The sequence below is a fragment of the Chelonia mydas genome, chromosome 10 (genome assembly GCF_015237465.2).
Source record: "Chelonia mydas isolate rCheMyd1 chromosome 10, rCheMyd1.pri.v2, whole genome shotgun sequence".
Lineage (NCBI taxonomy): Eukaryota > Metazoa > Chordata > Testudines > Cheloniidae > Chelonia > Chelonia mydas.
The window spans coordinates 38,463,613-38,605,692 of NC_051250.2; the positions used below are offsets into that span (position 1 = coordinate 38,463,613).

Here is a 142,080-nt window from a genome sequence, read left to right on the forward strand (position 1 = left end):
AGGAATGGCAAAGGGAGCTGGGGAGCTCCAGTCTGATAAACCCCCAGGCTACAGGCCTTGTTGAAGGCCTATACAAGGTACTGGGGCTGCAGAGGGGCAGCCTGGGGATAGGCCAAGGCAGCAGGTCCTAACCCCTTGCCAGTGATGAATGGCCATTACACACTGCAGTCTGCCCCAGTGAGCAGGGGCTAGATGATGACTGGCAGTAGACACTGAGGCAAGGTGGATTTAGAGGTGGGGGTTCCCCTGGGAGGGGAGATCCAGAGTGTGGGGTTACTGCTGGGGGCAGAACCCTGAGGTAAAGGGCACTGGGGTCCGGGAGAGACACGGGGGCCTGAGGCAGGTGAGCCACCGGCCTGCATAGGGCACTCCATACGCTGGAGAGCTAATTCCCAAGATGACCAGCAGGATGCGCCGTGCTGGTGAGTCATCGCCTCGCTACAGGAGGATCCGGGGAACTACTGGCCAGTTAGCCTCACCTCAGTCCCTGGAAAAATCAGGGGGGTCAAGGAATCAATTTTGAAGCACTTTGGGGAGAAGAAATTGATCAGGAACAGTCAGCATGGATTCACCAAGGACAAGTCATGCCTGACTAACCTAATTGCCTTCTATGATGTGATAACTGGCTCTGTGGATGAGGGGAAAGCAGTGGATGTGTTATTCCTTGACTTTAGCAAAGCTTTTGATATGGTCTCCCACAGTATTCTTGCCAGCAAGTTAAAGTATGGGCTGGATGAATGGACTATAAGGTGGACAGAAAGCTGGCTAGATCATTGGGCTCAATGGGTTCCATGTCTAGTTGGCAGCCAATATCAAGCGGAGTGCCCCAAAGGTCAGTCTTGGGGCCAGTTTTGTTCAGTATCTTCATTAATGATCTGGAGGATGGCGTGGACTTCACCCTCAGCAAGTTTGCAGATGACCGTAAACTGGGAGGAGTGGTAGATACGCTGGAGGGTAGGGATAGGATACAGAGGGACCTAGACAAATTAGAGGATTGGGCCAAAAGAAATCTGATGAGGTTCAACAGGACAAGTGCAGAGTCCTGCACTTAGGACGGAAGAATCCCAGGCACTGCTACAGACTAGGGACCGAGTGGCTAGGCAGCAGTTCTGCAGAAAAGGACCTAGGGGTTACAGTGGACCAGAAGCTGGATATGAGTCAACAGTGTGCCCTTGTTGCAAGAAGGCTAACGGCATTTTGGGCTGTATATGTAGGAGCATTGCCAGCAGATCGAGGGATGTGATCATTCCCCACTATTTGGCACTGGTGAGGCCTCATCTGGAGTATGTGTCCAGTTTTGAGCCCCACACTACAAGAAGGATGTGGAAAAATTGGAGAGAGTCCAGCAGAGGGCAACAAAAATTATTAGGGGGCTGGAGCATGATTTATGAGGAGAGGCTGAGAGAACTGGGATTATTTACTCTGCAGAAGAGAAGAATGAGGGGGGATTTAATAACTGCTTTCAACTACCTGAAAGAGGGTTCCAAAGAGGATGGATCTAGACTGTTCTTAGTGGTAGCAGATGACCGAACAAGGAGTAATGGTCTCAAGTTGCAGAGGGGGAGGTTTAGGTCAGATATTAGGAAAAACTTTTCACTAGGAGGGTGGTGAAGCACTGGAACGGGTTACCGATGGAGGTGGTGGAATCTCCTTCCTTAGAGGTTTTTAAGGTCAGGCTTGACAAAGCCCTGGCTGGGATGATTTAATTGGGGATTGGTCCTGCTTTGAGCAGGGGGTTGGACTAGATGACTTCCTGAGGTCCCTTCCAACCCTGATATTCTATTATTCTAATCTATGATGCCCAGGGTTTCTCGTACATCTCAGAATATTTTCCTATCTGGCTCAGGGGTCCATTGAAACTTAAGCAGCAAAGCCCATTTGAACCTTCACAGTCCCCAGTCTCTGCACTGTCCATTTGGCTGAACACCCCTATGGCCTTGGGCCAAGCCAGAGGGTGATACAGCTGTGCCTCTCCACAGGGTCAGGCTGGTTCAAATCACAAGCCTTCTCACAGGCAATGAGGTCAGTATTGTATCCCTCCCCCATTACATTAGGGCACACTTTGGAATCTAGGCTTCCTGACAAATTGGCATCTTGGGGTCCTTCCCCACTTGCCCCACAGGAGGTGCTCTTGGCCTGCCTCTCCTCCAACTCCAGTTCATGTTTTCACTGTTCCCAGCAGCCTCTGCTCCTCCAGCTCCTTCGCTCTCAGCTCCAGTTTCCATCTCTTCACATCCACTGGGGGGAACCCAGGATGGGATGTGCTCTTCCTGGCTGGGGAACCGCGTCTTGTGGACCCCCTGCCCAGGGCCGGCTCTAGGTTTTTTGCAGCCCCAAGCAAAAAAAATTTTTGGCTGTCCCCCACCCCACCCCAGCCCTAGGCTCTCCCCCCTCCCCACCCGCACCCCCTGCCATTCCAGCTCTGGGTTCCCCCCTTCTCCCCCACCAGTGCCCTCTCCCCCACCTCCCTGCCACCCCAGCCCTGGGTCACTGGTAACTTGCTCCCAGGGCAGGTCATCAGCATCCCGCTCATGGCACAAGCAGGGGCGGAGGCTGCATCCACCCGACTCCTTCCCGGCGCCCAGGGCGGCCCTGACTCTGCCCACTCCCCCCTTGCCTCCAGCCAGTCCAGCGCTGGCAGGATAGGGGTAAGCAGCGGGGCTCCCGGGTTGCGCCTCAGCCCAAGGTCCCTCCAGCTGGGGCTCCCGCCTCCAGGACCGGCCAGGAATCGGGAGGGCAGAGCCGGGGGGACCGCCCTAGCAAGGGGCTGAGGAGCTGGGGCAGGGCAGCCCCAGAGGGAGTGGCCAGCAGGGAGCGGAGCCCCGGAGAGTGGGACGCGGGCCCTGCACGGCAGAGCACCGGGCACCGGTCCCCTCTATGGCCCCGCTGCTGCTGCTTCTGGCTGCCCTGCCACAGCCCCTGGGCGGCTCAGGCTGCTTCACCCAGCCCTGGATGTGGCGCTGGGGGGCGGCCGCTCTGCGGCACCTGCAGGTGGCTCCGTGCACCCTGCGGGGCGGCCCCCAGCCCAAGTGTCCCGCGCTTCACCTGCTGGAGCCTGCTGGATGGCTTGGCTATGGCCGGCGGCACCCCCCGCTCGCTGCTGCTGGACCCCAGTCCCGGGGCCAGCTTTGGCCACCCACTGCCGCTCTTCCCCCTGGACTTTAGCATCAGCTTAGGGGCCGGGACAGCGTCTACCTGGGTGAGCGCCCACAGGGCCGGCCCCCAAGCAAAAAAAAAAAAAAAAGATGGCCCAAATGCCGCCCCTGCAAATGTGCCACCCCAAGTACCTCCTTGCTTTGCTGGTGCCTAGAGCCTGCCCTGCCCCTGCCACTACACCAACTGCCCCCCTGCTACTCCCAGGCTCTCCTGGAAGCCCTCCTGGGTTCTGGGCCTTGCTCCTTGGACTGGTCATTCGCTACCAGCCGGGCAATCAGCTACTCCTGGGTGAGCCTCCCAACTCTCAGCCCTCTCTCTCCCTGTACAGATGTGCAAGGTCCCTTTTCGGGAAGTGGTTCTAAGCCATTTCCTTGCTGGGTCCTTCAGTTCCCCTTGTCTTATTGCTGGCAGCCACTCACTGCAGAGCCCCTCTGCTCACAGCCAACTGTCTACAGGGTGCATCCACCAGCCATCCTCTGCTACCAAGTTGTCACAGACTCACAGGACTCATGCTCTCTCCTGGCTCTGTATGGGTCCTGGGAGGAACCCCCTTCAGTGTAACAGCTCTTCTCAGGAGTCCACTCTCTCTCAGGGGTTAAGCCATAGGCCCCTTCACCTCCTGGAACCACACCTCTCTGAGCCTTCAGCATGCCAGTCTCTCGCTATGGACCTAAATGTACTATGCTATGGGCGAGAGCAGCCCACGGAGCCTCCTGCCCTCCCTCCCCCACCTAGGAGCCGGACCTGCTGGCTGCTTCTGGGGTGCAGTGCAGTGCCAGGACAGGAAGGGAGCCTGTCTGCTGTGCTGCTGACTGGGAGCCGCCCACAGTAAGCCCGTGCCCCAGCCCTGAGCCCCCCCCAAGACCAGAGCCCCCTCCTGCATCCCAAACCCCTCATCCCTGGCCCAGCCCTAAGGCCCCTCTGAAACCCTGAACACCTCATCCCTGGCCCCGCCCCAGAGCCCGCACCCTCAGCACAGAGCCCGTACCCCCCTCCTGCATCCCAACCCCCTGCCTCAACCTGCAGCCCCCTCCTGCACTACAAATCCCTCAGCCCTAACCCCCAGCCTTGATTACCCTCCTGTACCCCAAAGCCCACACCCTCAGCCCAGAGATCATACCCCCTCCCACACCCCAACCCCCTGTCTCAACCCGAAGCCCCCTCCCACATTTCGAATCCCTCAGCCCCACCCCAGAGCCCGCATTCCCAGCTGGAGCCCTCACCCCCTCCAGCACACCCAGGCAATGTGCATGGGGGGGACGATGTCACAAGGGCCAGGTGACATGCCCTGAGGGGTGTGCAATGTTTTGGAGGCAGTGTGTGTGTGTGTGGGGGGGGTCTCAAAACGCCCAGGAGATGGGCCCTGAGGGGCACATAGTATTTTGGAGGCTTGTTGTATTGGTGTCACAAGAGCCCGGTGATGAACTCTGAGGGGCAGGCAGTATTTTCAAGACATTGTGTCTCAGTGCAGTGTGTGTCACAAGAGCCACATGACGGGCCTTGAGGGGCATGCAGTGATTTGGAGGCAATGCATATGCGGGGGTGTCAGAACAGTTAAGTGATGGGACTGAGGGATGCTTGGTGTTTTGGAGGCTCTGTGTCTGGGGCGGCAGGTGTGGCAAGGGCCAGATGACAGGCCCTGAGGGGCGCACAGTATTTTGGAGGGAGTGTGTATGGGGGGTGTCACAAGGGCCAGGTGACGGGTTCTGAGGGGCTTGCACTGTTTTGGAGACAGTGTGTACAGGGGCCAGTTGACAGGACCTGAGGGACGCACAGTGTTTTGGAGGTAGTGTTTATGGGGTGGTGTCTCCAGTGCTAGGTGACATGCCCTGAGGGGCGTGCAGTGCTTGGAGGGCAGTGTGTATGGGTGCGTGTCAAAGAGGCCAGGTGACGGGCCCTGAGTGGCACATAGTATTTTTGGAGGCAGTATGTATGGGGGAGTGTCACAAGGGCCAGGTGATGTGCCCTGAGCACCATGCAGTATTTTGGAGGCTAGTTGCATTGTGGGGGTGTCACAAGAGCCCGGTGATGAACTCTGATGGGCAGGCAGTATTTTTGAGACAGTGTGCCTGGGGGTCATGGGCAAGGTCACGGGCCCTGAGGGGTACACAGTGTTTTGGAGGGAGTGTATATAGGGGGGTGTCACAAGGCTTGGTGACGGGCCATGAGGGGCGCCCAGAGTTTTGGAGGCAATGTGCATGGCAGGTTGTCACAAGGGCCAGGTGACAGGTTCTGAGGGGCTTGCACTGTTTTGGAGTCCGTGTTTATGGGGAGGTTATACAGGGGCCAGGTGACTGCTTCTGAGGGATGTGGTGTGTTTTGGAGGCAGTGTGTATGCAGGGGTGTCACAAGGACCAACTGATGGGCTCTGAGGGGTGTGCAGTGTTTTGGAGGCAGTGTATATGGGGGTATCAGAAGGATCAGGTGACAGGACTGAAGGAGCGCAGTGTTTCGGAGGCTGTGCATGTGGGGTGGGGGGTGACGGACCAGGGTTGGGCAAAGTTTTTGGCCCGAGGGCCACATCGGAGTGCGAAACTGTTCGGAGGGCCAGGTAGGGAAGGCTGTGCCTCCCCAAACAGCCTGGCCCGTGCGCCCTATCCACTCCCTCCCACTTCCTGCCCCCCTCAGAACACCTCACCCATCTGACCCCCACTCCTTGTCCCCTCACTGCCCCCTCCCAGGACCTCCGCCCCTAACCACCCCCTGGGACTCCACCCCCATCTAACCTGCTGCCACTCCCCGTCCCCTGACTGCCTCCCCGACCAGAACCTCTGCCCTATACAACTGCCCCCTGTCCCCGGACCACCCCCCCGCCCCAGGACCCAAGCCCCTATCCAACCGCTCCCTGCCCGCCCCCCAGGACCTCCTGCCCCTTGTCCAACCCCCTGGCCCCCTTACCATGCTGCTCAGAGCAGCATGTCTGGGAGCCGCACCGGAGCCAGACACACTGCCATGCTGCCCTGCATGAGCGCACAGCACCTCCGCCCAAAGCGCTGCCTGTACGGCACCCTGGCTGCGGGGGAGGGGGGACAGCAGGGGAGGGGCTGGGGGCTAGCCTCCTGAGCCAGGAGCTCAGGGGCCAGGCAGGATGGTCCCGCGGGCTGGATGTGGCCCGCGGGCCATAGTTTGCCCACCTCTGATCTAGCCCAATGCCTCATGGTAGACCTAGAACGTATCTGTTAGAGAAAAATGGATGATGGAGAATTTACCACAACCCTTGGGAATCTGACCCAATGATCAATTACCCTCCTTGTTAACCATACAGCCTTATCTCCAGTTTGAGCTGGATGATGCTTTGTTGCCTCAGACTCTCCTCCCTTGGATAGAACATGGGCTGAAGAAACATGTTTTCCACCTCTTCCATGGCCCCTGTGTCAGAGAGTGGAGGGGACACATCGCCACCCCCCTGGTATTGTTTCACTCCATCTCATGACTAACGCATGCATATTCATAGCACACGTCAGTATGTATTTTAGTAAGAAAGCACTCTGAGTGAAATTGCATCCTTTAAAATCAGATCAGAGAGAATGTATTTCCAAGTTAGCATTTCTTATAATAATCTCCTTCAGAGAGATGTGCCATCTAATAGCTGCTGTGCCACATCCATTTTTATTATAATAATGAAATCAATTTGAGCAAAATTGCAACAAACACTACAAAATTTTGCTCATTATGATGCCACGGAGTCTTCTGATTGTTTGTCTTCAATATTAAGCAAACCTTATGAGCTGCTTCTTGGATTTGACACACCTGTACTTACTTCACTCTTCAGCAGCTCATGCTCATACATAAAATGTCTCAAAGTCCTGATTCTTAGGGCCTGATTCTCCTCTCTCACCAAATCTTGGGCTTGGTGTAGAGCTGCACAGTATTGCCCAGCTCCAGGAAGGCAGGATGTCTCCTGGGATCACCATCCCATGGGAAGATGCAGTGCAATCTCCCCATTCTGGGATGGATTGTACCCTGGGGGGCACTAGCAGGGACTGTAATTGCACCTGGCCCCTGAATTGGGATGCAGGTGAAAGAAGGTCCTGGTGCCATCCTCTCTCATGGGACCTCACCATGATCTAGCCCTCAGGTTTCACTTCAGCAAACTCCCCCGACTCCTGGATGTGGTCTGTTTATACAAGGAGCCAAATCAATGCCCTGCCCAATATTCTGGAGTGTTTGAAATTGGTCCTGTCTCTCCATGGCTGTGCTGGTGTGCATGACACGGTACATATGAGCAGGGAGAGAGTCATCACCCCATGGTGGTTACTGTGAAAATGAAATCTGTCTTTGTAGCCTAGTTCCAGCTCCCCCCATCCTCAAGGTGCACAGTCCCCTGCTCTCCCCATTCAGATTCTGTTTGGCAGCAGAATATTGAATGCAGCTGAATAACATAGTAATGATGGACCACAGGCCCTGAGGAGAGACAGCATGTACAGTGTGGGCCAGATCCTCAGCTGGTATAAATCATTCCATTGACTGCAATGGAGCTATGCTGCTTTACACATGCTCGTCCTGGGCAAGGAACCAGCTCCCCTGACTCAATTATAGCTGAAAAGCTGGGGGAAACTAAGTGCTTGTTTGAATCCATCCTCAGCAGCAGTGTGTCCCTCTCCCTGTGGAAGGGCCTGCTGTGCTCTAAGCATTGTCCTCGAAGCACAGTAGCTTTCCATCTCCCCCCATTAGATCTGACTGGGGTCCATGGTCTCCATTCCCAAGTCCTGAGGTTTGTCTCATCCCTGCCGTAAGCTCTCTGCTGGAGATGAAAGCTCAGCTGGTGTTCTCCATTGGCATTTCTGAGCCAGACTGCCAATTTCACCTGATGTTTCCATTTATTTTGAGCTGAGAATAATTAGCCCCTTTTTGAAAATCATGGTTTGCTGCAAGGAAATAGGAGCTGGGCAGAACACCACCACGGGGCCATTGTGAGTTACCCGCATTGGGATGTAGCTGCCTCCCTTTCAAAAGCGATCCATACTCCCAAGCTTCCTTCCCCAAACCCATCAGCTCAATGCTCTCAGTGCTATTAATCCTGTCTGCATGACTTGCAGCAGCAGGGACCCATGGCCTCAGTAACGTGCTGCCTTTCACATGAAAATGTGACATTTCCATCTGCTTCCTCCTTTCATGCACCTCACGCAGCGCTCTGAATATAACAGAGTTAGAGCAAATCCAGACAAGCATCCTGCATGCCGAAGGAAATGCAAAGCTAGTGACATGAGGTGGATGGAGGGTTGCTGCAAAGGATCATGCTTGGAGCACTGAGACACCCCTATTTTTTCTTCTGCTTTACAACCCCCTCCCCAGACTCCTCTAATTCCCAGGCCTGCTGCCACAATACTCTGGGCTCAGAAAGGACAAGGTGGTCTAGGGTAGATCCCCTCCAACCAGCTTGGATTCCATTACACTCAGTTAGATTCCCTTAGACAGGCTGTCACAGGGTGCCTAGCCCCTTAAGAGAGAGCAGGAGGGTCCAGTGCACCTGGACTGATTATCTGTTGTTCAGCTGGTTGTAAGGGGGACCCTGAGACTCATAAAGAGGGAGATGGCTGCAGAAAGCAGCAAGGTTCCTGCAGGGCCCTGACTCAGCTAGAGGAGAGGAGCTGTGGAGAAGGCTAGAGGTGCTGGGAAGACAGACTCTCAGGGAGGAGGGGCTGGGCTCAGCTGAAACTGGTCTGAACACTTTGTAGATCAGACTTTGTGAAGGGCATAGTAAATTGGACTTCAGAAGGGGAAATGTTCTGAATATCGGGCCTGTGCGGACTTCCTGAGTTAAAGGGAAGCTGAGGCAGGCCTTAGCAGAACCACACTTGGCAAGAAGGGGGTGGTACAGGGCAGGCACACCCTTTGATATCTTCCCACACCTACTCTGCCGACTGGGCAAGGGAGTTTGTGTAACTTGCCTCCCAAGGAGCCAGAAGAAGGTGACACTTTAAAGCAGGGTGAGGGTTACTTTAACTTGCAGATTCATTGGGGGTTTCTTCTTTTCAGGAGTAGAATTACATCAGGGTGGAAGGGGTGCAAGAGGAGAATCAGGCCTTTGTGTGTAAAGTACAGCAGTTTAGGCCTGGCCTACACTAGGAAATTAGGTTGATTATAACCGTATTGCTCAGGGATGTGAAAATCCACCCCTCCTGAGCAACACAGTTAAACCAATCTGACCCCTAGTGTAGAAAGCACTAGGTTGATGGGGAAAATTCTCCTGTCGACCTGGCTATGGCCTCTTGGGGAAGTGGATTACCTACGCCACTGGGAGAATCCCTTCCATTGGCGTAGGTAGTGTCTGCACTGCAACAGAGTGAGCGTAAGTAGGTCTAAGGGAGTCTAATTGTGGCCTGATTTTTTCCCCCTCACTCCAGTTCTATACCACTGAATCTCCATTGACTTCAGTGGTGTTACTCCTGATGTATATCCGTGTATGTGAAAGGAGAATCAGGCCTTGTCTATGTTAGCACAGGGTGTGTGTAAGTGTGTGCTAAATTTCACGGGTTTACAGATCCCCTCTGAATTTCTAATTGGGTACCTAAATACCTTTGTAAAGCTGGCCCAACAGCTTTATAGACATTAGCCAGTTTATTAGACACCTGGAATATGACTACACTGTGGCTGGGAAGTGTGACTTGGGTAAACAGACTTGTGCTAGCTCTGCTTCAGCGACCATGCTAAAAATAGCAGTGTGGACATTGCTGCATGGACAGTGGTTTGAGCTAGCTGCCTGATTCCAACCCTGCCTGATGGTCTGGATGGCTAGCCCAAGCCACTGCACATGCTGCAACGTCCACACTGCTGTTTTTGGTGTGCTAACTTAAGCAGAGTTTGCGTGAGTTTGTCTCCCTTGCTGGGAAATACACCCCAGCTGCAGTGTAGACATACCTCTGGAGTCCTGCATCATAGCCACCATCCTTCAGTGGTGCTATGCTGATTTATTCTAACTGAAAAACTAATAGGACAAGTCAAAATCAGAGAGGATGCTACACTCAACCCGGCAGGAATCAGGAGTAACTTGATGACACCAAGTGAGTTATATCCATATGAAACTGACAAGTTTTTAAGATTATTTTACTTAAAGAATATTGTGACAGGTTGGATCACAGAAACCCCTTTGGGGCTGCCAACTGATGTGCAAAGACTACTACTGCTCCTGCTTTCCCTGCCCTCCCAGCTTGGGACTTCAGTGCCCTGCCTGGTTTGAGCCAGACCCACTAGCCTGCTGCAAACCCAGACCCAGGTCTGAACCACATCCCTTAACAGCTGTAGGTTGTAGAAGTGTTCCTGTCTTTAACACTCAAATGCCCAAGTCCCAATAGTGTCCGCACCCCAAATAAATCAGTTTTACCCTGTATAAGCTTTATACAGGGTAAAAAACTCATAAATTGATCACCCTCTATAACACCAATAGAGAGGTATGCACAATTGTTCCCCCCCCCCCCCCCGGTATTAATACATACTCTGGGTTAATTAATAAGTAAAAAGTGACTTTATTAAATACAGAAAGTAGGATTTAAGTGGTTCCAAGTAATAGCAGACAGAACAAAGTGAATTACCAAGTAAAATAGAACACACTAGTCTAGGTCTAATACAAATGCAAATAAAAACCTCACCCTCAGAGGAATTCCAGTAAGCTTCCTTTTACAAACTAGCCTCCTTCTAGTGTGGGTCCAGCAATTGGTCACACCCGCTGTAGTTACTGTCCTTTGTTCCAGTTTCTTTCAGGTATCCTTGAGGGTGGAGAGGCTCTCTCTTTAGCCAGCTGAAGGCAAAATGGAGGGGTCTCCTATGGGCTTAAATAGACTCTCTTGTGGGTGGTGACCCCCTCCTCTCTCCAATCCAAAGTCCAGCTCCAAGGTGGAGTTTTGGAGTCACATGGGCAAGTCACATGTCCATGCATGACTCAGTTTTTACAGCCAGCAGCCATTGTTTGCATGCTACCTTGAACGTCCTCATGTAGACTTCTTATGTGGATTGGAGCCTTCCTAGATCCATTGTGTGTTAAGTACTTCTTGACTGAGCACTTAATTTGCACATTCCTTTTTCAAGAAACTGACCAAATGCTTTACTATGGCTACTTAAAAATTAAGCAAGTACACAGCCAATATTCATAACTTCGAATACAAAAATGATACATGCATACAAATAGGATGAATAGATTCAGTAGATCATAACCTTTACAGAGATATGTTACATGGCATATGTAACATAAAACATATTCCAGTTATGTCATATATACATTCATAAGCATATTTCCATAAAGCCTTATGGGGGGCACCATCACAAATATCACCCTTAATTTTGAATTTTACAGCTCTGGTCAGATTGAGTTGAAACTTGACCATTCTCTGATTATAGGGGTTATTGTTTTGCGTTTCCTTTCTTTTCGTTTGTTTACATTTGTATTTCTCAAAGATCAGAAGAATTCTCCCATGTACCCATTAGAGGACTCTTAACTAGCTCCTGGTATTTCAGTGAATGACCCAGTTCCATAACCAGTTATTGCAGGATTCTTAAAAATGTCTGTTGTTCAGTAGATGGCCCATAATGGTTTCCCTTTAATGCAAACCCATACTTTGATTCATGTCAGGCCATCGACCAGAATGTGTGATGATGATATATTTGGGTCTGTGCAGATTTGAAAAGCTGTCACAAATAACTGTGCAGAACAGGGATTTTAAAGATTAACAATTCAGCCATTCAAAAAAAATGCCCAAATTGTTTGAAGAGCTAATAATCTGGACTTCCGCAGAAAACCATGACCCAAAATAGCTTGTGGACAATTCCAGCCAAGGTTGCAATGGAGTTGGAGAGGTGGGGGAGAAAAAGTGGGAGACATTCTATACCTTGGGGGAGCGTACTGTAACCCCCATATTCCTCATTTTCTTATAATTGTGATCTTGCATATAAAGCATGCCTTGTAAGGTATCAGGGGAAAGGTTATGATCTGCTGAAAGGTTTCAGAGTAACAGCCGTGTTAGTCTGTATTCGCAAAAAGAAAAGGAGTACTTGTGGCACCTTAGAGACTAACCGATTTATTTGAGCATAAGCTTTCGTGAGCTACAGCTCACTTCATCGGCTGCATACTGTGGAAAGTGTAGAAGATCTTTTATACACACAAAGCATGAAAAAATATCTCCCCCCCCCACCCCACTCTCCTGCTGGCAATAGCTTATCTAAAGTGATCACTCTCCTTACAATGTGTATGATGATCAAGGTGGGCCATTTCCAGCACAAATCCAGGGTTTTAAGGGTTCTTGTTAAACCCTGGATTTGTGCTGGAAATGGCCCACCTTGATCATCATACACATTGTAAGGAGAGTGATCACTTTAGATAAGCTATTGCCAGCAGGAGAGTGGGGTGGGGGGAGATATTTTTTCATGCTTTGTGTGTATAAAAGATCTTCTACACTTTCCACAGTATGCAGCCGATGAAGTGAGCTGTAGCTCACGAAAGCTTATGCCCAAATAAATTGGTTAGTCTCTAAGGTGCCACAAGTACTCCTTTTCGATCTGCTGAAAGTCATTTCTCTCTCCATATGTGTACCATTAATGCATATGATGTTATGAGAATTGTGTAGTATGGTAGTCACTAAAACATGCTGTAAGTTGGGGGAATCAGCCAGATATTAGCTCCCCAGACGCAACAGCAAGGAAAGTAACCAATGCCCGGGCAGGGTGTCAAACAACCCATCAACAGCCATTGTCCAGCAAGGGAGCTACAATGCAATGACTCACCTGCATGAGGCCGCACCAGGGGAATTGCTCAACCTTGCTTGGAGAGACTCAGCAATGCCCACAGACATGCCTGGACTTGTGCTCCCCAAGCACATGGACTGAGGGTATAAAACAGAGTGGACACATACTGGGTCCTTCTCCTGCCCCCACCTTTGCTGCAAGCAACCAAGACCCTGAGAAGAAGACAAGACTCCAACAGAGGAGATTGGCCCAGGTTTAAGGAACAAACCTGTATATTAAGAACTGCAATATCCAGTGGGGTGAGAAAAACTGCTTAATCTAGATATTGCCCAGTCTAATAGGGTTGAGAGTTTAGATTGTGTGCTTATATTTTATTTTGGTAACCACTCTGACTTTTTGCCTATCACTTAAAATCTATCTTTGTAGGTAATTGTGTTTGTTTATTCTACCTAAAGCAGTGCATTTGGTTTCAAGTGTGTCAGAAACTCCCCTTGGGATAACAAGCCTGGTGCATATCAATTTCTTTGTTAAACTGACAAACTCATATAACCTTGCAGCGTCTAGTGGGCATAACTAGACACTGCAAGATGGAGGTTCCTCAGATTATGTCTGGGACCGGAGATACTGGCTAGTGTCATTTGGTTGCACAATCCAAGGTGCAGCTTACATGCCAGAGGCTGTGCGTGAACAGCCCAGGAGTGGGGGTTCTCACAGCAGAGCAGGGTAAGGCTGGCTCCCAGAGTCAAGGATTGGAGTGACCTAGCAGATCACCGGTCCAGATAACACCAGGGGAACATCACAGAGTTGCACTGTATATAAGAGAGCAGTATGATTGTTCAGAGCTCCAGTATGAAACTGGAGAAAAGCCTGTTGATAGTCTTTGGGTTAAGTTTAGAGGTGAGAGCAACAAGGGTGGTGTCGTGGTGAGCATCTGCTCTAGACCAAGAGACCAGGAGGATGAGGTAGATGAGGCTTTCTTTGGACAATTAACAGAAATTTCCAGATCACAGGCCCTGGTTCTCATGGGGGACTTTAAGCACCCTGACTCCATGTTATTAGGCCCTATCAGAGGCTCGTTCACCTGCACATCCACCAATGTGATATATGCCATCATGTGCCAGCAATGCCCCTCTGCCATGTACATTGGTCAAACTGGACAGTCTCTACGTAAAAGAATAAATGGACACAAATCAGATGTCAAGAATTATAACATTCATAAACCAGTTGGAGAACACTTCAGCCTCTCTGGTCACGCGATTACAGACATGAAAGTTGCGATATTATAACAAAAAAACTTCAAATCCAGACTCCAGCGAGAGACTGTTGAATTGGAATTCATTTGCAAATTGGATACAATTAACTTAGCCACTCCCAGTCTCTATTCAAGCCTAAGTCATTATGCAAGGTAACCTATTTCCCCTTGTTTTTCCCTACTACTCCTTCCCCCCCCCCCCCCCCCCCCCCCGCGACGCTCTTGTTAAACCCTGGATTTGTGCTGGAAATGGCCCACCTTGATTATCATATGCATTGTAAGGAGAGTGATCACTTTAGATAAGCTATTACCAGCAGGAGAGTGGGGTGGGGGGATGTATTTTTTTCATGCTTTGTGTGTATAAAAAGATCTTCTACACTTTCCACAGTATGCATTCGATGAAGTGAGCTGTAGCTCACGAAAGCTTATGCTCAAATAAATTGGTTAGTCTCTGTTGGTTTTAGGTGTTGTAAATACTTGTTGTTTTAACTAAATCTACACTTTTTGATCATTTTATTTGATGAGAGTCCCTTAATATTAATGGGTCTTTAAAACAAATTGTTGTTTCACGCATGCAAAAGACCTCCACAGAATCCAGATGCTGGTGCTATATATAAGCATATGAATAGCATTTTTTTTTAAAGTGTTAGCCCAGAGCACCACTCACATTGTCAGAGCAAGGCCCTGCCAGCCCCTCTGTATGTTGGGATGGCAAAGCTGAGCCATTCTGACTGCTCTCAGACATCCCAGCTCAGACAGCAGTAGAGCTTCCCCATATTAACTTTACTGAGAGACAGAGGCTTAATTCAGATATCTCAAATGGGTATCCCAATGATTCCCACAGTGACATCTAATTTACATTGGTGTCAGTGACAGGAGAGTTGGGCCAACGATTGCCACATTGTACAATCACAGCTGTGTCCCTGTCACTTTACCTGATTCTGCTCTTACTTCAGATTTACACCAGTGTAAGTCAATTGAAGTCAGTGGAGTTGCACCAGGTTCTATAGCAATGTACCATCAAATAAGATCGGAATCAGGCCTTCTGCCTTTATCACTCCCTATTCAACCCCTCCAGCCGGCTGGCTCTGGACAGATCCCTCCTCCATCCATCTCCTCACTGATGGGGGCAGAACCTTATTATTTTGCCCTGAGTCCAGACCTCATTTGCTACTATTGTTGACTAGTTTGAATCCTGCCTAAAAAATTTACTCCTTTCACTTGCTTGTGCTCAGTGCTGTCAGCCCCTTCTTCATCCCCATCTTATCTAACCAGTGCTCCAGGCATGGCCCTGCTATCTGAACTCCCATCTAGCTCATTTAGTTCTCATCTCACATCATACTGCACTTTCTGTTAAATCCTCTCTTGTGCAGCTGATCGCATGCACACTCCCACTGGGCCAAGTTCTGCTGTTACCATGGTGTAAATCCAACACAACACACTGACTTCAGAAGGTTTCAGTCCTTTTGCTGGCCATATCACACTGTAAGTTGGTGTCGAATGTGCTGTCCATTCTCTTCCCCACGGCCTTGTCCATTCTGGCATTTTTGTTAAAATATCCTGCTGTGGGCCCATCCCCCAGTGCAGAGTCACAGATGCTGGGGGCTCCTGCCTTGAATGGGGTAAGACCACAGGTGGCCAGATCTTTGGGTCTGGGTTGTAAGCTGCCAGGATGTGGGCAGCCTGCCTAGTGGATGGAGCAAGACAGTGTCTGGTGGTTGTGGTGACAGTTCAGGATAGTGGTGAGCATAGATCCAGGAATCAGGCACCAGAATGAGGGTGAAGCCAGGATCGGGAGCAGACCAGGGAGGCAAGACCAGATTAGAGTGGACAGGAGTCAAGGCTATAATGGGGCTGGAACAAAGGAGCAGGGAAAGCACAGCTGTGGGCATGATATGCGTTGAGTGGCTGCTGTAGAGCTCAAATAACAGACTCTCCTGTCCATGCAGGAAGTATTGCAGTTTGGAGAAGGCTCATTGGACCCAGCTGAGCTTGCTGGGTTGCCTAGCAAGCAGTCAGGGAGCCAGCTGTGCTCCTGACATGGGTGAACTCCCTTTTCATCATACAGCTCTGCCAGTGGACCTCACTCCTGCCTTTCAGTCCCACTGGTATTCCAGTCCTGCCTCCAGCCCCATCCCTAGGTCTGCTGATCACCTCAGTCCTGACCTGCAGCTCCTGTTATTGGAACAGGGCCACATGGAGTGGGTGAGCAGTGGCTCAGGCTGCCCTGACCCTCCATAGCGGCTAGGTAGTGGTTTCACTTCCACTTCTTGACCCGGGAGAAGGATCTGGCTCAGTCATGGTGGGAATTCCCAGCAGGCTGCTCAATTACTCACGCTGTGTTTTGGGTGAGCTACCTAAAGTCCAATGCTTGGGTTCTTTCCACCATTTGTGGAGCAGGCTTGCAAAGCGAGAGGAGTTTTACGTTGCCCTGGCCTACTGGACGATGAACTAGAGTGAATTCCATAGCTCAGGGCCTTCCCCTTCCCACCTCAGAGTGTTCAATGCTGGCCTCCCTCAGCCGCAGTACTCCTATGGAAGGCAGCTATGTCTGAGGCCTGAAGAGCTGCAAATAGAATAGCATGGCTCCACTCATGCAGACCCCTTAAAGAATATCACCCTTTACCGGGAGGGACATGCATCCCTGGTGTGTGAGGTCTGCTCTCTTCTAGCGCAAAGCTTATACAGTCCAGGTCACCTGCCCTGTGCTCTCACCACCTACATTACCACATTCACAGAGCTTAGGGAATTGGCTTAGTCGTGTACGACTGCTTTCTACTGGATGCAATCAGAACTGCTCAACTTTGTGTAATGAGCCATTTATTGCCAACAATTAAAGGCAATCCCTTCTTCAAGGGCTTTTGGAGCAGGAGGGCCTGGGTTCTATCCACTTGGCTGCCTCAAAGCTCTAAGTGGCCACAGTTTCCAGTGTAGTGACACTGGCCACCAATTTATTACTCCCTCTTTCTACTAACTCTGATTAATTTTCTTTTATTTTCTTAATGTGAATTCTAAGCATCATCAGCCTAGAGAGAGAGAGAGTTGAGCTCTGCAGATTCACACAACCGAACTGAGAGTTAGCAACAGAGTTTGTCATCCAAATATTTATTTTTACCTGGTCTGTCAAAAAAAAAAAAAAAAAAAACAAATGACCAAACACAAACCAAAACAAACAGCCCCCAAATGAACATCTTCTCCAATGGCGAATGGAGCTGCCTATTGATTTGCAGCAGGGCTAAAAATAACTTTAAACTCTTCATCCAGAGCTGTGAAAAATATTCTATTGCTAGGAGACCATGGTTACCGGGAGACAGACATTGCTAGGCTACACTGGTTGCCTTGGTGACAGCTGGGGGCCTGAGTCATCTGCAGTGCAGTCTATCTTTGGCAAAGGCTGGTCAAATAGTGATGGGGTTCCAGCTGACAGCTCAGCTCCATGTACTCTTGATATTTGTTTCTGGTTGAGAAGGGTGTGGGGGAGGGAGCTCCAGGGAGAGCGGGATTGTGCTTTTGAATAAGTACAAATAAATGGACCAAATAAAGCAGTCGCTAAGGGGAGAAATGAAGCTGATTTTGCTTTCAAATGCTCCAAGCATGCTTGTGACTGCTGGGATGAGAGTATTGCAAGGGTCAATTAAACGCCAGTAATTAAAAAGACGAACCTATAAAGTAGATTTGTGTGTCCTCCTAGATCCAAGCACATTGACTGATTGAGAGGAAGGGACCCACCCCTTCACTGGCATGTTAAATCCTCTTCCTTTCCTCTCCCACTTTGGGATTACAGCTGTAGTAGATGTAGTACCTAGATAGACAGCTAGCCCTAGTGTCAGTATTACAGGACCCAATCAGGCTTTGGCCTACAGGCTCAGTTCTGCATAAGTCAATGGGATCATTACCACTGACTTTGGGTGAAGGATGAAGCCCTAAATGAGCGGCTGTGCTGCATTTAAAGCTGCGCAGGGGGGTTGAAATCTCCATTATGATGCATTAGCCCTGTAAATGTCTTCATTTAGCAGTAGATAGAAATTACAGGGAACTGATGGGTAGGATCCCCTGGGGGAATAACATGAAGGGGAAAGGAGTCCAGGAGAGCTGGCTGTATTTCAAGGAATCCCTATTGAGGTTACAGGGACAAACCATCCCGATGTGTCGAAAGAATAGTAAATATGGCAGGCGACCAGCTTGGCTTAACGGTGAAATCCTTGCGGATCTTAAACATAAAAAAGAAGCTTACAAGAAGTGGAAGATTGGACAAATGACCAGGGAAGAGTATAAAAATATTGCTTGGGCATGTAGGAATGAAATCAGGAGGGCCAAATCACACCAGGAGGTGCAACTAGCAAGAGATGTTAAGAGTAACAAGAAGGGTTTCTTCAGGTATGTTGGCAACAAGAAGAAAGCCAAGGAAAGTGTGGGCCCCTTACTGAATGAGGGAGGCAACCTAGTGACAGAGGATGTGGAAAAAGCTAATGTACTCAATGCTTTTTTTGCCTCTGTCTTCACGAACAAGGTCAGCTCCCAGACTGCTGCACTGGGTATCACAGCATGGGGAGTAGGTGGCCAGCCCTCTGTGGAGAAAGAGGTGGTTAGGGACTATTTAGAAAAGCTGGACGTGCACAAGTCCATGGGGCCGGATGCGTTGCATCCGAGAGTGCTAAAGGAATTGGCGGCTGGGATTGCAGAGCCATTGGCCATTATCTTTGAAAACTCATGGCGAACGGGGGAAGTCCCGGATGACTGGAAAAAGGCTAATGTAGTGCCCATCTTTAAAAAAGGGAAGAAGGAGGATCCTGGGAACTACAGGCCAGTCAGTCTCACCTCAGTCCCCGGAAAAATCATGGAGCTGGTCCTCAAGGAATCAATCCTGAAGCACTTACACGAGAGGAAAGTGATCAGGAACAGTCAGCATGGATTCACCAAGGGAAGGTCATGCCTGACTAATCTAATCGCCTTCTATGAGGAGATTACTGGTTCTGTGGATGAAGGGAAAGCAGTGGATGTATTGTTTCTTGACTTTAGCAAAGCTTTTGAGACGGTCTCCCACAGTATTCTTGTCAGCAAGTTAAAGAAGTATGGGCTGGATGAATGCACTATAAGGTGGGTAGAAAGTTGGCTAGATTGTCGGGCTCAACGGGTAGTGATCGATGGCTCCATGTCTAGTTGGCAGCCGGTATCAAGTGGAGTGCCCCAAGGGTCGGTCCTGGGGCTGGTTTTGTTCAATATCTTCATAAATGATCTGGAGGATGGTGTGGATTGCACTCTCAGCAAATTTGCGGATGATACTAAACTGGGAGGAGTGGTAGATACGCTGGAGGGTAGGGATAGGATACAGAGGGACCTAGAGAAATTGGAGGATTGGGCCAAAAGAAATCTGATGAGGTTCAACAAGGATAAGTGCAGGGTCCTGCACTTAGGACGGAAGAACCCAATGCACCGCTACAGACTAGGGACTGAATGGCTAGGCAGCAGTTCTGCAGAAAAGAACCTGGGGCGACAGTGGACGAGAAGTGGACTAGATGACCTCCTGAGGTCCCTTCCGACCCTGATATTCTATGATTCTATACCCATGCTCACTCAGAACTTAGCAGGGCTCCCTCTTGAAGTGAACAATCGAGTCTCTGCCTCAGATTTGCTGGCCTTGCTCAGCAGATTTTCTGGGCTCTACGCACCATGCCCCATCTCACTGGCGATGGTGCTAGGCCTTGGGAGGAAAGGAGGAAAGGTTAAGGTAAAGTAAGGGGCTGGCAGGAGCTGGGAGATCAGGGTTTGAATCCTGGCACTATGTGACAAGCAGGTAAATCACTTCCCTTTCTGTGCCTCAGTTCCCCTATCTGCAAAGTAGTAATAATGCTGTTGCACTATCTCAGAGGGGTTTGTAAAGGTGAGTTGAAAGGCACTAACCTGTGGCCTTTTTAATTTGCTTCTTTATGATATATGAAGAAAGGGCCTCATTCTTCTTTCACTTACACCATATCTATCTCCACCATGAGCTCAGACTCTGGACTTGCGTTGTCCCTGCAGCAGTGGAACATATTCTATCCTACAGCCCTTGCCATGTGGTCTCTTCTACAGTGCACTCCTTTTGGCCAAGGCGAGGAGACTGGGCTGCAGGAAATCAGGGGTGGGATTTCCCGCCAGATCTCTAAACCAACAAAGACTATGGAGGGGTGTGGAGGCCAGCTCCTCCTCTCTGCCCATCAGTGCTCCAGGAGCTGGCCTTCACAGCACTGCTGTTGATCTGTGGAGTCAGAGGATGCCTCCTGCAGCACAGAAATCCCATCACTGCCTTGGAGCGCTATCCTGGAGGGAAGAGTACTGCCAACTGGTTCATCATCGCTGCTCTTGCTCCCCTGAGCTGCCTCAAGTGAGCAACGAAGGTAGTGGAGCCTGTTTATTTTGTGCTGCAAACCGCTAGGTGGTAGGGCATTACTGGTGATCAGAATGGAAGAGGGACCATAGAAGAGCAAGATCTCAAAATACTCTTGGAGCCCAATCCAGCTCTCTTTTCATTGACTTCAGTGCGGGCTGGATGGGCCATTGCTAATCAGCAAACACAGTTATTATCAGCAGTTAAGGTAGAAATGCCTATAGCTGAGGTTGCCTGACTTTCCATTGTAAGACCCTGTTTTCATTTGCTTATCACTTTGCCAAACTAACTGTTCAGGATGAAATTTTCCGTTCCAGATATTGGCATTGGTTTGGAAAGTTTCAGCAAAAATGGTCTAGCCATTTCCAAGAACAAGATTAGGGAAAAACTGATTGTGATACCAAAGTTAACAAATTGTAAGAATTTTTTAAAGAAGCTTTAGTGCCTCCATGCTGTGAAGCAGGGACTTGAAATCTGGTAGGAGGCTGCTGTTGGAAAAGGAGTTTGTGATCGTGTAATTAAAGACTATCATAATCCATATGGGCAAGGTGGGATGAATTAAAGTTGCACAAGCAACCTTAGTTCTGGTATTTCCTAACTTTTGAGGGCTTGACTTTGCAACCTTAATGTTCTTTTAATGCGGGGGAGGAGGGGGAGGAGAGAGAGTGTGTGTGTGTGGTAAATGGCTTTCTCTTTGATGGATTTGGAAGTTCACTCAAGTGTATGATTCCCCTCTTAAAGACTAGTAAATTTGCAAACCCTTCAGTCATCCTCATCTGATGATGATGAAACACCTTGTCCGTAGCAGAGATTACATCATACTGACCTCATGCAAAGTGGTGCAGCTTGGAAGTACTCAGTGCATTACAGGGCCTTTGAGACCGTGATAGCATAAAACTGGCAGTGTCATTTTTTGATGCTAACTAGCTAAAGCAAAGGAAGAAAGGCTAATACCTTGGGATAACCAATGACATGAACCAGTCAGATGCACCATAAATGTTGTGTATTAACTATTTCCACTGCAGAAGCTGAGGGGAGAATAAATGGAGATGATGATAAATCCTGGGTTGTCCCAGGTTGGGAGAGATGATGGAGCTGATAGAATTAAATAGGGGTTATGAAAATCTGTAACTCTGTATGGCGTGGAAGAACTCATAGCCTCCTTCAGCCCCTTCCCTCCTCTCATCAGGAATATGGACTTGATTCTGATCACGACTGGGACAGATGCATCCTGACACTGGTCAGAGATTCAGAGGAAGTAGTTTTGCTTCCCTTATATGGGGACTGTTCAAGTTCAGGGAGCCTGAGGGCTGCACTGACTTGCACTTCTTGCTGCCATAAGACTGATGGGGCTTGCAAGAGCAGAGAATCTCCAGGGCACAGGGCTGCCCCTACCATGCCTCTCCCCTTTTCTAGCCAATCCCTAACACTCCGCCATCCTGGAGTGCCCCCTGCACCAGGGGCTCCTGAGGGGGTAGTATAAAGCTGGCTCAGTGCTTAGCGAAGACCCCCTATACCAGCCTGGAGGCTGCCTGCTGTGCCAGTGCAGCTGGGGCTAAGGAGCTGGGCAGGGATGGTGTCCCTAGCTTCTGTTTGCGAGAAGCTAGAAATGGGCAATGGGGGATGGATCACTTGATGATTAACTGTTCTATTCTTTCCCTCTGAAGCACCTGGCATTGGCCACTGTTGGAAGACTGTATACTGGGCTAGATGGACCTTTGGTCTGACCCAGTATGGCCGTTCTTATGCAGGGTAATATTGAATCTGGCCCATTCACTTTCCTGTAGTTACTCCATATTTACACTAGTGGGGGTGGAAGCAGAATCTGACCCCAGGGAGTGATTTCTCTTCTTTCCTCCTGCAAATTGTTGTTGGTGGTTGACATTTCATGCGTCCTTTGTTGTCGTCCAGAAGGGGGTGCTGTCTGGGCTGATGGGGAGCTTCAAGCAAGTTTCTAGGCCTGATTGCCTTCTATTCTCCCTTCTGCCCATTTGCACTCCTCGCTGGCTTGGAAGAAACTTTGGGCCATAGGAAACACTGGGGCTCGAAGGATTAGAAAGAGTGAGGGGAATGAGTCTGGGTAAGTGATGTCCATTTCCAGGATGCAAAGGTGAATGCTCACAGGACAGCTGGGCCAAGCTGACTGAGAAACGAATAGCAGCATTGATACACGTGAATGGAGGCTATCCAGAAGGATTAAGAAAGACAAGAACAAAAGCACTGTGCTGCTCGGAAGCATTTTAAAAACTATGGCTCCCAACATTGCAGAGAGTTTTGCATGGGCTCAAGGGTCTATGCACACAGAGCTCCTTATAGGATTGTAGCCTATGCAGAGGAATCACTTCATTCACCACTGAAATGCAGCCACCTCTAGTGTGGAGCGCAGCAGCTGTTCAGCAGCACATAGCAGCACTGCACAACAGTTGAAGGCAAGGAGTGAAGACTACTGCATTCAACTGAAACTTCAGGGTAGAATTTAGGGAGCAGAATGTAATTACCCTGATTTCAAATTGGCCAGGACACTGGACAGCATTTGAACAAAGTGCAGTGGAATTTGTAATAGTCACAGAGGGATGAGGAGCTCATAAGAGATGGCACCTCTAACTCTACAGAGCTGCTTAGTGCCATGTCCTGGATACCTCAAGATTACTGCTTGCACAGCAGGCTGCTTTCCCTGAGACTTGACCTTTGTGGCCATTAGAGAACTGTGCCTCCTACACCTTCACCTTTAAAAGATTGGTGTGCATTGATTCTGACACTAATGATAAAGACTTTTTTCCAAAGGAGAGACAGATGATGTTCTTTGGAGCTAAGGGGTGAATCTTGTCCTTTGGAATCCAATGGGAGTTCTGCAGCTGGCATCATTTATACCAGGCTTTTTGCGCAGGGTGACTGAAATAGAGTTATTTCATGGAAAGGGGCTTTGCAATGATCTCTTATCCCTACCTCCTAGGATATTTTGACTGTGACTTTGTAAGTGCATTATTTATCACTGGATAATAGTGATACAGGTTGGAACGATTGGCAAAGTCTGCCCGCAGCTGCAATGGGGCCCTTATCCTGTTTTTGGTTCCATGTGTATGGACCCTTGCACCTCTGTGGGGCCCTGTTGACTTCACTGGGACACTGTCTGCATGAATCCGATTGTAGAATCAGGACTGTAGATGCTGTGCAAAGGAAGGGTCTGATTTTACCAACCGTGAGCAATCTCATTGGCTTCAGCACTGTGCCCACTAGTGTTTGTGGGACTGGACTCTAGAGCTGTGATGTACACACCTCTCACACCAGAGAATTAGACAGTAAGGACGAAATTCAGTGCTCAGCTGCACTGATGCAACTCTGCTGAGCCAGCTGCTGATCTCAGTGTTCTTTGTTTTTATATGGTGCTTGTACCTGACATCAGTGGAACTCTTCTAGATTTACACCTGCGTCACTGAGATTGAGTCCCAAGGATTCCTGAATGCTCGCACCAGAGTTCAGATATAGCACTAGCAGGTATTTCCTCTTGTTCTTAGTCATGTATATTGATAAAACAGGACCAAGTGGTTTCATAGCCCTAAGCTCTCTTGGTTCGGTGGGAGGTAATTTTCTGTGAATTGCCTGGTCACTCAGACCAGCGTTGCCATTTTGCAATATGAGGGGGCCTTTTAGCTCTTCTCCAGTTCTTGACAGTTAATCTATTTACAATCATGCTGGATTTCCGTTAGAACCTCTCGCGTGGCTCATTAACATTTCATAGCTCTTCCTTTTAATGAGGATGCATCACATATACTAAATATTGCTACAGTGGAATTGGTTGCATTTCAAATGGCCTATTCAATTGCCTATCGTGGGCCAGCTTGCAAAGCTGACCTGTTGCCACATGTCTGTTTCATCTGGCTCTGTGCCAACAGGCTGGAGCCTTCTCAGGTAGGGAAAGTTGGTTAAGGGAAGAAATCTGAGGCCTTAGGTAGCACGGGATCTGTGCTGCATGTATGTTCCCCTGATATAGATACATCCCTGCATCACAGTGACCAGTCATTATTTAATTACAGGCATTTCTGTGGCAGTTCTTACTGTAGTGTCTAAGCACCTCACAGGAATGAGTGACTGAATCTCCACAATGTCCCTGCCACATAGGGCAGTATTATTCTTCCTTCCCTGTCCTTACAGCTGGGGAAGCTGAGGCACTAAGCAGTTAAACAACGTGTCCAAGCTCATAGCTTTTGCCAGAACTGTGACTAGAACCAGATCTCTTCAGTCTCAGGCTGCTGCCTTAATCACAAAAGCAAACCAATGTCCTCTATTGCTGAGAGTAGACCCAAACTGCCTTTTGAGACTGCTTAAGGCCAATCAGCCAGAAGGGGTCACTGTGGAGGAACGCAAGGCTGATCCTTGGATGAACTTCAGCAATTTTTCTTCTCAGTTCAGTCGGCTCCGAAAAAAAAGACAGAGGGTTTGGTTTTCCTCCTTGGCCTGCCCCATGAGGTGCTGAGTATTGCCTGAAGTGACATATGTGGGTGCTTAGCACCTCTCGAGCTGAACCAATAGTCACACGCCGGCAGCCAGATCAACGTTGGTGCATCTGCACAAGTAGCAGAGAACAGAGGCCGGGACTTCACATCAACCATGCTGATTGGCAAGACATGGTGCTGTCTTTGGGCCATCAGAACCGCCCTACAGCCACCGTTAAGAATGATTTGCCCTTGCCATCCCATGTGGTTTCTTCGCCATCTCCCCAGCCTCGGGGTTTAACCTAGGACAGTGGTTTCCTTTGTGGGATTGTCAGTGAAATGAGCAGTTTTGCAGCAATGATGCAGGGAGCATAAACAAGAGGCAAATCTACGCTCTACCAGGTGAGTAAAGCCTGAGTCGGGAAGCAGCAAAGTGGTGCTTCTGTACTGCTGCTGCTTCATTGTGGTTCAGACTCTGGACATTGAGGGCTGTGTCTGTGTATCTGTGTTTCTGGGCTGCATGCTATTTTCCCCGGGGTGCTTCTCTGGAAATCCGTCGCACCTCCCCTACTGTATTTCCCTTTGAGGAAGATTTAGATCAGACCCTTTAACCAGATCACTGCTGAGCAGAGAAAGACACGTTCTTTCCTGCCACAGGCTCTGTGTGTTACCAGGACAGTGTCCCTACCCCAGCCTCAAAACTGGCATGCCAGGACCAGGAACTGAGTTTGGCTCTCCCACTTTGCTGCTGAAGTATGACCACTAGGCTGACCATGTGCCTCTGTGTGCCTGTGGGCTGAATCCTGCAGACACTGACTTGCGTGCATAGCCTAACATGTGGGAGTTGGCGCTACATGCAGGAGGAAAGGTTTGCAGGATTGAGATCTGCTTTCCTTATGGGTCTATGTTAACATGTGTTTGTGTTTGGGTGGTCCTGTAGATGTATGTGTGTACAAAAAGCGCTGGTTCTGAATGGTGCAGAAATCTGGCAGGAGCAGCTGTTCCCAGGAGCCTGCAGCCAAGATGATAGAAATCTCTGCAGGTGAGTTAACCTAGTGAGATCTCCATCAGACAAGAGGCTGGAAACTGCCAGCACCAGTTGCTTTTATTATGATTAGTGTAGTGTAGCACCTATAGGCCCCAATCAAGATCAGGACTCCATTGTGCTAGGCACTGTACAGACACACCTAGTAAGAGAGAGTCCCTGCCCCAAACAACTGACAGCCTAAATAGAAAAAACAGACAAAGTGTGGGAGGGGAAATTGAGGCACAAGCAGGTGAAATGACTTGCCCAAGGTCACCAGCAAGTCAGTGGCACATCTGAATTACTCTGCAGCTTGTGGGAGTTCATGGCTACCATCCTGAACTTTGCTTCATCCTCAGGCCTGAAACCTGAACCCCAGGTAGCCTGATCCTTATCTGAACAGCAACTCCAAAGCCCCTCTTCAGTGGGTGAAGGGGCATGTGTCTGCCTGTATCATAAACCTTGTTTGCCTCAGTTGTGGTGTCGTGCGTGCTTCTGTGTATGGGTGTGGTCTCTGAGCCAGTACCCCCAGTCGGTGAACATTGGCATAATCCCATTGGCTTCAATGGAGAGACCTCAATTTACACTACCTCAGGATCTGGCCCATTTATTTCAATGTAGCTATGCTGATTTACACCAGCTGAGGATCTGGCCCCCTCTCTGGATTTGCCCAGACAATTGTGTTTGTATGATCTGAATGTGCAACTCATTCCTGATGCAGGGACAGAACACGAACAATCAGCACAATGGGCCGAATGCATCCTGACCCTAGTGTATCTGGGATGAGCTTGGCCCGCTGTGACCACACTTCCCGCTGGAGCAGAATCTGTGGAGCCCTGGGAGCTTGCTGTGCCTATCTCCAGGGAGCCTCCCAAGCCTGCAAGGGCCCATTGCACTGGAAAGTATGGTACCAGGGAAACCAGATCATCTTCAAGTAAAGCACAGTAGGGAGAGAGGGGGACAGAAGCAGGGAATGGAGAGGCTGTGAGGACTCTATAGACAGAGAGAGCAAGGGGGGCGGGGGGTTGAGAGAGAGAGAGAGAGAAAGGGATGTTTCTATTTTAAGACCTGTGGCCTGTTCTCCACCCCTCCCCCACACAACACATTACATGCTTGCCAGATTGAGAAACCTGACCTGCCTTTTAAATAATCAAGAAGGGAGCAAGGCAGCCAGGACTCTGCCGGGCTGGGGAAGGTGGGTGAGGCAGGTTTCAGTGGCAGTTGGGGTAGGGAACCTTTAACGAGTGTGTCTGGCTTGAGAGTAAGGGGGGGTTGCCCCCATGCTTGCTGACTGTTCCCTTCCCTTTAGTAGGGACACTAGTTGAGTGGCACATGTGCCCAAGGAAACTGGTGGGGTGAGGGAGCGGGCATGCTCCATTTGTTAAGGGACAGTTAGTGGGGTTCAGAGCTCCAGCTCTGGCCTTGCTAACTCTCTGAGTCTGGGGAAGTTTGCTGTCCCTTGGGCAACAGATCAGGAGAGATGTCCATGCAGGCCCCCAGCCTATGAGCACAGACGACCACTGGAGCATGTGGGAGTGAGGGCATTTGCTTCCTTTCCCAGTGCCCGGGGTAGGAATTCAGCTGGTTCCCCCATCTCCCTGACTTCAAAGCTCATCCGTAGCTGGACCCAGATGGCCCGGAAAGCTAGCTAGCAGGTGTGTTAGCCTGATGTTCATACCCACTGGTGGCGTGGCAGTAATGTGGATCAAGGGTGAAAGGCACAGCTGGGCACGTCATGCCAATGACAACCCGGAAGGACTCATCAGGAGCAGCAATATTTCATACATTTCATGTGAGTCACAACAGCTCAGCTACTCGCCACTAACCCCGCTGTGTACGGGAGCTCATGACAAGCTTCCTGTTTCATTACCCAGGGAAGGGTTACATTGGTGCCCCAAAAGGAGAGAGGGGAGCACTAGGTGCTTTATGTCCAAAACCAAATATTCACAGTTAAAATATCTATCACATTTCTATTCTGCCTATCACCTTAGTATTCTCCTATCTAGCTGTTTTGTCTTTTTGCAAATGCAAGTCCATATGATTGACCTCAAGAGGGCAATAAGGGAAGTGGGAGGAAGCCAATAAAAATCCTAATCCTGGATGTTTCCCACAGTGAATGGTTGTAATCTCTGAGTATCCTAGCCAGGAGTTGGGGAGACTAGCCAGCCTGCAGTCATGCATTAATGATAATAATGGCTGTGTCTCTTTAACTGGGTTTGGTCTACGACAGTGTGTGTGTGTGTGTGTGCGCACGCATGCCAGCGTGTGCGTGTGAGACAGCTTGCATCTTTCAGATCGTGCTCTCTGGATACCAGCTCCGGGTTTGTTGGGGAGGAGGGGAAGTGTATTTCAGTCCCCTGAGATTGCTGTCTTTCTTGCTTGCTTTTTTTTTTGGGTGGGACAAATTCTCTCCCACCCTTATTTTGCAAAACATCAGAGTCGTGGATTTTTCTCTGAAAGACTTGATCTAACGACGCAGTGTGGGAGAATCTAGCTCCCTGGTCCTGTGTCTGACCCCGGCTGGGGGCTGGTGTAGATCAGAGTGGGTGATTTGTTCTGTTTCTTCTCCTGATGCTGTTCTGTACATGAAAAGAGGAGCAGCTCCCAAGGAGGCATGGCATGAGCTGGAAGCAGTCGCTGGAGGTAAGGGCTGTATCTTGCTGCAGATCCTTTGACTCACAAAGCCCCCTATGTCAGTTTGTATTGATGTCCCTAGGAAAACATCCCACCCAGAGGGATGCGGCTCGGTGCTACAATGAGAACCAGGGAAGGTACAAGGACTGTAATTATAGCCCTCCTTGATGATCATTGCATCATAGAGCTTGGGTTATATAATGGCAGGCAAGCATCACCTTTCTAGTAGAACTAGGCTCCATTCATTTCCATCCAATACAATGCTCTTTGCTCTGCCCCGTGCTGCTTCTCTGACTGGCTGGGAGAAATGCTTTGGTGTCGGCCTCTTTTTTTCTCTGCATTGAATAGAAATGGTGGAAGCTGAATTCCCAGATGCTAGTGGTGTGCGGCTGATTTATTTATTTATTTATTTGCTCCATAGACCTGAGGCCGATGCTGTGATTCCTGTGACTGGCAATGTGCTGAATGCTTTGCTTTTTCAGCTCCCCGAAAGCATTTGGGTTAGCATCCTTTGGGGTAGGGTAGCTAGCTGGGCCAGTGGCTCAGAGCATGCTAGTGGGAGACCCAGTGTTCCCAGCTGAGGGGATTTCCCTTGCTCCCCAGCCTTGTTCAGGATCGTTGTCCATTGTGCTGTTCCCTTTGGCTATGCTCTGGCTCTGAGTTGATGTGGCAATCGCTCAAGCCAGTGAACCAGAGAGAGTGGCAGAGAATCAACCTCCTGGCTGGCTGTTATGGACCCCACTACCTCACCGTTCTCACTGGTCTCAGGGAGGAGGAGCTGGAGGTGTGATGGCCGAAGATAAATCTGGGCCCAGAGGAAAGGCTGGGGCATTGCTGCAGGCTTTAGGCTGGAGGCTGGCTGACTTGTGTGACTCCCGTAGGTGGAACGGGCTGTCAGGCCATAGAAATCTTGGGAAGTCTGTGTCTGTGCAGCTGGCCCATTGAAGCACTGGAAAGTTTTGATTGTGGGGAGGGGGCTCTAGAACAAACTCTGCGGAGGACTGTAAGAGCAGAGAGATTGCTCAGGGACTCAGCCCCTGGCCTAGCTGTAGCACACTGAGTCAGAGGCTTGCCAACTGGCAGCATGGGAAGATGGAACCTTTCCCTCCTCTACTGGCAGCTGCAGCAGGAGCTTTTGTGCCACTGGCCTGGCATAACTTTTCACATTGAAATGGTGGCGGAGAGAGAGAGAGAGAGAGAGAGAGACATAAGAACAGCCATATTGGATCAGACCAAAGGTCCATCGAGCCCAGTACCCTGTCTTCCGACAGTGGCCAATGCCAGATGATTCAGAGGGAATGAACAGAACAGGTAATCATCAAGTGATCCATCCGCTGTCGTCCATTCCCAGTGTCTGGCCAAGAGAGGCCAGGGACACCATCCTGGCTAATAGCCATTGATGGACCTATCCTCCATGAATTTATCTAGTTCTTTTTTTAACCCTGTTTTAGTCTTAGCCTTCACAAAATCCTCTGGCAAAGAGTTCCACAGGTTGACCTTCATCCCCACGGCTCAAAGCCTGAGCCAGCCTTTCTTGCTAATTCATCTCTGGACCCTTCCTGTGAGTGCAGCTGGTTACTGCAGATTCATCCCATTCAAGGTGCTGGTGTTAATCCCCACAGGGGGTCCCAGTGGCTTGGCCTTCCCACCCAGCTCCCCCATCCTCCTGCTTTAGATGCACAATTGCAGATTAGGTGTAGGATAACTCCGCTCTCGGTAACATCTGGGCGAGCCCAGTCAAACCCATGTAGTTGTAAGGGGTGTAACTAAGAACAGGCCACTGTGTATGGAGGGGTGTAGTGCGGGGAGCAGAGGTGATTGATAAAGCAGCGGCCTTTTCTGTAACCATCCTACTTCCATAGATCCAGGGCTGCTTGCATTCAGTCTCCGTGTCTGCTGTATCTCTTTGCTTGAAGCCATGATCCAGGAGGGTGACATCAGGGGCCCTTTCTTCTGCTCCTGACCTAAAGGGAAATTCACCTTCTGGGAGTTCAGGGCAAATGCTGAATAGAGCAGGAACAGCTGAGGCGTGGAAGGGAAGGCAGGGGGAAGGTAAAAGAGAGGGAAAGACAGAGGGAGGGTGACAGGAAGAGAGAGAGAGAGAGAGAGAGAATTCTGCTCTCTGGGATGATGTTCACATTGTCCCCAGCTGCCCTGGGTCCATGGTGTTTTCAGCCCTGTCATGCCCAGCTCTGCTGTCCCCACTGGAGCCCAGCCCTGGACAGCAAAGATGCAAACCCATTGAAAGGGTCAGGGCTGGAGAAGGAGGCAGGAGACCTGCAGGCACATTGAAAGTGATGTCAGCAGGATGATGGGCAGTGCCAGCAGTGCCGTTATAGGGGCATAGGAAAGTCCCTAAGGAAAATCAAACAGGGTATGCTGGGAGGTCAGGCAAAACAGCAACATTCTGTTAGGCCCAGGACTGGCTTGTGGGGTTGGGCGTGTCTGTCTCAAGCAGGAGCACAAAGACATTTATTCTTCAGTTTGTGCCTCTGATTCCCCTACTCCCTGTATGTACATGATCTAATTGCAAGTTACTCCTTTGGCTCTGAGGCTAGAGGCAGGAACGTTTGGATGTGTTGGGCTTGTCTTCACTGCAACTTGAGTTATAACTCAAGTGTTGCCCCTACCTCCAGTCCTGTCCACACACTAAACCCCTTCACTCAAGTGTGATGATGGCTGGCCCATCGGGGGTTGTAGCTAAAGCTCATCAGCAGCTAACACGACCACTTTGCAATGTGGCTGCAGGCTAGCGCCACTTAAGTGACCTCCAGTGCCTTCCCACAGCTCCCCTCCATGTGCCCAAAATGGACACGATTCCACAGAGCAAAGAACTAGGAGGCATGCCCCGGAAGTCTTAGCGCCACACATGTGTGAGTGCAGGGCCAGGGTGGAGAGTTCCACTTCTCTCCCATAGCTGGCTATGCTTGGAGCAGTAGAAAGAGCCAGGGTTGGGGCAGTGGACTGAGAATAGTGCTGGGGGCCAAGAATTCCTGAGTTTGAGTTCCAGGCCAGCCAATTATTTGGTGTGGGACATTGGGCAAGTCACTTCATAATAATAATAATACCCTGCCCATCTCTAGTGTCTTCCCCCAGAGGATCTCAGAGCATTTTACAAGCAGCAGCGAATCTACCTTCCTGTGATGCTGGTGAGTGCCACTGAGAAGGGAGGTGACTTGGCCCAGGCCACCAACGACAGAGTCAGGAACTCGGATCCACAGATCATTTCTTCTGCACTTTAGCAGATTCCACACTGCAGAATTGGGGTGATGCTAGCTCCTTTCTGCCATGGGTGAGGATCAATCAGTTCATGCTTGTATAACCTGAGAGCCAAGTACTATTATTAATTGGCTCTAATTGTTATCAGCAACATCCTGGGTCATCGTCCCCCCACCCCCACCATGGGCGCACAGCTGTGCAACTTTCTGGTGAAATGTGCATGCACGTGACTTAGTGTCTCCCAGACACACACACACACACCATCCACACCCTCAGCCCCTGGGGGCACAGTTCATCTACCCAGCAAGGAGTGGAGTGAGCCTGAGGGCTTCTCAAATCAACAGGCAGCTCCAGCAGAGACATCCCAGGGGCACTCAAACACCCACATTCTCTGTTGCACTTGGAGCCTGCCAATGCAAAGCCAGTGATGTTGGGGTCCTGCTGCACTCAGAGAGGGTGGCACTGAGAGGTGGAGCCTGCTGGACCCCAGTGCTGGCATCCGAGTCCCAGGGATGTTTTCCCCTACTGTGTAGATTCTGGGTTATGAATCCTGGTATTCTAATCCTCACCTTTTGTGGGCCCTGTGCTAGCAGATCCCATGCTTTCAATCTCTACACTGGTGATTTTGCATTGTGCTCAAGGCTGGGCAGTTGAGGTTGGGCTGTTGAATTGCCCAGGGTTTACATGCAGGAACGAGGTGGTGTGTTGGAGAGGATGAGGCAGTATTCCTTTTGGAACCAATGTAGACTCTGCCAAGGCACTGCTGGGGCAGGAGGAAATCTTAGGAGCTGCAGCAGGGCACTTTCTGCTAGTGGTAGCAGACACTGACTGGAGGCTGCTTTGAGAAATCAGCTGATGCTCTTGTCATAGCTCAAGCTGCTGGCATTCTAGCTGCTACTGCAAGGCAATGGTGCTGCAGTGGGGAAGCTCTCGCTACATCCCAGGACAGGACACTGCTGTATGGAATCTCCTGCTGCTGGCTTCCCAGCTGGGCAAACAACGAGCTCTGCTATGTGACACTCGGAAGGACTAGCCAAGCTCCCATTCTCGGACTGTTGGTGTAAATCTTTGCTCACTGTCAAGGAGGGTGAGGGACGTTGCTTTATAGTGGGTGGGAATTTTGTTAGCATCCATTTTTCATTATTTTCCCTCGCAGCTGTCGTCTGACAGCTGGTCCCTTGGTAGTTTGATTGGGCCGAAATTTACCCCAACAGTAACTGAAGTCAGAGGAGTTACACCAGGGATGAATTTGGCCTCCTATCTCGAGATCATCTGTGCTTCAGCATCTTGGCCCTCTCGTCTCTGACTATAATCCCTGCCGTCTGACTGAGTCGTGGGAAACAGTGCATCTTAGTGGGCTTCTGTGCCAGGAGAAGGAAAGGGTCTGTGTGAGGGACAGGATGGACAGGCTGATTCTGCACGGTGATGGTAAATTTGGGGCTAGAAGGGCCAGTCCTTCTGTGAGACAGAGAGCTGATTTTCACATAGGGGGAAGCAAGTCCTTGGTGCCTCAATTTCCCCATCAGTAGAATTGGGACAATAATATTTATCTAGCTCCACAGGGGTTCTGGAACAGGTAACAAATTAATCTTGGCAAAGTACTGCCATCACACCTAGAGGGTCCCATCCACCAGTGACCTGCTGACACATCTGCAATAGAGGTGCATTTTCCTCCACTGCTCTGAAATGTGTCACCTGTCTGAAATCACTCACTGCAGACTATCTAGAAATGTCAGCAGTATGACAGCTGTGCTCTCCCTGTTATATTTTATGAACACTGCTGACTTGCTAGAGTACCTGTGGGTGGGCCCCAGCCTGCTGACTTCAGTGCTGGAATCTGTAGCACTGCTGGACTTCTGAATGACTCCAATGAAGAGGTAAACTAGCTTTTTCTCTGGAGATCCACAGCAGATTGGAACTATTTGAGATATTTGAAGTGGAGGTATGAGAAGGACACAGTTCAGAAATGCTGGTAGCATTTGTCCTTTCCCCCCCACTTGGGGGAGGGTGACCATTTTGGGAGCTTGAAATTGGATTCAATTTCCAAATGCAGGGCCAGAACCCCAGCTGCTGTAAATCAGTGTAGCTCCATTGACTTCACACACACTGACTTCAGTGGAGCTACACCTCTTTACATCAGCTGAGGGTCTGGCCTAGAATGTTGTTTCCTCTGTCAAATACAAACACATTGATTCATTGCAGGTTTTCTCATGAGTTCAGGGCTCCTGGAACTGCTCTCTCTCTCCCTCTCTGTAGTAGGAAAAAAGCATTGACTTTGATTTAAAAAGGCCAGGGAAGAAGGATGATTTTGTGGGGACGGGAGTCATTAATTCTATTTCTGGTTCTGGTATGGATTCCCTGCTCGGTCACTTAATTGATTTGTGCCTTGGTTTTGCCATCTGCAGTATGGGAATAATCCTGCTTCCCTGTCTCACAGGAGTGTTGCATGTCTTTGTTCATTAGTGCCTGGGAAAGTGTGTCGAGCTCCACTAGAGGCAGGTGCTGTGTATGTGCAAAATATTATTATAAAAGGCACATATAAATTATTGCACGGAATCCACAAGGAGACAGAGAGGTAGGTTATACTTTGATCCGATCAACCTTGTCAGTGTCCCTTTAAGACGTCTGATAGACTAACAAGCCATTTGCTTACCTTATCCAAAGAAGTAATAGTAGAGGAAAAGGCTGGTGCTGCAGCACCTAGAGGAATGTCTGAGGAGGGGAAAGCCATGGGCATGTGACTCCACAAGGTATGAGGCAGTGGAGGATCAGGCTATGAAGAAGCAGTGATTCCTATTAATCTCTGGAAGTTTTATTTACCTCTCTGTGGTTTGGGTATTTTGCTGAGCTGAACCAAATCAAGCCACATGGAGAAGCATATTGCAAGGCTTCAAAGAGAGAGCAGGCAGCCACAAGCAGACTCCGTCCTTTGATCAGAAGACCAGCTTGCTCCTGCCTATGGTAATGGACCTTTTTGGTTCTAGTGCTGCCTGTGGATTTATTTATTCCTCCCCAACGCCCCCTGGTGGGAGAAGAAATTGTCTGGTCTCCATGGGAAGTGAATGCAGCAGCCCCTGTTCTGCAAGTAGGCTCCAAGGAACTGGGAAATGCAGAATGTGCTATTTCCAAGGTGCCAGGCAGTTCCTCAGTGATGGGCACAGTAGAAAATGGACTGGTTGGTTGGAAGGTAGGTAGGTAGATAGATAGGAAGCGGCTGAGAAGAGGGCTGGATCTGTATGTAGTGCTGTCTGTCTAGTTTAGACTGTCAGTCTGATCAGTTAGCAGTGGGGTGACTCTGCAGGTTCTCCTAAAGCCTTTTTAATCATGTGACTTTTATGGCTGTCTGTGGGGAGGGCCAGAAGCAAAGAAGTACTCATTCATGTAAATAATGACAGGGACAGAGAATTTTCCCCAACCCCCATGTGTGCATGCACCTTCCTCCCACTGCATGTATGCACACACACACACACAGTGCCCATACCCGCTGCATGCATATGTGTATATATATACACATCCATCCCTACCCCTTATGCATGCATCCACCTGCATGCAAACACATAGAAACCACACCCCATCCCATCTCGCTCCTCCCCATGTACACACACCTTCCATGGTGCAGAAACCCTTCCACAGTCTGTGCATACACCTCCACACACACAGACACGCCACCCCATACCTCCCTCTGTGTGTGTGTGTGTGTGTTTGTGTGTGTGTGTGTGTGTGTGTGTGTATATACACACACACACACACACACACTAGAGATGGAGCATACCGGCTGAGTTCAGATCTGGATCTCCATTTACACAATGGTTAGGGGTCTGAGTTCACTGACAGACAGACTGAAAACCAGGCAGGCAGATCAGGAGAGAGAATGAAGGACCAAGTGAACAACGCACAGGGAGGCAAGTGGAGTGAGGGTGGAGATGGGATAAGAGGATTTTGGGGGCTAATTTCAGACCCTGTGGGAGTGGGTATGACTCCACTGAAGTCAGTATCATTCCACACACAGACACCAGGTCTACGTTAGAGGTAGCGGCATTGTTCACTGCAAGTACATTATCTGTCATACGTCACCTTTTTTTCCCCTGGGTCTTTGCAAATCATCACCCAGATTTTGTTCTTCATTCTTCGATAGCATTTGCTGACCAGTTTGATGGATGATTTCTGAGCCTACAAAACTGTTTGCTACTCTCATTGTGCTGTTAGGTCATGTGGTATCACCTCTGCTACCAGACTGGACATGTGGAATCTTTTTAAATAGGAGAGTGAAGGATATGAATGATGACTAATGGATAGCGATTAACTAATAGCAAATACTCTTGTTTGCCCATGTATACCCCTGACCTATGTGAATCCCTTTGCTCATATGAGCCATCCCTCAAGAGGCAAGCTAGCCAGAATCCAGCTGGGCAGATCTACATGAACTTGACTAGTGTTTCTGCAGCACCCCACCAGCACTGGCCAGCCTGATCTAATTGCTGGAAATTTCTCTCTTGATGCTCTGTCCTTTCATAACAACCCCTATGGGAAGGGCTCCCAGGGCAGACCTGGGAAGCTGAGTTTTGACTTTACCACTGGGCTGCAGATTAAACCCTTGCTTATTCCTGGTGTTGCCAGTCCCTCCTGGAGCCCTGGGGATTTCCAGAGGATTCTTCTCCACCATGGAGGAGTACCTTAGCTGTTCTCCAGAAAGGAAGAGGATGGACTGAGAAGATCTGGGTGGCAGTCAGGTGAAACTATAAAAAAATCGTCCCCACAAATACAGATGGGGGAGAAGAAAGGGACAGTTGAATGAATGGACCACTGGGCTTCCTTCTGGAAAGAAGGGGACTGTTTGGAATTACCGCCACTGGAGCACATGGGAATCATCCGCCTGTGCCAAATTCTCTGCTGGTGCAAATGGGTGAAGTTCCAGAGCTGTGGATGTTTACACCAGCAGAGAATTTGCCCCTCCCCTGATTCAAGCCAATAGGCAAAACCCTTGCTAGGCGGGTTTTTTAAACTGGAAAGAGAAAGTACTAGGGAAAGTCTTGAAAGGGGTATTACACCAGTCATGGGAACAGAGAGGATGGGACAAAATGGTTTATGGGCAGAAGGTAAAGGGAAGGAACTGGACAATCAATGTGGTCTAGCTCTTGAAGGTAGGATATCACATGATCAGAAGTGTCCTCATCGCAACGCAGGAAGCATGGCAGACTTGCAGGGTGAGCTAGAGGGTTTTGGTTAATATGGAAGATCACAACCTGAATGCAAGTGTGACTGACTGGCTGGCTGAGTGGTTACAGGGGCAGGGCTGGCTGGTTAATGTGGATGGCTATAATGATAGTGCATTTACAGATCCAAAGGATCCGAGAGTGAGAGAGACACTATACATGAAGCTCATTTCTTCCACCAGCAATGTGCGGCCCATCTGCAATGAAGCACAACTGTTTAACAGCACATGGCAATCCTGTACAACAGTTTAGGACAGGAAGTGAAGTGGGGTTCCTTATTGAGTTGAAACTAAAGAGGGAGATTTTGTAGCCTGGACCTCAGTTTTCTGTGCAAAGGACTGTACTGCTGTCAGCACAGTGCCCCAGCATCATGCTGGCATCACCCTTGTTATGCCTATTTTACTGATAGGTAAACAGAGGCACTAAGTTGGTAAATGGCTTGTGCTGGGTCACCCAGTGAGTCAGTTACTTAGAGCCTAGGATTTCTGAGTCCCACTTCCTTGATCTAACTACTAGACCATGCTACCTCACACTGTAAGCTTAAGACAGACAACAGGGTAAGACTGTGGGGTACAAGAAACAAGGATTATCTTTTTAAAAGACTCCCCTCAAATGAGCCAGTTCGTCTGTGCATTGGGCGAGTGATTTGTGCATAAGGGTGGAGGAGGAATTGCCTTATTTCCAAGGCATGGATTGAGTTTGGAAGATTTGATTTTCTGGTCAGCCAAATTTCTGTAACTAGTTGTATGAGCTACCAGACATTTTCTGGCCACCGCGCTTTGTCTGGGAATTGTCTACTTTTTAATATCCAGCACTCTGAGTCTTGTCAGCTGCCTCTACTACAGTCGCTGTGCCATTCCCACGGTGGTCTGCAGGGTGCGAAGTACAATGCAGGCTAAATCATCCCCAGTGTGACAATTGGCGTGAATCTAGAGCTCTCCAGGCAACTGGTTAGCAGATGGCTTTACAGCAGTGGTTGCTGAGCCCCAGTACCAGAATAGAGACCCCTGAACTCATAGGACGTTCCACTCTGGATTTGGCAGCTTGCTATTATTTGTACAATAGACCCAGCCTAGACCTTTGTATCCAGAATGCTCTGGAACACTGGGAAGAAGGGTCAGATTCAGACCTGATTCTGGTTTCAAACTTGGCATCTCAGCTCCACCTTCCACTGAAAATATTGGGTATGTTAAACACTTGGGCCCAGATCCTCAGCTGGTGTAAAATCAGTACAGTTGCACTAAAGTCAATGGAACTATGTGATTAGCACCAGCAGAGGAGCTAGCACCTTTGCAAGTCTTTGATATTGTGATTCTTACTACGTTTTTGACAGGGTTACTATGCTAGTGGGTGGGGGAGAAATTGTACACATGATGTGCCTTGATTTTAGGAAGGTTTCTGACAGAGTCCCACGTGACATTCTAATAAACAAACTAGGGAAATGTAGGCTAGATTAAATTACTGTAAGGTGGGTGCACAACTAGTTGAAAGACCATACTCAAACAGTAATTATCAATGGTTTGCTCTCAAACTGGGGGGATGTATCTAGTGGGGTCCCACACAGGTCAGTCCTGGATCTGGTACGATTCAATATTTTCATAAATGACTTGGATAATGGAGTGGAGAGTATGCTTATAAAATTTCCAGATGACACCAGGCTGGGAGAGGTTGCAAGCACTTTGGAGGACAGGATTAGAATTCAAAATGACACTTGAAGAATTGGCCTGAAATCAACAAGATGAAATTCAGTAAAGACAAGTGCAAAGTACTGTACTTCGGATGGAAAAATCAAATGCACAAATACAAAAATGGGGAATAACTGGCTAGGCGATAGTACTTCTAAAAAGGGTTTGGGAGTTATAGTGGATCACAAATTGAATATGAGTCAACAGTGTGATGCAGTTGTGAAAAAGGCTAATATTCTGGGGGGTATTAACAAGAGTGTCGTATGCAAATCACAGAAGATAATTGTTCTGCTCTATTCAGTCCTAGTGAGGCCTCAGTTGGAATAATGTGTCCAGTTTTTGGTACCGTATTTTAGGAAAGATGTGAACGAATTGGAGAGAGTCCAGAGGCGAGCAACAAAAATGATAAAAGCTTTAGAAAACCTGGTCTATGAGGAAAGGTTAACAAAACTGGGCATGTTTAGTCTTGAGAAAAGACGACTGAGGTGGGACCTGATAACAGTTTTCAAATATGTTCAGGGCTGTTATAAAGAGGACTTTGTGACCAGTTGTTCTTCTTGGCCACTGGAGGTAGGACAAGAAGTAATCGGCTTAATCTGTAGCAAGGGAGATTTAGGTTAGATATTAGGAAAATATTTCTAACTCTAAGGGTAGTTAAGCTCTGGACTAGGCTTCCAAGGGTGGTTGTGGAATCCCAATCATTAAAAGTATCTAAGAACAGGCTGGTTAAACACCTGTCAGGGATGGTCCAGTTTACTTGGTCTTGCCTCAGCTCAGAGCCTGGATTAGATGACCTCTCAAGGTCTCTTCCAACCCTACATTTCTATGATCTTTCTCTCCTGTACACTGGATTTACATCCATGTTGCCCACTGACTTCAGTAGAGTCACTGCTGATATGCATGGCTATAAGTCAGATCAGAAAGAAATGCAAGCTTTCTGCTGAGCTAGTTTAAACAGATCCTGTACAATCCATACAAACACATGTCCACCAATCAGGCTGTCTGTTATGGGTAGCAGATTGTGGGAATACTACTCGAATACCTAAAAACATGACATGTTAAATGACGTCTTCATTTGTATTTAAGGAGAGGAATGATTGCCATCTCTGGATGTGCATCTCTTTGCAGGTAAGCTAGTTAACAAGAGGGGGTCATGATATAGTCTGTCAGGGATTCTGTTTTTGTTCCGTGTTTGTACAGCACCTAGCACAAAAACAAAGAGGAATCCGGTGGCACCTTAAAGACTAACCGATTTATTTGAGCATAAGCTTTCATGGGTAAAAAATCCACTTCTTCAGATGCATGGAGTGAAAATTACAGATACAGACATAAATATATATTGGCACATGAAGAGAAGGGAGTTACCTTACAAGTGAAGAACCAATGCTGAAGGCCAATTTAGTCAGGGTGGATGTTGTCCACTCCCAATAATTGATGAGGAGATGTCAATACCAAGAGAGGGAAAATTGCTTTTGTAATGAGCCAGCCACTCCCAGTCCCTATTCAAGCCCAAATTGATGGTGTTAAGTTTGCAAATGAATTGTAGCTCAGCAGTTTCTCTATGAAGTCTGTTTTTGAAGGGGCTTTTTTTGTTGAAGAATGGCTACTTTTGTATCTGTTATTGAGTGTCCAGGGAGATTGAAGTGTTCTCCTCCTGGCATTTGTATGTTACCATTCCTGATGTCTGATTTGTGTCCATTTATCCTTTTTATGTAGAGACTGTCCAGTTTGGCCAATGTACATGGCAGAGGGGCATTGCCGGCACATGATGGCATAAATCACATTGGTAGATGTGCAGGTGAACGAGCCTCTGATAGTGTGGCTGGTGTGGTTGGGTCCTATGATGGTGTCGCTAGAGTAGATATGGGACAGAGAAGGCAATGGGGTTTGTTGCAAGGATAGGTTCCTGGGTTAGTGTTTCTGTGGTGTGGTGTAGTGTGTTGCTGCTGGTGAGTATTTGCTTCAGGTTTGGGGGCTGTCTGTAAGCGAGGATTGGCGTGCCTCCCAAGGGCCTGTGAGAGTGGGGGATCATTTTCCAGGATAGGTTGTAGATCGTTGGTGATGAACTGGAGAGGTTTTAGCTGGGGGCTGTACATGATGGCCAGTGGTGTTCTGTTAATTTCCTTTTTGGGCCTGTCCTGTAGTAAGTGACTTCTGGGTACCTGTCTCGCTCTGTCAATCTGTTTCCTCTCTTCCCCAGGTGGATATTGTAGTTTTAAGAATGCTTGATAGAGATTTTGTAGGTGTTAGTCTCTGTCTGAGGGATTGGAGCAAATGTGGTTGTATCTCAAGGCTTGGCTATAGACAATGGATTGTGTGATGTGTCCTGGATGGAAGCTGGAGGCATGTAGGTAAGTGTAGCGGTCAGTAGGTTTCCAGTATAGGGTGGTGTTTATGTGACCATCACTTATTTGTACTGTAGTGTCCAGGAAGTGGATCTCTTGTGTGGACTGGTCCAGGCTGCAGTTGATGTGGGGTGGAAATTGTTGAAATCCAGGTGGAATTTTTCAAAGGCCTCCTTCCTGTTGGTCCATATGATGAAGATGTCATCAATGTAACGTACGTAGAGAAGGGGCGCTAGGGAACGAGAGTTGAGGAAAAGTTGTTCTAAGTCAGCCATAAAAATGTTGGCATACTGTGGGGCTATGCAGGTACCCATAGCAGTGCCGCTGACTTGAAGGTATAAGTTGCCCCCAAATCTGAAATGGTTGTGGGTGAGGACAAAGTCACAAAGCTCAGCCACCAGGTGTGCCATGGCCTCATCAGGGATACTGTTCCTGACAGCTTGTAGTCCATCCTCATGTGGAATATTGGTGTAAAGAGCTTCTACATCCATGGTGGCCAGGATGATGTTCTCAGGAAGATCATCAATGCATTGTAGTTTCCTCAGAAAGTCGGTGGTGTCTCGAAGATAGCTAGGAGTGCTGGTAGCATAGGGTCTGAGGAGAGAGTCCAAATAGCCAGATAATCCTGCTACAAGAGTGCCAATGCCTGAGATGATGGAGCGTCCAGGATTTCCAGGTTTATGGATCTTGGGTAGCAGATAGAATACCCCTGGTCCGGGTTCTAGGGATGTGTCTGTGTAGATTTGTTCCTGTGCTGTAGCAGGGAGTTTCTCAAGCAGGTGTTGTAGTTTCTTTTGGTACTCCCCAGCAGGATTGGAGGATACTGGCCTGTTGAATGTGGTGTTGGAGAGCTGTCTGGCAGCCTCCTGTTCATAATCTCACATGTTCATGATGACTACAGCACCTCCTTTGTCAGCCCTTTTGATTATAAAGTCAGAGTTGTTTCTGAGGTTGTGGATGGTGTTGCATTCTGTAAAGCTGAGGTTATGGGGAAGCACTCTATGTAGAAGTGCAGTCTGTCCTTTTGACCGTCAGGAGGAGTCCACACAGAATTCTTCTTCTTGTAGTGTTGGTAGGAGGGTTCCTGTAGGTCAGTGCTTTGTTCAGTGGTGTGTTGAAAATATTCCTTGGGTCTCCAGTCAAAAGGTCTGACAAAGGAGGTGCTGTAGTCATCATGAACAGGTTGGATTATGAATAGGAGGCTGCCAGACAACTCTCCAACACCACAGTCTATAGGCCACTATCCTCTGATCCCACTGAGGAGTACTAAAAGAAACTACACCATCTGCTCAAGAAACTCCCTGCTACAGCACGGGAACAAATTTACACAGACAAATCTACCCCTAGAGCCCTGACCAGGGGTATTCTATCTGCTACCCAAGATCCATAAACCTGGGAAATCCTGGATGCCCCATCATCTCAGGCACTGGCACTCTTACAGCAGGATTATCTGGCTATTTGGACTCTCTGGTCAGACCCTACACTGCCAGCACTCCTAGCTATCTTCAAGACACCACTCACTTCCTGCGGAAACTACAATGCATTGATGACCTTCCTGAAAACATCATCCTGGTCACCATGGATGTAGAAGCTCTTTACACCAATATTCCACATGAGGATCGACTACAAGCTGTCAGGAGCCGTATCCCTGATGAGGCCACTGCACACCTGGTGGCTGAGCTTTGTGATTTTGTCCTCACCCACAACCATTTCAGTTTTGGGGACAACTTATACCTTCAAGTCAGCGGCACTGCTATGGGTATCCGCATGGCCCCACAGTATGCCTACAAGATCTCTATCAAGCATTCTTAAAACTACAATACCCACCTGGGGAATTGAGAAAAGAGATTGACAGAGTGAAATGGGTACCCAGTAGTCACCTACTACAGGGCAGCCCTAAGAAGGAAAATAACAGAACACCACTAGCCATCACGTACAGCCCCCAGCTAAAACCTCTCCAGCACATCACCAACGATCTACAAATGATCCCTCACTCTCACAGGCCTTGGGAGGCAGGGAAATCCTTGCTTATAGACAGCCCCCCAATCTGAAGCAAATACTCACCAGCAACTACACACTACACCACAGAAACACTAACCCAGGAACCAGTCCCTGTAACAAACCCCGTTGCCTTCTCTGTCCCCATATCTACTCTAGCGACACCATCATAGGACCCAACCACATCAGCCACACCATCAGAGGCTCATTCACCTGCACATCTACCAATGTGGTATATGCCATCATGTGCCAGCAATGCCCCTCTGCCATGTACATTGGCCAAACCGGACAGTCTCTACGTAAAAGGATAAATGGACACAAATCAGACATCAGGAATGGTATCATACAAAAACAAGTAAGAGAACACTTCAGTCTCCCCGGACACTCAATAACGGATTTAAAAGTAACCATTCTTCAACAAAAAAACCCCTTCAAAAACAGGCTTCAAAGAGAAACTGCAGTGCTACAATTAATTTGCAAACTTAACACCATCAATTCGGGCTTGAATAGGGACTGGGAGTGGCTGGCTCACTACAAAAGCAATTTTCCCTCTCTTGGTATTGACACCTCCTCATCAATTATTGGGAGGGAACAACATCCACCCTGATTAAATTGGCCTTCAACATTTGGTTCTCCACTTGTAAGGTAACTCCCTTCTCTTCATGTGCCAATATATATTTATGCCTGTATCTGTAATTTTCACTCCATGCATTTGAAGAAGTGGGTTTTTTACCCACGAAAGCTTACGCTCATATAAATCGGTTAGTCTTTAAGGTGCCACTGGACTCCTCGTTGTTTTTGTGAACACAGACTAACACGGCTACCCCTCTGATACTTGGCACCTAGCATAACAGGGTCCTGATCCATGACATGGGCTCCTAACTGTAACACAAATAATAACAGTAATAATATAGTCCTGAGAACATAAATCTGGTTATCAGACCTTAAATAAAGGCTTGCTGTAGTCACAGCATAGCATCAAGGAAACCAGTACAGCACCTGAGACAATGTCTCATCATAGACTTGAAGGCCAGAAGGGACCGTTGTGATCATCTGGTCTGACTTCCTGTATAAAAGCCTGCCCACTCCTGTAATAGACCCCTAATCTCTGCCTGAGTTACTGAAGTCCTCAAATCATAGTTTAAAGACTTCAAGATACAGAGAATCCACCATTTACACTAGTTTAAACCTGCAAGTGACCCATTTCCCATGCTGCAGAAGAAGTGAAAAACTCCCTGGTATCTGCCAATCTGAAATGGGGGAAAATTCCTTCCCAACTGCACATATGGCAATCAATTGTACCCTGAGCACATGGGCAAGACCCACCAGCCAGATACCTGGGAAAGTGTTCGTACCATTATACAAGGCACTGGTGAGACCTCAACTGGAATACTGTGTGCAGTTCTGGTCTCCCATGTTTAAGAAAGATGAATTCAAACTGGAACAGGTGCCAAGAAGGGCTTACTAGGGTGATCCGAGGAATGGAAAACCTACCTTATGAGAGGAGAGTCAAGGAGCTTGGCTTGTTTAGCCTAACCAAACCAAGGCTGAAGGGAGATATGATTGCTCTCTATAAATACATCAGAGGGATCAATACGAGAGAGGGAGAGGCGTTATTTAAGTTAAGCACCAATGTGGACCTAAGAACAAATGGCTATAAACAGGCCATCAACAAGTTTAGGCTCAAAATTAGGAGGTGTCAAACTCCCCTTGGAAGACTGTTCCAAAATTTCACTCCTCTGATGGTTAATCAAGCTCAGTCTTAAAACCCAGCTGCAACTGTTAATAGGAACACTTCCCTGTCTCTGCAGGAAATACCTTGCCTGAGGCATCCTAGGACTGCATTAGCCTTTTTCACAGCCACATTATATTGGTGGGTCATAGTCATCCGGAGCAGTCAGTGCTCTCTATACAGGATATGTAACTCCTACCCCTTGCAAAATGAGCAAGACTGCATGAGGGGCTACCCTACAGAGCAGATAGATACAGTGGGCCAGATCCTCAGCTGGTGTAAATTGGCATTGGAGGCAATGAAGCTAATGCTGAATTACACCAGCTGGAGATCTGGTCCCAAATGCATCTTCTTATGGAAAGCACCAAATGGTACATTGATTGCCAGATTGTTCCTTGGTGAGGTTCAGTCTGAAGTATCTCCTGCAACCCTTTGGATCCATATTCCAGTGAGCTCTGGTGTGAGAATGGGGAAGATCTTAATTCTTCCAACCCACCCTCTGGGAGCATGTGTAAGCAACTCTGTGGAATAATTAGGGTCACCTCTGCCGTCATTGGTAACATTATCGGGACTTCCCTTGTCTTAGCTCTGGGTTTCTAAAGTTGACCCTTAAAAATGTCATTTGCCTGACTGTGTTCATTGGGCCAAATCCTTTCTCCTGCTGTGGTGAGGTGGGCAACAGGCATGGCATGAGTCCAACATACCATTCAAGAGTGTGCAAGGAGGGGGTCCTGCTTCTGGGTCCTCTAGTACAACATAGCCCCATGGGGGCTGTGGCCAGGCTTGTGCCTAGACAGGGTAGTAGAAGGGAGAGCAAAGATGCTCAAGATGTAGTGAAAAAACAGTAATGGCAGCAAGCAGATAGGAAAAATCCTTGATTTAACTTTATGAAATGACAAGGAAACATTAAGGTGGGTGAAAGCAGGGGAACCCCTGGGGGCCAGTGACCACAAGGCATAATGAGAAGCGGGGAAAGAAACCAGTGATGAGCATCCTTTGGAAAGAACTATGCCTGACAGGGTGAGAAAAACAAGAGGAGCTGGTAACCACATGCCTCAGGAGATGATCTATGGAGAGGGGTGGGCTGGGAGGTAGCACCTAATGTCCAGCACCTCAGCATGCCTGCTGGAGGTAAGTGCCTGAGGAAAGGATGTGAGGAGAGCAGCTGAAAGCAGAGGTGGAGGAGTGAAGTGGATCTCAAGGGGGAAGGCAAGTGGAGTGCTATACAGAAACACATGGTAGAGGAGGGGAAAAAAACCAAGGGCTGACATGTTTCCTCTGGCACAGCAAGGGGTGGTGTAGACACTGCACTGCTCAAGGACTAGCCCTGGGGGCATTGTGCCTCCCCTGCTTCCTCCTGACTCAGCTGGGGAAGGCTTAGTAATGTGCTGTGGCTCTATACCAGCAGGAAATTATAACATGCCCATGCACCAGCTGTGTGGCCAGCAAGAGACGGGTGGAGTCAAGGCTCAGTCTATTTCGAGCCCAAAGTGCAGGTCTGGGATCTTGGCTCAGAACTGCCAAGGGGGGGGGGGGGGGGGGGGGGAGAAACAACAGGTTGATTTAAGGCTGAAACTGGCCCTGGCAAAGAGGAGGATGGTAAAGTAGCTGTAGGGGGGACTCAGTCAAGGCTTTGTGGATGTATGTATGGCATGAGGCAACATTCAGATGCTGTCATGTTGAGGTCTGGGAAGTCAGGGTATAATCTGGGTCATAGCAGACATGGAACTAGCCAGCACTAAAAGCACCATGCTCTTGGACCCATTCCAGAATTCTCTGGGAATTGAGCAAACAAGTAGCTTTAAGACATGGTCTTAAACCTGGGGCTCTCAGAGCTCTGCTCGAGCCATTAGCCAACATTGTTTTGTTTGGCTCTTTGCAAGAAGCCTGACTGGGCTGGGAGAATGTGTGGGTTGTGTAATACCCTGGCCAAGGGTGTATTGTTCCCGTCTGACTGACAGAGGTGAGCTGCCTGCTACCTCTCTAAGCAAATGGCGCTTGTCTACATGCCCTGGGGCAACTTCACAGGTGATTTAAAATTGATTTAGATAAACTGGTGCAAGAGGCTATGTGGATGCTTTTATTTTGATTTAGCCTAAGTCAGTTGGGAACAGGGTCAAGCTAAACTGAGGCAAGCCACGCTTAAACCACAAGAAGTGTCCACACAGGGGTTTGCCCTGGGAGAACAAAATCACTGCAAGTTTGTGCATAGTGAAAGACATAAGCCCTTTAGCTAAGTGTGTTTTGTAGCTAGCTATCTCAGATTCAACCCCTGCTGCTGACAAGCCAGGGAGATGTTACAGATGGGGTCTGTCTCTGAATCTGGCCTGGGTCTTCCATTACTGCTGTTAGGGTTTTGGATGGATACGTGTATCTATTGTGGCACTGGGCATTGAAGCATCTGAAATGTCCCTCCTCTACTTTAGAGGCTGCACTTGTAATGTTGGGAAGCACAAAAATCCCTGGACAGATCCCTATATGTGGGGCTGGGCAGCAGAAGGGGCAAAGAGACCTTGCAGCCAGTGCTAGTGCAAACCTAGGGCAGGAAGATTATTTTTTATTAGTATCTTCATTTTTTATTGGCCATTTCTTACGATGGGGCTCAATTCCACAGCCAGCAAACCAAGCCCAGTATGAATGGAGACCACATCCTGATCTGCTGGCTGAGTCCTTAACTGGCTGCAAGATGATCCCTGGATTTTCAAGTGTGCCTTCTATGATCTATATATCCTTCTACTTGAAAACCACATTGCTTAAAGATGATGAGCAGGTCTGTCTTAGAGGGTTAAGGCAGAAGAGTTCTGCCTGCCCTGCTTAACTCCACTGCAGTTCAATGGATCATCGGTCTCTCGGAGGAACAGACAGAACAAGTTATCAAGGACCAAAGCACTAAGAGTTCTGTCTCCCCTAGAGTTTCTGATCTGTCTTCCTCTTTTCCTTCCTCACTGGAAGCCTGTGTCTGAGATAACAGATGGCTGATCATTCTGAATGCTGGCACTCATTTCTCATCTTGCTCTCGGGGGACTGGATGGCTCAAGAAATTTTTACCATGGAGCCTTTCACCTCTAGATCACTGGTTTGGAGTCCACCCCAAATGGTAACAACAAGAATCTGGGGAGGGATTAATTGAAAAAAAGTCTGTCCAGTGCATGTTGCATTTTTTCATGTCTATGAGCAGATCACAGTTGGCCAAGACATACTGGATACTTGCATTGATTCACAGAGTAACCCTCAATGTGCAGCTCAAATAGAGCAGGACAGACACCCGCAGACGTGTGCTTGCACTGTTCAGCCAAGCCTAGTAGTGACTGTCCCTCATTGTTTAGGAAGTACAGTGTCCTTTGAAAAAAAGACACATGGAAGAATCTGGTCTCTTGAGAGGCTAAATCATGAGTGGGGTGAGGGTGCTCATGCATCACTCACATATAACCTCCTTCAGGGCCTTGCAGCTCTGTTTCTGCCTGCATCTCGAATCTTGTTTTGCAAGCCGTAGCCAAAACACATCAAAGCTGATGGAAAGACTCACCTGGATTTCAATGGGCTTTGGATCAGGCTGTGATAACATTGTTCCACCACCAGTGCTAGCCTCAATGACCTGCTGTCTCTTTCTGCCACCGCCCTCTCCATAGAAATCTCCACCCAGCCCACTCTGCGGAGCCACCACTCTCCCCACATGCAAATCCCTCCTCAAGTCTCAATTCTTCCATGATGCCAGCCAGGGTGAAACCCAGGCCACACTGAAATCAGTGGAAGTTTTGCCATTGATTTCAATGGGGCCAGGCTTTCAATCCAGATGTGAACCCAGCCAAATGAAACAAATGCCTCCCAGTGATTCTTTCTCTTCAGCCTTCCCCATGCAACCCCTGTCATCTCTGCTTCTCGCTCTGAGACAGGCACTTAGCAGATAGTAATAAATAATAAAGAGCCCACTGGGGCAGCTGTAAATGGCTAATAAGGTGCACACCAGCCCGATCTGTGCATGTAGAGGTTAGCACGCTGCAGTGAGTGCTCCCTTTCTTTAGAAATTTGTCCCATCTACTTTGCCATCAAAACCCTTTGCAAGGCAGCTGGTCAATAAGGGATGCATCTTCCAAGGAAAAACGGGGCATGGCTGGGGTTCCACTGCATCCAGGGATCGCTAGCTGCTTCTGGCAGCTGATGCAGATGTAATGTATGCCAGGGGGACTGGATTGGTGTAGAGTTGCCCAGGATCGAGAGAGAGCAAAGGGAAGCTATGGGCACCCTTTTTCTTCACCTGCATCAATGGCTGATCAGTTGCAGCTGAGCCCTGGCCTCTCAGCTTTGCCTTGCCTTTTCTTATGCCAGTGCTCTGGCAGCTATGTAACAGCAGGAGACAATTATCCTGTGACTAAGTTCTAGCCCATTAATATTCTCCTCCCTAAGTAGCAGCCATCCATCAGGCTCAGCTGGGGACTATGCAATGCTTTTTTTTTTTTTTTAACATCAAATTATTGTGAAACTAATTGTTCCTCTTGGCCCGGCACTGAGCTTGGATCAGATGGGTGTATCCGACATGTTGCAGGTGGCTGGTGGGACACTGGAATGCAGTCCTCCTTGTGTATGACCTCTTAGAGAAGCAGTGTGGTCTACTGGCTAGAGCACAAGCCTCGAAGTCCAGAAACCTGGCTTCTATTCCTGACTCTGCTATGTGACCTTAGACAACTCACTTCCCCTTCTGCTTCCCTTTGTCTGGAAGCTCTTTGGGGCAGGGATTTGTCTCTCAGTATTCATCTGTTCAGTGCCTAATACTGGAGAGCCCTGACCTCAGGTGGGGCTCCCAGGTGCTCCTGCAGTACAAATAAATGATATAAATTACCAAATATTTTAGACCTAAAATCACAGCTAACCTTTCTGTCCCAGCTCCACCAGCCAGATAATCTGTCCATCCCTCATGCACCCTTCCGTAGAACTCTAGCTGGTGGAGATCCATTCTCTGACTCTTAGAGCAGGCCTACAGCCCTGGACCAAAGCTATGCCAGGAAGGAAGATGCAAATAATGGAAATGGTGTTGAAATCAGTTGTTTCTCCCCACCTCTATAGTGGCTTGGTTCTGTTTATTGAATACAAAGCAAGAAGTCGATACTGAGCTCGGAAATAAGGGCAGGATGACACTAATGCTGCTGATCCCTGTAATCTGTTGGCATCTCAATGAATGGTGGAGATGGCAGCACCTAAGAAATGGGTTTCCTTGCTACCTATATCTCTGATTACTAAAATGATTCCATCATCCAAATGATAGGCAAACCTCAGCTGGTGCTGTCATTTCCAGTTTGGTTTAATGGCTTAGCATGCTCTGGGGAGATACATAGCAGAGTATCTTAGTGGCTGAACTTTTACGTTCTTAATCATTTGAGTTTTGTATATATGTGGATAGCTGAATAGATGGATGGATAAATGTTGTGAACACACATGTATGTGTACACACACCAGCACCTATATATAGTGTGTTCAAAACATCTGTCTTATCTAGTCTAGTCTAATCTAATCACTATCTGTATAAACACAGACACACACACAAATTGATCTACCTGTCTGTCCAGATATTTTATACATCTCTTATCATCACCATAGTATCTGTTGTGGGCTTTGCCATTTAAATTGACAATAATGTGTTGATCTGGCCAAATACACACACACACAAGCAGAGGCTGGCCTGATGAAATCAAGATGTGGACTCAGTTTTCAGAATACTGAGTGCTGTCTGCAGAAGGTATATTCCATTATTTATTGTGTGGTGTCTTTATTATTACCATATGCCTAGTTATAAAGGTTCAACACTCAAAGCAAGCTGAATGTGTAACCGCTCTGCTAATTAAATCCATAGAATATAAATCAAGACGTTCAATGGAGCCTTTATTCCCCAGGACTTTAGGAGAAAGCCTTTGTTTATTCCTTATTACACAGAGGCTCTTCTAGGTTCCCCTTCCCCTCTTTCCCCTGTTTAGAGCAACTTGATTTGCTTGCATTAGCAAAAATGGCTCGTATGATGAATTTAGTGGATGTGACTCTCTGTGGGGGTGGGGTGTGTTTCAGTGCATAAATATATTAATGTATGTGGCAGCTGAAATAGATCCAAAGGACTGATATTGGATATGTGTGTGCGTCTAATAATAAGGACCAGTTTTTTATTTACACAAACCTCCTTGTACACCAATCTGATGGTGTAAAGAGGCTTTAAAGTGAATGTAAATATGCCTACAGTGTAAAGGGGCCTTCATGTAAAGGAGAATCTGGCTCTCAGTATCCAGAGACAGCTCCTGGTGCTTTCCAAGCAATAGATCTTTCCTGTGTGCCTCAGACAGAGTTTATCCTCTCTGATCCTGCTGATTTCTTTTCCAGAGTCTGAGACTAACTGAGCTGTAATTGAATCTGAAGTTGTTTCTGACCTGCTGCTCGGATGCCGAGCCTTTGGCAACTTCCTGGGTTGCTCTCCAAGGTGCTGATTCTCTCTGTGTTGTTGAGTGCGCCAAAGCCACTGTCTGGGGTGTTGAATCTTTGCCTTCCTCACATTGCGTGAAATTAATGTGCATGTGAACACAGGAACTGCCAGATTTTACCATCCCAGGGGTCCATCCAGGATCCTGTCTTGATCAGTGGCCAGTACCGGATGCTGCAGGAGGCAGCTGTGGGATAAAGATCAAGTAATCATGCATTAGCTAGATGAAGTGCCTGGGATTTGGGATGGTGAAATTCAGCCCATAACTCAAGGCCAGAGCCTGTACTACATCCCCCTGTGGCTCCTATTCTAGCCTATGGGATGACTGGATCTAAATAATCACAGATCCCTTGGACCCGCCCTTGGCCTATCCCCTTTGTTACTCTCTGTGAGACCACCAGAAAGCCTCCTTCTGCAGCACTTGTCATTGCTGAAGCCCTCTGCTGGGGTGGCATTTAGATAGGACAGGGGGCAGTTCTGTGCTTCATACTAAGTGTTTCTGGAGAGAGAAAGAAACCCCATAGGTGTGAGACTGGACTCCTCGCAGAGGAAGGAGCTGGGAGATCCTGGCTGGTGCTGGTGGCAGGAGGGGCACTGGGTCTGGAGAACCACCAGCTTCTGGAGCTACCGTGACTCTGGTGGAGTCTTGACATGCAGCAGAAGCCCCCCCTTCAACAGTGGGTTGGGAGGGAGAGGTGGGGCAGGAACTTCAGGGGACAGGCCCCACTGGGGAGCTTCCCTGTTTTCCCCATTATTTTTTAAACAGACTCCTCCTTTCCCAAGGCATGTGCCATTGTGAATGTGGCTAATAGATTACCATTCCCTGCAGGTAAAGCAGATACGCCACCCAGATCAAAACCCTCAGCCTTTGATCGAGCCCATTTCTGGAGCAGCTGTTTGCTAAACACCAAGGTTCTGATCCTCAGCTGATGTAAATTGCTGTTTCTACTTGGGCTCCATTGACCCTATATTGGTTTATACTGACTGGCTGATTTCCTGCGTGAAAGTGTGGGCAGAGCAGCTTCTAAACTCAGCAGCCCTGCTTTGAAGCTTTCTGCAGTGATTCCAGACTGAGCCTTCGCCTGTGTTCATGTGTTAGAATCCAGGACACTGTGTCATGGACTGCAGGACTCTTACACTGCAGGGCTGTACCCAGTATACTTTTAGCGTGTAATTGGCCAATACACAGTTAATAGATTTCAAAACCAGAAGGGACCATTGTGATCCTACAGTCTGACCTGGCTTTGTAAAGCAGGGTTAGTATTGCTATCCTCATTTTACAGCACAGGAAATTGGGTCACCTAAACATGTTTGAGGATCTGGACCCAAGTGACATGCCCAAGTTCACCCAGCAGGTCAGTGGCAGAGCTGGGACTGGAACTCCTGGCTCCCGGTCCTGTGACCTAGGCCACACTTGATTGAATCACACTTGGTCTGCCTCAGTAAGGTGAAGGGCTGGGCGGCTGAGCTTCAAACCTGGGCTCTTTGTAACCTCATGTGTGGGTCCCTAAACTATTGCCATTGGTCCTTCCCATTGCTTGAGTTGGTTTTGAGATGGCAGCTTTGCAGGCATGTTCCAGAGCTGGTAGAACAATCACTCACAAGTGTTTATTCTGAGCTCCCCATTTTGACTGCCAGTTGACGTGTTTAGTGACTTTCCAAGAGCTGTGAACCTTCTCTCATTAATACACCTAGCAGCACCGGTTTGCGTGGGGATGTTCTGAGTTCCTATATGCAAGTCAATTAGTTCCTAATTATGTGTGCGTGCACAGTGTTTACCTATGTGCCTGATCCTCTATTTCCGGGCATCTCACTCAGCACATTTTCACACTGCTGTATCATTCCCAGCTCAGAGGGGCTATTAGTCTAAAGCTGTACAGAGCCCAGAGGAGGGAACTACTCTTTAAACCAGGGATGGGCAAACTTTTTGGCCTGAGGGCCACATCTGGGTATGGAAATTGTATGGTGGGCCATGAATGCTCATGGTTCCCGGCCAATGGGAGCTATGGGGGCGGCACTTGGGGCAGGGGCAGCATGCGAAGGCCCCTGGCTGCCCCTACGCGTAGGATCCAGAGAGGGGACATGCTGCTACTTCCAGGAGCCGCGTGGAGCTACGGCACATGCGAAGCAGGGCAAGCCCCAGACACCACTCCCTGTCAGGAGCTCAAGGGCCAGATTAAAACGTCTGAAGGGCTGGATGCAGCCCCTGGACCATAGTTTGCCCACCCCTGCTTTAAACACTGTGTGGAATGGGCATATTTGAGGGGATTAGAGGACTATATCAGTTCACAATTGAGCATGCATATGTGTAAGTGAAGACTAACACTCAGACCACAGTAGTCAACTTAGAGCACTCCTCTGGGTTGTTTCGACCTGTACTGGATAATAAGCAGCAATTGTGGCATTCATGTCTGTCCAGTGAGTCACGAATGTATCCCCCTCTGAATCTCACCATTTTCTGTATCTCAAAGTGCTCCCCAAAATGCCAGCCAGCATCTTGCCCAGCATCTGCTCTGCTTCATAACCCTTTCAGCCGGAAGCAGAACCAGCTTGTCCAACAGACTCAGGCTCATCCCAAACGAATGGTTGTACCAAATGAATAGAGGAGTGTGCAGAGCTGGAAATTGCTCAGTAAAAATGTGGTGGGCTGAAAACATCCACAGAGGAGCAGGGGAAGGACTGACAAGTTCTGCCACAATGCACCCTAAACAATGACTCGAGTGGCTCCAAGTGGCTAGGGGCTGAGGACCCAAGGGTACACACCCCAAAATCCTAGCACAAAATACCAATGTGGCTAATGTGGCTGCAGCTCCACTAGCTGTGGTATGTGGGCTCTTGGTGCTGGGCTCAGCTAACGTGTGACCTAGCACACAGGAACACACTAGGCGTAGATATACCCAAAGTGGGACTTGATTGATGCCAACGCCTCTTGCTGGGTGAAGTTCATTCAGACTGTTTTGTTGCATGCGTCTCCTCTATACTCATCCCCCTTTTGCAGAAACAAACCCCTCACCTTACTTTCCTGCTAGCTTCTGCTGCTCTTTCTGCCAGACTGCCCTCCACTGTCCCTGACCCAAATGCTTGGCCTTTCCCTGTGAAGTGGCAGCAGCAATTAATTGTGTGCATAGCTCTCTTGGTACCAGGGCACCAGCCTTCAGTGCTTGTATTGTAATTCTCTCTTGTGACTTGTGTTGATCTCTCTCTTTAGACATCCCAGTGTGTGTTCTGCTTGCTTCCCTAACAGCTGTCAGGCATTGTGCTGATGGTTTTAAGTTCCTTCCTCTTGGATTTTCCTCCCCCTTCTTTAAAGAAAATTTAGCATGTGTCAAAGGAGCCAGACTGATAGCACCAGTGCCTCAAGTACTCTGTGTATTTGTGGAGCAGGTGCGGCATGGGCAGGAGCAGAGCCAGCTCCTTTGCACTGCCCTTCCATTGTGCCTCAACCTTGACCTGGAGCAGGGTAGTCTTCATGGGGTCTGGACCATCCTTGTGGGTGTACAGCACCCAGCACAATGGGGGTCTTCTCCTGGACGCAGGCTCCCAGGCACTACCACGGTGAAAATAACACTGATAAACCCCAGTCACATAGCTGAGTGTCTGCTGAGTTCCAGTATGTCTACACAGCAATCTGTGGTGTGATTGCAGCTCATGTACACATTCCTTCACAAGTACAGCTACACATGGCAATGAATATGTGACCGTACAGGCTTCAGCGTGGTCTGGACAAGCATGCTGGAGACTCTGAGGACCTACCCATGTTACTGAAGCCCATGCCACCACATCTACGCTACAGTTAAGTGGGTTCGGCTGCCTCATTGAGTCAGATGGCTTTCCCCCTAGATTGAAGGAAGATGGATTTCTGAGGAAGAGAGGATCTAGGGTGTGGGCTGAGCTGTCCTGAGGGAAGAGCTATGGGAGCGGCAAACTCCAGGCAGAAGGCTTGAGCTGAACTCTGCTATCTTATTGTTGTTTTTCTTTGCTAACAAAGCCAAACTCCAGGAAAGGTGAGTTTGGATTCTATATAGTGGATGGGCTGTGTTTGCAGAGCAGGTAGGGAAAGATGCCAGCAGTTGTGGCTGTTTAGTGATGTGTCCACTTGTGTGCTGAGGAAAGAAAGGACTGAGAGCACCAAATGATTCCCTAAAGGCTACTGAACTGTTGGCAGTTGATAACGACTATTCTGGACTATACCAATTTGGTCTGATTCAAACTTAGAGATGGAAACTCTGAATCTTGTTCATTACAAGTCTCTGGAACTGCCAATTCCCCCGTTTGCGAATTTATAGTTAGTGTCCATTCTGTTTTCTCCTAATCACTTTCTTGCAACAAATGCACATTAAAGGTGTAATTGCATTTGCCATTTTCTGACCCAGTCCCTCATTATTTCAGAGTTTTACCTAGAGCTGGACCCCTAGCCCAAACACCCTCCAACTTCAGAGGAAAGTTCAGAATCTGAGCCTGGAACTACATCCACATTTTGTGAATGCTTCTGACCTTTATAATGGACTGAAACAAAAACCGAGATCTAATCTCTCCCCCAAATTTAGGGTGTTTGAAATCTGGATCCAGAGCTGAATGTTGTGCCTTGAGCCCATCTCTACCATTAGAAATGGTGTAGAGCTACATCAGCCCAGGCCCCTCTATATGGGGCTCTTTTTGGATTCCATCATTCTCTTATACTGACCAGCCCTCGTCTTTTCATGTTATCTGCAAAACTGCACAGCAGGCAGCTTACTCTTTACTGAAGTACCATATAGCATGAGCAAGATTGGACCTCAGAATGATCTTGTGGCTCCCTGCCTGCCTCTTCTGTTCTACATGGTCTATAATTATTTCCTACTATACTCTGGGCTAGGTTACTAAGGGCTAGACCCTTCTCCCTCTTAGGTGGACATGCAAGGCTCAAATAGAAGCAGAACACCTGCAGATCCACTACACACAAGGTGGCCAAGCTGTGGAGAGGACTCCCATGGTCACCTCATCCCCTATGTGCTGTGGGGAAGTTTAGGAGAGGGCTGGAGAGGCATAGCCACTGGATGAGGCATAGCAGGCTTTGGCTATTGCTGCCTGGAGGTTGCTGGGTGGCTGTGTCTCTGCTACATGCCTGGGCTCCAGGTTCTGCAGGAGGATCCCCACTTACTTGGGTTTTGAGAGGAAGATTGTCCCTACACCAGTCATTTTTAACCCAATTTGGAACTTCTCCATCAACCCTCCCCTTGTTAATGGCAGAGTCGGCACCATCTCACTTATCTCATCTAGCAGTCCCTTCCTCTGGTGTCTGGGTACTAATATCTCAAAGGGCATCTCTGCCCATGCTTCAGAGACCTCTCTGGGCTAACAGTCCTTTTGAACTCTTACCAGTCTCAGGGCCCCAGTGCTGGAGGAATCCTTGAGTGTCACAAAACTGCCAGGTTGGCTTCTACCCAATACTGCCTCATGGCCTTACCCTAGTGGCAGGAGGAATAGGGAGTGGCCAAGGCATCCTTATGCCCTGGAAGCCGCTGATTGCCAGAACAGCCCCTAGGGGCCATATAGGGTATAAATGAGAACAGCCCTGAGGCTACTCTGACTTACCCCAGGAATCAGCCTGACCCTGGAGTTGGAGTGTAAAGGTGACCTGAAACTAAGGGTACATCTATACTTCGAGTTAGAGCCGTAATTTGCTGCTCAGCTAGACATAACCACGTCACTATGAGCAAGCTAGAGCACTAAAAATCACAGGGTAGAATGATGGTGCAGGTGGTGGGACAGGCTAGCTGGCTAAATACCTCGGGTCCCAGGCGTGCTCGTACTCGAGGCAGCTAGCCACTTCCAGCTCCAAGTGCAGATGTTCCCATCCCCACTGCACTTGTGTCAAGCCCAGCTTGGTTGGGGGCCCAAGATGATTTTGCCATCATAGCCACTGGTCTTGATCCCAACTCCTAAATTCAGGGAAAGGAGTATAGACACTGGGGGTTTGATTCAGGACCTATTGCTAAGAAATCCCACTGAGAGCTCTAGTCAGAGCAGGGGATGAAGAGTCTGTGAAACAGCAAGAGGCAGAATTTAAGGCATCAGCAATGTGAGATAAAAAGAAACACATGCTCCAGCTAGCTCCACCTGCTCTGCATAGCTGAGCTTGTGTACTCCTGTGCTCAGCTGTGCTATTGTAGGTCAGCTAAGGTGCTGCGCTCCCGTGTGGGCTGCATGTCTGTTAGGAGGAATACAGAGCTCAGCCCTGTGGTGCAGGCAGTACAGATGCGCTTGGTGTATTCCCTTCACAGGCCAAACTCCCATTGAAGTCAGTGGGAGTTTGGCCTGCAAGCTTGGGCCATAAATCTTAATATTAAAAATGGATGTATGTGCTGTGTTCAGTGCCATGATTTCTCAGAGCAATAACATCTGCAACATAGCCATATACAACTGTATTTATAGTTATTAACCCATTGCCATCTCAGTCTGCATAGCTGTCACTTAGCTCAGATCTGCAGAGGAAATAGACATTAAAGCAATAACTCTCACAACAGTGATCAGAGGTAGGTGTTTTCCCCAGTGTGCAGAGGAGGACAACTGAGGCACAGAGCTTAAGAGCCTCGTGTCAAATCAGTGGCAGAAGTAGGAGTAGAACTAACCCCCAGTCCCTTAGTCTAACCATTAGTCAACATTGCCTCACTAGATTGGCAAGATATTAGACCCAGGTGTTGGGGTTACATGTGTACAATGCAGATGCAAAATGTGTGCATGTTATTTGTTTGTGTGCCTGCTGTGAGCATGCAATTAAAAAGATTGTGCATGCAATTTTGACAGATGCCCAGGCTAGTGGCTAGCTATTGTTGTGATGATTATTTGTCTAGTGGTTGCTGGCTATGTGTTCTCCACTCTAGAACACACAACAACATACACAGTCCCTGCCGCAAAGAGCTTGATACTGAAGTGCCTGGTTTGGCCCCCCTTCCTCATGTGATTTCCCTGGGGCTACTCAACCTGAATGACAATGGCAGGATTGGGCCCTAAAGAGATAAGCTATCCACACCAGTGTATTTCCTAGTGTGTCCCATCTCTGGGTGTCGGCCTCTGAGATCATAAGAGAGGAACATGGTAATGAAGTATATTATTAACAGTGCCCAATCCTCAGCTGATGTGAACCATCAGTGGTGCCACTGGCTTTAGTAGAGCTGTGCCAGTTTATACCAGCTGAGGATCTTCAAGCAAACTGGGTTACATATTAAATACGATGCTGGGAGGCCACAGCTGCATAGCTCAGAGCTGCTGGTTTTAATAAACATTCACATTTCAGATGCACTGTGTAGCTCATACATCCCAAGATGTGCATCTGTCCTGCCATCCTGCAGGAGACCACACTGAACGAGTCCTTTAAAAGCTTAAACAGAGCAGCTAGCAGAGGGGAAGGCATGGGAGCCATTGTGAAAGCATGGAGCATACATCCCCATGGCACAGGAAGTTCCTTTCGACAGTGAAGGCTTTAGAGAGGCTGGGCTGAGTCACCCTGGTCCTAGAATAGCTGGGCAAGAGCCATTCTAGCCCCTGAGCTGATGACTGCTGCTGAGTAATCAAAGGACAAGGCAGGCAGTTTTCTCCTGACACACAGTCCCAGGGAGCCTGGGGCCAGGGCAAGCTGGTAAATGGCTGAGAGAGCATGGAGGGTTTCTGTGGAGAAGCATCAGGGAGTGGGTACAGCAAGTGCTCCCAGGGCGGAAAAAGGAAGTCAAGCTCAGTGGAGCAGTTGCGGGATGTGCAGCTGATTAAAGGATCAATCTTGGACACATTCAGGGCTTTGGGGCAGAGAGCATGCAGGAGTACCAGGATGTTGTTGGCTGATATGACCCCTTACATTTGAGGAAGCTGTAGATCCCTGGAATCCATCTAAGCTCTGCATGAGTTATACCTCACTCATCACCATGGACCTTATCCAAAGTCCATTAGAATCACTGGGAATCTGTCCACAGACTTCAGTGGGCCGTGGATCAGGTCTCATGGGCCCATGCACATATGCTTTTAATGTCACACAGGCAAGGTCCCTAGAACTCCAGCTCTATACTGGTGTTTCAGTGATGTCCGCTATCAGTGCAGCTAGGGCTTAATTAGTGCCCTCCCTTTGAAGTGGGAGCCTAAAGCTTTCACCCAGATAGTGCAAATCCTGGTGATAAATTATCTGCCTTATGGTCCCCAGAGGAGGCACTAGGACCTGTTCTTTTGGGGCACCAGGAAATTTAAGCCTGGCCCTGGTGGGAATTAACTGAGACCTGAACATCTTGGATCAAGAAGGAAGCTTGCATGTGTAGGTCATTGGTTAGGGTGTTTTCTGAATCCTGCTCTGAGCCTGAGCCATAGAGAATGGCAATCCGGTACAGCTCCCTCAGCCTGGCTCTTTAGCTCAAGCTGTAGCAGCTCATGCTTTTAGCACTTGGTTGTCCCTGTTTCAGTGCCTGGTGTGCTGGCCAAGATGGCAGCCATCACACACGCTAAGACCTGTAGGTTCTTCAGACCACACAGCTGCAATGAAGACGGGGGCAGCTGAAATCAACTGCATTTTAGATGCCACTGTAAGGGCTTCTGCAAGCTGCCAATATGGCCCTGGGTTGGGCACATTGTGGGTGCCCCCAGCAGTTCTAAATGATTTTCAGGACTGATGATTGCTCTTCTTTCAAATAAGCAGTGATGGTCCTAAGACAAAATCCCAGATCCAGGAAAGTTCTGAGCCAGGTCCATCTCCACAGCACGTCACTTGAGCCCATCTGTGCTTTTGGTGTTGCTGTGTCAGTGAGCTACCATGCCATCATTGGGTACCGTGCCTGAGCAGAGAGGGGCAAAGTCAGCACGTGGACAAGTTCTGAAACCATCTGATAAAGCATAAAAAAAACTAGGCAACTGGTTTGTGTTGATTGTCTAGGGATGAGGGAACCTCCAATGCTGGGGGGTTGGGACCCAAAGCTCAGATGGCTGGCTGAAGCAGGGGGGTTACCTATTAGCCCCCCCGGAGCATCTCATCCAGAGTGTTAAAGGCCAGTGCGCAAGGCAGAGGCACTAGAGGAGTGTTCCCAGGTCCCACTGCAGAAGAGAGGCGAGTGAGGGAATGGGCCAGCCTCATGCTCCCCAGGAGGTGCTTAACCTGGGATTTAGGAGGAGTTGGCCCATCAACCCTTCCCCAGGCAGAATAGAGGGAGCCTGAACCAGCCAGAAGTGGGTGGAAGGCTGTCGCCTGCCCAGGCCCCTCCTAAAGGCAGCAGAAGGAAAGAGCACCTGGGTCTGCTGGGAAGAAGAGTTCTTGTGGGTGATTGGGGAGGGGGGCGGGGAACGTCACTTACACTCTTGCACTGCTTCTGGGCCTGCTGAGAGATTGGAAGCATCCTGGGCATTCAGGATCCTGGGAAAGGTTCTGGCCAGGTGCAGATCCTGGGCTCTGGAGGAGGGAGGGATATTTGCTTGGAACCTGCTTTGCTATGGAATGGATCAGTACCATTGGGCAGGAGCAAGTTGACTAATGAAGTCCTGACAGAGCTATGGACTGGTGTCTGCTGAGGTGACTCTGCCCCATTCACATGGCTATGGTGACTCTCTGCTAGCCACTCAGGTGGTTGGAGTTCACAAGCCCAATACGGAAACCTTGCAGCGGCAGGACTTGCTGAGGTGAGAAGCACGCTGCCCAGGGAGGGACAAAGCCACGAGTGTTTGTCAAGCAATGTAAGCACAGGGCTCGGAGTGAAGAATCTTGGGTTTGATCCCTGATACACTGTCCCAAGGAACTGACACACTAAGTTGAGAAGACAGACAAAGGGTGGGAGGGGAAACTGAGCACAGAGTGGGGAAGTGACTTCCCCAAGGTCATCCAGCAAGTCCATGCCAGAGTTGGGGAAAGAAACCAGGTCTCCTGATTCCCAGCCCCGTGCCCTCCCCATTAAAATGCTGACCCCAGTACAGCAATGAGCTAGCCTGACCCTGAATTCCTTTGGAAGAGGGACATTGGGCCTTGTTTTATCCCCAACCAGCTAATCTCCATGTGAGTGAGGTGTGGAGGCTTCATGGGGCCCGCCCCACTCCGCATGAGGCTGCAGGAGAACATATGGGAAGCAGCTATTTATGCCGGACTCCTCCCTCCATTAGGGACTGGGACATCTCCATCACAAATCAAGTGGATAAATTATTTGACTCAACTCGCTCCCTGCTTTTATCTCCAGCCCAGGGGAATTGGGCTGCTGAAAGCATGCTCAGGGCCCAATAGCTGCTGCTGCTCCCAAATTAACAGGCCAGCCTGATGAATGCTGACTTATTTATTTACTGTCTGTAGTTGCCCTGGACCACCTCGGGGGATGATGTCTGACTCAGGCACCAGTAGGCCTAGTGGTGAGTGACTAACTGTCCCCCTGTGGCTTTCCTTTCCTGGCCTCTCCCACCATGAGTGTGGTCACCACTGGCCTCCTGAGCAGCTGAGGGAGGAGGAGTGGCTCAGCTGGAGGGAGGTCAGAGACAAGTGGGGTGGCTTGTTGGGAGAGATGTGGTTCCTAGAAGTGAAGGGGGAGCTAGCTGGAGCTCTCACACATATGACTTTGTGGAACCCAGGGCTGGGCCTTGCCTGACAGCTTCCTGCAGCTCAGGCTGCAATCCTAGCTGCTCTGTATTCAATACAAAGGAAAGGGAAGTGCAGAGGTATACGAGGCCTAAGTCAGGACTGAGGGGCATAGGCAGAGCTGTGTGGCAGCCTAGTGGTGAACTAGCAGGTTTACTCTTAGATTTGGCTCATGTTGCTGTGAACCCAGGGCCCATTCTGCTGCTGCTCTCTGGGTTTAGACAGAGGTTCTATACCCTGGCCATTCTGAGTGGCAAGCTTGCAGGGCCCCTGCCGCTCACCTCCTCTCTTGTAAGGCTTCCCCGACCCCACTCCAAACAGCTCTGAGTACGTGTGCACAGAGGACACAGTGTTTCCCTGCCAGAGGTCCGCTTGTGGCTGGGTAACGAAGGCTCTTTCGACAAGTGTTGTGTTTGCTGGCAGGGAAGAGAAGCCACTGCTGGGTACACGGTGTTTCTCCCAGCCAGCTGGCACTATGCAGCCAGTCATCTGGGCTGGCATGTGACCCTCCTCAGCATTAGCCCAGAAACCAGACAGAAGCTCCCTATTCCCTGCCTCATTTCAACATGTCTGAGTGTGCGGATCTCTTGGGATACAGCTCTCTGTGCATTCAGGAGGCTGCCTCTCACACGGGAGATGGCTCAGAGATGACATGGAGCCTACCAGCTGCACTGCAGCAGGGAGGAGTCTAAGGAGAGACAGAGGCTCAGGCAGTTTAGGGGCTCAAGACAGGCTATCAATTATTCATGGCCATATTTATAGAAGAAAATGCACTTAAATAATACATCTCAGAGGGGGAGAGGGATGGGAGCATGGTTCTCCGAAACATGGAATATTTATTGGCCTGTTTCGTTTTCATTCCTTGCTGTCACTTCACATCAGCATGCTCTGGGCTTTTGGATGATTCTAAGGCAGGCCCAGGCCTCACGCCTGGCATGAGGTTCTGCTTTCTATTGCTATATAAATCTGTATATCCCTATATATACAGCCCTTTCTCTCTCTTTGTTCCTCATCTTTCTATCATCTGTCTCTTTATCTCCATGCTTTATCTAGCTCTGTATCTCTCTCCCATGCATACCCCATCTCTCTCTTTCATCTCTTTATCATCACATATACAAGTACCTACATAGGGGAGGAGTTTCTGAAAGCAGGTGGTTCTTTGATCTAGCAGAAAAAGGCATAAAGAGATTCAATGGTTAGATGTTGAAGCTAGATGAATTTGGACTAGAGATAAGGTGCATGTTTTTAACCGTGAAGGGAACTAACCATTGGAACATCTTGCCTCGGGATATGATGGATTCTCCATCATTTGAAGACTTTAAACCAAGACTGGACATATTTCTAAAAGTTCTGCTGTTGCTCAAACAGCAGTTATAGGCTTGATGGAGAAATTACTGGGAGAGTGTCTGTGATCTGTGTTATGCAAGGGGTCAGACTAGATTATCAGAATGGTATAGTCTGGCCTTAATATCCATCCATCCAGGGCATCTGTCTCCTGGGTGTCTTACCTCTCCCCTGAAATGACAAGAGAGGTGCTGAATTGGGGGGATGCTGTTGACAATTAGAGAGAGGGTTATGGGACCATCAGTTGAGATCTCCAAAAGGAGATCATCTGGGATCATCCATACAGCTGACAAGGCCTTACATGAGAGCAAGGTCCCAAGTAACTGGAGTGGGCTTTTGTGGGGGGGTTCAGTCCTGAGTTGTGTCCCTCTTTTGTCTTGCTGCTGGAGCAAAGGACTGGACTCTGGAGATTAGCTCTTCCCTTCCTCCCCCCACTCCATGTCTGATCATCATCTGGCTGTGGGACAGGATGATAGGGAGAGCCTAAAAGTAGCAGATCCTGCCTGGGCTCCATGGCTCCCAGAAGAGAAGAGCCCCTAAACAGCTCCTTGCTTTGACAGCGATTAAAGCCACCCCCACCTGGGATCAACCCACCTGAAAACAGGAATGGGGTAGATCCCCTGGGATGTCCATAGGAATATAGACCTAGTGTTTGTCAAGCCAGCTGCACCATCCTTAGCTTTTCCTGTTCTGCCTCAGTCTAAACTCTGGCATTTCTGCACTCATTACTCCTGAGGGCATTCTGCACCAAAAAAATTAAAAATTCTGCAAAATTCTTCAAGTTTTATTTATCAATAAATAAATATGGAGGCTCCAGCATGGCAGTGGGGAGCACAGGCCACAGGCTGCACAAAGGTGGGAGATCACCCTGCAGCCTCCCCACCCCTGGGACATAGACTTAGTGGTGAGGCCTGGGCTGTCCCAGAAACACCCTGGAGCCCTGCCCCTCTGCACCAGGTACACCAGGTGTGGGGCAGGCAGGCTCAACCAGGCAGGATCCAAGTGTGAAGGGGCTCCGCGTGGGGAAGCCAGGTGTAGGGTGAGAACGTTCTGTGTGGGACAATATGGGTGCAGGCAGCTCAGTGGGGGGTCTAGGTGTGGGGGATCTGGATGCACAGAGGCTTGTGGGGGGGGTTCAAGGGGAAAGGGGCAATGTGACTCTGCTGGGGCTTCCAGGTGAAGGTGGTTGGGGCTCACCGGGGGATCTGGTTGTGGGGGGTCTCAGCAGGGGACACTGGGCACTGGGAGAGTGGGGATTGGTGGGGTGGGCATCTGGGTGCAGCTAGTTGGAGGTCAGTGACCACCTTCTTGTTGCTAACATACCTGAAGAAACCCTTCTTGTTACCCTTCACATCCCTTGCTAGCTGCAATTCCAATTGTGCTTTGGCCTTCCTGATTACATCCCTGCATGCTCGAGCAATATTTTTATACTCCTTGTAACGATGCTGCCCGTGGGAGCCGGTTGAGGTCACTCAATCAGGGTGAATTGCAAACAAAACCAGGCAGATTAACCCCAAACACTGGTAGATATTTCAATATTTAGATTTACCAAGCCAGCCCAAAACAGCCTCCGTGTTACCTCACTGGTTACTCAGAAGTCCAAACACCATATTTCCCTTAAAGTATCCAGCCTCAGGCCTCCATCCAGACACACATCAAACATATGATGATAAATTCTGAAAATCTTATTTCATCATATAAAATAAAAGGTTCTCCCAGTCCCAAAGAATCAGCCACACACCCAGGTCAAATGATAAGTTAGATCTTATCAACTAAACTAAAATGTATTAAAAAAAGAAAAGACAGAGAGTGTTGGTTAAAAGATCAATATACATACAGACTTGAATTCAATTCTTGAGGTTCAGATACATAACAGAGATGAGTTTGCAGTTGCCAAAAATCTTTTTAGAAATAGTCCATAGGTTATAGTCCAATGTCCATATTCAGGGTGACTCTAGTCAATGACTGGGAATCTCAATTCTTGTGGCTTAAGGTTTCCCCCTCTTGAAATCCAAAGCAGATCTGTGATGAAGAAGGATCATGTCCCAGGGTTTTTATACATTTCCAGCAGCCTTTTGGCCTGAGAAAACAATCGGCTTAACTTTCCTTCTCCCAAACATCATGGCAATTAGCACAGGGTAATTTACCCATTAAACAGTTCAGATGCAGGTTTCCACAAACTTCAGAGAGACATATAGACAATAAAACTATTTCATTCAAGTGTTTTCCTAAATATTAATACTCCTTTTCTTTAATCTTTGAATCAAAGCCATAGTAATAGACAAGACTTGTTTGCTTACATCACAAGACCTGAGCAAACAGCTACCCTTCTATCTCTAACAATGCAGGCTTGCATTTCAAAGCTCTATTCATTTACGTATCTTCCTAACAAGTCTTTAAAGTTCGGCCATGGGGTTATGTAAGTCTGAATTAATTAATTCTTTCTGGCCCTGTGTCACCTTTCAATGAGATATTATATTACGCTCGTAACGTCACACTCCTCCCTAATCATCTGTCCAAGTTTCCATTTTGTGTAAGCTTCCTTTCTGTGTTTAAGCTCACTGAAGATTTCTCTGTTAAGCCAAGCTGGACAACTGTCATATTTGCTATTCTTTCTGCACATCAGGATAGTTTGTTCCTACACCTTCAATAAGGCTTCTTTAAAATACAGCCAGATCTCCTGGACTCCTTTCCCCCACTCCCAGGGGATCCTGCCCATCAGTTCCCTGAGGGAGTCAAAGTCTGCTTTTCTGAAGTCCAGGGTATTCTGCTGCTCTCCTTTCTTCCTTTTGTCAGGATCCTGAACTTGACCATCTCATGGTCACTGCTGCCCAGGTTGCCGTCCACTTGTATTTCCCCTACCAATTCTTCCCTGTTTGTGAGCAGCAGGTCAAGAGGAGCATGGTCCCTAGTTAGTTCCTCCAGCACTTGTACCCGGAAGTCGTCCCCAACACTCTCCAAAAACTTCCTGGATTGCCTGTGCACTACTGTATTGCTCTCCCAGCAGATGTCAGGGTGATTGAAGTCCCCAGTGAGAACCAGGACCTCTGATCTGGAAACTTCTGTTAGTTGGCCGAAGAAAGCCTCATCTACCTCATCCTCCTGGTCTGGTGGTCTACAGCAGATGCCCACCACGACACCACCCTTGTTGCTCTCACCTCTAAACTTAATCCAAAGACACAACAGGCTTTTCTCCAGTTTCATACTGGAGCTCTGAGCAATCATACTGCTCCCTTATATACAGTGCAACTCCTCCACCTTTTCTCCCTGCCTGTCCTTCCTGAACAGTTTATACCCATCCATGACAGTACTCCAGTCATCTGAGTTACCCCACCAAGTCTCTGTTATTCCAATTACATCATAGTTCCTTGACTGTGCCAAGACTTCCAATTCTTCCTGCTTGTTTCCCAGGCTTCTTGCATTTGTGTACAGGCACGTAAGATAACTAGCCGATTGCCCTACTTTCTCAGTATGAATCAGGAAGCCTCTACTGTTGCACCCTCCTCCTTGTGTTTCCTTCCAGTATCCCACTTCCCTCAGGGCTTAGGTCTCCATCCCCCTGCAAACCTACTTTAAAACCCTCCTCACTAGGTTAGCAAGCCTGCTTGCAAAGATGCTCTTCCCTCTTCCTGTTAGGTGGATCCCATCTCTTCCTAGCAATCCTTCTTCCTGGAACAACATTCCATGATGGAAGAATCCAAAGCCCTCTCTCTGACACCACCTGCAAAATCATGCATTTACTTCCACAATTCCATGGTCCCTACCTGGGCCTTTTCCTTCAACAGGGAGGATGGATGAGAAGCATCAGAAACATCTCCCTTCCCCCCACCCCCCAAGTTAACCTAACTAATCACTGTCTCACCACTGGGCTGACATGCTCCATTGCACACCTCTTGGATGGAGCTTGCCAGCCTGTGGATGCCACTGTTTCATAGAGACATTAGGACTCAGTGTGATCTCTCTGCCACTAGATTTATACAAGTAAGCTCCTTAACTTCAGTGGAGTTACTCCTGATTTACCCCAGTGTAGGTGAGATCAGTCTCAGGCCCTGTGTATCCGGCAGTAAAAACCTGAGGATGGCAGGAGCCACTAAGATGCTGCTCAATTATTTGCCATGCAGCCCCTCTGGTCTTGGACCAACGAACCAGTCCCGTTGGCAACTGGGCAGAACACGAGTGCTGAATCAGATGGAGCCTTTTCCATCAAGTTCAGAAAAAAGCAGGTCATGAACCATGTCTTAGTGTTCCATTCACAAAGGCAGGTGACAATATTTACCATATACTGTACAGTGTGTGACCCAGGCCATTCCCTTTTCATAGAATCTCAGGGTTGGAAGGGACCTCAGGAGATCATCTAGTCCAACCCCCTGCTCAAAGCAGGACCAATCCCCAGTTTTTGCCCCAGATCCCTAAATGGCCCCCTCAAGGATTGAACTCACAACCCTGGGTTTAGCAAGCCAATGCTCAAACCACTGAGCTATCCCTTTCTGTGATGGACAGTGTCTTCTGTCAATCTGTCCCCACACCAAGGGCAGCCAGACTTTGCTCAATGGAGGGCCATGGCAGCAGCTTGCCAGGAGACCAAGGACCACTGTTAGTGTGTGTGAAATGAAGCAGATCACAGTTGCCCTCCGCTGCATTCTCCCAGGCTCCATCTTGAGCCAAGCTGAGCCCAAATACCAGTGCCTGCAGAAGAGTGGTTTCTGCAGCAGAAGACAGCTCCGTACACAAGGATGGGAACAGCTGGGGGCTGACCTAAGAACTCCGTAGTCTGGGGCAAGTCCAACCCTACAGTTTCTCCTCAGCCTCTTCCCTTCAGGGCTGGAGTGACCACAGCCGTGGGGCCCCTGAATCCGGGTGTGTTGGTTGGAGAGCGTGGGAGGTGCCAAGATCAGAATGGGAGGAGGATCTGATCCCAGTGGGAAGCTCATCCTGTCTTCTGGGCACCTTACTGCCTGTTTGCTTGGCACACTTGACACTGCAGGTGCATGTCTCTGTTGTTTGTGAGATGGAGAAAGGGCCATCACCTCCTGTCAATGGAGACAACCCTAGATCCTGATGCTCATTCTATCATGTCTCGTTTCCTGCTTGTACAGCACATTACAGTCCTCCCAAAATCCCATGAGTGATACTGTGCCACTGTAACACTCAGGCCCACTGAGCCTGCTGTTGGGAATCATTAAGAAAGGGATAGATAATAAGACAGAAAATATCATATTGCCTCTATATAAATCCATGGTACACCCACATCTTGAATACTGCATGAAGATGTGGTCACCCCATCTCAAAAAAGATATTTTGAAATTGGAAAAGGTTCAGAAAAGGGCAACAAAAATGATTAGGGGTACGGAACAGCTTCCATATGAGGAACAATTAATAAGACTGGGACTTTTCAGCTTGGAAAAGAGACGACTAAGGGGGGATATGATAGAGGTCTATAAAATCATGACTCGTGTAGAGAAAGTAAATAAGGGAGTGTTATTTACTCCTTCTCATGACACAGGAACCAAATGAAATTAATAGGCAGCAGGTTTAAAACAAACAAAAGAAAGTATTTTTTCACACAACGCACAGTTAACATGTGGAACTTCTTGCCAGAGGATGTTGTGAAGGCCAAGACTATAACGGGGTTCAAAAAAGAACTAGATAAGTTCATGGAGGATCGATCCATCAATGGCTATGTAGCAATGCGAAGACTCACCAGCGTGGCGCCTCCTGCTGGTTGTTTGGGAATTAGCTCATCCAACACTCGGATCGCCTCCTGGTGGCCGGTGTCTCGCCTGCCTCAGACCCCGGTGCCCCTCCGGGACCCTGGTGCCCTTTACTTCAGGGTTCTGCCCCAGCAGTACCCCCACACTCTGGGTCTCCCCTATCAGGGTACCCCCTGCCCCTAAGCCCACCTTGCCTCAGTGGCTACTGCCAGTCATCATCTAGCCTCCTTTCCCTGGGGAAAACTTCAGTCTATAATGGCCACTCATCATAGGCAACGGGGTTGGGCCAGCTGCTTCTGCCTATCCCCGGGCTGCACCTCCGCCACCCCAGTATGTCCCTAGGCCTTTAACAAGGCCTCACCCTGGGGAGTTGTCAGGCTGGAGCTCCCCAGCTCCTCTTGCCCTTCCCCAGCACTGAGCTGCTTCAGGCACCCTGTGCTCCCAGGCAGCTAGGTCCTTCCCATTCCAAGGCTGGAGTGAGACTCTGCCCAGCTCCTCCCTGAGCCCTTATAACGGGGCCAGGTGTGGCCTGATTGGGGCATGGCCCCAGCTCTGGCTGCTTCCCCAATCAGCCTATGCTTTTTCCACCAGAGCGTGGTAACTACCCCGCTACAGGCTATTAGCCAGGATGGGCAGAGATGGTGTCCCTAGCCTCTGTTTGCCAGATGCTGGGAATGGGCGACAGGGGATGGATCATTTGATGGTTGCCTGTTCTGTTCCTTCCCTCTGGGCACCTGGCATTGGCCACTGTTGGAAGACAGGATATTGGGCTAGATGGACCTTTGGTCTGGCCCAGTGTGGCCGTTCTTATGTTCTTATGAGCCACAGGGAGGAATGACTTGCTCAACGCAGCATGGAGCACCATGTAGAGCACTGTACCTTTAATAGGCTCTGGGAAGAGCTAGTTGAAACTGTTGATGACTGAACACCACAGGCCAGGATTAGGCTTAGGCAGCTCTTGGTTTCCAGACGCCTCCTCCATCACCTGGATCATGCTGCCTAACAAATACAGCCGTACTAATCCTAAGGAAACAGAAGATGAAGCCAGGGGATGAAGAACTGGAGGGAGGCAGGTCCCTGTGCATGGGAACAGAGGTGGGGCCATGCCCCATGATGGGAGCAGGTTGCACCGGCCAATCTCATTATTAAGATGGGGGGTCACAAAAGAACATGTTGAGAACCTCTGATTTATTCCACAAAGTGTCCATGAGCAGATCCCGATTGCCTCTAGTCTACCCAGTGTCCAGCACTGCTCGTTAATACCTGTGGCCAACTCTTGGTCCATGGTTCATTGGTGAGTGCTTCAGTGCACGTCTGCAATTCCAAGCTGGGTGGAGCTGGAACTCCCACTGAATTGTCCTGCTCCCTGAATGGATGAGCCTAAAATAGGTTTGTGATCACAAATTCTAGATGCACTCGTCCCACAGTGATGCAAACCGCCCTGATTCTGTGTTCGTTCATGCTAATAACCTTAGAATCATAGAATCATAGAAGATTAGGGTTGGAAGGGACCTCAGGAGGTCATCTAGTCCAGCCCCCTGCTCAAAGAAGAACCAACCCCAACTAAATCATCCCAGCCAGAGCTTTGTCAAGCCAGGCCTTAAAAACCTCTAAGCATGGAGATTCCACCACCTCCCTAGTTAACCCATTCCAGTGCTTCACCACTCTCCTAGTGAAATAGTGTTTCCTAATATCTGACCTAGACCTCCCCCACTGCAACTTGAGAACATTGCTCCTTGTTCTGTCATCTGCCACCACTGAGAACAGCCTAGCTCCATCCTCTTTGAACCTTGCTTGCTACAAAATCCATCTGGTGCTAAACGAATTAAAAACGGACATGAGCACAGCAGGTGGGGTGAGCTACTGAGCTTATTTATCCATATAGGGCCTGATCCTGCTCTCACTTAAGTCAGTAGCAAAATTCCCATTGGCCTGATCCATCTATACCTGTGCACTGTAGGTGAAATATATTAGGGGCAAAATCCTGGCTGTATTGAACACAATAGGAGCTTTGTCATTGGCTTAATGGGGCTGGAATGTCACCCTCTGTCCTGAATTATCATCTGAACCAAGGCCCTTTGTACCACTCTGGACAGTGACCTTAACGTGAATGTGAATGGAATTGAGCCCACTTTGCCCCTCCAGAGCAGTGTCAAGGGACCTAAGGCCTTGTCTACACTGCAGAGTTTTGTTGGCAAAAGGGAGCTTTTGGTGGCAAAACAGTGGAGATGTACATACTGCAATGCCACTTTTGGCAAAAAAACTCTTCGGTTTTGGTGACAAAATGAAACCACCTCGACGAGAAGCATAGAGCTTTCTGTGCAAAAGTTTTGTCAACAAAGAGCCAGTGTAGACGCTACCGTTCGTTATGTCAACATAACTGACCTTCTCCAGTATTCCATGATGCCCATTGTGCCCCCTCTACTCACTGTTTTGAATTCAGCTGCTCTGCAGGCATGCGCCCTGTGACACTGCACCCCATATTTGTCATAGTAATATTATTATAATATGGTTATGGCATAATTATGATGCATTTTGTACAATAAGTCATGTGAGGTGTCATTGGAAAAGTTTTGATTTGCTGTATATGATTATCTATTTGTATGCATATATCATTTTTGTATCTGTCGTTATGACTATTGACTAGGGATCTGTATTTCAAATGGGCTTACTCTGGAAAACACCCACAGCCAGCCTTTCAGGTACAACAGTGAAGAAGCCAGACAGTGCTGATGGCCCATCAGCAAAGACTATGGACTGTGGAATAGCTTAACCTTCCTGTGGGTGTTTTGGCCAACCTGTAAGCAATGGCTGCTATAACACTGCAAGGGCATGGGACCAGACTACATGTTTGGGAAGTCAGTATTTTCCCACAAACTGATCTGGGAACCAAGTTTTGAAACAAAGGGTTCCTGCCATATTCTAAAGCTATATAAGGCAGGGAGTGACATCATCTGTTCTTTACTCCCCACACAAGAAGACTCCTGGAAACATCCAAGGAACAAAGACTGAACGCAGAAAGTACTGGACCTAGGCTAAAGGGATTTCTAGCTGGCGTATGAAAGACCTGGGGATTCCAAGCTGCAAAGCAAGTGTAGCTTGAGTTTAAGAATCTGCAGCCCATTTGTATAATCAATTAGGGTGAGAGATTGTTAATTCAAATACAGTCCATCTAGTATATTAATCTTAGGTTGCATTTTTGTTTATTTGCTAGGTAATCTGCTTTGATCTCTTTGCTATCACTTATAATCACTTAAAATCTGTCTTTTAAACTTGTTTTTGCTTTATCTGAAGCAATGAGCTTGGAGTGAAGTCTGTGGGAATCTTACTTCAGAGAGGCTGTTGCATATTCCTCTCTACATTGAGTGAGAGGAGAAATGAATAATAAATTTATACTGGTTGGGGTTTGGACCAGGGCAGGATGATATCGTTCTGGGGTCCTTGGCTGGAAAGCTGGGGCTTATTTTGGCTGTAGCTTCTCTATGGTTGGTTCACATGCAGTGGCTGGTCAGAGAGCCTGCATGTAACTGCAGCTGGGTGTGTCCCTACCTGTGTGTATACTGGTGAAAGTGTAAGACTAGGAACATGTCTACAGCTTATCACAGAAGCACAGCAGGAGAGGGAGCCTAGGCTGCTGAGTCAGAGGGCTCAGCAGTACCCCAGTTCCAGGTGGCACTGGGGGCGGGGAGGGGTGAACTTGTCACATACCCCTCCTCTTTTAAAACTCCAGGAAGCTTTGACATTCCTCAGCATGGAGGGCTCACAGAGCTGCTGAGGATGCACTGCCAGCAGCTGAGGAGGCTGTGGGAGAACTTGGAGGGAATCACAGAACCATATGCAGACAGAGTGGGCTGCTGCTGCAAGGGGTGGGTGGGATGAGGGAGGGAGGGAGGAAGGAAGGGGGGAGAAACTGCTGTACTGTGCAAAGCCAGGGGCTGATGTGGGGGAGTGTCCCGTCCCCCAGGATTGGTTGCTCAGGCTGCTGTCTGAACTTAAAGAGACAGCAAGCCGACACACTCTCCCCCAATACACAGACTTCCCCAACACACATTCTGTTGCTGTCTCTTCCCCCCCCCCACACACTTCCTGTCACACCCTCCCTCCCCCTCCCCGGACACACTTTAGTTGAAAAGTGGCTGACAATTTAGTAGACAGCCCATGGAATGATGGGTTTGAGAAATCTGCATCATGTTACAATGTACTGCCCCATGAGGCATTGCAAACCCTTCCCAAACCACCCTGTGGCCAGTTGCACAGTGGAATAGCCACCTACCCACAGTGAGTGCATTTGTATTGATGCAAGAGCTGCTAGTGTGGATGTGCTCTGCTGACACAAGGAGCATAGTGTGGGCAGGCAGCAGTGGTTTAATTAAAGCAGCATAACTTTTTGTCTACTCTGTGGTGTAGACAAGGCTTTAGTGTAGATGAGCAGCTGGCCCTACCCTTCTAATTTGGTAGCATTTTACATCTATCTTGCAATGATGTAAATGCCTGCCCCAGGTGCGGGGCGATGACTATTGACATTGGAATGTTCATAGTTGTATTAGCCGCTTGGGGTCAGGAAGGAAATTCCCTTCTGGCCATGTTAATGCATTGGGGGCAAATTAATGTAAGATTTTGGCTGGAAACAAACAACAATTTTTAATAACAAAGTGTTGTTGCCATGTTGTCCTCACCCCTCTCCCAAGCACTGTCTGGCACCTTAGCCATGCAATCCCTATTACAGTGATTTTTAAACAGAATACCTGTTTATTCATTTGTAATGCACACAGGATGATTGACATGCAGAATAACACTCGGCAAACCTTACCGGCAGCCAACTCCGGGCTCCACTGCCGCTTTTAGCCACCTACGACAATGGGCAGGCACGATGCCTCCAGGTGCTAGGAGCACATGCAGCAGCAGTCACTCTCATACCTTTTAACAAGGTTCAGTTTGCAGTCCTCCCTCACCAGCTGCTACTCACCAGCCTTCATCTTACTGAGCTGCCCCACTTGAGAATCCAACTGCCCTGGGTTCTTGCTCCTGTTCTCCTGCGACACACACATTCCTACAATGAAGGAGGGCTGGGATCAGCATCCAGCCCCCATCCTGCGCCCAGTGAACATAGGGCTTGTCATAACAGATCGAACCAAACATCCACTCTTTGACAGTGACCAATACCAGCTGCCCCCAGGAAGGTGCAAGAAAGCTCTTGATGGACAGCTATGCATTAACATGACTGGGACTCAGCTGGTGCCCTGAATCATGATGGTTCATAGCCCATATACATTTTCATTGTGTCTAATACAACTGTGAACATTCATATGTCAATGGTCCCAGTTCTCCATCGCCCCCGCACCTGGGGCAGGCATTTATATCATTGTAAGATAGGTGTAAAATGCTACCAAATTAGAAGGATAGGGCCAGCTTCTCATCTACACTAAAGCCCCTTGACACTGCTCTCGAGGGGCAAAGTGGGGTCAGTTCCATTCACACCCACGTTAAGGTTACTGTCCAGAGTGGTGTGAAGAGCCTTGGTTAAATAATAATTCAGGATAGAGGGTGAAATCCCAGCCCATTATGTCAATGACATAGCTCCTATTGACATCAGTGGGGGTCAGGATTTCACCTCTAGTGTTTTACACCTATTGTGCATTGGTATAGATGAATCAGGCCCAATTGGAGTTTTGCCAATGTCTCCAGTTGGAGCAGGATCAGACCCCAGTTAAACAGCCCACCCCACACCCTCCAGAGCATCAAACTGTGCTAACCCTATCCCTATTCCTCTACAGATTTATTTTGTACCAGGAATGAAGTCTTCAGAATGCTATTATTTATTGTGTGGATTACAGTAGTCCTTAGCACTGGTATGCAAGGCACTGTACAAACATATAACAAAGAGGCAGGGGTGCTGCTTTCCAACCCAAGAAGATCAAAGGCCATGTTTACATCAATGGAAGATGTTGCTGCTTTGCATTCATGGGGCTATTTAAAGGGATTTAAAGTGCTGCCTTCCACTGATTGTAAAGAGGAAGGAAAGACTGTTTGATTTTAGGCCAGATTCTGCCCTGAGTTCCCCCCTTGAGGGATCCCATTGAGCCAGCGAGGTTGCATGAGGGTGGCAGAGGGAGGAGTACCCCCTCTGCACCCAGCATTACACCCCATTGTGCTGTGGTGGTGCTGGTGCAGAGCCAAAGAGCCGTGTGGTCTCATCGAGGTGAGTTGAGGATGGTGAGGCAAGCATTCTTTTGAATATCATGGCTTTTGCCAGCAAAAGAAAGTCTGCTCCTGAGTTTTCAGTGTGCTGGTTCCAGATATGACAGTGAGGAGGACCATGTAAGGAGAGAGAGAGAAAGAGAGAGAGAGGACTTTCAGAGTTCCACACACCCCTGCCCTCACCCCTTCCTCTACAAACACACCAGATTTAGAGATTCATGTTATTGTCCCATCCTTGCCTTTTGAATTGCACTGGGTCTGCTTATATTCAGAGGAGAACGGCGGCCTCTAGTGGCACATGCTGGGATAAACATTTGCCACAGGAAGAGAAGATTGGCTTGTCTGGAGACCCAGGATTGCTGCAGTTTGAAAGTAAAACTGCAAGACGGATTGTCCCATTGCCACCCAAGCTCCCCTTATGTGTGGAAATAGAACAAGGCGTCATGTTTCCTCCTAGGGTATCCCTACACTGTGCAGTTACAGTCATGGAATCCCAGTTCCTTTTGTTGCAGAGTTGTGACTCGCACTGTAGGGCTGATGGTCAAGTGAGTGATGCAGCCGGGAAGGGACAGAAAGAAAAGGCTCCTTCTTGATGGAGGGGCCTCCTGCAATGAGTGATGAGGGTGTTATCTAGGGTCAGCGTCCCCTCATCCCTCTAATGACCTTAGCTCTTCTGCAGCACTTCCTTTTTGACAGTCTTGGAGCCACCTAGCTTTGTGGGAGGTGGTGGGCAGATGACAACTTACAGTGTTATTTGATGTAGCGCAGCTGAAATGTTATGGTTCTAGCACTGTGGAGGCAGATCCAGGGCTGGTGTCAACTGGCAGAACTCCTAACCTGAGTTCTAATCCTGACACTCACACTGGTGTCTTCTGAAATCACCTAACCTCTCTGCCTCAGTTTCCCCTTCTGAGAAATGGGGATAATAACACTCCTGTACCTCTCTGGGTGGATTGTGAATCTTATAAGTGCTGTGAAAATGAAACATGCCTGTTATTACTGTGACAGAGGGCCAGAATCAGATACATCCCTACCAGTTATAGTTATCTCAGTTTTACAGGGGGAAACTGAGGCAGAAAGGTGACTTGCTCAAGACCAAAATGAGAGTGTTTGGATTGAACCTTAGTGGTTCCAGGGATGTGCTCAAACCTCTAGACCACACTGCTTTCTCAGCTGCGAAGGTCAAGCTGTTGATCTATATCATTCTCAGATACATGGACTGCCCTAATCTACACCCTCTGCAACCCCAATGAAATTCAAATCAGTGCTTAGAGCCCACTGAGATGGATGCCATAGGAAATCTGAGATAGGCTGCACACTGTGTGAATCAGGGCAGGACTGGGCCCCCGAATTCCAGACTCTCAGCCATAGCCTTTACCTACAAAACCATCCTCCTTTGGGCATCAGTTGCATGTTCAGGCCTTTTTTTTTAACTAAGAGCTTCAGCCAGGTAACTGCAGTCCTGGAGCATTAATATCCCAACTGCCCTTGAGGGCAGGTCCACTGAACGACACTGCCCCCTGGGCCAGAGCCCCACCATTTGCAGACCAGATGGAGCATTTAAGGCCAGGGTCAGTGGGGGTCTCTGGAGATGTAACGTACACAGGGAGGGGCAGGATAAGGTGAGATTCTTAGAGCACCTCTAGACTCAGTTGGCCTTGCATCTCAGCTTTGCCATTGGTCTCCATGTACATCTCAGGCTCCTCCCTCTCCCAACGGGTCTCCGGACAGGCACCCGGGAGGGAGAACTGCCCCCTAACCTCTCCCCATTGTGTTCCAGAGTGACTGTAGAAGATGTCGAACCAGAGTACTGGTGACACCAAGCCCCCATGTTTACCCCGGAATGGATTGGTGAAGATCCCCACCCAGCCCAATGGACTTGGCTCTGCCAGCATCACCAAAGGGACACCAGCAGTGAAAAACCGGCTGTGCCAGCCTTCTTCCGTGCCTGCTATCATCAGCCCAGCCTTACCCAATCACAGTGACCTTCCCATACCCAGTCTGGCATCACCACTGTCCTTGGCGACTCTGGCAGGGGTGCCGTCCCCTTCCAGCACCTCCATGGTGGGACTGAACTTGAGTGAGGCCTCCCTGACAAATGAGCACTCCTCCCCAGAGAGGCTCCCTGGCTCCCCCACGGAAAGGCAGCTTGCTGTGGATGAAAAGATCCTCAACCGCTTGTTCTGGTACTTTTCAGCCTGTGAGAAATGTGTCCTGGCCCAGGTGTGTAAGGTGTGGAGGCGGGTCCTGTACCAGTCCAAGTTCTGGGTAGGCTTGACACCAGTGCTGCACACCAAAGAGCTCTACAACACCCTGCCCAGCGGTGAGAAGGAATTTGTTAACCTCCAGGGCTTTGCTGTCCGGGGCTTTGACAGCTTTTGTCTGGTGGGGGTCTCAGACCTGGACATTTGTGAGTTCATTGACAACTACCCCCTGTCCAAGAAAGGGGTGAAGTCCATGAGCCTTAAGAGATCGACCATCACGGATGCAGGGCTCGAGGTAGGTCTCCTGCCCCCAGTCTGGCTACCGGGAACCACCGAGATGCGGCTGAGTGATGGAAGACTCCTGTTCACTGCAGTCCAGCTCCCGGGAGCAAGGCAGGGTTCTTCCTGATAGGATGTTTTCTAGAGTTCTCTCCAGTCTGGTTTGAAATGTCTCAAATGATGGTGCTCCCAGTGCTTCCTAGGAAGCCTTTTCCACAGCCCCATAGAACTCACTTCATTTGCCATTGCTGAATTCCATCCCATTATTCCTTTTGACCCCGAAACAATCCTACCTCTCTTTGGGGGTCTGAATTCCATCCAATCTCTCTCTGGTGAGCCAAGCGTGGTATTTCTGGGTCAGTCACACCACAGCTGGACTGTTGTTATTACAGAAGTAGCACCTCAGGTGCCAACTGTGAGCAGGGTCCCATTGTGGAAGGTGCTGTATAGACACTCCATCACTGCCCCAAAGAGCTCAGAATCTCAGGCAAGAGACAGGAAGGAAGTGTTGTTATGTCCATTTTATGTATGGGCAGCTGAGGCCCAGAGGGATTTTAAGTGAATTGTCCAAGATCACATAGGAAAGCTGTGGTGGAGCGAGGAATTGAATCCACCTGATCTAAGGTTTAGGTCAGTGCCTTACCCACAAGATTAGCCTAACACCACACTGATTGCTGGTGTGATTCTCTGCCTAAGCTGCCCGGACTCTCACTTGCCATAGTGCAGTGCAGTGCAAGAGAAAACATGCTCCTTTAATTCTGTAGCCACAGTCCAGACAGAATGCTTTGTATCCAAATATATTGGCTACAAATTCCCATGATTCTTCCCTTCCCTGGGAGGCTGGGAGCTTGTTAAACAGATCTGTGTCAGCTAAAGAGATTGCTTCCTTTAGCCATTCCCATAGTTCCGCCTCACTATCTTCCCTCAGAGTTGGAATACTAGATTCGCTGCCCCCTACTGAGGTCTGGGATAGAGCTGAGAAAGCCTGCATGATATGATACAACATTCATCCCCAGGCAACTGAGTCAGCCTGAGTGGATCATTTTGGACAGGGCACAGACTCATCACTCCTTAGTCTCCGCACTCAGCAGCACTTCTGCATTAAGGAGGTGAGCAAGGACCCCATGCTGAGATCCCCTCATTCTCCCCAGGGGGCAGGACTCAACAGCCCTGGGACTCACTTCTGTTTTTTTGGCTTATCTTCCTAAAAGCTCATGCATCAGGGTTTTAGCCAGGCACCTGCAGGGGCCAGGAAGGATTTTTTTTTCCCTTCCAATGTATGCTGAGATGGGGAGTTGATCTTCTTCCTCTGAAGTATCACTGATGGCCACAGCTGGAGATGGGACACTAGCCAGGGTGGCAGGGCTCTGAAGTGGCACCAAGAATTCTTTCTCTCAGGTGTGCGGCTGGCTGGTTCTTGTTCATGTGCTCAGGTTCTAGCTGATCACCCTGTGTGTGGTTGGGAAGGAATTTCCCACAGGTCAGACTGGCAGTGACCTTGGGAAGTGCTTGCCTTCCTTTGCAGCATGTGGGTGAATGTCACTTTGCAGGATTATCTGGGTGCATCTCACTTAATCATTTTTCTGCCATTCCATTTGCCTTGTGCATTGGTACACCTCAGTTCCCACTTTTCTCTGCCTGTGACACATAATCCTTTAGTCTCCCATGAGCTGTAATCCTTTGGGCTGAGTTCAGTTGTTGGATTTAGTGTGCAGGTGCTGGGTGATGTCAGCAGATTTATGGACAGGAGGTCAGATTGTCATGAGATGGTCTGGTGGTCCCTTCTGGCCTTAAACTCTATGACTCCCCATCTTCTCCTCCACTTCCTTGCTGCATTCCAAGTGAAATCTGTCCCCGGCCACAAACCTTTGACAGCGCAGAGTAAAGGCCCTTTACTCCATTGCCCTTTAAAACAATCTGGCCATAATAATATTGCTACCTAGCTTTTCTGCAGGACTTTTCATCCACAGATCCCACAGCATTGTACTGGAGGCAAGCATTATTCTCCCCATTTTATACATGGGGAAACTGAGACACAGAAAGGTTAAGTGACTTGCCCAGGGGTCACCCAAAAGGCCAGGGGCTGAACTGGTCTCCAGAGTCTTGGCCCAATACCTGCATTGCTGGACCAATTTCTCAATGCCCCCAGGATTGTTGTGTCTTTTGCTCTTTACACAACAAGAATAATATAAAGCAATCACAGACACACAGTTAGGTTCCATATAACCATACACAAGCATGCTGGGCCTAGCTATGTCCATCCTGCTGCTTTGGCTGGTTTCTGGTGGCATCTAAAATGGAGAGCATGGTGAGCACCACAAGAAGGCTCACAACTATTTAAAGGGATACTATCATCTTTCTATACACTGCTGTTACACACACAGGAAAGGTGTAGTTACATTTCCAAGGCTAACCTTAACTCAGCCCCATTTTCCCCTGCCCTTCCAGCCAGGAGACTCCTCAATGCTCCATAAGCAGAAAGTCCACCCTGCTGTGTGTATCCATTCCAGGAGAGCCCTCCGTAGATGTGTGCTGGTAAAGCCCATTCCCAGTCTTCCAGCCTTCATCAGCTACAGGGGAGGGAATCTCTTCCACCCATCAGGAGGGTGTCAGGGTGGATTACAAGATGGTAAACCTTGGGAGATGAGTGCCATGCTGGAAAGAGTCCCCCAGATTTGTAAGCTGGTGCCCCCTAGTGCCAGGGTGGCTGCTGCCAGAGCAGTGTGCAGGACCCAGGCAGAGGAAGGGGAGATCCTTTGGCTGCATCCTGGCTCCCTAAGCCTGCATCATGTGACTTGGTGACTAACCCAAAGGGAGGGGATACAGGAGGAAGGGGGACATTAAAATGACATCTTGCTGGAGGTCCCAAGAAGGCCTTCCCCCACCCTCCATCCCTCCCTCAAGAACATGGGATTGACTGCAGAGCAGAGATGGTAGGCAAGGTGAGGCAGGGTGTGACCACTGGGATACATGGGAAGGTCAAGGTGTGACAAAGCTTCACATCTGGTCTGTAACAGGAGGGCAGGCTGGAGAAAGGTGATGCTCTAGCCTGAGTGGTGGATGGATAGTTTGCTGGTTAGAATTTAGTGTCTGGATGCGGACGGTGGTGAGCTACAGCCAACAGGGGAAGTGTGAATGAAGAGGACTGTGACGTCTAGGTGGCGTGTGGGTGGGGACCCAGGAGCAGAGTTAATGTTATGTTGGAGGCTCAGGTGTGTACATCAAGCATTTGTCTTTTACATATTGTTTTGAAGGCAGTATATTCCTGACAGTGTCTCTGCCTTAACAGAGAGCTTTAGTCTGGGGCAGTGGTTCTCAACTTATTACACATTGTGGGCCGCATATGTGGGTCACAATGTGTTACCTCCTAGGCCACAGAGGCTGGGTGGCAAGGCAGCGGCAGCCCGGACCCCAACCCCGGATCCCTGCCACTCAGGGCTGGCTGGCTGGCTGCCTGCCCTGGACCCCCGCTGCTCGGCTGCCCCAGATCCCAGAGGTTGCAGGGCCAGGCGGCTGCCCTGGATCCCACGGGGTGGGCCGGCAGCCCCAGACCCCCCCCCACACACACAGGGTGGGCCTGCTGCCCTGACTCTGGACCCCTGCCACATGGGGTGCGCTGGACCCCTGCCCTGGACGCCCACTACGCAACTGCCCCAGACTGGGGCTGGGCAGCTGCCCTGGAGCTCACAGGGCTGGGCAGCTGCACCAGACCACGGACCCTCAACCATGTGGGACCAGCAGCCTCGGACCCCCAACCCTGCAGGGCTGGCCAGCTGCCCTGACCCCAGACCTCCACCATGTGGCTGCCCTGGACCCCAGAGCTTGCGGGGCTGGGTGGCTGCCCCATACCTCAGGCCCCTAACCCCATGGGGCCCGCTGGCAGCCCCAACCCCACTGGGTGGCAGGGCAGCCCGAACCCCGCCATGCCTGCCAGCGAGGAATCTGGCAGACCCAGGAAATGTGGACCAGACTTTAGCACACATCTGGTCTGGGCCGCAGCTATGTGCTAATTGGGCCGCATGCGGCCCGCAGGGTCAGAACCTCTGGTCTGGGGATTTTCTTACCTGTTGTTAAATGCGGAGAGAGTATGCTGGTAATGCTCACATGCTCACAGATATTTTTCAGCTGCAGTGACCTCTGTGACCATGTCTACACTATGGAGACAATAGTGGCATAGTTATGTCACCGTAGCTATGCCAGTATAACCCAGTAATGTAGACATGGCCACAGAGCTCACTGTCGCTGAGAGACATCTGTGAGCATGTGAGCATTACCAACATACTCTCTCACTTTAACAAGCTTCTGTTGAGATGGAGGGGGATTTTTCTTTGCTGTAGAAACACCATTTCCCCGAGCAACACTAGCTAGGTCAACAGACGCATTCTTCTATTGACCTAGAGTGGCTATGTGTACACCAGGGGTTAGGTCCACATAGCTACAGCACTGAGAGGCACTGATTTTTCATACCTTTGAGGGCCATAGTTATATTGTCCTACATTTTAAGTGGAGACCAGGGGGGTTTTTGTCAGCTGCACTCATGGAAATTGAAAGTTCCACGTGCTGATCTGGGTGATTAGAACACCCACTGTGCCTCACGTGCAGTCCTTACAGGACTCAGGCATGACTCTGGTGTAAGACAGCCTGGGTTAGAGTGCCCCAAGAGGTTATAAACTTCACTGGTATAGTTGCCTGAGCTTGTATGCACCATGAGCCCCACCACACAGGTCTTCCTAAAGTTAGGTGTTACAAACTCCACCAGGATGTGCTGAGGGGGCGTATCACTTTCCAGCAGAGCTTAGGTCTCAAGGATCTCACAGGGGGCAGAACCCAGGACTGCTGGCAGGGTCCTCTGTTAATCTGTTGTGCCTAATGTCTCCAGCAGAGCAGAGGCTCTGAGAGAGGGTAGCCCCTGAGTCCTGGGGGAAGTGTTTGCATTGGTTCAGTGGGGCTCATTTTCACTAGGTTTCACTGTATGTCTGAGACCATATGAGCCATATTAATGGAAGAGGATACATAACAGGGCAGGCCTGGCTCCATGGCCAAACAGCAGGTGACACAGGAAAAGAAAAGGCAGGAATTGAGCATGGAAGGGTGGTGGGAGGGAAGAAGGTGGGCTGGAGACTAACCAAGGAGAGGCTAGGATCTTCACATCTTTATGTTGCAGCATATAACTGAGATTCAGAGGCCGCTCAGGAGAAATATCATACTTGAGGCCTTCAGCCAGTCACCTGCAGGGTTCAGGAAGGATTTGTAGCTTGATGAACAATTGGCCAGGTGTGTTCTGGGTTTTGGGGTGGGGTTTTTTGTGTGTGTGCTTTCCTCTGAAGCAGCAGGGATTGGCCACAGCCGGAGATGGGACAGCCACGTGGACTGGAAGAGTGCTCTGAGGCGGTACAGAAAATTATCTTTCTTAGATGCTGGCTGGTGTATCTCACTCACATTCTCAGGGTCCATCTGATCTCCAGGTCAGGGTCAGGAAGGAATTTTCCCCCAGGTCAGACTGGCATGGACCTTGGGGGTTTTCACCTTCCTCTGTAGCATGGGGCATGTGTTGCTTTCTAGGATCATCCAGGCATATCACACCTAAACAGTTCCCTACCATTACTGGGGCCTTGAGCACTGGTGCACCCGTGGCACACAGTAGTTTAGTCTCCTGAGAACTGAAAAGCTTTAGTCTAACCCCAGTTATTGTGCTCAACACATGGGTAGAATGTAGTGACCTGTGAAGTACAGGAGGTCAGGCTAGATGATGTAATGGTCCCTCTGGCCTTAAACTCCATGAATCTATGAAGTGTGGCAGAGGGATTGCCCAGTGCCCATGGGCTTGACAGCATGTCTCTTGGCAGGTGATGCTGGAGCAGATGCAGGGTGTGGTGCGCCTGGAGCTCTCTGGCTGCAATGACTTCACAGAAGCCGGCCTGTGGTCGAGCCTGAATGCTCGCATCACCTCCTTGAGCATCAGCGACTGCATCAATGTGGCTGATGATGCCATTGCCGCCATCTCCCAGCTGCTTCCCAACCTGACTGAGCTCAACCTGCAGGCCTACCATGTGACGGACACAGCCTTAGCCTACTTCACTGCCAAGCAGGGCTATACCACCCACACCCTGCGCCTCAGCTCTTGCTGGGAGATCACCAACCATGGGGTGGTCAACATGGTGCACAGCCTGCCCAACCTGACCGTGCTGAGCCTCTCTGGCTGCTCCAAGGTGACTGATGACGGGGTGGAGCTCGTGGCTGAGAACCTGCGGAAGCTGAGGAGCTTGGATCTCTCATGGTGCCCTCGGATCACTGACATGGCCCTGGAGTATATCGCCTGTGACCTGCATAAACTGGAGGAGCTCGTTCTTGACAGGTAGGTGGGTAGCTTTGATAACCCCTACTGTGTCGAGCTGAGACAGGAGCAGCTGGGAGCACAACTAGCATTGCTCACCATTCCCTACAGAGTTTGCTGCTGGGAGAGACTGGGATTAGAATAGCTGTCAGCTCCCCTATAGAGGGAGAAATGAGGACAATACAGCTTAAGATCCTGCTCCATTCCCTACAGCACCTCCTGATGGGAGAGGCTGGGGCTGGAGTAGCAGCAAGCTGCCTCTCATCACTGCTGAGAAGCAAGAATTGTGATGTTCTCCTCTGGTGTTATCTGGACCAGTGATCTGCTAGGTCACTCCAATCCTTGACTCTGGGAGCCAGCCTTACCCTGCTGTGCTGTGAGAACCCCCACTGTTCACGCACAGCCTCTGGCATGTAAGCTGCTCCTTGGATTGTGCAACCGAATAACACTAGCCAATATCTCTGGTCCCAGACACAACCCTAGGAACCTCTGACTTGCAGTGTCCAGTTATTCCCACTGGATGCTACAAGCTTATATGAGTTTGTCAATTTAACAAAGAAATTGATATGTACCAGACTTGTTATCCCAAGGGGAGTCTGACAGGCTTCAAACTAAACGCACTGCTTCAGGTAGAATAAACAAAAAGATTAATTAACTACAAAGATAGATTTTAAGTGATTATAAGTCAAAGCATAACAAGTCGTATTTGGTCAAATGAAATAAAAGCAAAATGCATTTTAAGCTGATCTTAACACTTTCAGTGCCCTTACAAACTTAGATGCTTCTCACCACAGGCCTTCAACTAGGCTCTCCCCTTTGATCAGCACTTCAGTCGCTTGGTGTGGTGTCTGTAGATGTAGGTGGAAGAGAGGGGAAGAGCATGGCAAAGGTCTTTCCCTTTTATCATGTCCTTTCTTCCCTCTTGGCTTTGCCCCCAACTTCAGAGTCAGGTGAGCATTACCTCATCGTAGTCCCAAACTGACCAAAGGAAGGAGGGTGACTCACTCGAGAGTCCAACAGATCCTTTGTTGCTGCCTAGGCCAGTGTCCTTTGTTCCTGGGAGGCTGGGCTGGGTTTGTCCCATACATGCCCCGATGAGGTGTGAACTGCCCCTCTGCTTCTGAAGAGTTTTTGCCTGGGCTTGCTTTAAGCCATGAGGACACATTTTCAGCCTCATAACTATATACATGAAATTACAACCTATAGCATTACTATAACAATGCTCAGTACATCATGAGCCTTCCGAAGATAGCTGACATGACAAACTTTGCATTAGATACCACACAATCATATTATAACGATGAACATGGAGGTGCTGGGTGTTCCCCCGAGGTACAGACATCACACCTCCCCCCTTAGAATCATAGAATCTCAGGGTTGGAAGGGACCTCAGTCCAACCCCCGTTCAAAGGAGGACCGACCCCCAATTTTTGCCCCAGATTCCTAAATGGCCCCCTCAAGGATTGAACTCACAACCGTGGGTCTAGCAGGCCAATGCTCAAACCACTGAACTATCCCTCCCCCTTAGTTTACTGCAAGAGGGTTAGTCACTGACTATCTCAAAGTTTGTGTTATAGTTCTTTTGGCATCCAGCCATTAAGGCCATGAGGCGGTGTGCCTCAGTTTCCGCATTCAGACACAGCAAACCAGGTTTTTTATGGTTTCTCTGCTGTGATCAGCTTTAAACCTTTTTACAGGTATTAATTGAAAAGTAGCATTAACATAAGATTTAACATCAGTACCAAATTCTTATCCCAAAACTTAACATTAATACCAACATTTTTATTACAGATGGTATTTACAAGTATCTTTATGACACCACGCCCTCTGTTCAGATAGTGTAGTTTGAGGGTAGTTTGTTCATTACCCATGGTGTCCTTTGACTCTCTCCCATGTAATCAGTCACGGGCTTTTCCTTCCCTCCAGTGTTCCCATCTGTGTGGGCTCTTAATTTAATCATTTTTTCTGGAATTTTGGTGCCTCAGAGTCTGGCAAGATAGGTGTTCAGGGGGATCCTGCACATTGGCTGGGCCTTTGTGGAGCAGTCTCCCAACCCCAGGACTGTACATATGCAGAAAATCCAGCTTCCCTTTGGGGGTTACCCTGAGTTTCCCCTTCCCAGCACTGACTCCTTCCCTGACCCCTTTTCCTAGAGGACTATGATCTGTGCTCTGTGGGCAAGGTATGTTTACTCTTCGATCAGATGCACCTTTTCCCAGCAGCTTTCCCATAACAGTTCTCTGTGTGTCACCAGCCTGGGAGAAAACACCCCCCTCTCTGCCAGTTGGGTCATTTGTATTCTGGCAAACTACCACCCTGGCAATATCCTGGTCCCAACTCCTCTGCTGTCACAGGCATTGGAGCTGCATCTTGATGTAAAGAGACACAGTTACTTTCCAAAAATTTATCAGAAATAGCATCCTGAAAAATGGGGACCTTGATTGGGGTACCCTCCAGCACCCCTTTCCCTGTCCCTGAGAAGTCAGCTGTGTGACGCTCCCCTCCAGGAGGTCAGTTACACCATTCCTTCTCAAAACCTGAGTCACAGGCTGAGTGCCTGGGTGCACAGATGCTGACTCAGCCATCCTCCTAGTGTCCTGGGTATCCTGTCCCAAGTGACCAGTGAGGAGACATTCCTGTACCCCCACTATTCCTTCCCCCGTTTCCCCCTCTGGGCCCCCTCCTAAGACACATTTCTCTGTGCACCCTAGGAAGGGCTCTATCTCTTGTTCATCTGCAAAACTTTGCTAACAACTGGGACAGTTTCCTTAATCACTGACAACACCTCTCCTGCCCCTGCACCTGAGGGCATGTTGCCTTCTGCTGGAAAGGAGCTAGTCTCAGCCCCTCCCATACTCGGAAGCACCCCACTTCCCTGTGTTACAGAGTCACAGGAATCCTCACCCACCTCAGTGGTTTCTGACATGCCCTGCCCCTTCTTTGGGCTCTCCTCTGGGACACATTCCTCTATGCTCCCTAGAGCTGATTTTGCCTCTGGTTCAGCTGTGACCTGCTGGCATTACAACCTGGACAGTTCTCTCCCTGGCAGGCATTACACCCCCATCCCTTCCTGATGTGGTGTTGCCTCCAGCTGCAGTGCAGGAGTTGGTCTCAACCACTGTCCCACCTGGAAGCATGTGGCTTCTCCCTGCTGCAGAAGAATCAAGGAGACTCTCTCCCATTCTCTCAGCAATTCCTGAGACCTTACCCTTTCCCTCAGGGGTCCCAGCATAAAGCTCCCTCCTGCTGCAGGCGAATACTTTAACCTGAGCTAAATGGAAAAAATCATTACCAAGGAGCAGGTCAAACAGGAGGCGTTCTATTACCCTCACAGTCAAAACACTTTCCAAACCTTCCCACACCACATGGATTTTAGCTAGTGGTATGAGGAATCTGCTTTCGCCCACCCCCACAATCTCTGCCATTTGGCCAGATAGCATACTGGCCTCTAGACCACACTCTGCTTAACCAGTGAGATCTGGGCCCCTGTATCCTTCTGCCCCAAGTACTCCCTGCCATTAATTTCGACAACTTTAACATGCTCAAGGTCTGGTTCTGCAGAGGCTAATCTCACAAAACCAACATGATAGGTTTCAATAGCTTGGGAGGGTTTCTGTTGAGGACAGCAGAACTAACATGAGCTGTTGGTTGCCTGCTCCCTCCTAGAACGGGGCATTTATTCCTCAGGTGATCAGTGGAATTACACTGATAGCATCTTATTGGCTCTTCTGCTTTTACAGGAGATTTGGGATGAGGGTTAGCAGTAGAGGGATGTTTTTGGGTAAGAGAATGTTTAGGCTCCCAACCCCCTTCTCTCTTCCCAGAGGCAAAATGGGATCCTCCCTTCCCACCAGCTTTAAACCCCTCTTTCTGTGGCCTGCCCTTAATAGATGCCTGAGTCTCTTCGAACACATCAGCTAAAAAAGCCAACTCATCCACAGACTTTACATTTTTATCCCATAGACACTGCTTTACATTAGCCTCACATATGTTTAGGAAATGCTCTTGAGCAACAAGATCCAACATTCCCTCAAAACTTGTAACACCTTTGCCCCTCACCCACTTTCATTTTGTTCACATATTCCCCATTACTCATACCAATATCCCTCTTAAGATTCCCAAATTTAACTCTATATGTTTCAGGGGTAATCTGAAAACTTTGCAAAACAGTATCTAAATTTACAATAGTCTAAAGCATCTTCAATAGGCATTCCATTGAATACATTTCGAGTTTTATCAGTTAATTTCGCAATCAGGGTAGGAACTCTCTTATCAACAGGGATTTCATGTATTACACACAGCCTTTTGAAGGTTGTCAGACATTCAGCAATATCATCCTCTTTACAGTATGCAGGACATAAGTGTTCCCATTTCTGGATTTTTGGAGTGATGGGAGTCGTTGGGATTGGGAGGGTTCTGTTTCTGCTTCTCTAGCAGGTCTAACTGGTGTTTTCGCTCTCTTACTCTTTCTCTTCCTTCTCTCTCTTTTTCTTCCATGGCCATTCTGTGTGCAGCCTCTTCTCTGGCTGACTCTCTCTTTTTCTTTTATCTCCAGTTCTTTCAGTTGCAATAATCTCTGGTGCTCCCTCTCCTTTTCTACAACCTGCAGCCTAAAAAGCTCCAACTTTGCAATCGCTTCACTGCTTTCACACATTTTCCTGCTGTCCTGTTCTTAGTTCCCTTTCCTAAAATAAGCAACAGAAAATAACAAAACTGTGACCTCCTCCTGACTGTTCTTAGCCACTGCACTTCAGACTCACTTAAAATAAAAAATATCAGTACTTAAAGCGTGAACTCCACTTGGAGTAACAAGCTGCACATACACCCTGCTCTCTGCGCCACTGTGACATTTCCCTCCGGTGTTGTCTGGACCAGTGATCTGCTAGGTCACTCCAATCCTCGACTCTGGGAGCCAGCCTTACCCTGCTCTGCTGTGAGAACCCCCACTCCTGGGCTGTTCACGCACAGCCTCTGGCATGTAAGATGCCGCTTGGATTGTGCAACTGAATGACACTAGCCAATATCTCCGGTCCCAGACACAACCCTAGGAACCTCCATCTTGCAATGTCCAATTATGCCTGCTGGATGCTACAAGCTTATATGAGTTCATTAATTTAACAAAGAAATTGATATGTACCAGGCTGTTATTCCAAGGGGAGTCTCTGACATGCTTCAAACCAAATGCACTGCTTCAGGTAGAATAAACAGATTTATTAACTACAAAGATTGATTTATAATCACTTAAAATCTAAGTATAACAAGTCATATTTGGTCAAATGAAATAAAAGCAAAACGCATTCTAAGCTGATCTTAACACTTTTAGTGCCCTTACAAACTTAGATGCTTGTCACCACAAGCTGGCTGGTTGCTCTTCAGCCAGGCTCCCCACTTTGATCAGCCCTTCGGTCGCTTGGTGTGGTGTCTGTAGATGTAGGTGGAAGAGAAGGAGCATGGCAAACATCTCTCCCTTTTATCATGTCCTTTCATCCCTCTTGGCTTTGTCGTCCCCCACTTCATAGTCAAGTGAGCATTACCTCATCGTAGTCCCAAAATGACCAAAGGAAAGGGGGTAACTCACTCAAGAGTCCAACAGATCCTTTGTTGTTGCCTAAGCCAGTGTCCTTTGTTCCTGTGAGGCTGGGCTGAGTTTGTCCCATACATGCCCCGATGAGGTGTGAACTGCCCCTCTGCTCATGGAGAGTTTTTGCCTGGGCTTGCTTTAAGCCATGAGGACACATTTTCAGCCTCATAACTATATACGTGAGATTATAACCTATAACATTACTGTAACAGTGCTCAGTACATCATGAGCCTTCTGAAGACACCCAACATGACCAACTTTGCATTAGATGCCACACAATCATATTATAAAGATGAACATGTGGGTGCTGGGTGTTCCCCTGAGGTACAGAACGTCACACAGCTGTGGTCAGAAATGCTACTGTGCTCCCTTCCAACCCGGAGCAGGGCGCTATGAAATTCATGACTGTGAAAAATGCATCACAGACTGTGAAAACTGGTTTCCCCCCATGAAATCTGGTGTGCCTTTACCCCAGTGGTTCTCAAACTTTTGTACTGGTGACCCCTTTCACATAGCAAGCCTTTGAGTGCAACCCCTCCCCTTATAAATTAAAACTACTTTTTTATATATTTAACACCATTATAAATGCTGGAGGCAAAGCGGTATTTGGGGTGGGGGCTGACAACTTGCGACTCCCCCATGTAATAATCTCGCGACCCACTGAGGGGTCCCGACCCCCAGTTTGAGAACCCCTGCTTAACCCTATACTACACAGATTTCACAGGGGAGACCAGCATTTCTCTAATTGGGGGTCCTTGCCACCCTTACTTCTATGCTGCCTTCAGAGCTGCGCGGCTGGAAAGCAGCGGCTATTGGCCAGACACCCAGCTCTAAAGGCAATGCCCCACCAGCAGCAGCACACAAGTAAGGGTGGCAGTGCCATACCAGGCCATCCTTACTTCTGTGCTGCTGCTGGCGGTGGCTCTGCCTTCAGAGCTGGGCTCCCTGCCAGCAGCCACCACTCTCCAGCCACCCAGCTCTGAAGGCAGCACCTCCAGCAGCAGCGCAGAAGGGTAGCAGTACCCCTACTCCCTACAATAACCTTGTGACACCCCCCCCCACACACACACACAATTCCTTTTTGGTTCAGGATCCCTAGAATTACAACACCAGAGAGGGAGAGGAATTATTTAAACTCAGTACCAATGTGGACACAAGAACAAATGGATATAAACTGGCCACTAGGAAATTTAGATTAGAAATTAGATGAAGGTTTCTAACCATCAGAGGAGTCAAGTTTTGGAATAGCCTTCCGAGGGAAGTAGTGGGGGTAAAAGATCTGTCTTGCTTTAAGATTAAACTCGATAAGTTTATGGAGGAGATGGTATGATGGGATAACATGGTTTTGGTAATTAAATATTCATGGTAAATAGGCCCAATGGCCTGTGATGGGTTATTAGATGGGGTAAGATCCAAGTTACCTGGGAAAGAATTTTCTGTAATATCTGGCTGATGAATCTTGCCCACATGCTCAGGGTTTAGCTGATCGCCATATTTGGGGTCGGGAAGGAATTTTCCTCCAGGGCAGATTGGAAGAGGCCCTGGAGGTTTTTCGCCTTCCTCTGTAGCATGGGGCACGGGTCACTTGCTGGAGGATTCTCTGCACCTTGAAGTCTTTAAACTACGATTTGAGGACTTCAATAGCACAGATATAGGTGTGAGGTTTTTTTGTAGGAGTGGTGGGTGAAATTCTGTGGCCTGCATTGTGCAGGAGGTCAGACTAGATGATCATAATGGTCCCTTCTGACCTAAATATCTATGAATCTATGAATCTATGAACACCATGAAATTTCAGATTTAAATAGCTGAAATAATGAAATTTACAATTTTTAAAATCCTATGACTGAAATTGACCAAAGTGGACCGTGAATTTGGTAGGGCCCTAACCATAAGGAAATGTCACTGGTGTGTTTCGGTCATGGATACTCCTCAGTCTCCACCAGAGGGTGAGGGTGGCAGATGGAAAAGCATTTGGAAAGTTGTGAACTAAAACTGGCATTAAGTCTCCAAACGTGGTTTCTTCTCACAATGTAACATTTCCTCCTGGGCAATGTATGAAATGGAGAGAAATGGCAAAGAGAGAGAGGTGGGGAAAAGAGCGAGAAGGGAAGGTGAGGTATTATACCCTCCAGCCTTTGGGGGAAGATACATCCTGCTTCTGGCCCTGAGGTTGGAGGTGGGCCTGAACCAAATTCCCAGATCCAAGCTCTTGCTCTCCTTCCCCCAAATTTTGGGAAATCTGGATCAGAACTCTGCTCTTCAGGCTCATCTCTACACCCTCTAGAATTCAGTTCAGAGGGATCCCACCCCACCCACAGACTCATAGACTCATAGATATTAAGGTCATAAGGGACCATTATGATCATCTAGTCTGACATCCTGCACAATGCAGGCCACAGAATCTCACCCACCCACTCCTGCAATAAATCTCTCACCTATGTCCGAGCTATTGAAGTCCTCAAATCATGGTTTAAAGACTTCATGGTGCAGAGAATCCTCCAGCAAGTGACCCGTGCCCCATGCTACAGAGGACAGAAAAAAACCCCAGGGCCTCTTCCAATCTGCCCTGGAGGAAAATTCCTTCCCGACCCCAAATATGACGATCAGCTGAATCCCGAGTATGTGTGCAAGATTCACCAGCCAGATACCCAGGAAAGAATTCTCTATAGTAACTCAGATCCCACCCCATCTAACATCCCATCACAGGCCATTGGGCCTATTTACCATGAATAGTTAAAAGATCAATTAATTGCCAAAATCATGTTATCCCATCATACCATCTCCTCCATAAAGTTATTGAGTCTAATTTTGAAGCCAGATAGGTCTTTTGCCCCCACTGCTTCCCTTGGAAGACTATTCCTGAACTTCACTCCTCTGATGGTTAGAAACCTTCGTCTAATTTCCAGTCTAAACTTCCCAATGGCCAGTTTATATTCATTTGTTCTTGTGTCCACACTGGTACTGAGCTTAAATAATTCCTCTCCCTCTCCTGTATTTATTCCTCTGATTTATTTATAGAGAGCAATCATATCTCCCCTCAACCTTATTTTGGTTAGGCTAAACAAGCCAAGCTCCTTGAGTCTCCTTTCATAAGACAGGTTTTCCATTCCTCGGATCATCCTAGTAGTCCTTCTCTGTACCTGTTCAAGTTTGAATTCATCCTTCTTAAACATGGGAGACCAGAACTTCACACAATATTCCAGATGAGGTCTCACCAGTGCCTTGTATAACGGTACTAAAAACTCCTTATCTCTACTGGAAATACCTCGCCTGATGCATCCCAAGACTGCATTAGCTTTTTTCACGGCCATATCACATTGGCAGCTCATAGTCATCCTGTGGTCAACCAATACTCCAAGGTCCTTCTCCTCCTCCATTACTTCTAATTGATGCGTCCCCAGCTTATAAATAAAATTCTTGTTATTAATCCCTAAATGCATGACCTTACACTTCTCACTATTAAATTTCATCCTATTACTATTACTCCAGTTTACAAGGTCATCTAGATCTTCCTGTATGATATCCCAGTCCTTCTCTAAATTGGCACTATCTCCCAGCTTTGTATCATCCACAAACTTTATTAGCATACTCCCACTTTTTGTGCCAAGGTCAGTAATAAAAAGATTAAATAAAATTGGTCCCAAAACCGATCCCTGAGGAACTCCACTGGTAACCTCCCTCCAGTCTGACAGTTCACCTTTCAGTATGACCCGCTGTAGTCTCCCTTTTAACCAATTCCTTATCCACCTTTCAATTTTCATATTGATCCCCATCTTTTCCAAGTGTGAAGGCTCAACCCTCACTTCTCTGAACCTCCTCTGGAGCCAGCAGACCTGGACCTGGAAACTCAAAAAGAGCACAGCTATCTTCACTAGCTATCTTGCTCTGAGGCCAGAAGTATCTAAAGAGCCTTCCTCATGGTGTTCTTGTGCATTAGTTCATGCCAATGCAAAGAGCATGATGAAAAAGTGGTGGGATGAGGAGGGGGAATGAACCAAACTTGTTGGACCTCCTGGGTTTGTTTGGAGTCGTGTGGTTGCATGGTTTGCATCTGCTCTGCACCCACTAGCCCACCTCTGCTAAACAGATTGTGCATGATGCTGAGAGCACTATGCGGTGCCTTGCATAATGTTGTCAATCCCATTGATTCTTGGAGATCCCGGTCCAGATCCACAGCTGCTGTAAGCTATCAGAACACTGTTCAGTGGAGCCTTGTTGATTTACAACAGCTGAGGATCTGGACTTGAGGTTGCTAAGGTGAAGGATGGGAGCAAGTTTATGTGTGCTGGGCAGTCTCCTTCCTCCCTCCCTGCTCTTCCATTCTCCCTTTTATGTCATGTCAGAAGCCTCCAGCAGGCAGCTTGCTGCATGCTCCTTTCCCACCGCACCTATCCTGCCAGCCTCTTCTTCCACGTGCAACATCTTTCATGCTCCCTACCTCTCACAGTCTCTGCTCTCTGAGCCACCCATCCCCTGCTACTTTCTTGTGTAACATAGGGGAAAAGGGGGCAGGCCTCTGAGGCAGGAAGGAGGTCCCTGCCGGGGAGTGAAAGCAGGATGGTTTAGGATTGGCCCCATTCTGGAGGCCCAACCTGACCTGATTCCTCCTCCCACTAGCCACATGACTCCCTTGTATGGTGATGCTTCCTGGACACTTCTTCCTTAAGCCAGGAAATGGGCCAGTCCTGATGGTATAAAGCATCCAGTGCCAGTATCTCAAAGAAAGAAAGGATCTCCTATTGAATGGACGGCTCATCTCCAAAGGGAGATGCAGGTGACAATGGGCAGAGAAGAGTGTGTTGACCAGTAAGTATAGTGGAAGAAAATTCAAATAAAGAACGCCAGAGTATCATAGGGTGTGGCTACTCCAAAATGCCCCCAGCTATTGAACGTGGCACTGCCCGCACTCCCTGCCTCAGTTTCCTTCCCCCAAGATAGGTCTCCTCACCTCTCCGTGCACTGGTCTGTGCTGGGGATATGCCTTAGCTCTCTGGCCAAGTCCCAGACAAACTTATTCCCTCCCCAGAGAGCAAAAGTCTAAATGAAAAAGTCCCAACAACCAAAAGGTTCTTCTGGGCATTGGGGCTTCTCTTCAACCCACCCTCTGAGTTACCTTTGTGAGTCTTTCTGGCTCTGGGAGAGAGCCCTAGGCACATAGGCTGGTTCCCTTGGAGTACCATTCTCAGACCCTGGCTCAAGGGGACTCCTGTTTACTCCCTGTGGTTTCAGCTCCCAAACTGATCTCTCTCAGTCCTTTTATAAGGCCCAGGTGTCCCGTAAACTACTATCTGACCCTTCATAGGTCCCGCCCACTCAAACTGAGAAGCAGCTAACTAGTAGTGGGTCCCATCTCTCCTTAAAGCCACCAGTCATCCTACAACAACAAGCACCTGCTGAGGTTGCCTGGTCTGACCTGAATTGGGTCATAGAGTCTCTCCAACAGCCTCTCTAATCCAGATCCTCAGTTGGCATAAACTGGCATAGCACCAGTGAAGTCAGAGGGCTACACTCTCTTATACTTCCTGGGGATCTGGCCCTCCCTCTACAGTCATGGCTGTTCTTCCTGTTCTGTGTCTCACAGTGTGTGTGCCCTCAAGTGCCAGTGGATATGTCACCATAGAATCCTGCTTTTCCCCAGCATTGGAGAAGTAGAATTCAGGTAGTTCCTTATGTGGAGACCATAGAGAGCCAACCAGTACTGAGGTCGCTATTGACTAGTGGTGTTTTTTTTTAGTGAGCCTAGTGCTGATTAGAGAGCCCTGGGAATGAATTCTCTGTTTCCCCACAGATTGAGGAGGGCATGGGCATCATCAGTGCAACCTTCCCTGGACACTGCCTGGTCACTGCTCTGTAGACACTGTGGCACTCTGTACCTCGGGGGAACACTCTGCATCCCCATGTTCATCCTTATAGTATGATTGTGTGGTATCCAATGCAAAGTTTGTGATGTCGGGTGTCTTCGGAAGGCTCATGATGCACTGAGCATTATTGTTATAGTAATTTTATAAGTTGTAATTTCATGTATGTAGTTATGAGGCTGAAAATGTGTCCTCATGGCTTAAAACAAGGCAAAACTCTCCAGGAGCAGAGGGGCAGTTCACACCTCATCAGGGCATGTATGGGACAAACCCAGCCCAGCCTCACAGGAACAAAGGACACTGGCCTAGGCAGCAACAAAGGATCTGTTGGACTCTAAAGTGAGTCACCCCTCTTCCCTTGGTCAGTTTGGGACTACGATGAGGTAATGCTCACCTGACTCTGAAGGTGGTGGCGGGGGGCAAAGCCAAGAGGAAAGAAAGAACATGATAAAAGGGAGAGAAGTTTCCCATGCTTTCTCTCTTCCACCTCCATCTACAGACACCACCACCAAGCGACTGAAGCGCTGATCAAAGGGGAGAGCCTGGCTGAAGAGCAACCAGCCAGCCTGTGGTGAGAAGCATCTAAGTTTGTAAGGGCATTGAAAGTGTTAAGATCAGCTTAGAATGCGTTTTGCTTTTATTCCATTTGACCAAATACGACTTGTTGTTTTTTGATTTATAATCACTTAAAATCTATCTTTGTAGTTAATTAATCTTTTTGTTTATTCTACCTGAAGCAGTGTGTTTGGTTTGAAGCCTGTCAGACTCCCCTTGGGACAACAAGCCTGGTACATATCAATTTCTTTGTTAAATTGATGAACTCATATAAGCTTGCAGCGTCCAGTGGGCATAACTGGACACTGCAAGACAGAGGTTTCTAGGGTTGTGTCTGGGGACAGGAGATATTGGCTAATGTCATTCGGTTGCACAATCCAAGCAGCAGCTGGCCAAAAGTGCTCACTCACATAGCTGGGAGAAGCTTACATGCTAGAGGCTGTGTGTGAACAGCCCAGGAGTGGGAGTTGTCACAGCGCAGCAGGGTAAGGCTGGCTTCCAGAGTCGAGGATTGGCATCCTAGCAGATCACCGGTCCAGATAATACCAGGAGAACATCACCGACACCACTGTGACATGGGTATGAAGTTCAGGCTCTATGCACAGCCCATCTGAGCTTCTCTTATGAGACAGCCAAAGAAGCTGACAATTGCGGTGGTAGCTTTTGTGATGTGGACACCTCTGTGTGAGACTCAGTCATCTACGATCTGTATTGTAGGTGATAAAAAAGTGATAAAAGGTGATAAAAGTGGTAGCTTTTGTGAGGTGTCTCACCTCTGTGTGAGACTCAGTCATCTACGATCTGTATTGTAGGTGATGTGAGCTAGAGGCAAAAGGCTCATTAAGACCCCCAGTTCCCCCAATCCTGTAATTCTTTTAAGCAGAGGGTAGGAGGTGCAGGAGGTGAAGGAAGAGGAAGAAGCACAAGATACTGAGGATATCTGAGGCTGAAGGCCTTGCTGTTAGCTAGGCATCAGAACACAGGGAGGACTTCTGTTCTCCACCAGATGCCTGTGCATCTGAAAGCTAGTGGGGAGTGTCTGTTCCATTTGTCTGACCCCTCTTGCTTAGTAACACAGAGGAGCCAGTTCAGGAGGTATGAATTGTTTGGGGTAGATGTTAGGTTTCCGCCTCCCTTCCCTACTGGCATCTTTCTTGTGACACTGTGCTTCTGTCTGCAGGTGTGTGCGGATTACAGACACTGGACTCAGTTACTTATCCACCATGTCATCCCTTAGGAGCCTGTACCTCCGCTGGTGCTGCCAGGTAGGTGAACAGAAAAGGACAATGCAATGCTAGGGTTACATCTCCTTCGAAGCATCTCCCCAGTAGGAAGCGACTAACCCACTGGAACATGGTTCCGCTATTAAATCTTCCCCTCTGCTTTCTCTCTGCAATGGCTGCCTCAGCTACTGTGCTTTAAGATCAATGGATGAAAAATGCTGTGTCAGTGATAAGTAACATGATTGTGAAGATAACAGCAACTTGCCTGGGGCACTATTATTATCAAGTGTGGATAAATCTACCCAAAACCTCTCCGGGGAATGCATGTGGAGCCTGTAGAATACATGGCATTTGATGCAGAGCAAAATGGCTCACTGCAAGTAGATGCTCAGTAAGTTAGCAAGTAGCGAGTATTGGTGTCTATTGATTAGAGCAGTGAACTGGGAGTCAGGGGATATGGGGTCTATCTCAGCTCTGACTTTGGTCAAGACATATAACCTCTCTGCCTAATTTTCCCCATCAGTCAAAGGGGAATGATCCCAGTCGAGAGGTGAGTACACAGTGCTTAGCTCCTTGTGAAAAGCAAAGTAGAGTTCATTCGTCTAGTTCTGTATTGACAGTTCAGGATGCCTTCCTCCCTATTCTGTCATTTTAGGTGCAAGACTTTGGCCTGAAGCATCTCCTGGGCATGAGAAGTTTGCGTCTGTTGTCTCTTGCTGGTGAGATCCAAACACTGGTTTATTCTTGAGATGATAGACTGGTTTCTGGAGAAGGGGAAGCCTCAGCTTGGGGACAGGGCCATGACACAAGGGATAATCCTGGCCATGTCACAGCCTCGTGAATGACCGCTAGGATGTCATGGGAGAATGTTTCTGGGCCATGACACAATGGTGGGCTGGCAGGATGATCTTCCAGCCTGGAATTACCCTTTGTGGAGGGTAAAATTGGCCGGTGACAGGCAATTGCAGGAAGCAGGTCAGCCCCTGTAAAAAGCAGAGGGGCAAGGAGAAGACCCGTCCTCCTACTCTCTGTTGAGGAAAGGAGACAGTGGAGGAAGCCAGTCCAGACAGCTGGAGGATTTCCTTCACCTGGACATTCCATGCTGTCTCCCACTGGCTGTGTCAATTACTGTCACCCCACTCGCTTTATCTAGTGTCCTGTTTGTTCTTTCCCTGGGATACTCCAGCTAGAACCCATCTCCCACTCTGGACAGCAGCACTCCCAAGTTCTCTCTGAACTCATGGGGCCTGGTTGTCAGAAGTCCTGAGCACCCACCAGTCAGACTGAAATCAAGTGAAGAAGTGCTCAACACTTCTGAAAATCAGACCCACAGGGCCAAATTCCACCCTAGGGTCTGCAGAGCTCCCAGTCACTACAATTCGTGACAGCTCCACACAGGGCAGGGACTGAGCCAGAGGGCTTCATTTCTTGCTACCCACCTCAGGCTTCAAGGCATGACTTTTACCACCACCTTTCCAAGCAGCTTGAATTGGAGTCCTGTTTCTTCAAAGGAGTTCTGAGTTGCCTGAAAGTGTTTGACTGGAATGGATGTACCAATGTGAATTAATTGTGTTTGCCCTGCTCCATCACGAGACCTTTCCTTCATTACCAAGGAAAGCCTGATGGAGAAGCTTGAGCTTCATTCTTCTCACTCTGACACTGGTGTCAATCAGGAGTATGAGCATCTCAGAGCAGACCCCATGGATTCTAAAGATTCTCATAGGCTACAAGTCAATGGAGAAAACTAGAAAAGTAGGGCTGGCAGGGCCCCCAAGAGGTCACCTAGTCCATCCCACTGGTGCTAACCCTCGTGCAAGCTTGTTCTCCCCCCCCAGTGAGCGTCACAGCAATGTGACATTTTTTGTGTCAACACCACCCTGCAGTGACCTGCCCTCCCATCTGTTCATGGTTTACGCCACTCACGCCCCTTTACTGAATTTATGTCCTCATTTGCTCTGCTCTGCTAACAGAGCTACTGCTCAACCTGCCCAGGACCCAGATGCGGAGGACAGCATAAGTTAAAGACTCATACTGAGATAATCGTGCTAGGAAGCTAGGAACAACCTCAGGTCAGTTTCTTTGGCACAACAATAATTGCTTGCATCTCACGTTCATGAATCAGCTTTTCTAATATAAATTACTTACAATAACCTTTGTGAGATCAGATCATTTGTTTAGTTGTGAGATGATGGTAGATTTGGGTCCAAAAGGAGGGCTGGCCTTTGTCAAGAGGGCATTTACGAGGTATGATCATGGAGCCATTGTTATGCTCTCAGCAGAGCTATTCCTACTCCATGGCTCACCTGACTGCTTCCTCTGCTGGTTTCTGCGAAGAGAAAAACATGTTTCCCTCTGAATCAAAACAGCAGCAGCACTTTTGAGCATCATTCAAACCCTGATGACTGAATAAGAAAATAGCACAAAAGGTTTCCTGTTAGTCACTTTAAGTTTACCGGCTTTCTGAATGAGGCTTGGGGACAAATGGTCTCTGCGCTACTTACAGTGGTGTAAATCAGGAGTGACTCCATTAATGTCCACAGAGTTATGCCAGCATAAAGGAGATCAGATCCTGGCCTTATGTCCTATAGTGGATGGATGCAGTGCTGCTGAGGAGGTCTAATTGGGTGGATTGGTCATGCTACCTGCAGATGGGAGAGCATGATACAGCAGCCCTCCCCAGCCCCAGAGACTCAGGCGGTCTCCCCCGACGGACATCTCTGCTGTCATATGGTATGTCTACACTGTAAAAAAAGACTGCTTGCACTGTGGGGCTCGAAATAGCTGTATAGATGTTTGGGCTCAGGCTGGAGGGTCTGAAACCCAGTGAGGGTGGAGGGTCTTGAAGCCCAGGCTCCATCCCAAGCCCAAATGTCCACACTGCTATTTTTAGCTGTGTAGCACGAGTCCGAGTCCATTGACCTGAGCTCTGAGACTCACTGCCGTGAGGGGGTTTTACAGTGTAGATGTACCCCTAGAGTTTAAGGCCAGAAGGGACCCCCAGATCATCTTGTCCCATCCTCCAGTCTTTCACAGGCCACCAACACCCTCTAGCACCTGCACACCAATCTCAGCAACCAGCATTAGATCAAATCATTGGAGCCCTCAGGAGATTGAACTATTGTGTGCCAAGTCAGAGAATAGGAAGGACTGAGGTTCACCATTGCCCTAAGCTCCTGTGATGGTAGGAAATTGATTTAGTGGTATACACCCAGATGATCCTAACAGGGCTGACATGCAGGGGACAAGTGATGGAGCCTGATGGCATTACTCTCCCTTTTGCAGCTGGTATTTTGAGATGGGCTTGACTGATAGCAATCCAACCCACACCCCACAAAGCAGAGGGGTGGCTAAGTTCTTCCATGTCTACCGTACATCATAGCTTCTTGCTCATTGGGCATTTCCACCTTCTGGTTTCAGGCTGCCCCCTGCTGACCACCACTGGGCTCTCAGGCCTTGTTCAACTTCAAGACCTGGAGGAGCTGGAGCTGACCAACTGTCCTGGTGCCACCCCGGAGCTGTTCAAGTATTTCTCCCAGCACCTGCCGCACTGCATGGTAATCGAATAAGCAGCCCCAAGGATTGGCCAACCTTTGGAGCTGTCTCCTTCAATCCCAACCCAACACTGGTCAACCAACCAGAGTTATCATTTTGTTTTAATTTTGTTATGTTTTGGGAGAGATGCTAACGATCGTGTTGATTTAAACCACGCACCATGTGTATAGCAGTCAAGAGTTAGTTAATCACATCAACGCATTGGATGAGGACACCTAGAGAGAGGGGTATTTGCGGTCTCCACAGAGATGGGCACCCATCTGTTCCATAAGACGAAACCTCCTGCAAGAATCTCTCTGCAAAGTTTGTAAATTTTCCACGCCTCCATCATCACTCATCTTCTTTGTAATGGTCTGTCCTGAAAAAAAAAGTTAAAAAACACAGCCAAACAAAAAACCAACAAAAAATGAGCAAACAAAACAAAGCAAATGAATGACCATGATTGGAGAGTTGGGGCGGGTTGGCACGGTTTCATGTCCTGCATGGTGTCCCACTCAGTGCTGGATCCCATGAGGTTTCTGCCCAATGTCTCATGTCACAGCAGTTAGAAGTTCCTTCTGAGACCCCCCACACTTCTGGGGGTGTTGGCGGTGAGTCTGGGGGAGGGGCCTGATTGGAGCCCCTCCCCATTCTGGGTTCTGGATGGTCAAACCCAGTGTTTCCATCATGGCATATGTTGGCAGGAGCTGAGCCAGAAAGCTTAGAAGAAAAGAGGAGAATCCTGAGGGACAGAGAGACTCGAAGGAGAAAGGATGAAATTCCTGATGCCATGTGTTTGCTCTGTCTCTTAATTACTTCAGCGGGACACTGCAGGGTCTGCCACGCTTGAGACATTTTAAAAAATAAACCGACCAACGCTGTGAAAGAGAAGCACAGGGCCCATTCTGAGGCTTTTGGCAGGCCGGGTGCCTTCTGCTCCCAAAGATGGAGCTGATATGCTGCCCATGATCATCTTGTCTTCATTGAAAACATGGATCCGTGAGCAAGTTTCTTGAGAAACAAACAAACCCAACTCCCCACCCAATCCTCTGAAAACCCAATAGCCCCACGGTCACATGATCTGGGGTAGACGGTCGCCTACTGCTGTTTTCATTTTGTTAATAAGATGTTCTTCTCAGAACAGCCTGCAGCCTTCGCATGCTAGCTTGCTTCAGTCTTGTGGTAAGGTAGGTTCTGGAATGCGCAGGGGCTGGGAGGGTCTATGGGGCAGCCCTCTGCCCAGCTCCAGTTCTCTTCCAGTGTGAAGCTGGTGTGGCTTTGTATCCAATCCACATACATTTATTGGAGTACAGGTTTAACTGTGGGAGCTAGGAGCCTAAAGCAGCTCCCCCTCCTCCACCAGCCTGAGCCTCCTTCAACTATCTCCCTTCTAGAGCTGCAGGCTCGAGAAGGGGTGAGAAAGCTATGGTGTCCTACTGGGCTTGATTTGTGGCAGCATGCCTTATGCCTGGCAGCATTTTTCCCCAGGCTCACCTCGAGGCCAGCTCAGTTCTAGGACAGAGGGAAGGCTGGCAGCACATCAATCAGACCAGCCTGGGATCCTACTAAGGCAGTGGGCCCTAAACTGTGGGGTGCACTCCCAAGGGGGGTGCAGAGGAACTTCCAGGGGGCCCTTTGCTCTGTCCCCAGCTCATCTCCAGCCCCGCCCAGGCCCCAGCCCCAGTTGCAGCCCCCAGCCCCAGTTTAGGGTTACCAGGTTATTCACAGTAACCAGCCTCTGCCACTGAGGGGTGGGGAGCTGTGGAGGCAGGAAGAGCAGCAGCTGCTGCTGGAGCCTGGAGGAGCACTCAGCACCCGCTCCAGCCAAGAGAGGTACTGGAGGCTTCCCCGTCCTGCTCCACTCACCCCTCCACCCGGAGCATGGCTCCCACACCCCTGTCCTGCTCCACTCATTTCCCACCTCCAGAGCACAGCTCTCCCTGCCCCATCCTGCCCCGCTTACCCCCACCCCTAGAGCATGGCTCTATCGCCTCTGTCCTGCTCCACTCATTCCCCACCCCTGGAGCATGGCTCCCACTGTCCCATCCTGCCCCACTTACCCCCACCCCCGGACCATGGCTCCCCTCCCCTGTCCTGCCTCACTCACCCACTCCCCAGGGGCCCTGGGCCAAATAAGGAGCGGTGCAATCAAAAAAGTTTTGAGACTACTGTACAAAGGTGACCACTTTTTCAAAATGCAACAATGGAACACATGCAGGGGTCCCGCCCCCTTCAGTGGCCCCAGCCCCTCCTGCTCCTCTTCCCCCTGAGGCCCCACCCCCTGGGCAGGCCAGAAGCCAGAGCCAGGCAGTAGTAAGAGCCACCCAGGGAACCTGGGCTGCTGTGGGGAGCCCTGGACCTGTGTTCCCACCTCCTTGGGGCATGCAGTTCAGGGCAGGTAGAGGAATCCACAGCAGCCCAGACTCCCTGGATGGCTCTAACTACTGCCCAGCCTGGCCAGCAGCAGAGCCTCGGAGGACGGGGGGGCGAGAAGGAGCAGGAGCGGGACCTCACGGTGGGGTGGGGCTAAGGCCCATCTCAGCCCCTGGGAAGAGGCTGGCACTGCCCCCTGAACCTCAGGCAGGGGCAGAGCAGCACTGCTGGGAATCCAGGACAAATGTCCCAGAGTCATTCAGCCCAGTACCGGGTCTTGAACTCTGCATTGCTGGGCTGTCCTGCCCAATTCAGGACAGGGTGGTCACCCTAGATACTGACTTTTCCCTTCTTGCTACCCTGCCCTCCAGACCACTTGTGGCTCCAAGGGGGAGGCTTTCCCATGCTGCTTTCAGGCAGCTACCACTTTGACCTGCTGCTGGGCCCTGGCTCAAAGGAGCCCTTTACATCTCCCTGTGGCCTACCCACCGTCAGAAGCTGCCAGCAGGGTCCCCTACCCCTGACGCATCAGGAGGTGGCTAGGGCCCCAGTGCCTGAGCAGCACCTGGGTGCTTGGAGAATGTCCCCTGTGCTGCACTCAGGTCCCAGTCCAGGAGGGGCAGGGGGGGTCTGAGAGAGAAAAGACCGGCTGAGCTGTACTGTCTGCAGCCCAAACCAGCTCTCATCAGCTGGGCTCTTTAGTCTTCTGGGGATGAAATCTCTTTTGTTTTGGTTTTGTTTGCGGGGAAGTGAGGGCCAGGGAAAACCAACAGCTTGTGGGGAGCCAGGCTCTCTTCCCATCACTGCTCATTCTAGTGCTGGTGCATTTCTGCTCCATTTACTGCTTGCAGTGAGGTTGGAGGAAGCCCGCTCCCAGCTTCATGTACTTGCATATATCTCATCCCATGCATGTCCCCCAACAGACTGAATTTACTGCTTTGGAAGGATGCCCCCCTTCCCTCTTCAGTCACCATCTGGGCCTCCCCTCTCCTCCAGGAAGGAAGTTGATGGCAATGCAGCCAGCTGGGTGGAGCTCCTGGGCTGGAGAGAGGAGCATGTTGTTTTCTAGGGATGGATGCGGGAACTGTGATGAAGAGATTGGGATTCTGTAGGGATGGTGTCAGGAGGGTCACTCATTCATACCCTGTGGCTGACTCACAGTTCCTGGGTGCCTTGACAGTCTCCTGTCCCATTGTAATCAAAAGCCAGAGCAAATCCATCTCCTGTGGTGTGGAAAAATGGAGTCTGCAATGCAGGAGAAGCAGCCCCAGGACCTAATGCCAGTGTAGCTATTCCAGCATCTAAAGCCATCTCCCAGACACCAGCAGAAAGAGTCCAGGCAGTGACCGCTCCGTGTCTCTTCTCACAAGTCCTCCCAACATCATCAGCACTTTCTACACTGCTTCATCCCTGACCTCAGCCAGGAATGGTCTGAAGGGAAGGGTGCTGACCACAGCAGTTGTTTGAAGATTCCCAGGGTTAGACACTTTCAGTCCTAATCTCAATCCCTCTTCTCGAGCAGGCAGGGCCAGGAGCTCTGTAGGAGGCAGCACACACAGCCTAAGAAGGGAAGGAGTGCCTTGCATTGCTCAGCAGCAATCTGCCCTGTTGCTGTTAGAAGCTCTTGTATTGTACCATAAATGGACATGGCGCTTTGCAAACTAGACTTGGTTCCTGCCCTAAGGCCCTTACAGTCTAGCAGTTAATAGGCACCCTGGTTTCAGCATAGGGCAGTAGGTAACAGCTGCTGATTAGGTAAAGCCAGGGATGTAACTGGAAGGGCTTGTCATGGAGTCTTTATTACTAGCTGGGATTAGTGCCCCTGGACTCTATGCTGTCTCTATGACATCCACGGCCACTCCCAACATGCATTTGGTACCAGACACTGCAGCAGGCAGGGCGGTCTGGATCCCAGACCACTGGGCTTTCTCATGTGCTGAACAAAGCCAGGAGACTCTCTGCTGGTGCCAAAAAAAGGTTAGAGACCCCTTTCCCGATTCTGAAATCTGCCCCTTCCATCTTCCCCATAGCCTCAATCCCTACCATCCAACCTCCCAGCTCCTGCCTAGCTCTCCCTTAACCCCCATCCAGCCCTCAGACTCCCCAGCTCCCTCATGGCCCCCTACAGGCCCCCAGATCCCTCCACGGTCCCCCTCATTCCCCTCCATGCTGATCCAGCCTCCCCTCCCAGCTCTTCCTCCATCCTCCTTCAGTCCAGCCCTCAGTTCCTCCAGCTCTTATCCAATGATTCCTCCAGGCCCTTTTAGCTTCCCTGCTGCCCCCCACTTCCCTGATCCACCCCCACCTTGTTTCAGGCCCCGACAAGCCACCCCAGCTCCTCTCTTGGTCCCCTCCAGCTCTGTTCCAACCCCCCTCTGTCCCCCAGCTCTGAATTAGACCCCCCAAGCTCCATTCTGACACCCCCTCCTTTTAACAGTTCCAATCCAGCCCCCTAGCTCCACCCAGTTCCTACCTAGCCCCTCTAGTTCCCCATCCCCAGGTCCCCCCAACTTTCCAGCCCTATGCAAAACAGCTGATGCTTTTACCTTGTGCAGCATGGAGAGTTGGGACAGTGTGTTACCCATCTCCATCCCCCATGCTGCAGTTCCCTCATGCCTTCTCCACACACCCTTGCTGTCTGCTCCCACCTGGAACCTAGGGTTGTTCTGGCCGGAGGGGCTACCCCCTTTTCCTGGGTTAGTTGTGGCCACATAACCTTTTGGGCCCTGGTGCAACTGCACAACTTGCACCACAGAGGAGGGGAGATGACCCACAACAGCTTGGACTACAGCTCAGCTGCTCAGTAATGAACTGGTTTAATAGTTTCTAATAAATATGTATGGACACAGCTTTCTTAGTGGACAAGAATGAACTGATTTAGTAATCACTTTTTTATTACAAACTTTCATTGCCATAAAGATTTGTAAGCTTTAAGTGATCGATCTTTAGGCTATTTTGCAACTTCCTGCTCCATTGGCCTCTCCTTCCCTCCCTCCGCCCTCTCAGTTACTGCATGATTTCTGGGTGTATGAGGGGCATGGCAGGGGAGCCACTAACTTGGCTAAGCTGTAGCTTTGGTTGCTAATTGCACTATAGGCAGGTCCTTTGCTCAACTTGCCAAAACCACTGGTTGGACAGCTGGAGCTTTGTTAATTTGACATTTTCAGTCTTCCCAGTGGAGACACTGGAAAACTCTGACCATTCCCAGGAAATCCACAGGGACTAACAGCTATGCCAGTCCACCTGCTGGGATACCCACTCCCAAGGCCTCTGAAGAGGAGCAGCTGTGGACATAGGGTAAGCAGGTCTAAGGTGCTGCTGGGCTAGGCCTGGAACCTCAGGGATCACCCCAAGAGGCTGGTTTCTCATGATGGTCTTCTCTAACTGAGGAATTCCTAGAGCTACTTCTGCTCAGTTGTATGGTGATGGGTTCTTACACGGGGTTCTGCTTCTTACACGGGGCCTGGAAGCCCCAATCCTCCTCAGAAATAACACTGCAGCCAAGTGCAGAGGGTCCTGAGGCATGTTTGGAAACAAAGAGGGCCTAGTGTGGATGAATGGGCAAGAAAAGAGAGGTTTCAGAGTGGTAGCCGTGTTAGTCTGTATCAGCAGAAAGAACGAGGAGTACTGGTGACACCTTAGAGACTAACAAATTTATTTGAGCGTAAGCTTTTGTCGGCTGAAGCCCACTTCATCAGATACATGCAGTGGAAAATACAGTAGGAAGATAGGCTTATGCTCAAATAAATTTGTTAGTCTCTAAGGTGCCACAAGTACTCCTCGTTCTTTCTGCAAGAAAAGAGAGGCTGCACTGGAGAAAGGTGAGCTGTAGAGCTGGATCGGCAGGAGGGAGGAAGGGAGCAGGAAGACTTTAGGGAGGGTATTAAAGCCTTCTCTTGCTTAGGTGCCAATATTTCTAGAGCTGGCCCTGCAGCCACCTGCAGATTGAACTCACTGTGCAACTATGGACCATGTGAATCTCTGCATCCCCCCAACTCCACCCCAATTACATTTTCCTTACTAAGCTGCTACTGCTAGGACAGGGATGTCAACAGTACCTGGCATCTCACTGCTGCTCAGTTAATAAGCCATCAGATCACACAGGTTGATGCAGGCAGCCTCCCACACTGAGCTCTGACTGCTTCTGTGTACTTGATCAAGCAGGAATCCAGAGGTCACCTTCAGAGTTTACTTGTCCATGGAGATGTCTAAAGGAGTTCCCTGCCCTTTGAACTATTTCCTGCTCTTCAGGTTCTCTTCAGACAGACTTGTCTGGCCTGGGACACTTATGGCGTCATCCACCATGATCTATATTTAACTCTCTTCCCTTCTGAGTTAAGATACTGATTGGTAAACTGGAGCAGCCCAGAGGCCTGCACTTTACAATCCATTGTTTTTTCCCTTCTTGCTTAAACTTTGTCCCAGACCCAGCTGGTAAATTTTGCACATGTAAATTGAGATCTGTTGGCCGAAGGATAGGCAAGAGAAGACAGGTTAAGCATTATTATGGAGTTGATCCTGTCAGGTGTTGAGCCCCTGCGACTCCCATTATCTTCAATGTTAGTAGAGAGCTTTATGTGTTACCTTATTCACCGTAAGTGAGCAGGCACAGGACAAAGGTGATAACCCAATCCCTGCCACAAGGATTATTACTGCTATTGCCCCAACATGCTAGATGCTGTATATTGTAACAGACAATCCCTCCCCCAAAGAGTTTATAATCTAAACAGACAAGGCAGACAAAGGAGAAACTGAGGCACAGACTGGTGAAGTAACTTGCCCTAGGACACAAAGCAGATCAGTAGCAGAGAATAGAACCCAGGTCTCCTGAATCTGTATCCAGTACTCTACCCACTGGATGACACTCCGTCTTCAAGGAGGTTGCAGTTATCTGAACCCAGGATTTGCCATACTCAGTCAGACCATTGCTCCAAGTCCAATATTCTGCATCTGACAGCAACTAAAACCTGATGGTTCAAAGAAGGGGACTCCATAATGTGCCTGGCTAACTGTGCAATGGTGCCTGTGAAGGTGGGCAAGGGTAAACCCCTTCCTGACCCAGAAGACCATCAGTTTGAGAGTTGGCTGTTCTTCTCTGGGTTTGTAAATTGTTATAAATAGTATTGCTGTAATTTTCTCCAGCCCTTTCCCAGATTAGTTTATCATTAGCTGTCTTTCCACCACGAGCTCTTACAATGCTTAATTTGGCCATGTGGTCTTACTGAAATATATTTTGGTGTGGGCTGGGTCCCCGATCCTTAAAATCCTGTAGTTGTTTGAGTGGAGCTGTTGTCTTCAATTGCAGTTGAGGGCAGTTGGCACTTTGGTGGATCAGGCTGGTTCCTTTTGGGGACTGAGCTAGCAATTGCTTCTCTGTATTGCGATGATTAAGCCTCATATTTGTGTAGGACCCTGTATGCTTCCCCTCTGCGTTAGTGCCATTCTCCTGGAGTCTCGAGTTTTACTGGAGAGGGCTGAGCATGAGGTCATGGTTGAGGACTAAGAGCCAAATGAAGGGCGTATCCATCTGGCAAAGTGATGTAGAAATTGATCAGTGCAGCAACTTTGTGCTAATCTCACAAGCTCATTTGCTTTTAATCACATTATGTACCAGATTCATCCCTAGTGCAACACCATTGACGTCAGTGTCTGAATTTGGCCTCTGGTCTATACAGAGCAGTAACATGATGATACCATGCTTTGGTCCCATCTGTGCAGGCAAGACCAAACCATGTTATAACATGGTCAAGAGGCTCTTGTGGCGTAGATTCCATGGCACCAATCTGCCATTGCAGATGGTTTTTATGTATCATTTCAGGAGTGATACTGCTACAGGGACCAGGTAGAAGATAGCCTCATGCACAGGGGTTTTGAATGAAACTCTGAGAATGGGACTCTCCCACCCCTTATACCCAAAAGCTAGTCCTGCCCATAAATCTGATGCATCAGGTTGTCCAGAGTTTTCCATCTGCTCACTGGAGTTCTCAACAGTGGGAGGGAGTTGTGAGGAAGGCTTGGGCATGTTGGAGAAGCCAGCAAGCAGCGCGTGTCTTCAGAAAGAAATGGTGCATTTTTTCTTCTAAGGGAAAGGAGAGCTCATGAGGTTGGCTCTTGGACCTGAGTGTGACAGGACCTTCCTTACGTTGTGGAGCAGAATCAGGACAGGATCTTGGAACTTCTATAGTATGGATGTCAGCCAGTCTTCCCTTGCTATCCTGTGTTAGGGGATGGGCTGGATCAACTACTAAGTCTTTTCTACCTCTAACCCTTATGATCATTCTGTTTAGTAACTATATTTATTCGCCTGACTCTATGCTTCTCTCCTTTCCATACTCATTTCATAGTGCCTCCAAGAAGGTGATCCATTTTACTGCCCTTAAAACTTATCCTGGGGAACTTCAGCTGAGATGGAAAATAAAATATCAGATTTTAAAATGTGGCACTTCTTTACCCTCCTGCTGGTGGCTAAGGAGCTGGCAAAGTGACCCTGTGTGGCAGCCCAGCATTGGAGTGAAGCAAACAGTATGGTTGCTGCTTCCACTGTGGTTTTACAATCAAGCGAACTTTACCGGTGGCTAGGCCTCCAAACTGGGAGTGTCACACAAGAAGTTAGTATTCTGCAGGGAGGGCAACCTTGGAAGGGCACAGAGATGCAGATTCGCAAAGTGAAAAGCCTTTCTTTGCAGTCATGGTACAGCTGATACACAGGAGCTCTGTTATATGAGGCACGGAGCACAATGAGAGTGGCTTGCTTCTAAAGGGTGTGAGAAGCTATTACATTTTATTTTAAAAAAGAGGGGAGAGGATAATTATAAAACTATATGGGCTACACTGTGCGTTTAGGGCAACCTCTGACTCGGAGTTATGCGGTGCTACACCTACAGTGCAGGAGCTGCCAGAAGCATTGGGTCTTAATCAGGCACAATGCCTACCAGAGTTCTGGGAAGCACAACTGTTGTGGCACAATGTAGTCAGTAGTGCAGTAGGAGCGGGCATAATAACACGCCCCCCTTACCCCTCTTTGCCTTCTTTGGAGTAACTAGCACCAGTGTCAGCACCTAGCAGAGTCTGTGCACTAAGGGGAGCACAAGAAACCAATTGCAGGGGTGGACCAAGGTGGGGAGGGCAGCTTGGGATTTAAACTGTCTCCTGCAGTGTTGAAAGACTCAACACAAGAGCATTGTACTAAGGCAGGAGAACCAGAGAATGAAACTGACTTTAAACAGAAAGGGAAACGAGTTCAATTGGATTGTCCAAGCAGTATGAGACGCAAAAACCAGGAAGCATTCTGCAGTAGAAAGTACTTTTGATTTTTAAATAATTTACAGAAATACATTATATGTATTATGTTATACACGTTATGTGACAAGATCCCTAACTGGTGTAAACTGGCATGGCATCATGGTCTTACTGATTTATATCAGGTTATGAGTTGGAGAGACGTCCCAAGATTATTCCCAACAGTATGACCCTTTCCAGTTTTTTTTAAATTCTGAACTTTCCAAAGAGATGTTACTCACCCAGGCAAAGCAGCTATGATGTTTTAGTTGGGTGACTTTTTCAAAAACCTGTGAGGTCAGAGAATGTGTTTGACTCCAATCATAAAAGAACCAAGGCTTTCTTATGAACCTGAACACAGTGCTGAGGCAATGAGGGAATTCAAGAGAAAAGCAACTAATTTCTAATTGGAACAATGAGTTTAAAATATAATATTTAAAAGAATCAGGGGAGGAAACATTGATGGGCTGGTGTAAATTGGCAATGGAGCTATGCAGATTTACACCAGCTGAGGATCTGTCCCAATGTTCCTAAACTGGCTGACACAGATGATCCCAATCCTTACAGGGTTCTGTCACTGGCTTGGTTCTGATTCAAGCTCTTTAGCACCCCAATTAGGTGTCCACTGGGCCAAAGTATTATTGAAGCTTCTGACATTGTGATATTTCAAATTACTATAGAACGAAAATAGATGGGGAGAGAAAAAAATCTGAAAAACATTTTCTTACTGTACATACGACCTCATTCTTCTGTATATTCTGAAGATATAATCTTATATTTGGTATGTGTTTCTTGTGCTATTTTATCACGTGACTTGTTTATAAAAATATATATTAAAAATTTTAAAAAATACAAGGCTTGGTTAATATTCCTGTCTCTGGCATAATTTTTAATATAAATCTTTGAACTATCTTTCATAGTCAAATGTACAACATAAGAAGGTATTATCCAGCAAAGTCAAATGCCCTATTCCAAAATATTATTCATATGGAGGTATGGAAGAAAATAAATCCTCACTCTCAGGTTGGAATGCAACAAAATCCAAGACAGCTTTATTTCAGGCAATTGCCAGGGAAGAAATACAGCTGACAGAGAGCATCTCTGCCTCAGTTTCTCCAAAGTACAAACAATAAGCCACCAACATTTATACTCTTTTATGGAATGCATTAATTAAAAACATCTGCAATTTATTTATATTATGTCCTGCCCAATCCATTATTTCTCACTTCTGTCTCACTTCTTTTCTCACAACGTCTTTATCTTTAAGGTTAGGTCACACTGACTCTGCGTTGTTTCCCACCCGCTACAGACACAGAGTCTGCTTTCCCAAGTCTCGCATTATGAGACTTCAGAGTTAGCTTGACTGTGCTGTGTCTTGACATAACTGAGGGGCCTATAGTCAAAGCATTTAACCCTTGTTTCAACAGAGGGGTCCCAGTTGAGATCAGGGCCCCATTCTGCTAGGTGCTATACAAACATAGTAAGAATTAGACCAGGGATGGCCAAACCTACTGACCCTCCAAGCCACATACGATAATCTTCAAAAGTTCGAGAGCCAGGCGCACCTGCCAGGGATCAGGGCTTCAGCCCTGCAGGAAGCGCCTGCCAGGGCTGACACCCCAAGTCTTGGCAGGCATGCCCTACAGGGCTGAAGCTCTGAGACCCCACAGCCATGTCCCACGGGGCTGAAGCCCCAAGCCCTTGCAGGCGCGCCGCGCAGTGCTGAAACCCCACCACAGGGCAGAAACCCTAAGCTCCCCCCTCACCCAGTCTGGTAGGCAGAGAATCGGGGGAGAGGCATGAGGGGCTCCATTAGCTGCACTTTCACTGTAAAAGGGCCGCATGCGGCTCGCAAACCTCAGTTTGGCCACCCCAGTGATCACAGTTATAGGTGGATTCCCCTTAGTAATCCTAACCCTTCTTTGAGAAGCCCTACTGGCCACAGGCCTAATCCTAACCTGGGAACCCCTACCCTTATTAACCCTAAATTGAGCCAGGGATGCCCTATCCTTAGTAACCCTAGCCCTGAGACCCTACCTTTAGAAACCCTAGCTGGGGGACCCCCCAACAGGCATCAGGCCAAGCCTGGGAATGCCTACTCTTAGTAACCCTAGCCCAGGGGAGCCCTACCCTTTGTTACCTGCTGTGGATCCTGCCCCTGGGAGGGGAGAGCGTATTCTCAATATGGTGGGGACCAGCCTGTGGTGTGATGAAAGTTGGGATCCCTATTTCTGTTGTACTGAGATGAAGGCCCAAAAGTGCAATGGACAGTGGGTTCAAGTTTAAAAACTAGACTGAGCCCATGTCCTGGAGCTGATAACCCATGCGGGGGGTTGGGGGGGGAGAGAGAAAGGAGGAGTAAACCAGTTCCTAGAGAGAAACGGTTTATATGGAAATGCCAGGTGCTGAGTGGGGCTGGAGGGGATGGAATTAAGACATACCTCATTTCCGGGGGGACAATATTGAGGACACACCTCTTGTTTTCCATTGGTTGCTATTGAGGATGTGCCTCTTATTTCTGCAGACCAGGAACCGGAAGTTACTGGAAGAGGAAGTGGTGCGGGCTGACACTGAGATGAAAGGGTGACCTGAGGGGTGTGGACAACCATTTTGCACACAGCTCTTTTCAGTCCCAATGCATCATGGGAGTTGTTTTCCTTCCCTCTCATCCCCCAGCAAGCCACTCCATCAATGAACCAATGCATCACGGGAATTGTGGTTTCTAACCTGCTTGACCTCTTCTCCCCCAGGTATTTGCCTCTGCCTCATGCCCGGCCACACAGCACCTTGCTAGTCCGCCTCAGATCCCTACCAATCAGCCCCCACACCCCAATCCCTTCCAACCTCTACCACCAACCCCAGCATCCCAATTGCCCATTCCACTCCAAGAGCCCCACCATCCACCCTGTTACCACCCCGTGGGGCCCACGGCACTGTGGTAGATGTAGTGTCTGCTGCTGCCAGCTCCCGTCAGGGTGGCACTGCCAGCAGCAGAAGTCCAGAAGAGCCGCCGACTGGAGGCGCTGACTTTGCTGTGGAGTGGTGCTGCTTGCCTGGGAGATGTCTTATCTCTGCTCTGCCCCGAACCCCACTCCGCAGCAGTTCCCAGAAGCTGTCGTGAAAATTCTTCATTTGGTACAAAAGAACAACTCACTGCTAATCTTTCAGGATGAAACAGTCTATATTGCAAAGCAGTTAGGAATTTCCGGAGACCATTCAGGGGAGATTGCTTAGTAAAAATTCTTCATTGCAACAAATCAAGTGACTCCTAATCATTCAGGGAGAAAAGTTCTCAGAGAATCTACATTGCAAACCAGTTAGGAATCGCTGTTCACATTTCAGGGCAGAAGTTGTAGTGAAAATTCTTCTTGGCAAACAAAAAGAACAATGAGCTGCTGATCATTCTCTGAAAATCAGCATTAGAAACTAATTACGAATTTCTCATGACCATTCAGATGTGTTTGGTTCATGAAAATTCTTCTTTGTAGCCAAACAAGAAGCTAATGCTAATCCTCCAGGGCAAGAAATTTTTCAGAGTATCTACACTGCAAAGCACTTAGAAATCATTCCTGATCATTCAGAAGACATTCGTTCATGAAAAGCCTTCATTGCAAATAACCTTAACTGCAGACAGTCACTGATGATAATTCAGGTCTCCAAACTTCTCAGATAATCTCCCTCATTATTCAAGGAAAATCTTTTCATGAAAATTGTTAACGGCAGTAGTATACGGCTCGATAGCATTCATCATAATGTATTTTTGACAGGTTTCCACACCCCATTTAGGGCTTATGTCCCACTCTCCATCCTCGTTTCCCTTGGCACTGAAGTTTGGTGCCGTCGGCCATTTTGAAAAAATGCTATGTTTGACGAGGGGGAGTGTTGTGTGCTTGTGCTTTGATACATTTAGAGCAAAAGGTTGAAAGAAATTTCCCCCTAAATCAGTTACAGTTTGGAACAAGGGAATCCATCCCCCTGATTTTGAACAGCCCTGCACATCCAAAACCTTCATTACACAGAGCCAACTACCTTTAAAGAGGGCAAAGAAATTTCCCTCTGAGGCAGCTGCAATTTCCAGTGTTGAAAGCAAGGGTCCCATCCTTAAAAAGGGCCAAGAAATCTTTCCCTGAAGCAGTGACAGTTTCCAGGGGTAGGGAAAAGAGGATCGGACCCCCCTGATTTTGAACAGCCCTGCACCTCCAGAGCCAAGAAATCTACCTCTGCAGCTTCCAGGGACATTGGTAAGCGATGCAAAGGGGTCAAAGCCCCTAGTTCTGAGCAACCGTATGCCATCATAGCCCAGAAGGACTCAGCTTTAAAAAGGGTAAAGGCAAAGAACCCTGTAGCAGCAACAGTGTCCAGGGGTGGGCTTGAGCAGGGTCAAGGGGTCAGCCCCCCTGATTCTGGTCACTGAAGAACCGTTGCTACAAATAACAACCTACCTGCAGGTCTTGCTGCATCAGTTGTTGTTTGTAATAAGCTGTTTAGTGTTTGTACATCTCTTAAGTGTTTAATAGATAAAAAGTTTTCGAAGCTAATTCTTGAGGTGTTTCAAAAGCAACATTCTCCAGAAGAAAGGGTGGTTTTAGACCAAAAAGTAACAGATACATGTGCACTGTCTGAAAAGGTGGAAAGCGTTTTGAAGGGAGAAGGGAGGGTGTGACTAAACATGATACCTAACAACGTAGAGAGGGGTTGGGGAAAAAAGTGGAAGAAATCTAAAAGATTAAGGAGGCTTTTGGCCAAGAAACTTTAAAAGGCCAGAGGTTTTTTATGAAAATGACCCCCCCTCCCCAACCAAGAAAGGGAAATAGACATAGACCCCCCCCAAATCCACTCTTCTGAAGGTACAGATTCTCCCACTCCTAATATACCTCCTCAGGTCTATTTGGAACTTCTGAGACACTGGATAAGACCCTGAAGAGAGTTAAACACATGAATATTTTCAAGAATTTTGTTTCACTAATTTGGACAGAGTAATGGGGTTCACAGAGGCCATGGTGGCAGTTGACACCGCTACTCAAAATTTGCTAGATGATATTAATAATCAGGTGGGGTCTGAAGATTTTGTTCATCTATGCTTACATGCCCTGGGGCTAAATCACCCACTCTTTTCTCTTCGGAGGCCTTGGGAAGATTTAAACACTGTTGATTTTTTTAAATAACGTCGTTACGGTGTTGCAGAGTAACGCAGATATCGTGGGTTCTGGAACTCTAAGACTGGTTGTTATGATTATTAGAAGCAGGGCTGGTGAAGTTGGCTCTGTAAGACCCTTAAAGACTATCACGTATAGTAGAATCATCGAAAAAAAAGAAAACATTTAATTGATTTAAATAACCAGGGTGACAACCTGTGTTTTGCCGGTAGCATGCTGGGTCTCTTATCAAATGAAAAACTGACAGATGCCCAACTATTAGAGCGCACCAGACATCTCCATCAGGAGCTGGGGCTTTCAGACCAAAAAATGATTAGCTTTACAGATGTGAGCTCTTTTGAAGAGCGCTTAGGCATGACTGTTACAATCATGTATCATGAAAATGGGAATTGCCGCTTTTTTCCAACACCTGGTGTACATCACCTCAAAACTGTTTTTGTTGTGTTACATGACAAACATTATTATGGCATCCTAAATATTAAAGCCTTTCTAGGAGCAGCATATTTGTGCAACTACTATCACGCCACATACAGCCACAAACACCAGCACACCTTGTGGCGGTTCAATGATGAGACAGAACACAAATTTATCCAAGCAAGCAAGCTGGTCAGCTGAAATGGGCTGCTGCCTGTCAGCTTTCCACCTTCCCTTTTATTATATTTCTCCCCCCTGCGCATTACCTACTTCCACCACAAAAAGACACAACAAAGGAATACATGACTTTGATTAATATTCTTATTTACCAGCCTCTATCTACTACAATCCTAATTCTCAGGCCTTGAGGCCAGGCCAAGGAAGCTTCCCACGATTACTGTCCTTTAATTAACTTCCCATGGTTCATATCTGGTCCTCGTCCTTGGATGGAGCAATGTGCGCATTGCTCCTACACAACAGTCAGGGTATGCCCTGACTGTTTCCAGGTGGATGAACTAAACATGAACCCTTCATCCCCCCGTTTTTTGTTTAATTATACTCGGCCATCTCATGGTAGCCGTCAATTTGCTTTTGCAAGCAATTTAACTCCCGGACAGACAAGGACATAACTCGGGGAGCCTGCCAGGGCGAATCTCTACAAAGCCTTAGCAAAGAGGGAATACATTGTACACAGCAGCAGCAAAAAACAAGCCCAATAATCACAAACACAGCATAACCGAAAAGCTGTCGCAGCCATCCTAGAGAGGGCAGCCAACCTGTAAGCCAATTCCAAAAGCCCTCAAATCCCAGATCTTGGCGTATGTGTGCCTTAAGATTGGCCAATTCAGCCAGTCTAGTTTCTATAGAACGACTATTATCAGTTAAATTAAAACAACACATATGCCGAAACGTGGAACAGCCTAGGTGATGTTTCAAGAGCAGAAAATCAATGGCTGCTCTGTTATCTAAAATTGCATCCCTTAATTCGTGTTGCTCTGCGTTAAGTAGGGCAATTGCCTTGGATGTTGTATTAATTGCCTTTGCTGCAAAGCACGCCAGGGCATTTAAGGTTCTGGCTGTATAAGTGGCAAGCCCGGGGACCCCAACAATAGAGGCCGCTAAGGCGGTATACTCAGAGCGGCTGAGAAGATTGACATCTGCGACACAATCTTCTGAGAGGGGTGTATTTCTTTTACTGCGTTTTTGGCCGGCAAAAGGCAAAATAAGTGTCATTCTACTAAGGCAGCAAAGGGTACCATCGCTTAAATTTGCGGGAATATAACTAAAGGTGCGTGAGCCGCAGGTAAAAAACCACCCCGATGGTAGAATGATATGGCCATAATTGTATGAAACATTCACAGCGTGGGAACAATTTAAAAGGGGTTGAGAAATTTGCCGACAGCCCACGGGCACCTTTGTACTAGTGCAGTTAACCACACGCGCACAGGTGACATTGTTGGCCCCGGCCGGGTTCGGTGTGTGGAGGGATATAGCCGTGTGAGGCAAGGTATAGTTGGCCGGGCCCCAATTAGCCATGCCAGAGTACTGGGAAGAGAGATTCGCGTAAGCAGCAAGCATCGTCTCATTCCCTATCTCCTCAGGGTGATGACATACTGGTATAAGGCATGTACCTAACAATTCTCCGGCTGCTACAGAATCAGACAAACAAAAGTGGGTAACATTTGCTATTGAAGCCAATCTCTCCCATATGTTATATGTCATTCGGGCCAGTAACGGGGGAAGCGCTCCCGAGCCAACCCCTACAGGAAATAGCAGGCACAAGAGGCATACAATCAGTACAGAATTAGCAGTGATTTGGGCGAGAATCGCCACAAACAAAGTCTCAGGAGTCTCTGGCTGTTGATTTGCTGCCAGTCTTCGTTGAGCCGCGGCGACCAATGCTTTTACTGCTCCCCATGTCACGGGCTGGCTTGGGACACTACGCCTCTTCCGTTTCCGACCCGGGAGGCACCACGTTCTCCTCCAAGGTCAGCTGAAACTCCGGTATGGGGTTCGACAGCCCCTGGTGCCATGCCATGCTGTTTCAGTGCCGGTCGCACACACCGGGCTGGAACCCACAACGGTCCTGCAGGGAGAGACACAGCAGCATATCCCCGACCCCAAGTGATTAGAGGTACTGGGCCCAGCCACTGCGGATCAGGCAGCTGACGGTAAAAGACACGTGGTCTTTCCAGTACCTCAGATTTGTGAAAATGGCGATCTGCTGGGGTCTGTTGATCTGCGTTCAGCGTTAAATTATTTAAAGTAAACAAAAGGATATGCATTTGTTGTTGAATGTCTCCTAAGGTTCGGAGACGCAGCTCCCCTTGTTTTAATTGTTTAGCAAGCAAGGTTTTGAGCGTGCGATTGGCACGTTCGACAATGGCTTGGCCTGTGGAATTATAAGGGATCCCGTGTTTAAGACGGACGTCCCATCGGGCACAAAAGGTGGAGAGGGCTGTGAAGCAGTAGGCTGGGGCGTTATCCGTTTTAATCTGGCTTGGGCAACCCATAACAGAAAAACAGGCTAGCAAATGGTGAATTACTTTGGCAGAGGCTTCCCCACGCTGTGGGGTTGCCCAAAGGAATCCCGAATAAGTTTCAACGGAAACATGTAAAAACAAGTAGGGGCGGAATTGTGTCACGTGAGTGACATCCATTTGCCACAGCTGATTTGCAGCGGTACCTCTGGGGTTAACGGCATAAGAGAAAGTAGGAGCAGCAGCAGCACAGTGGGGGCAGGAACGAACAATAGAACGTGCATGATCAGTAGGAATGTGAAACTGCCGGGCCAAAACAGAGGCAGACTGATGAAAAAAGGCATGGCTTTCAATGGGGTCAGAAAAAAGGGAGTTTACTTGACCACGTAATGCGCGATCGGCGCGCGCATTGCCCTCAGTGAGTGACCCAGGCAAAGGGGTATGACTGCGAATATGAGAATATGAGAAATGGTAGACCTTTAACGTAGGGTACCGGGCACGAAAAGGGGTGAGGGCCCGATCCACAAAAAGCTGACACAAGGTTGGACTATTTTGCATTCCCTGGGGTAAGACCTTCCACTGATACCTTTGAGAGGGTTGCTGATTATTATATTGTGGCACCGTAAACGCGAATTTTTCGCGATCTTGTGGGCAAAGGGGGATGGTGAAAAAACAATCTTTTAAATCTAACACACAGAGCTGATCGGTTTGAGGAATTAAATTTGGATTTCGTAATCCATATTGCAAGGGGCCCATAGGTTGGATGCGTTTATTTATTTCCCTTAAATCATGTAACAGCCGCCACGCACCAGATTTTTTCTTAATAACGAACACCGGGGTGTTCCAGGGACTAGTAGAGCTCTCCAAGCGCTGTGCCTGCAAATGCTGCTGCACAAGCGAATGAAGCGCTTTTAGCTTTTCTAGAGGGAGGGGCCACTGGTCAATCCAGACGGGCTCTAAGGATTGCCATACCAAGGGTAATGCGGAGGGCAATGTGGGTGAGGGAGGGTTTTGGGCCATCAGATATTAATATCGAGGGTGGTGTCCAGCTTTGTAAGTAAATCACGGCCCCAAATATTGAGGTGGACAGGGAGCACAAAAGGGCGAATAATAGCAAGGGTACGGCCTCCCGGTTTAGAGACTGTGACCCAAGACAAACTCTGTCGCCCGGGTTTACTACCCCCGATCCCCCACAACTCTTTAGAAGGAACCGTAGGCCAACTAACCGGCCACTCCAGATCACGAATCACCGTAACGTCAGCTCCAGTGTCCACCAGCCCTGTGAAGGGAACATCATTTAAGAGAAGTGTTAACTGAGGTTTCGAGGGGCGGACTGACATTGTCAGAGCAACAAGTGGAGAGGACGTGCTGTGAGACGGCGAGTGAGACAACGTTGATCCAAAGCCGCCTCTGCCCCGAGTTCGATCCTCGGCAGCTGGCACCTGATAGGGGACTAAAATCAATTGTGCAATTGATCGTCCACGCGGGAGCGACCGTGGAAGATGAGTCCACACCTGAACCTTAATAATGCCGGTGTAATCGGCATCAATGACCCCGGGGATGACAAAAAAGCCCTGTTTCCCAGCATGAGAGCGAGGGAGAACGAGACCCACAAAACCGGCAGGGAGAGGGCCCGTCACCTGGGTAGGTATGGCGCAGACCTTGCCTGGCAGCCGAAAATCAGTGTCCTCCTGCATGATCAAATCAAGCCCTGCACTTCCAGCAGTCGCCGCCCTCATAGAGTCTATGGATTTTAAGGCAGAGGAATGGTTGTCTGAGTGGGAAACACCCCCGTTTGGCCCTGGGTTCGGGGGAGACCCGTCGCGCGGTTTCCCGACCCGCTACGACACTGATTAGCCCAGTGATAGCCCTTCTGACACTTGGGGCACTTCTCTGAGGGTCGGGCGGGTGCCTTGGATGAGCGGCACTCCCGCTGAAAGTGACCCTCCTTACCACAGCGGTAACAACGCTTCCCCTCCTTCCCGGTTTTTCTCAGGGCGGCAGCCAGAACTCCAGCCTTATGGGCTTGTGTGCCGATGTTCTGGCATGCCCGTAGCATATCTGAGAGCTCTAAAACGCCAGAGGCTTGCGCCGTCTGGAGAGCACGGCGGCAATCCTCATTTGCATTTTCAACCGCCAATTTTAACAGGATCTCCTGAGCCGCCTCAGTGTTATCCACCTGTCGGAGGATAGCCTCCTGCAATCTGTTGGTAAAATCCAGAAAGGACTCTGATGCACCCTGATGGACACTGACAAAGCTTTTAGTAGGCTTGCCTGAATCTGGGACCTTCCGGAAAGCATGCTGGGCACAGGTGGAAATAATGGGGTAGAAGTTCTGAGGGAGCTGAGACTGCAACTCAACAGTAGCAAACTGTCCCTCCCCTGCCAAGTGCTCATAAATAACACCTATCCCTCTGTGAATCTGGGCTTGGCGTTCCGCCTCCTGCCGATACTCACTAATCCAAATAACATACTGACTGGGTGACAACATCATGTGCAACAGCGCCTTCCAATCTTCAGGGATCAGGGAGTACCCACTACCTAGCCCTTCAATGAGACCACGCACAAACGTGCTAGTCAGACCGAACTCGCAAATTGCTTTCTTTACCTCTCTGACCACCGAGTAGGGCAAACTGGCCCAGGTTCCAACCGGATTGCCCTGGTCATCATTGTGCCAGGTCACCAGACAAACCGAGACCAGCTCAGCCAGCTCCTCTGCTGTAAGATCTGAGCGAGCCTTCGCTGTGTGAACCATTTGTTGCACCAGCGAAAGCCTCTGAGCAGATGCAGACGACCCCCCGGGGGCCCCGAAGCATGGGGTCCCAGGGGGGGATGGTAATCACACACCGGCTCCGGTGGGGAAGGTAAGGGAGGCGGTGGTAATAAAGGCACTGGGGGCGAAGCAGGGAGAGGGATGGCTGCAGGAGCGGACGGGGGGTGGTGGCGAAATCAGCAGCCCCTCTATTGCCGCGGGAGAGGGTCGGCGCGCGGCGAGATTACGACCCTCGCGTGGGAGGGCCTATCCGAGGTGACACGCAGTATTGCGTCGCGACAGAGGTGCCAGGCATGTAAAGCCTGCACGGGCGCCCGAGGCTCTTCATGCAATGTCTGGCCCAATCGCTCCCAGTCCGCTAACTTAAGGGTTCCTGCTTCAGGGTACCACGGGCACTGGGCACTCACCTCCTGTAGCAGGAGAGTGAGTTCTCGAGCGGGGCAGTCATGCTGAGCCTTACGCAGCAAATACTGTAGCTCATTGCGGTGTTGCACTTGCAAAGCAGAGAGGGAGCTTCCCATACTTACCACCGCGAAGAATACTCACCGGGATCCACGAAGCGGATGAGTGACGCGTCTGAAACCCTTGCCGGGCGAGGTGAGTGCTGAAGGCCCCACGTTTGGGCGCCAGTTGTGGCGCTTCAATGATGAGACAGAACACAAATTTATCCAAGCAAGCAAGCTAGTCAGCTGAAATGGGCTGCTGCCTGTCAGCTTTCCACCTTCCCTTTTATTATATTTCTCCCCCTGCGCATTACCTACTTCCACCGCAAAAAGACACAACAAAGGAATACATGACTTTGATTAATATTCTTATTTACCAGCCTCTATCTACTACAATCCTAATTCTCAGGCCTTGAGGCCAGGCCAAGGAAGCTTCCCACGATTACTGTCCTTTAATTAACTTCCCATGGTTCATATCTGGTCCTTGTCCTTGGACGGAGCAATGTGCGCATTGCTCCTACACTACAGTCAGGGTGTGCCCTGACTGTTTCCAGGTGGATGAACTAAACATGAACCCTTCAACACCTGTAAAAACCACTGCAGTATGTGTAATAGTGCAGAGTGCATTGAAGTGGCCAATGGGAAAAAAAGAGATGCCCCGGTTGTAAGCTATTTTGCAAGTCCGAGGTCTGTTTAGAAAGGCACAGCGCTCTGGCAAAAGACGGTAAAGTTGACTGTAAAAACAGAAGTCTTTGCGATAAGTGCGACTTCTACAACGTTAAAAATCACAGGTGTAAAAGCAAAAAGTGTCCCCAGTGTTATCGGGAAGACCAATATCATAGATGGTCACAAGTGTTATATGTGTAATATCTCGTCTCCAGAAGAGCGGAAGGATTATGTGTTTTATGATTTTGAATGCATGCAAGAAATGGGGGTACACATGCCAAATTATGTTTATGCCTTGCACTTAGATTTAAAAAAACAGCTGGGAATTTAAGGGGGAAGAATGCGTCAGTGAATTTGTTCGAACCTTTATAGACAAGCGTTTTAAGGGATACACTTTTATCTCTCATAATGCTAAAAGTTACTTTTGTTATTTCATCCTTAGAAAATTGATTAAAGAAAAAATCAGCCCTGTAACGCAAGGCGGAAAACTAATGTGCGTAATGGTGGTGAACTTAGACATCAGATTTATAGATTCTTTAAATTTTCTTCCCATGAAACTCAGCAAGTTACCCAAAGCTATGGGGTTTGAGGAAGTCAAGGGGTACTTTCCGCACTTTTTTAACACTGCTGAAAATCAGGACTATGTGGGGTCTATGCCCGGGATAGAGTACTTTGGAGTAGAATACATGATGCCTGAAGAAAAAATGGAATTTCTGAACTGGTACCAACACAATCGCCAGAAAGAACTGCGCTATTATTGTCAAAAAGATGTTGACATTTTCGAGAGGCTTGTGACTGGTTCAGAAAACTCATAAAAATGACAAAAAAGCAGATTGTTAAAATCCCAGGACAGGAAGACGAGGAGGTGGCCACTAAGTGTATAGACCTCTTTCAGTACCTTACATTAACCTTGATTTGCATGGCCATGTACCGGTTTAATTTTTTAAAACTGCGAACCACAGCCCTTTTGCCATTAGACAATTACCACAAACAGCAGAAGAGATATTCCACCTCGGCCATTCAATGGTTGTTGTACGTAGCTCACACAGAGAACATTTACATCCAACATGCTTTGCAGGGTGGGGAGTTTAAAGTGGGGTCCTATTTTTTGGACGGTTACGCCGACATAGCCGGTAAACCTACGGCCTTTGAATTTTACCGTTGTTTTTTTCACGGCTGCCCCATCTGCTATTGTGAAAATGATTACAATCCTTTGCTTAATGCAATCTCTGGACAACTGTACAACCGAACCATGGTTAAGACTGAATGTCTAAAAAGACAGGGGTTTGAGGTAAGGACCATATAGGAACATGAATGGAGGGCTATGCATTATTTTTAATACAGCTTCTAAACACAAAACAAACACAGAAGCATGTATCTGTGTCTCAGTCTGTGGTCTGCAAACATTTAAAACCAAAACCAGTCTGATAATGCAACAAAAATTAAAATTGTTTAAGTAAATATAAGCTTAATATAACTTTCACATGGATTTGTTACAAACCACAGCCCAGGGAGCAGATTCACTACTATGATTTTACCAGCCTCTATCCTTTTGTTAACAAGACTAAACAATACCCTGTGGGGCACCCCCGTATTGTGTATGAGGGTTTTGGGGATATCAGACAGTACTTTGGCATTGCCAAGGTTAAAGTGTACCCTCCAAGAGGCCTGTATTTCCCCGTATTACCATACAGGGTCGGTGGTAAACTAATGTTCCCTCTGTGTGCCCTTTCATAGAATCATAGAATCATAGAATATCAGGGTTGGAAGGGACCCCAGAAGGTCATCTAGTCCAACCCCCTGCTCTTTGTGCAGAAACAAGACAAAAGGACCCCTGCATGCACAGTCAGGAGAAGCAGGCTTTAACAGGGACTTGGTGCACAATAGAGTTGGCAGAGGCTTTAGACAACAGTTACAGGATCGCTGAGATTTATGAAGTCTGGCACTTTAAATGCTCTTAAGATGCTCTGTTTCCAGACTACATTAAAACGCACCTGAGACAGAAACAAGAGGCCTAGGGCTTCCCTCACTGGTGTACGGACAAGTTAAAAAAAAAAACCAGTACGTTAAAGAGTACCATGAAAGAGAAGGCATGTGTCTGCGTCTAAACAAGATTAAGGTAAACTCCACAAATCTCAAAGCTGTTTTTAAATTCCTTGTGGGGAAAATTTGGTCAGAGAACAAATTTGACTAACACCAGTATAGTGGCGGGTATAGTGGCGGACACCAACGAGCTCTTCAGGTACGTCTTTGTACCTTATTACGATGTGTCATTGTGAGAGTTTATCGACGATGACACAGCTGTGGTGTCTTGGAAGTACACAAAAGAACACTGCACCCATTCCAGCAACACTAATGTGTTTATAGCATGCTTTACCACCGCTTATGCCAGTCTAGAGCTCTACCGTCTGTTAAATCTCTTACAGGAGCGGTGTCTTTACCACGATATGGATTCTGTGATTTTTGTGAGTAAAGAAGGGGCATGGAGCCTACCTCTAGAGGATTATTTAGGGGATCTGACCAGCAAAATACCACCAGATTAACACATCGCGGAGTTTGTGTCTGCTGGGCCTAAAACATATGGATACAAACTGTCTAGTGGTAAGATCTGTATGAACCTAAAAGGAATCATGCTCAACTCAGGGAATAGCAAGAAAATTAATTTTGAAAGCTTAAAAGAACTTGTCTGGGATTACCCCGCGGGAGAGGTCCCAAAAGGAACTGTGGTACAGCAGCCAGGGAACCTTAGGGGTAAAAAAGCACTGGTTGATAGACATGCGAACTCTGGGGGGAAAACAGAAAGTTGTTTACGACAAAAGAGCCCTCGAGGTGGATTTTAAAACCTTGCCATACGGGTATTGATTAGTATGAAAAGCCACATTCAGTTTGTTCACCCCTTTTCCTGTTTGCTTTGTGGTCCTTCAAATTCTGGAAAATCATTTTTTATAAAGCAATAGTTAGAAAATGACAATAAGATGTTATCGTGGATGCCTGAAAATATTGTGTGGTGTTATAGCTGTTGGTAACCATTGTATAAAGAGTTGTTGCAAAAATTTCCATGTATTACGTTTTTGGAAGGTTTACCTGATACTTTTAATTATGAACAGTTATTTCCTAGTAATAAAGTGAATATGGTTATTATAGACGATCTAATGGAGTCTGCTTCTGAAAGCGGTGAAATCGAAAAAGGCTTTACAAAATACGTGCACCACAGAACCTAAGCATTATGTACATTGTGCGAAACGTGTTTTGTCAGGGAGAAAAAAAGCCGAACAATTAATTTAAATACTAAGTATATGGTTCTTTTAAAAAACCCACACGAGAAACTGCAAATCACCACTCTGGCTCAGCAAATGTACCCTGGTAAAACACAATTATTTTTGGAGGCTTTTGAGGATGCTACCAAAAATCCCTATGGATACCTGCTGGTGGATTTGAATGCTTCAGCGCTTGAAGTCTTCAGGTTAAGAACAGGCCTTTTCCCCCCAGACTGGCCCTGTGTATACACCTTTAAAAAAACCCCACAAAATAGTTATTTTTATCAAACTCCCATTTTAAAAAAGAGCATCCCCCTGTCTAGCTGCGTGCAGAGAAACCTGGCCCTTTTACGATTCCTCATCAAAGCCAAACCTCAGCAAAGGAAAGCTATCCTCTGATCAGTTTCTGACGATCTGGTAGTGGCCATCTCAGAAATAGCGCTCAACACTTTAAAAGGAAATGGTCCTCTAAAACCCTGAAAAATAAGCATATTAAAAAGCTGAGCGATAAAAGGCTATCCCTCAAAAGAAAAAAGCTAACTGTAAAACAGGCTGGGGGCTTGATTGGTCCTTTGTTGAGCTTTGCACTCTTTCTACTGTCAGTCCTTTTAATTAACAGATAATGGAACACGCTGAAAAATTGTACCTCGTTCCTAGCCATCAGTTTGAACAAATAAAACATGCCTCTAGTGATGAAGAAAATATCAGAACCACAACCACTCACCAATTGGATTCAGAGATGAAAGACATTCTTCAAAGATCTGGTTTATCTGACTACAAGAAGGCTAAACTTTATGAGGGGTCCTGCAAAGATACCTGGTATTGGCCAAGCATGGTGAAATGGAAAAGACTACAATAAACCTCATTCTCCCCAAGCAAGAGCAAGAGGAAATTCGACCTCCTGAAGTCAAGGAGGGGGGGTTCATCGGACTTTCTCGTTCAGGAGGTAATGGAGGGGGTAAATCCTCACTATAAGAAAAAAGCTGATATATTGTTAAATAAACTCTGTTAAAATAAATAAATAGACTGCGTAAAGCTGTTTTTTCTTGGGTCGATAATGGAAGATTTGTGTACTGGGGGGAAGCAATTGAGGGGTCTCACATGCTCGATTTAGTCAGGGGGGTAACCAGCTCTTATTCTTTCACTAACAATAGGACTCCGAAAGGGTGGAATGTTTTTATGAAAGCCTTGGCAGAGCTGAACGTGCCTAAGTCCGTTGGAGGGCATGTTACCAATAAAGAGTTTTTAGAACATCTAAAAACAGGTCTAGAGCCTGCCAAGACCATAAGTAGCATCAACCCTTTAAAAAATGTACCTGCTAGAAAACGAAAAATTGAATGGTTAATGGTGTAAAATAAAAGACGTAAACAAAATTCAATGTGTGCTTTATTGATACGCTTCTTTAAACTCACGACAAGACAAACATGTCTGGACAAGTTGAAACGTGTAACCCTTCTGCCCATCAGAGTTGGCAGCAACAAGGGCCGGGTTCAGTATAAAACTGGCTTGAGCCCCCACTCAGTGACCTGGGACAATTACATACCACCCCCCTGGGTGCGTCCAAGAGGCAATACTTCCCCTCTAGCAAGCACAGAGTCTGAGTGCAGCAAAAGCCTTTTAATAAAGGACGGAAACAATGCAGAATTATGTTGGGGAAACACCACAAACAGAATTCATAACACCAACTATGAGCAAAAGACCCACCCCCAAGTAAGTTTGGCAGTGTCCTTTTCCCCTCAGGGTCTTAAGTCGAGCAACCCAATAGTCACCCCCCCCCCTTCCCCAGTTTCTGTCCTTGGTCAGTGCAGCCCCTAGAGTTCAGAAGTTCATCTGCAGAGTTTACCTCTCAGCCTGGGTGGAAGTGGAGGGAGGTATGGGGGACATCTTACATGCTCCGCTGCTCGGGTCGACGGCCAAGTACCACCCCTCTCCATGGGGTTCTGCTGCAGTCTTCACCACCAGCCATGCCTGTCTGTCAGCTGTCCTGCTATCCGCTCCACTCTGCTCTCCACTAGCTGTCCTGCTGTCCACTCCTTTCCGCCAGCCACCCAGCTATCCTTTCCGTGCTAGTTGTCCTGCTGTCCGCTCACCAACTTGTCTTCAGGTCCCCCCATAACACAGCTCTCAGCAACTTCAGCTCTTTAGTGATTTCAACTCTCAGTGGTTTTTAACAGGTAGTACGGAGCACCTCAGTGCTGGTGCACCACTAGCCCAAAGTACAGTGAATGCTTAGACCTAGGTGACAGTGATTTCAGCTCTGCAGAATATAACAAGACTCCTAATGGAGCCAAAATTAGCTCTCATTATTACACTGTGAAGAGAGACAGGATCAAAATAGTGTTTGGAGCCTCAGAAGGGGCCCACACTACCAGGTACACATACCTGGAACCCACGTCCCTTGCCTAGCAAGTGCTACTTGGTTGAGGGCAAGTCCCTCCGTCATAAAATGTCAAGTACAGTTCTACTGTCCTTGATTCACATAATCAGGATAACAACCCTTTATTACTCCTGCCCCAAAAACAGAGAGACTGGAGATCCCACAGCAGCCAAAGTGACCATTTGGGCAAGCAGTCCATCATGCTAGGCAGGGTGGGTGTGCCCATACAAACGAGAGTGCTAATGCAAATGAGATCAGCCCCTGAAGTCCTTTTGCACAGCTCACCACCAGATGTCAGGGTAGAGCTCATTCTGACTCTGCTTACACATGTTTGGGACAAGTCTGGGCATGGCTGGTCTCTTCCCTTTTACAAACCGCACCACAAGGTGGTCATTTTCTGGTAAATCATTGGCGTACAATTTTAAAATGCGATAAAAAGATAAACCCCTACTACACTGATTAAAAAAAAAAATACAACGATAACCGCAGGTTATAGCTAGGGTCCTGTAGTTGTCTCTGATGAAACACAACGTTACTAGAGTTACAGTTTAAAAAAGTCATAATAGATTTAGAAAAAAGTTTCTGTCTAGGGGAAATCTGAAGGAGTCAAAGAACTCACCAGGCCCCTGTTTTGGTAAATAGAGAGCCAGCCAGTGTTCCCTGGGTAAGTCATGGGGGGTGCTTGTTAACAATAAGCCCCAAAGGTCTTCCAGACACAAAACCCTTCTGGAGCAAGTCGCTAGGAAAAACATCTAAAAAAGAAGCGTCCTTTGATAAAATACACCTTAGCTGCCCAGTATTCATAATCACATATAATCAAACGGGACATTTCTTCTATGGTTCACCTGGAGCATATTATCAAAAACCCCATACACTATCATGTTAACTGTAGCCATTGCAAATTGAATTTCCACTTTCAGGTTTCCAGTTTTAATCAGAGAATAAGGATTGGCACCCTCCTGGTCCAGGGGTCAGATCGAAGATGTACAGTGGATAGCCCTGGGCAAATTCACCATGGTCAATCAGGAGCGATCGGTCTTTTAAATATTTCCCAGTCACCTGCACGAGCTGCATTTATTCCCTCACACAGTTTCCATTCTCAGAATTGGTTTGTAGGGGTTTTGCCGGCACCTGTTCGCCATCCACATACAAGGCCACAAAATTAATGTTAGGTTTCAGAGTAACAGCCGTGTTAGTCTGTATTCGCAAAAAGAAAAGGAGTACTTGTGGCACCTTAGAGACTAACCAATTTATTTGAGCATAAGCTTTCATGAGCTACAGCTCACTTCATCAGATGCATACTGTGGAAAGTGTAGAAGATCTTTTTATACACACAAAGCATGAAAAAATACCTCCTCCCACCCCACTCTCCTGCTGGTAATAGCTTATCTAAAGTGATCACTCTCCTTACAATGTGTATGATAATCAAGTTGGGCCATTTCCAGCACAAATCCAGGTTTTCTCACCCCCACCCCCCACCCCCCCCACACAAACCCACTCTCCTGCTGGTAATAGCTTATCTAAAGTGACCACTCTCCTTACAATGTGTATGATAATCAAGGTGGGCCATTTCCAGGACAAATCCAGGGTTTAACAAGAACGTCTGGGGGGGGTGGGGGGTGAGGGTAGGAAAAAACAAGGGGAAATAGGTTACCTTGCATAATGACTTAGCCACTCCCAGTCTCTATTCAAGCCTAAGTTAATTGTATCCAATTTGCAAATGAATTCCAATTCAACAGTTTCTCGCTGGAGTCTGGATTTGAAGTTTTTTTGTTGTAATATCGCAACTTTCATGTCTGTAATCGCGTGACCAGAGAGATTGAAGTGTTCTCCGACCAGTTTATGAATGTTATAATTCTTGACATCTGATTTGTGTCCGTTTATTCTTTTACGTAGAGACTGTCCAGTTTGACCAATGTACATGGCAGAGGGGCATTGCTGGCACATGATGGCATATATCACATTGGTGGATGTGCAGGTGAACGAACCTCTGATAGTGTGGCTGATGTTATTAGGCCCTGTGATGGTGTCCCCTGAATAGATATGTGGGCACAGTTGGCAACGGGCTTTGTTGCAAGGATAGGTTCCTGGGTTAGTGGTTCTGTTGTGTGGTATGTGGTTGCTGGTGAGTATTTGCTTCAGGTTGGGGGGCTGTCTGTAGGCAAGGACTGGCCTGTCTCCCAAGATTTGTGAGAGTGTTGGGTCATCCTTCAGGATAGGTTGTAGATCTTTATTAATGCGTTGGAGGGGTTTTAGTTGGGGGCTGAAGGTGACGGCTAGTGGCGTTCTGTTATTTTCTTTGTTAGGCCTGTCCTGTAGTAGGTGACTTCTGGGAATTCTTCTGGCTCTATCAATCTGTTTCTTCACTTCCGCAGGTGGGTATTGTAGTTCTAAGAATGCTTGATAGAGATCTTGTAGGTGTTTGTCTCTGTCTGAGGGGTTGGAGTAAATGCGGTTGTATCGCAGAGCTTGGCTGTAGATGATGGATTGTGTGGTGTGGTCAGGGTGAAAGCTGGAGGCATGTAGGAAGGAATAGCGGTCAGTAGGTTTCCGGTATAGGGTGGTGTTTATGTGACCATCGTTTATTAGCACTGTAGTGTCCAGGAAGTGGATCTCTTGTGTGGACTGGACCAGGCTGAGGTTGATGGTGGGATGGAAATTGTTGAAATCATGCTGGAATTCCTCAAGGGCTTCTTTTCCATGGGTCCAGATGATGAAAATGTCATCAATATAGCGCAAGTAGAGTAGGGGCGTTAGGGGATGAGAGCTGAGGAAGCGTTGTTCTAAGTCAGCCATAAAAATGTTGGCATACTGTGGGGCTATGCGGGTACCCATAGCAGTGCCGCTGATCTGAAGGTATACATTGTCCCCAAATGTAAAATAGTTATGGGTAAGGACAAAGACACAAAGTTCAGCCACCAGGTTAGCCGTGACATTATCGGGGATAGTGTTCTTGACGGCTTGTAGTCCATCTTTGTGTGGAATGTTGGTGTAGAGGGCTTCTACATCCATAATGGCCATAATTAATGTTATGTTTAAAGTTAAAAGGGTTTTTAACGTAGCTGCTGCTGAAGGCTTCGTTATCTATAAAAGTGATTATGAGCTGCTTGGGTAACTGTCACAAAAAGAGGTTTTCCTGGCTACTGACATGACTGCCGGCCGGAATGCTAAACACCTTTATGTCCATCCTGTCTACCAGGTACTTAGCACTGGCAGTCAGAGCTTCAGCGTGCCCCAAACGGACCCCCGGGGTCTCTATCATCCGTTTTACAAACAGGGATGCTGTAATAATGTGAACTTTATAATTCTGGTTGGCATTCCCGCTCGTGAGGCAAAAAACATCTTTGCTAATTTTAATTTTCAAGTCCACGCCGTTCAGCAATAGTTTTTTTTGAAAAAAAAATTGCTGTGTAGAGGCCCCAATAAATCCAGCTTCCTGCTGCTGGCCATTAGTCTGGCCCTGTGCATAAACCCCTGTTACCCACCCCGACCAAAACAGTGCTTTCGTTGGCCCCTGCCGTGTCTTTTTGAAACCCTCCTGTCGAAAACTGCATAGCGCAGGTGTCATGGCTGTAGTTCAGAATCAGCTCTATCAAGGCTTTGTAAAGGTAACAATTGTTCCTCTGACTGATAAGACGGTTGCCTAGAGTGACGTCCAGCTGGTTAAAAAGGGTGGCGATGGGGTAGTTTGTTAGGGCAACACTGGCATTGTTGTCAATGTCTGACCCATCTTCTTTTACCAGCTTGCAGCACATGTACAGCTGTGTGTTGTTAAGAATCATAGAATCATAGAATCATAGAATATCAGGGTTGGAAGGGACCCCAGAAGGTCATCTAGTCCAACCCCCTGCTCGAAGCAGGACCAAGTCCCAGTTAAATCATCCCAGCCAGGGCTTTGTCAAGCCTGACCTTAAAAACCTCTAAGGAAGGAGATTCTACCACCTCCCTAGGTAACGCATTCCAGTGTTTCACCACCCTCTTAGTGAAAAAGTTTCTCCTAATATCCAATCTAAACCTCCCCCATTGCAACTTGAGACCATTACTCCTCGTTCTGTCATCTGCTACCATTGAGAACAGTCTAGAGCCATCCTCTTTGGAACCCCCTTTCAGGTAGTTGAAAGCAGCTATCAAATCCCGCCTCATTCTTCTCTTCCGCAGACTAAACAATCCCAGCTCCCTCAGCCTCTCCTCATAAGTCATGTGCTCTAGACCCCTAATCATTTTTGTTGCCCTTCGCTGGACTCTCTCCAATTTATCCACATCCTTCTTGTAGTGTGGGGCCCAAAACTGGACACAGTACTCCAGATGAGGCCTCACCAGTGTCGAATAGAGGGGAACGATCACGTCCCTCGATCTGCTCGCTATGCCCCTACTTATACATCCCAAAATGCCATTGGCTTTCTTGGCAACAAGGGCACACTGCTGACTCATATCCAGCTTCTCGTCCACTGTCACCCCTAGGTCCTTTTCCGCAGAACTGCTGCCTAGCCATTCGGTCCCTAGTCTGTAGCGGTGCATTGGATTCTTCCATCCTAAGTGCAGGACCCTGCACTTATCCTTATTGAACCTCATCAGATTTCTTTTGGCCCAAACCTCCAATTTGTCTAGGTCCTTCTGTATCCTATCCCTCCCCTCCAGCATATCTACCACTCCTCCCAGTTTAGTATCATCCGCAAATTTGCTGAGAGTGCAATCCACACCATCCTCCAGATCATTTATGAAGATATTGAACAAAACCGGCCCCAGGACCGACCCCTGGGGCACTCCACTTGACACTGGCTGCCAACTAGACATGGAGCCATTGATCACTACCCGTTGAGCCCGACAATCTAGCCAGCTTTCTACCCACTTTATAGTGCATTCATCCAGCCCATACTTCCTTAACTTGCTGACAAGAATACTGTGGGAGACCATGTCAAAAGCTTTGCTAAAGTCAAGAAACAATACACCCACTGCTTTCCCTTCATCCACAGAACCAGTAATCTCAGTAATCACAGAACCAGTAATCTAGTAAGGTCTAAGTGTCCTGAAACACAAAATGCTAGAGGGGCATTCACCGTTAAAGCAGCCAAAGGAAACACCGCTACATAAAAGCTGTTCTCGTTACTGGTTTGTGTTGGGGCTATTTGAAATAAATCCAGTTCTAATTTGGTGCATTTGTCAGCGCCACGATGAATAAAAGCCATTTTAAAATATATCCCTTTTACCCTGGGCGACGCTCTGCTACCTCTTCTTAGAGCGCCTTTTAGGTTTATGACTGAGGCGTCTTCTGGCAGCTTTTTTTCTTAAGGGCCTAGGAGGCGCTTGAAATGGCTGGTACGACACTGTTCTTTTTCTCCTCATCACCACTAAAGGGTTTTTAACGTTTTAAAATATCCTGTGGCATGTGCACTCCTATTTTTGTTTATAGCGGCGCTAAACATGTGGTTCACTACATCTCTGGTTATATTTTATGGGGCTGTTTTCATGTGGGGTTTAATAATTTCAAAATCCCTTTTCAAAAGTAGCTTTTCTAAAAAGATCTTGGAATATCCCTCCTAAACCAGCTCCGTACATGATGCGTAATCCTTTATATCCCGGTAAGCCATAACAAGCCTCGGTCTTGTAGTAGTTCCTATACAAAAAGGGATCCCGGTAGTTTTTTATAGTTACCATTCTTCAACCTGGGGCGCAAATGTAGTTTAACAATCACCTTCCCAAAACTAAATGAAATGTGTTTATTCTGATCCATCATTATTTCAATAGTGTGAAAAAGTTACTCCTCTACCTTGGTAGGTCTTGCGCTTATTGGCGGATTTCCTCGCCTTGGAGCTTCATGGCAGCCCTCAGCTTGGCCGTTTTTCTGACCCACAGTCCAGGTCGACTCCTCCTGTGTCTGACCAGGAGTTGGGAGGATTTGGGGGAACTCGGGCCCGCCTTCTACTCCAGGTTCCAGCCCAGGGCCCTGTGGAATGCAGCTGTCTAGAGTGCCTCCTGGAACAGCTGTGCGACAGCTACAACTCCCTGGGCTACTTTCCCATGGCCTCCTCCCAACACCTTCTTTATCCTCACCATAGGACCTCCCTCCTGGTGTCTGATAATGCTTGTACACCTCAGTCCTCCAACAGTCCGCGTTCTCACTCTCAGCTCCTAGTGCCTCTTGCTCCCAGCTCCTCACACGCACACCACAAACTGAAGTGAGCTCCTTTTTAAACCCATGGTGCCCTGATTAGCCTGTCTTAATTGATTCTAACAGCTTCTTGATTGGCTGCAGGTGTTCTAATCAGCCTGTCTGTCTTAATTGTCTCCAGAAGGTTCCTGATTGTTCTGCAACCTTCCCTGTTACCTTACACAGGGAAAGGGGACCTACTTAGCCTGGGGCTAATATATCTGCCTTCTATTACTCTCCTATAGCCATCTGGCCCGACCCTGTCACATATCCCCCCCTCTGCTCAACACTACGGGGTTGGGCAACTTGGGACGTCAGGCAGTGTACTCGTGACAAGCCTCTGCATTGCCATGGTGGCTTTCAGCCCGGTGTTGTGTGGTGAATTGGAAAGGTTGTAGGGACAGGAACCATCTGGTCACTGCAGGGTCATTGTGGTTAGAATAGGAGGTCATGGCAACCAAATCCGCCTGCCATTCCGCTTCCACATCAGGCACAACCATTTCATTTCTTTTAAATTTAATCCTAGCCGGTTTTTGTAAAGTGTAAGCATCTTGATCCTCAAGCTAAGGTGCAACCTGCTTTCTACTCAAAGTTTTACGGTGCCTTTTAATACACTGAAATAAGGGTGTTACACCTCCAAAACTCCCAACTTCTCCAGGAGAGTAATAAATTTTCTTTAGCAACCTCACCGTCTAATCCGTCTTACTTTAAAACAAATCATAAAATATCAGGGTTGGAAGGGACCTCAGGAGGTCATCTAGTCCAACCCCCTGCTCAAAGCAAGACCAATCCCCAACTAAATCATCCCAGCCAGGGATTTATCAAGCCTGACCTTAAAAACCTCAAAGGAAGGAGATTCCACCACCTCCCCAGGTAATGCAATCCAGTGTTTCACCACTCTCCTAGTGAAAAAGTTTTTCCTAATATCCAACCTAAACCTCCCCCACTGCAACTTGAGACCGTTACTCCTCGTTCGGTCATCTGCTACCACTGAGAACAGTCTAGATCCATCCTCTTTGGAACCCCCTTTCAGGTAGTTGAAAGCAGCTATCAAATCCCCCCTCATTCTTCTCTTCCACAGACTAAACAATCCCAGTTCCCTCAGCCTCTCCTCATAAGTCATGTGTTCCAGTCCCCTAATCATTTTTATTGCCCTCCGCTGGATGCTTTCCAATTTTTCCACATCCTTCTTGTAGTGTGGGGCCCAAAACTGGACACAGTACTCCAGATGAGGCCTCACCAATGTTGAATAGAGGAGAACGATCACGTCCCTCGATCTGCTGGCAGTGCCCCTAATTATACAGCCCAAAATTCCATTAACCTTCTTCGCAGCAAGGGCACACTGTTGACTCATATCCAGTTTCTCATCCACTGTAACCCCTATGTCCTTTTCTGCAGAACAGCTGCCTAGCCATTCGGTCCCTAGTCTGTAGCGGTCCATGGGATTCTTCCCTCCTAAGTGCAGGACTCATCAGATTTCTTTTGGCCCAATCCTCTAATTTGTCTAGGTCCCTCTGTATCCTATCCCTACCCTCCAGCATATCTGCCATTCCTCCCAGTTTAGTGCCATCTGCAAACTTGCTGAGGGTGCAGTCCATGCCATCCTCCAGATCTTTAATGAAGATATTGAACAAAACCGGCCGCAGGACTGACCCTTGGAGACTCCACTTGATACCGGCTGCCAAGTACACATGGAGCCATTGATCACTACCCATTGAGCCCGACACTCTCGCTAGCTTTCTATCCACCTTATAGGCCATTCATCCAGCCCGTACTTCTTTAACTTGCTGGCAAGAATACTGTGAGAGACAATATCAAAAGCTTTACTAAAAAGGAATAACATGTCCACTGCTTTCCCCTGATCCACAGAGCCAGTTATCTCATCATAGTAGGCAATCAGTTGGTCAGGCATGACTTGCCCTTTGGTGAATACATGTTGACTATTCCTGATCATCTTCCTCTCCTCCAAGTGCTTCAAAATGGATTCCTTGAGGACATGCTCCATGATTTTTCTGGGGACAGCGGTGAGGCTGTAGTTCCCCGGATTTTTTTTCTTTTTTTTAAAAGATGGGTACTATGTTTCCCTTTTTCCAATCATCTGGGACCTCCCCTGATCACCACGAGTTTACAAACATAGTGGCCAATGGCTCTGCAATCACATCAGCCAACTTCCTCGGCACCCTCGGATGAAAAGCCACGTTCAGTTTGTTCACCCCTTTTCCTGTTTGCTTTCTGGTCCTTCAAATTCTGGAAAATCATTTTTATAAGGCAGTTGTTAGAAAATGGCAATAAGGTGTTATCGGGCTTGGCTGAAAATTTTGTATGGTGTTAGAGCTGTTGGTAACCATTGTATAGAGTTGCTGCAAAAATATCCATGCATTAAGGTTTTGGAAGGTTTACCTAATACTTTTTATGATGAACATTTATTTCCTAGTAAAAAAAGTGAGTATGTTTATTACAGATGATCTAGTGGTGTCTGCTTGTCAAAGTGGCGAAACTGAAAAAGCCTTTACGAAATACATACACCACAGAAACCTAAGTATTCTGTGCAAAACCTGTTCTGTCAGACCAAAAAATGCCGATTAATTTCAATAGTAAGTGTACAGTTCTTGTTTAACCCTCCCCGCGATAAACTACACTGTAGCCCAGAAAATATACCCTGGTAAAACATAATTCTTTTTGGAGGCTTTTGAGGATGCTACTAAAAAACCCTATAGGTATCTGCTGGTGGCTTTAAACGCTTCAGCGCATGAAGCCTTCAGTTTAAGAACAGGCCTCCCCCCCGCCCCCAAGTCTGGCCCTCTGTATATTCCTTAAAAAAAACCATATAAACTTATTTTTAATCAAACTTCCATTTTAAAAAAGAGCATTCCCCCTGACAAACATGTCTAGCTACGCGCAGCGAAACCTGGCTCTTTTAAGATTTCTCATCAAAGCCAAGCCCCAGCAAAGGAAGGCTCTTCTCTGCTCAGCTTCTGATGACCTAGTAGCAGCCATCTCAGAAATAGCGCTCAACACTTTAAAAGGAAACATTCCTCTGAAACCCCGACAAATAAGCGTCCTAAAAAGAAAACGGGGGATTATTAAAAAGCTGACCGATAAAAGAAAAAAGTTAATTGTAAAACAGGTCGGGGGCTTTATTGGACCTTTGTTGAGCTTTGCACTCACTTTACTGTCAGGCTGTCCCCTTCAGCCCCCAACTAAAACCTCTCCAGAGCATCATCAAAGGTCTACACCCTATTCTGAAAAATGATCCTTCACTCTCACAGATCTTGGGAGACGCTCTGCCCCTCTTTGCAGCGATTGTGAGTCTGGATCCGGACACAGCTCATGCCAGCCCCGTGGTGTCCGACAAACGGCGACTCTATGAAATGGGGTGGCCTGCAGCAGGACGTGGCTCACAACCTTGACAGGATTGAGTGTAAAACCTGGGTGCTGAGCTCTCAAGGGTTCACGACGACGAGATACTGCTGGGAAGTAGAGGTTGGGGAGCGGGGCCGGCCTGGGCTGTGTGGGTGGCCAGCAGAGAATCTATCAGGAGGAAGGGCTGGATCAGCTTTTCTCCTGAGTAGAGGATCTGGGATGTGGACCAGTGTGGGAGCCATTACCTACGCAGGAAAAATCGGCGTATCGCTGCCTTAACTATTTTTTTATTATCAAACTGGAACTTTAGAAAAATGATTACTAATATAGTCATATTACTAATAGAGTAATGTGACTAAGCTGATGGCTCAAAATTGGCAAAGTAGAAGGAATTCTGATATATAGTGATGTGTAGTGTAAGAAACGACATATTCTTTTCTAGAGAAGAGTCCAATAAACAATACATGATGATAGCCCCCAAATAAAATGTGTTGTTGAAAAGTTTGTAATAATGAAAAAAATGTCAAGAAAATCCACGTTTTAACACACACAAAAATTTCCTCAAAATACATTTAAAATTTAAAGTTTTGTTCAGCTCTAATTAACACCTATTATTACATATAATCAATGAATTGATTTCCTGGTTCTTTCTACTGTAATTGTGAACGGACCACCATTGATGGGTGGAAATCATGTCACAACCTAAGAACGTGTCAAACCGTGTCCTGAAATATCACATGGGCCAAAAGGCTCCAAGAAAGGTGAATCCTAATATGCAGTTACATGTGTTGTGTGAAATTGTTGATGAAAGAAAACCCAGAAAGTCAGAGAAATTGTGGGAGCTCCGAGTCGCACAGATGAGAATTAATAAGGAGAGCTTCAAGGAAGGCTTAACGAAACCTACACCAGTTTTAAGCCAGAAGGGACCATGAGGTCCACAGGAAGGGACGTGGATTATTGAGGATGGTGACCTCTAATTAATATGAAATTTAATACACTCTCAGAAGTTCACAAATGCTATTGACCAGTTTAAATGTAACACCAGGAGTTGGTAGAATTTTATTCGGCAGTTTAAATAGAAGTTGATTGACCTCTATGGGTGAAGGTGTCTAGCAACTCAAAATCATTAAAAGTTTAAAATAGAGTTACAAAAATAAAAAAGGATCTAACCCAAAAGTGAAATGTTTCAAGCTTCACAAATCTCCACCACACCTTAGAACATGCATTTGCTCTGCTGACAATCAAACATTTAAAAGCTATGGGTATTATGGTTGTTATATACCTATTTTATTTAAATGTCAACCTCCAAAGTTTAAACATGACTGAAATATGTTTAAAAAACAAACGAAGAAGCCCCAACACCACCTAGGGCCCCCTCCAAGATCAACAAAAGGGACTCTTAGGGGAGCAGTACCTGAAAGTCCTCAAGTATTTGTTAATTCGAAATTGTGGTAAGTGAATAAACCTGTTAACTACGAACTTTTAAAATCTGTTTGAAAACTTCTGGGTTATTTGAGACGGTCCTCATTCCACAGAAATGATTTTGAAGCTTCTTAAAGTACCTTGAACCTATTTTGAAAAGGCTTAAAACTACAATACACATCTGGTGAAGTGAAGAAACAGATTGACAGAACAAGAACGGTATCCAGAGGTCACCTACTACGAGACAGGCCCAACAAAGTAACAGAACACAGCTTGCCGCCACCGACAGCCGCCAACTAAAGCCTTTCTAGCGCATCATGAAGGACCTAGAACCTATCCTAAAGGACGATCCCTCACTCTCACAGACCTTGGGAGACAGGCCAGTCCTCGCTTAAAGACAGCCCCCCCACAACCTAAAGCATGTGCTTTCTTTAATAGTTGTAATATTTAAATTGTGAAATGGTGTCTTTTAATGTAACAGTGTTTTACTCTACAAATGGTTTTTAAAAATTCATTTTTAAAAGTAGTTTTCTTTTTATTCTTCAAAAAGAAAAGAGGTGTGGGTTTTTTAAATAGGGATATGTATCTTCTTAAAAGACTTCGCTTAAATGTAAGTGATTCAGGGGTCTAAGCTAGACATAAATGTGGGTGTTAAAATTTTTTTTGCTGCAAATTGATGATTTGGTGTTTTAAACTGCTGGGGTTTGCGTGTGCCAGAGTTTGTGTCTCAGCTTGTGCAAACATGGGTGTGGTTTTTTTTAAAGAAAATATATTGCTCGTTTTTTTAAAAGAACTATACGTCTTGAAACTGATGGAATGGCTTTCTGTACAAAGACTGTTTTAAAATGGATTTCAATTTTTTTTCTTATAGCAGTTTGGTTTTTATTCTGATAATAAAATGATACTAATAAAAATAAATATTTATATTGAAAATTACATGATTCTAATATAATGGAAAATAAAAAATTGAAAATGATACTCTTCAATTACAGACGGATCACTGCTTGTGACAAATCTCGCATGGAATTTTCATATATAAAAGATTGAGAGTAGGGAGTTTGGTGAAAATTACCGACAAAGGAAAACATAACTGATCAGTGCCTATGAAAAATTTGTCATTGATTCTTCATCTTAAAGCCTTTCAGATACTGTGTGGGACCGATCAGACTGTGAAAATTAGCAGCAAATTAAAACTCATTACTCATCATGGATGGGGAACAATTTCTCAGATCTTCATTTATAAAGCAGTTCTATTTATATTTATAAATTTTATTTTATTTTATTTATTCTATTTATATTTATAATTTTTATTTATTTCATTTATAAAGCAATTCCCCCAGGGAACTGGGGGAGCCAAGAACAGAGAGAGAGGGGATGGGCGAGCAGAGATCACACAGAGAAGGGATGGGGAGCAAAGTTCATAGGGAGGAATCTGGGGGAAGCAGAGGAGAAAGAGGTTCTGGAGGCAGCAGAGAAGAAATGGGTGTGACAGGTTCCCCCGGGGTGCCACCTGGAATTGGGGTACCACTGAGTCCCCTGACCCACCAGCCTGGGCTCCCTCTCACACTGTGCTGCTGTGTCAAGCTGCAAAGCCCTCCAGCCTGCACTTTCACCAGCATTCACACAGGTAGGGACACACCCAGCTGCAGTTACATGCAGGCTCTATAACCACCAGCTTCCGAGCCTGGGACCCCAGAGCAGTACCATCCTGCCCTGGTCAAATCTGGCCAGTATATGGGTTTAATACCCAGTCCGCCTCTCCCTCAATGCGAAGAAAACAATGCACACTTGTGGTAACCAAGCAAAGATTTTCCCCCAAGCACTCCAGTCAAAGCTCACTGCTTTGGATTAAAACATAAAACAAGTTTATTAACTACAAAAAATAGATTTTAAGTGATTATAAGGGATAGCAAACAGATCAAAGCAGATTACCTATCAAATAAACAAAAAATGCAAACTAAACTTAATATACTAAATAGATTGGCTATGAATAACAGATTCTCACCCTAATGGATGGTACGAGCAGGCTACAAATTCTTAAGGCACAAGCTGCATTAGCTTTACAACTTGGGTTTCTCAGGTCTTCATGCATAGGCTAGAAATCCCTTTAGCATGGGTCCAGCACTTCCCACAGTTCAGTCTTTGTTCCTCAGGTGTTTCCAGGAGTCTTCTTGTATGGGGAGTGAAAAACCCTGATAATGTCACTCCCCTGCCTTATATAGCTTTTGCATATAAGCTTGGATCCCAGACCAATCTGTGGAAAAATACTGACATCCCAAGATGGAATCCAGCATCGTGTGGCCTGGTCACATGTCCTTGTAGAGTCATAGCAGCCATCACTCACAGGTTGTCTGTGGAGTTCTCAGGAAGGCTCACCAGGTGGGAGATAAGCTTCTCCTAAAGCCTTTGTTCTCCCTAATGGCTCATTGCCCTGAATAGGCCCTTTCCAACCAGCTATCTAGACTGAAAGCATCTTGTCTAGTGGGCATTACACAGGTGTAACTACATTTGAAATACAAATACATATTCAATATTCATAACTTTAGATACAAAAATAATACATGCATACAAATAGGATAATCATATTCAGCAAATCAAAACTTTTCCAATGACATCTCACATGATTTATCTTGTACAAACTGCATCATAATTATGTCATAATCATATCATAATAATATCACTCTGAAGAATATGGGGTGCAGTGCCACAATGGGGTCTGGGGGATCAGGAGATTAGAGAGGAGGTCTGAGGGAAGCAAAGAAAGAGGGGTCAGGGGAGCAGAGAACAGAGGGGGGGGGTATCTGGGAAGAAAAGAAATCGGAAAGGGGCTTAGGGGGAGCAGAAATCAGAGGGTGAGAGAAGTTCTGGAGTGGGGAAGCAGGGATCAGAGAGAGGGTGTGGGGGGAGCAGGAATCAGTAGAGAATCTGAACTAAATTCACGGCTGGCTTTAGCAGGCATAACACCATTACTGTTTACCCAGCAGTGTGCTGTGCTTCTCTCTGGGGTAAGGGCCTGCAGGAGAGTCTGCTTGGGGGCAAGGGAAGAAAGATCAAGGAGTTTGGGGTTTGTTGGGAGAAGAGTTCAGTCGGGGGATGTCAGTGCAGGCATTCTCCATCTGAACTGAGTTTCAATCCCCAGCCAGATGAGTTAGGCTGTGCATGTAAACACGCTGCCTTTTGCCTGCAAACTTTATGTCCTTCAAGTAGAGCTTGAAGCAATCACAGTGGGGTTCCCAGTGGCGGCTCAGGCAGGGAGCAAATGGAGTTTATTATTCAGGCACCCATGTGGCGCTGTCTCACAGGTGATGCTCTGAGAGAAACAGGCAGCGGCATGCATGAAATGGACTGGGAGGGCTGG

The 142,080-nt window shown here is 48.1% G+C and overlaps 1 protein-coding gene across 1 annotated transcript; it reads left to right on the plus strand.

The window, feature by feature from the left end:
* Positions 1 to 28,188: 28,188 nt before the first annotated feature.
* FBXL16 (F-box and leucine rich repeat protein 16) lies at positions 28,189 to 111,066 on the plus strand. The gene is made up of 6 exons (XM_007069694.3): positions 28,189 to 28,550; positions 76,788 to 77,506; positions 83,337 to 83,845; positions 96,999 to 97,083; positions 97,697 to 97,760; positions 100,459 to 111,066. The coding sequence occupies exons 2-6, from the start codon at positions 76,802 to 76,804 to the stop codon at positions 100,605 to 100,607; spliced, it is 1,512 nt and encodes a 503-aa protein (XP_007069756.1). The 5' UTR covers positions 28,189 to 28,550; positions 76,788 to 76,801; the 3' UTR covers positions 100,608 to 111,066.
* The last annotated feature ends 31,014 nt before the right edge of the window (positions 111,067 to 142,080 follow it).

Coding starts and splice junctions, on each gene's coding strand:
- FBXL16 (XM_007069694.3), top strand. CDS start 76,802: ATGTCGAACCAGAGTACTGGTGACACCAAGCCCCCATGTTTACCCCGG. Junction 83,846..96,998: donor GAGGAGCTCGTTCTTGACAG/GTAGGTGGGTAG, acceptor TTCTGTCTGCAG/GTGTGTGCGGATTACAGACA. Junction 97,761..100,458: donor GCGTCTGTTGTCTCTTGCTG/GTGAGATCCAAA, acceptor TTCTGGTTTCAG/GCTGCCCCCTGCTGACCACC.